Source organism: Aptenodytes patagonicus, chromosome W, assembly GCF_965638725.1.
Source record: "Aptenodytes patagonicus chromosome W, bAptPat1.pri.cur, whole genome shotgun sequence".
Classification (NCBI taxonomy): Eukaryota; Metazoa; Chordata; class Aves; order Sphenisciformes; family Spheniscidae; genus Aptenodytes; species Aptenodytes patagonicus.
In genome coordinates this window covers 38,922,079-39,066,257 of record NC_134981.1, presented here as the reverse complement: position 1 = coordinate 39,066,257, position 144,179 = coordinate 38,922,079, and the positions used below count along the sequence as shown (strand labels likewise).

General features: G+C 42.8%; 2 protein-coding genes across 2 annotated transcripts; both read right to left on the bottom strand.

Annotated features, from left to right (window-relative positions):
• Positions 1-10,923: 10,923 nt before the first annotated feature.
• LOC143172246 (purpurin-like) lies at positions 10,924-16,372 on the bottom strand. Its single transcript, XM_076361471.1, has 4 exons — positions 16,256-16,372; positions 13,449-13,585; positions 12,527-12,639; positions 10,924-11,168 (listed from the first exon to the last, which is right to left on the bottom strand). Exons 1-4 carry the CDS (start codon positions 16,370-16,372, stop codon positions 10,924-10,926), a joined length of 612 nt encoding a protein of 203 aa, XP_076217586.1.
• Positions 16,373-62,655: 46,283 nt separating this feature from the next.
• LOC143172245 (phospholipid phosphatase 1-like) lies at positions 62,656-132,796 on the bottom strand. Its single transcript, XM_076361470.1, has 6 exons — positions 132,730-132,796; positions 132,171-132,325; positions 107,935-108,155; positions 107,295-107,354; positions 82,673-82,730; positions 62,656-62,787 (listed from the first exon to the last, which is right to left on the bottom strand). Exons 1-6 carry the CDS (start codon positions 132,794-132,796, stop codon positions 62,656-62,658), a joined length of 693 nt encoding a protein of 230 aa, XP_076217585.1.
• Positions 132,797-144,179: the final 11,383 nt, after the last annotated feature.

Genomic DNA, 144,179 nt, shown 5'->3' with positions numbered 1-144,179 from the left:
TCTTTCTGTGATTGTTTTCCCTTGCAATTCGCGTACCCGTGCCCCTAGGGCTGCAGTAGGTTTCCCATCCCACTTCCTCATGTCCTCTCCGTGGTCACGCAGATAAAACCATAGGGTGCCCCATGGTGTGTACCCTTTATATTCTCTCTCTTGAGCAAAAGAATGCTTACTTCTAATAGCCGAGATACTGGTCCGTACAGGTGAGGAGTAGGACCTATCCTCTCTGAGTTGCTGGATCTCCCGGGACAGTTTTTCGGACAGTTTCTCCACAGCCGAGATGAGGGAGGAAGAAAGACTTTCCTCGTATTGCTGGAGTTGACTAGCCAATTCATCCACTGTTTGTTCCTCTCCATCTTTCCAGGTCATCACTGCCAATGAATTGGCGTATGACGATGGTGAGCTCCTTATAAACTTCCGCCACATGGGTCGTGTGCACTTGACTTCGTCTTTGGATAGTTGTTCATTGTTCAGGTCATCATAAATCACCTCCAGCACAGCTAATTCTCTCAGAAACTGGATACCCTTCTCCATGGTGGCCCACTTGCTTGCGCGACATATGACATCTTCCTTGAAGGGATACCTTTCCTTCACGCTTGACAGGAGTCGCCTCCAAAGGCTGAGGATACGTGTCCCTTTTCCAATTGCTTTATCAATGCCCCCTTCCCTAGAAAGGGATCCCAGCTGCTTGGCTTCCCTACCCTCTAATTCCAGGCTACTTGGCCCCATTATCCCAGCATCGGAGCAGCCAGGTGACAATATGCTCGCCTGGACGACGGCTGAAATCTTTTCGTATATCTCGCAGCTCACTCAGGGATAGAGATCAGGTGGTCACTGCCTCGTTTATGAGTTCTTCCTCTTCCTCCTCCCCGGTCAGCGGCCGGCTCTCCTCCTCCCGTTCTCGTGATGGCCCTTCTCCAGGGTACTCGTACAGTTCTTCCTCCGGTTCCCTTTTAGAAGAAGCTTCTTCCTCCCTTACTAAACGAGCCGACTTCCGCTTCCAAGATTTCTTCTTGTGTACAGGGGCGACTGATACCGGCACAGGCTGGTTCTTTGGTTCAGCCACAGGGCCTGTTGCCGGGGTCGGAGTGGCTGCAGTGCATGTCGCCGGGGTCTGAGTGGCTGCAGTGCATGTTACCGGGGTTGGAGTGGCCGCAGGGCCTGTCGCCGGGGTCGGAGTGGATACAGGGCCTGTCGCCAGGGTCTGAGTGGCCTCAGTGCATGTCGCCGGGGTCTGAGTGACCGCAGTGCACGTCGCCGAGGTCTGAGTGGCTGCAGTGCATGTCGCCGGGGTCTGAGTGTCCGTAGAGCCTGTTGCCGGGGTTGGAGTGGCCGTAGTGCGTGTTGCCTGGGTTTGAGTGGCTGCAGGGCCTGTTGCCGGCGTCTGAGTAGCTGCAGTGCATGTCGCTGGGGTCGGAGTGGCCGCAGGGCGCGTTGCCCGGGTCTGAGTGGCCGCAGTGCATGTCGTTTTACTGTCAGAGCCAGAGACCTTCTCTTCCCTTTGAGGGCACTGAATGGTGTTGAACAGGGCTCGGTAGGCATGGGCCAGGCCCCAGCACGTTGCAATGAGCTGCATCTCTCTGGAGTTGCCAGGGTGACAGCATACTTTTTCCAAATGTTCTACTAACTTTTCAGGATTCTGCACTTGCTCAGGGGTGAAGTTCCAAAACACTGGGGGTGCCCATTGGCCTAGGTACTTGCCCATCTTGTCCCACACACCCTGCCACTCATAATTATTCAGCCTTGGGGCAGATCCCTGGATGATATTCCTAAATTGCTTACCAACTTTAGACAAAACCGAAACAATATTCCCAAGAAGTATTAATAGAAGTATCTTAACTGCCCAAGGATGTTCAAAATACTGAAAAATTACTGTAATGAAGGAGGAAACATTATAGAAGAAGGTAGTGACCCTGCCATTCTGTATTTCCTCCGTAAAAAACTCTCAGAAAAGTTACTGCAATTGCTAGTTGTCTCCACGAAATGGTCTCCGTGGTACAGTAATGGCTTCATTGCGAAGTTTACATACCACACTAACGTCAAGGTCAATGTTCTAAAAACAAACCTCACAAGCGAGACATTACTATTCACTGCAGACCACAGCAAACTGCAAAACCCAACACCAATCTTTAACATGTACAGCAGGAAAAAGAGCGCGATGCAGATTATACAAATCAATATAGAGAACAGAGAAACCAACACTGTGACCCACAACTATTAACAGATATAAGTTCCTTAATACGCTCCGGTTAATCTGTTATTATCTCAAACCCTTCGAGCCCCACGTTGGGCGCCAAAAAGGACTGTCGTGGTTTAACCTCTGTCGGCAACTGAGTACCACACAGCTGCTCGCTCACTCCCCCCACCCCCCCCGGTGGGATGGGGGAGAGAATTGGAAGAGCACAAGTGAGAAAAACTTGTGGGTTGAGATAAAAACAGTTTAATGATTGAAATAAAATGATGATAATAATAATAATGTAATAATAATAATACAGAAAGCAAGTGATGCACAGTACAATTGCTCACCACCCGCCGACCGATGCCCAGCCTGTCCCCGAGCAGCGGCCCCCCCGGCTAGCTTTCCCCAGTTTATGTACTGAGCATGACGTCACATGGTATGGGATGTTTCTTTGGCTAGTTTGGCTGTGCCCCCCTCCCAGCTTCTTGTGCACCTGCAGCCTTCTCAGTCAGTAGAGCATGGGAAGCTGAAAAGTCCTTGACTAGTGTAAGCACTACCTAGCAACAACTAAAACATTGGTGTGTTATCAACATTGTTCTCATCCTAAATCCAAAACACAGCATTGTACCAGCTACTAGGAAGGAAATTAACTCTATCCCTGCCGAAACTTCAACTTTTCCTTAAGGATCTCTCACTGATTCCCTCTTTTAGGGCTTCTACTATTAAATGCTTAATCCTTCAACTCTAGCATTTCAGACAGCAGTGAGCCCGACCTCACAGGTTTAGTTTTCAGGAGTGCCAAGTGTGCATAGTTCTAAGTGTAAGCTGCAGGTACTTATTACCTCTAGAACATCAGGACCAAAGTAAGACTGCTGAGCATTCATACACATCTCTTGTTGGTGATAGATGTTAGTAAGAAAGTCCAATTGCAGCTGTGGGAGGAGATTATTTTGTTGAGTAAAAATTATTTTTCTACTGTTATACAACATTTCTGCAGCTGATTGTTATAGAGAATACAGGAAAAAACTTTCAAAAGGATTTTTATATTGTCTAACTTTATATAATGTATGTGTCACTGTCTTTTGTGAATACCTATACTACACAATAAAATCAGTTCTTAATCATTCACATGAATTCTGTAAGGAATAGCATTTGATTGATAGTTGTGTTCTGGAAAATGTTCAAAACTCTCATATTGACAATTTAATCTCAGGCATGTGAAGTATAGCCTCTGCTCTCAAGGTATAGAAGACAGCTTGATTTATGGAACTTGCACTGAGCGCCAACACTATAGAAATTAAGTACAAAGAGTGTGCAACCATGAGAAAATTTCAAGGTAAAACTAGGTACTTAAATACATAGATAGCTTTGTGCCTAGTTGCTAGAACCCTAGGCACTCCTGTTAGAGCCTGGAGCCGGGGACAGGTGATTGGTCTAACACCGCATGATACCCTAGTGTCAGATCTCAGGACTTGTAATTGTTCTTGCTGGGAGGAGGTTCACTGATATGTGAAGGGCAAAATTTTTGCAGGATTCCTCCTGCCACTGAGCAGTCAAAGCCACTCTGTGAGCACCTCAGGACCATCTGAGGACAAAATCATATATCATAGAATTGTTTAGGTTGGAAAAGACCTCTAAGATCATCGAGTCCAACCGTAAACCTAACACTGCCAAGTCCACCACTAAACCATGTCCCTAAGCGCCATGTCTACACATCTTTTACATACCTCCAGGGATGGTGACTCAACCACTTCCCCAAGCAGACTGTTCCAATTTTTAACCAGTCTTTCAGTAAAGAAATTGCTTGACAACCCTTTCGGTGAAGACATTTTTCCTTACATCCAATCTAAACCTCCCCTGGCGCAACTTGAGGCCATTTCCTCTCGTCCTATCACTTGCTACTTGGGAGAAGAGACCGACACCCACCTCGCTACAACCTCCTTTCAGGTAGTTGTAGAGAGCAATAAGGTCTCCCCTGAGCCTCCTCTTCTCCAGACTAAACAACCCCAGTTCCCTCAGCCGTTCCTCATAAGACTTGTTCTCCAGACCCCTCACCAGCCTCGTTGCCCTTCTCTGGACACGCTCCAGCACCTCAATGTCTTGCTTGTAGTGAGGGGCCCAAAACTGAATACAGTATTCAAGGTGCGGCCTCACCAGTGCCGAGTACAGGGGCATGATCACATCCCTACTCCTGCTGGCCACACTATTTCTGATACAGGCCAGGATGCCATTGGCCTTCTTGGCCGCCTGGGCACACTGCCGGCTCATGTTCAGCTGGCTGTCAACCAGCACCCCCAGGTCCTTTTCCGACAGGCAGCATTCCAGCCACTCTTCCCCAAGCCTGTAGCACTGCATGGGGTTGTTGTGGCCAAAGTGCAGGAACCGGCACTTGGCCTTGTTGAACCTCATACAGTTGGCCTGGGCCCATCGATCCAGCCTGTCCAGGTCCCTCTGCAGAGCCTTCCTACCCTCGAGCAGATCAACACGCCCACCCAACTTGGTGTTGTCTGCAAACTTCCTGAGGGTGCACTCAATTCCCTCGTCCAGATCATCGATAAAGATATTGAACAAGATCGGCCCCAAAACTGAGCCCTGGGGAACACCGCTCGTGACCGGCCGCCAACTGGATTGAACTCCATTCACCACAACTCTCTGGGCCCGGCCGTGCAGCCAGCTTTTTACCCAGTGAAGAGTATACCTGTCTAAGCCGTCATCATTAAGCTCTAGACAGTCAAAAGCTCTAGACAGTCATTAAGCTCTAGACAGTCAAAACACTCCTTAACATACAGGGCTACCCCACCACCTCTCCTTCCTTTCCTATCCCTTCTGTAGACTTTATAGCCATCCATTGCAGCACTCCAGTAGTGCGAGTCACCCCACCATGTTTCCGTGATGGCAACTATATAATAATTTTCCTGCTGCACAATGGCTCCTCCTGTTTGTTGCTTATGCTGCATGCATTGGTGCAGATGCACTTCAGTTGGGCTGTTGATCCCGCCACGTTTTTGGGGGGAGAAGCCCTAATTCCTGCGTGACTGTTCTCAAGCACTTCTGTGGTTTTTAACACATCAATAACCCTTGCATCTTTGCTGCCGTGTGGTTCTCCATTCCCTACCTCCACTGAGATGGCAGACCAAAGGACCTCATTAGCACACTGTCCCTCAAATGTTGGCATGCCGCCCCCAGGCTTATCTCTAGCAAGCCTGTTTTTATCCCAAGTACCTTTATCCCTTTCCCCCTTCAAATATACTTTAAAGCTCTTTCAATGATCCCTCAAATCTTTCAATGACAGTCCTCATTTTTAAATAGCTTTCTCTTTTCTTAGTGGAAAGTTTGTGCAAGGTCGGAGTGTGAGTGTGAGAACTCCACCTCCATGCTCCCTCATGGACGCAGCAGCAGGGGGGTGTCAGTTGGTGTACTAACCTTGCACTTAGTCCTGCACAAAAAGCTAATATTTTTACAACACTTGTGTGTGGGGTGTGACCTTGGCTGGCTGCCAGATGTCCATCCAGCCACTCTCTCACTGCCCCTCCTCAACTGGACAGGGGAGAAAATAAGATGGAAAAGCTTGTGGGTCAAGATAAGGACATGGAGATCACTTACCAGTTACCGTCATGGACAAAAAAGACTCAACTTGGGGAAAATTAATTTAATTTATTGCCAATTAAAAACAGAGTAGGATGGTGAGAAACAAAGACAAAAAACTAAAAAAGACAAAAACTAAAACATGCCCCCCCCCCCGCCTCCTTCTTCCGAGGCCCAACTTCACTCCTTCATTCCCAACTCCACTACCTCCTCCCTCTCCGAGCAGCGCAGGGGGGATAGGGAAAGGGGGGTTGCAGTCATTTCATAACAGTTCTCTGCCACTCCTTCCTCCTCACGCTTGTATTGGGTCTGGCTGGGATGGAGTTAACTTTCTTTTTCATCTTATTTTCTCCCTGTCCTGCTGAGGAGGGGGAGTGATAGAGCAGCTTGGTGGGCACCTGGTGGCCAGCCAAGGTCAACCCACCACACTCCTTTTTGGCACCCAACGTCTCGAACCTGGGATTGAAAGTCCCATGCTCTTCTGACAGAGCTAGTCGGACTGTGGTGGATTGACCTTGGCTGGATGCCAGGTGCCCACCAAGCCGCTCTATCACTCCCCCTCCTCAGCTGGACAGGGGAAAGAAAATATGATGAAAGGCTCATGGGTCGAGATAAGGACAGGGAAATCACCCAGCAATTACCGTCACGGGCAAACCAGACTTGACTTGGGGAAATTAATGTAATTTATTACCAATCAAATCAGAGAAGGGTAATGAGAAATAAAAACACCTTCCCCCCACCCCTCCCTTCTTCCCGGGCTCAACTTCACTCCCAAATTCTCTACCTCCTCCCCCCCCTCAGCGGCACAGGGGGACAGGGAATGGGGGTTGTGGTCAGTTCATCACACATTGTCTCTGCCACTCCTTCCTCCTCACGCTCTTCCCCTGCTCCAGCATGGGGTCCCACCCACAGGAGACAGTCCTCCATGAACTTCTCCAACGTGGGTCCTTCCCACGGGCTGCAGTTCTTCACAAACTTCTCCTGTGTGGGTCCCTTCCACAGGGTGCAGTCCTTCAGGAACAGACTGCTCCAGCGTGGGTCCCCCGCGGGGTCACAAGTCCTGCCAGCAAACCTGATCCAGTGTGGGATCCTCTCTCCACGGGGTCACAGGTCCTGCCAGGAGTCTGCTCCGGTGTGGGGTCTCCACAGGGTCACAGCTTCCTTCCGGGCATATCCACCTTCTCCGGTGTGGGGTCCTCCACGGGCTACAGGGTGGATATCTGCTCCACTGTTAACCTCCATGGGCTGCAGGGGGACAGCCTGCTTCACCATGGTCTTCACCATGGGCTGCAGGGGAATCTCTGCTCCGGTGCCTGGAGCACCTCCTCCTTCTTCACTGACCTTGGTGTCTGCAGAGTTGTTTCTCACATTTTCTCACCCCTCTATTCCGGCTGCTGTTGCACAGCAGTTTTCCCCCTTCTTAAATATGTTATCACAGAGGCGCTACCACTGTCACTGATTGGCTCAGCTTTGGCCAGTGGCGGGTCTGTCTTGGAGCCAGCTGGCACTGGTTCTATTGGACATGGGGGAAACTTCTGGCATCTTCTTACAGAAACCACCCCTGCAGCCCCCCCGCTACCAAAACCTTGCCAAACAAACCCAATACAACTCTTCCCCTGCTCCAGTGCACGGGTCCCTTCCATGTGATAGTCCTTCACAAATTGCTCCAGCATGGGTCCTTCCCATGGGATACGGTCCTTCAGGAAAAAAACTGCTCCACCATGGATTCCTCATGGGCTGCAGTTCTGCCAGAAAACCTGCTCCTGTGTGGGCTCCTCTCCATGGGCCAGAGGTCCTGCCAGGAACCTGCTCCAGTGTGGGCTCTCCACAGGGTGCAACTTCCTTCAGGGCAAATCCACCTGCTCCAGCGGGTGTCCTCCACAGGCTATAGTGTGAGTATCTGCTCTGGCATGGTCCTCTTCATGGGCTGCAGGGAAATACCTGCTTCACCATGGTCTCCTCCATGGGCTGCAGGGGATTCTCTGCTCGGGTGCCTGGATCACCTCCTCCCCCCCCTCCTCCTTCTTATCACAGAGGTGCTACCACCGTTGCTGATTGGCTCAGCTTTGGCCAGTGATAGGTCCGTCTTGGAGCCGGTTGGAACTGGCTCTGTCTGGCATGGAGGCAGCCCCTGGTGTCTTTTCACAGAGGCCAACCCTGCAGCTCCCTGCCCCCGCTACCAAAACCTTGCCACGTAAACCCAATAAACCTTGATAGTCTTTACCTAAGTGGTTTTCCTTTTGAATTTCCTGCTGCTTTTCTGTTTCTGTCCTTAGCTTGAGATGGTGGCTGACACTTATCTTGCTTTCCTTTTAAGGTAGCTTTTCTAGACTGGGAAAGCAAATAACACCTCTTCCTAATAGTCTTCTCTGTTGGCTGATAGGCTGAGGAATCTTGGATGGGAATCTTGGGAAAAGCAAACTTATCTTGAGGGAACTCCCTGCATCTCTGGGATACTATTGGTAGCCCTGGAGAACAGCCTTTGCTCAGCATTTTATATGCTCCTTTGAACAGATACAGTAGATAATTATTGGCAGTAGATAACAGATTATGCAAGCAACTTGTAGAGGCTGCCTTATGATCTTGCTATTCTGAAGCTCTTCACTCAAGGCTAATATTGTGCCACATATTTTGTGAATGCCCCAGGGGCCAGGTCTGTACAGTCTGGTCTTCATTGTACCATCAGTAATTATGACCTGAAAAAAACCTGTGTTGTTGACAAACCGTAGGGTTCAGTATAGTGTTCATTATGCAGTTCTGGACTGGTAGTTTTATTCACAGGAAACCATTCAAAGTGAATGTGATTGTCCCATGAGGAATGGGAAATATACGGCTGAAAAAATGCTTATGTAGATTCCCCTTTTCTTACAAGGAATCTTCTAGGTAATATTCCTTTGGTTCCCTACATCTGTGAAATTCTTAGCCACAAACCCTGTCAGCTCTGTATTGCTCAGATATTGAACACCGGAGGAAGGCAGTGGGGAGTAAATTACTACCTAGGCCACAGGACAGCGTAAGTGGGAGCTCAGTTAAAGCAGTGGGTTACTGAGAGAACAAGTTGCTTTGTTGCATTCTTGATTCAGCTCTATTTAGTTAGTTAGTTATGATACTAGTTCCATAATTTGATTAGAAATACTCAGTGCAGATCTTTGGACATTAACATGTACCAGAAATATAGCATAGTAAGATATGTAGCAAAGAGCACATTGTCAATCTCAGCTCAGAGTTATTGTTCAACAGGTTTTTATAACTTCAGAATTAAAATAGAAATGCTGGTAAAAGAGGCATACTGTATGTAACAAGAAGCAGTTGAAGATATTTTAAAAAAAACATTTATTGACAAATGCCTCATTAGGTATTCCCTTGAAAATTCAGTTATCAATAATGTATTACACACAAGTTACAAACAATGACATTTTCTTGTTTTTCAGGAATAAAACAGTCTAAACTATGATTTTCTTTTTTAAAAGTGAATGACAGCTTCAAGACTAAGAAGTCTGTTTTCAGTGCTTAAAGATAGAACCAGAAGTGTATTTTTAGCATGCCCCTGTAAAGAAAAAGTGAACTTTAGTCCATGCAAATGAATTTGCAAAGCCATCCCAGTGTTTTAACAGAATTTTTAGTCCTCAGTGAAACTGTAGCTACAGCCATCCTAGGGTACTCCTGAACCACAGTACAAGATTAAGTTCAAGGGGACTGTTTGTATTGTTCTGTGCCTGTTGGACAGTTTCAAGTTCTGTTTGCCTTCACCAATCACAAAGGGTCATGAGTTTTTAGCTTACTCTAACACCTAGGCACTCAGCTCACAAATCAGTTACCCTTTCTCTGCTACAGGAAGCAATATAGAGTGCAAGGGACAGGGATCCCTCTACCAGCTCTGTGACCTTACAGGATGCCCATATGTGCTCTGTAGCTGAGAACTGGCTCACACAATGACATGCCATTCAGAGATTTTTAGCAGCTACTTCCTGTCCAACTAGGCCTAACATATGTGCTAATGAGGCAATCCCCCAGTCTAGGTCCTCAAACCTGGTTTAATTGAGGGCCCATCTCCAGCGAAGTTGGTGTGCATGTAGAGGGTGTGGGAGCCAAGCTAGAAACTTATCTCATCATCTCAGGGACAGCAGATGAGCTGGAAGATGAGCTTCCATAACTCCAGTCAAAGGTACTCTCAAAACAGCTGTGAGACCTGGCAAAATGATCTGTTGATCTACTTGTATTTCTGTGGAGCAACAGCTCACTCCCACTGTCAGCAGACACTGGCAGAACTGCTGCTCAGAGCCCCTCAGTCTGTAGTCACTGTTACACAGGAAGTCTAGGGATCAAATCATGCTGACAGCTAGGAAGGATGAGTGTGTTCCTTATTGAAACTGACTCTTTCTGTAGGGAACAGTGCTCAGAGTGAAGGTAATGCAATGTTATCCAAGTGGCCATGCCAAGCATTTTCAAGTTCCTAAACATCTTATGTCCAGGCCCTTGTATGTATCTATCATGATATATGAGGAGAGCCTGACAGAACTGGGCTTGTTCAACCTTAAGAAGAGAAGGCTAAGGATGGGGGATTGGAGGGGTGGTCTTATTGCTGTCTACAACTACCTAATAGGAGGATGTAGAGAAGATGAAGCTAGACTTCTCGCACTTGCACAGACAAGAGCCAATGGACACAAGTTGCAACATGGGAAATTCTGACTCATTATAAGGAAAACTCTTTTTTCCCACGAGGGTTGTCAGACACTGAAACAGGGGCCCAGAGAGGTTTTGGGATCTCCATCCTTGGAGATATTCAGACCTTGACTAGACAAGGCCCTGAGCAACCTGCTTTAAGTTAGCCTTGCTTTGAGCAGGGGGCTAGACCAAAGATTTCCAGAGGTCCCTTCCCACCTGTGATTATTATTCTGTGATTCTTTTGGGATAACAAAGACATTCTTCCTTTCATAGCGTGCTAGCCTCAGAGCACAGGATTGCTATAAGGGAAAAATAAAGGTTGCAGAACCACCCTAAATCTGACTCGCTCTCCCTTCCACAGACTTTGCTTTGCAGCCACATTCTTATTAAATATGACACTACAAAAAATATTTCTAAAAGAGTAAAAATTAGTTTGCAATGGCTCTATTGCATTTACAGCAAGTGCAATTGCCTGGTCCTACAAGCTGCCAATGCAGTCACTCCAATGCATTTAAGTAACTGAAAGTACCTGACTGCAGCACAGGCTGGAACTGGCCAGACATGCAGATTTCCTCCTGCTTCTGACGCAAAGTGCGTTGAATGGCTGGGGGAAGGCCATGAGGGTTGCGTGAGAAGATCAGGGAGTAGCCATCATCACAGGAGCCGTCCTCTTTCAGACTACGGCAAGCATAGGTAATAGCATAGTTATCATAGTCGGTGTCAATCACCCAGTAGTTGTCCCCTGAAACATCAAATCAGATGTGTTTGTCATAGTGGAAAACACAGAGCAAAGGCATGTATGTGCTATTCTAGCAGATGGAGACTTTACTTATGTCTACACTGTGAGGTGACGAATGGGGCATACACGGTGTGCCCCAAATCCACCGTTTCCCATCATGTTGTTATAGCACATGGCAACTGTGCTGAGAAAGCGCCAATGATGGATGACTCCCTATGGGCTGAGCTTGGCCCCGTTGCTGTCTGGTCTCTACCACACAGACAAGAGTACAGCCCACATCAAGGCATCAAACACATCCATGCTCTCTCTATCAGAGAACTCCACAGCTTGGATTGAAGCACAGGCCTGAGGGTTACAAGGTGGATGATGGGAAAGTGTGATCTTGAGAACAGGCTCAATTTCATTGAGACAATAGAAATAGCCACAAAGTTCTTAACAAAAAGGCTGGGTATCTCTTTACAAGATAGACTTGTTCAGCCAAGATTTGAACTTACTGCATTTTCACATTTGGTTTCTGTGACTAAAGGTGTTAGCTGGACCACATCTCTTCAGGTTTTAGATGACAAAATCTCTATATTTCCTGTCTAGCTGGGTGTATTGAGACAAAGGGCAAGCAGATCATATTTCTTATATGAATAGTCTCAGTAAAAGATGGCTTCTGTTTTCCAGCCTTGTTCTTCAGCTGAGTACATTTTAGTGCAGTTTATCTGCCAGTATGGAAGGAATGTATTTTGTCATGCACTAACAAGTTGAATCCCAACTGCCCAACTTCCAGAATTAGTCTCTCTGGCAACCCAACAGCTGTGGGGGATTCAGAAAGGAATTACAGGGTATGAAGGCTGCATAAATAAGATGTGGCACAAGGAATTTCTGTGAGAGGGACTTAAGGTAGTGCTGCAAACTTCTGCCATGCTTGCCTGACACGATCAGTGCCTTGTTGATGGGATGAAGATTTGGATTCATGTGTCATGTCCCACCAGTTATGAGGAATTCAGGGAGTCCAGGAAGAATTGCTTCCCTAGGTTCAGCACAGTGCTCAGCTGTACAAAGCCTATTTGCAATGTCAGCTATCTCTAAGCCGTGTCTTCCTTGTTAACTAAACTGGTGGATAGGTAGGGTCCCTGGGGAATTTCTGGATCCTACCCCTTCTGTGGAGATAAAAAGCTTCCTGGGGAATTTCTGAATCCTACCCCTTCTGTGGAGATAAAAACCTTGGAAAAAGCTTCCCCCTCCAAGGATGCTTTGTCTCCATTTGGAACAATTTGAGCTCAGCTGTTTTGACTGCTCATATACTGAAATACACAAGTTTGGGCAACCATAAACTATAGACTGACCCCAGGGGATTGAAGAAATTCACTCACCACCACTGGACAGGTAGCTAGCCAGGCCCTGGTACGTCATATACATTTTTGCTGGAGTGGTTGGGTCAGGTACTGTGTACTGAGCAGCCATATCAGCACAAATCACCCAGAACCTGTAATGACATCCATTGAGATCCTGCATGATTTCTGAAGAGGCCATTCAGAAATACACAACTATCATTTGAGTATTCTTCCCACATACATTGTATGCCATATCTGTTCAGCTTCATTTCGCCTTGTCTCAAAATATCCTAGAGCGCTTTGCTATTAAACCTAAGGTTCAGGGCAGCCTGCTTTACTCCATTATTCACCCAGTTAAATATTTTGGTTAGTTAACACTGAATAGCAGCAGAGTTAGTATTAGCCTGTAGAAAGTTTCTGTTTTTCTTCTCTATCTATACCCAGAAAACCACTTAATCCCTTCACGTGTAATCCCTTATAGTAGCCATCACCAAGGGACTTCCATCTGCCTATTCAGATCTCACAAAAGTATCCAAGAGCTAATTGAGTATTTTCCAAAGAAGTCTAAACAATATCACATTGAAAGATCCACTAATGTAACACTCATTTACACTCATTTCCTTCCCTCAAACCTGTTGAACTACTCACCTTCTCACAGGCTACACTGGCTCCCCTCTTTTTATTCCAGTTTATTTGCTTTACCAGGCTATCATTAAAGATTTTACTTTATTATTGAATTGGCAATTATACAATAGTTTTATCATGGGCCTAGACCAGAACTAGACTGAGAACTAACCCAGGACTCAATCACCTTTGGCCTCTAAGGTATTAATTTTATTGAGCTTGTCTTCTTGATAACAGCACCTCAGTCATGTTGTGCACTCAGGATAAATCACCATTCACACCATCTCTTTAGTATATCATGTCATCAGCTAGAGTTAGAAGTTAAGCACACACTTACCCAAAAAGCTTCACTCGGCCTTTAGAAGATGCTGTCATTGTGCCATCTTCCTCAACACTGTATTCAGCAGAGATATTGTCCTGAAGGAAAAGACCTTCTGGATCCTTCTTGGTTAGGGCATACCATTTCCCTGCATACTGAAATGAAAGATTATTGTTGTGGTGGGTTGACCCTGGCTGGATGCCAGGTGCCCACCAAGCTGCTCTATCACTCCCCCTCCTCAGCTGGACAGGGGAAAGAAAATATAACGAAAGGCTTGTAGGTTGACATAAGGACAGGGAGATCACTCAGCAATTAACTCGACTCGGGGAAATTAATTTAATTTATTACCAATCAAATCAGAGAAGGGTAATGAGAAATAAAAACACATCTTAAAACACCTTCCCCCCACCCCTCCCTTCTTCCTGGGCTCAACTTCACTCCCAAATTCTCTACCTCCTCCCCCCCTCAGCGGCACAGGGGGACGGGGAATGGAGGTTGCAGTCAGTTCATCACACGTTGTCTCTGCCGCTCCTTCCTCCTCACGCTCTTCCCCTGCTCCAGCATGGGGTCCCACCCACAGGAGACAGTCCTCCATGAACTTCTCCAACGTGGGTCCTGCCCATGGGCTGCAGTTCTTCACAAACTTCTCCTGCGTGGGTCCTTTCCACGGGGTGCTCTCCTTCAGGAACAGACTGCTCCAGCGTGGGTCCCCCGCGGGGTCACAAGTCCTGCCAGCAAACCTGATCCAGTGTGGGATCCTCTCTCCACGGGGTCACAGGTCCTGCCAGGAGCCTGCTCCAGAGTGGGCTTCCCGCGGGGTCACAGCCTCCTTCAGGCGCATCCACCTTCTCCGGTGTGGGGTCCTCCATGAGCTACAGGGTGGATATCTGCTCCACCGTTAACCTCCATGGGCTGCAGGGGGACAACCTGCTTCACCATGGTCTTCACCATGCGCTGCAGGGGAATTTCTGCTCCAGTGTCTGGAGCACCTCCTCCCCCTCCTTCTTCACTGACCTTGGTGTCTGCATAGTTGTTTCTCTCACATATTCTCACTCCTCTCTCCTGGCTGCTGTTGCACAGCAGTTTTTTCCCCTTCTTAAATGTTATCACAGATGTGCTACCACTGTTGCTGATTGGCTCAGCTTTGGCCAGCAGCAGGTCCATCTTGGAGCTGGCTGGAACTTGCTATGTCCGACATGGGGACAGCTTCTGGTGTCTTCTCACAGAAGCCACCCCTGCAGCCCCCCCACTACCAAAACCTTGCCACGCAAACCCAATACAATTGTCTGGATTAATCACCACTGCAAGACTGGCAGAAGACTCTAACTAGCCACTGCCTGGCCTATGGTAAAAGTCTGAGTTTGTGTGGGTGTGTACCACACAGGTTCTGCTATACAGTTCAACACACTCACCTGTATGCTCTTTTGTGAGGCATTAAAATAAATAGTTCTAGGAAGTCTGAATTTCTTTATGCATTTACTCTTTAGTACTTGAGACATTCATGGAGTGGTGGCCCAACATTGTAATCTTCTCTGAAATGCCATCCTGAAATGCTTCACCCATAACTCAGGATTTACTGCTGTGAATCATTTCAGTTATTCTCTATTCCCATTTAGACCTTGGTTTCTTTGTGAAGGATGTCAATAAGGAGACCAAATCATAGCCACAAAGCCGTTATCAAACTGGCTGGAGCCACCAGCCAGTTTCTCTTGTTGTGGCTGACAAGCTAAAGTCGAGCTTTTGCTCATGATCTCTGATGGTGTAAAGTGTCCATACAGAGAAGCAGAAAATGCTGACTATTCCCATGACAAAGAAGGAGTGTGTTAGGGTCACTAGCAATAAGAGGAAGTGAAATGAGATTAAGAAGAAGAATAAAATTCCTAGAAAAAAGTGACCTTGAAAATTTAAAACCAGTATGTGCCGAAATCAAAATAGGGTACAAGCAAGTGACTGTATGACTGGGAGAGCCTCAAAAATTACCTGTATCAGTAGAAATAATGGGGGAAGCAGAACATAGCTCTGATAAACTGAACTCTTCAGTTAAAGTGATGAAATCTGTCTGGGAAGTTACATGCTTAAGCAAGATTGAGATAGAATTTGTAACTTCCAAATACATGAGGCTAAGAATAACACTGCTTTATCAAAACACTGAAGTTCTCAAAGCATTCTCCCCAGAAATGTGTTTGTTTTCAGCAAGGCCAATTTTGTAGGAAAAAAGTTCTGGAACCCCACAAATTCTGGATGTGGCTGGAAATGATACGATGGCATGTTCTGTAGACAACCAGTCCAAACAGGTACTGGCACACCATTCTGGAACATTCCAAAACAAAGTTAGCCCTGGTTTTCTGTTCAGAGGCAGACAAATAAGACACCCTATTTAGAACTTAGACAGTCTTTGTTTAGGATACCCAGCTTAGTTAAAAATTTGTGTTAACCTGACTCCCAAGAATGGACAGCAGTGGATGTAAGTTCTCCAAGGGTACTTGTTTGACCTTTCCCTCTATTGATAATCTAAAAAGTGTTCCATTCATGGATTCCCCAAAACTGAAAGCCAATCTGAACTTGAGCTAATAGACGATTATGTCAAATATAATAGTCTAGCATCCCCAACATTTCTGTGGTCAGTGTTACCATAACGTCCATCAGGTTAAACACTAGCAAAAAAAGCGAACTGCAGAAACAGTGTTCCAGAGACAGTATATATAAAAAGGTAACATTCTAGTGACAAAGTTTAGATTAATACATCCTATACACTGGAAAACCAGTTTATACAGTGAAGCTTCTCCTGGTATATTGTGTTTAGTAGATGAAGTAGTCATAATTACCCTCTTTGGATCAAAATTGTCTTTCACAGAGAAAGACTCCACTGTACAGGTCTGAGCTAGGCTATATTCAACAGTGGAGAAGAGCAATGCCAGGAAAACATACTGTGCATATTTCATCCTGCAAGACAAAAGTAAACATGCAGAGTCTTATTTCTTGTAGCACACATGGATAGCTAGTGCTGTGCCTACAAATACATTCCCATTTTAAAACTAGTTTCATTCCATGCTGAGCACAGTACTATTTCACTGAGAAACCTGGATCAATGCTATGCCCGAATCCAGCCAGATCTGTATCCCTGACTACCAATGGCAATTACTTTGCCAGAGTATTTTGCTTTCCATTAGCAATAGTGCAGTTCACATAATTTTTACATTATAAATCGAGACAGACTCTGGATAAGGTTGATAAGAGTTGATAAAATTAGAAATTAATTGAATTTTTGTTTTGAGAACAAAAAAAATGTTCTGATGAGCTCTGACAAAACCTTGTTGGTTGGAAATACATAGTTTCTAAATTTTTCATGGTGCTTATCCACTTTGCTTTAAAACTAGCAAAACTGTGTTCTTTATGTTCAGTTTTCATCACCTAATCGGGCATTTCCTGGCTGTCTGCTCTAACAGCAAAATACATTTTAACAATAGTCTCAGTTAGATCATTTCCTCTACAAATTTAACAGATGATATTCAATCTCTGGAGGCTTGATCTGCCATTATAACACAGCCACAAGCTGGCCAAGGTTGTATTTATCTCCTAGTCTATGCCAGCTCACCCATATTCCAATATGCTTGGTCTCAACACTTCGGGAGAAGAGAGCACCTACCTAGACACTCTTGCAGAATATTTATGCCTGAATATCTGTTCTGATGCCAAGTTAAAACACAAGTATTTAAAACTGAGCTGAGCTACCAACCCTGGACTTCCAAACTCCCAAGCAGTTATTCTGTTCCCAACTGCAGCCACAAGCTTCAGTTTTCTGGTTTAGGAGATGCTAACCTGATTCTTCTCTGCTGAATATTGACCTACCTGTTGGGACAGAGATGCTGGAGGTCACTGAGACTACTCTGCTACAGTCTTTGGGCTGTAGTCAGCAGGAGAGTTTCATGTGAATTGCCCTCCATCTGCCTTTAAATAATGGGTCTGCAAAGTTTCCAATTGGTTATTTTTGCTCATGTGCCTGAATGAAACGCTTAATCTTGGATAATCCATTATGTAAAAACCAACAGTAATCCCCATACTGGTGGGTCTGACTGCTATACTAATACAAACACAGCTTTTGCATAATGGAAAAAGCAGCCCAGAAAGCTAATAAGCCTGCTGAAGTGCCTGTACCACACTCTTGTCTCATTCAATTCTTCCTGCTCCTTACACATGTTAATCAGAAACTCACGGACCAGACATATGCATCTGCATAGGCATGTTTTCACATTTGCTCATTTGCCTTGGGTAGATCTAGCATGAGCGCTTCTAATACTTGCATCATCAAATTAAGGTGATCCTCCTGCAAGAGCTGATAGATGTTACACATTATCTGCTGAATGAAAAACAAGATTTTGCCTCCAAGTCCACATCAAAACCTTGGAGGCCCAAGTTCCCCTATGCATCAAAACTTCTCCATACACATTCTTCCCAGGTTGTCTCATCAACATTTCCAGTTGCACAAATACTATAGCTTTCCTTCCCCAGATGTTCCTGCTAGAACCCTTCCATGTAGGTACAATAAAGCACAAATTAATAGGAAGCCAGAAAACACTTGAAAAAACTTTTTGGTAGTGAACTGTATCCACCTTCCTTATTTAATTTTTTTGACTGTCCAGAGAATTTCTCTTCTGCACAGGCTATCCATGTACCCAGACTTTTTCTACCCAGAAATTCTTACCTGGGTAGAAGTTAAAAATGCAGGAAATTTGTCCAGGACTTGCCAGCTTTGACAGTTACTTCTCCAACTGGGCCACTGGGCATCCAGAAGTCTTGGACATATCCATTAGGCATGACTCTACAGTTCCTACAGAGTAAACCTAGGGAGTCCTGAACCTTTTGGTACTGCTTCAGCAGTCTGGGCATCCACAGTAAGTCTGAAGCTTTCCAAATATGTTGGACTTGCTGCAATCACTTGTCCAGAAACTCTGGAACAGAAACATGCAACTTCTCTCCATGTGTGTAATGTGTTGCTTTCCAGACAATTTGTTTAGGATTGCCCATTATATGGGAAAGACAATGTTTGCTGCCAGGGGAAAATCTTATTTGAGCTGCCTCTGTGCAGATTCCACCTACATTTTAGAGGCACTGATATTTTGCATGTGCATGTCTGGGGGAAAGACTTAGTGTAATCTGTTCTTCCAAGTGTTCAGAGTAAAACCGTCTTTTGGTGGTTGTTTTGCATGCAAACCCTTCACAAACAATGCCTTAAGTAAAAAGGCAGAAGCTTGCCGAGCACAGAATTGCTGCTCCCCTCTCACTCCAAAAGGCATTGGCCCATTGGTCATGAGAGCTGACTTGAACAGTACTTATTTGCACAGGATGTTCCAGGAACAAAGCTCTCTGGGGTATCAGAGCTGCAGGGGAGAAGTTACACATGGGGGAGACAGATGGTTTTGCTCATTGTAGGGACACTAAGAGCCTAGAATAGGAGCCCTTTGGAATTTTAATATAGGGATTTTTTTTTTCTTTTTTTTTTTTTAAATCAGCCACATCAAAAAGTAAGTACCCTTGTGGCTACTTCCTCACAGCAACACCTCAGGATCTACATTTGCATAGAGCTCAGTGTACTCAGTAAGTGGCTTTCTTTGGGGAAGATGGAGCACTTTAGTGCTGTCCAGCATTATACTGCTGGTCCAGGAAGATTTTTTGGGAAATACCAGAGGTCCCTTAAGAGAGAGCTCCACTCCTTATCCCACCTGCAGGTCTCTTAAAGCAATGGCCCCTTCTCCCTGGGCTTTTTGGATGGTCTTATCTGGGGACACCAAGACCTGGAAGTATAGGGAGATAAAATATGCTCAGCTGCTGTGACCAGGTCCTGGGTGCCCCATGCCCTGGGCAATGTGGATCTACCTTGTCCTGCTTGAACCCTTGGCCTGTTTTTCTACAATGATGCCAAATGGCCATTCTCTGAGATGAGATCCAGAGATCATAGAATCATAGAATCATTTAGGTTGGAAAAGACCTTTAAGATCGAGTCCAACCATTAACCTAGCACTGCCAAGTCCACCACTAAACCATGTCCCTAAGCACCACATCTACACATCTTTTAAATAACTCCAGGGATGGTGACTCAACCACTTCCCCAAGCAGACTGTTCCAATGCTTGACAACCCTTTCGTGAAGAAATTTTTCCTAATATACAGTCTAAACCTCCCCTGGCGCAAATTGAGGCCATTTCCTCTTGTCCTATTGCTAGTTACTTTGGAGAAGAGACCGACACCCACCTCGCTACAACCTCCTTTCAGGTAGTTGTAGAGAGCGATAAGGTCTCCCCTCAGCCTCCTTTTCTCCAGGCTGAACAACCCCAGTTCCCTCAGCCATTCCTCATAAGACTTGTTCTCCAGACCCTTCACCAGCTTTGTTGCGCTTCTTTGGATGCGCTCCAGCACCTCAACGTCTTTCTTGTAGTGACTGGCCCAAAACTGAACACAGTATTCAAGGTGCAGCCTCACCAGTGCCCTGCTTCAGCAGGGTGCTGAAGGGATTGCACAAGGCTGACAGCTTTCCACACTGAGCATCAAGATAACAAGCTCTCTTAAGTCAGGCACAACTTGTCCTCATGTACACACTATACCAGCTACCTGTTTGGCTTCCCCAGGCAGCATCCCTTTTCCTCGCGTTTCTCACCAACATCATTTACTTTGTTTAGGAGTGAAAGGAAAACCAACTAAAGGCCCATTTAATATCTTTTCAATTGTTCTTTAAATGGCCAAATAATGTAAAGTGCTTTTTGAGGTCTGGATGCCAGTCAACTTTTCAAAGGATTCTCACCTGAAACAGAATTCAAGTGCAAAACGGTTCCTTTCCAACACAAACTGAATGGTTATTTGAGAGAGGCTGAATTGCAGCATTTTCTGTAAATTAGAAAGGCTTCAAAACACTTATCACTTAGTCTGTTTTCAACAAAGCTTAGTTTAGGTCCCTGTGAAACATAGGTGACACTTGAAGCCATACTTAGGTGACCAGTTAATCCCAAAGGGATTATACACATGCTAATAATAGCTAATTACAGCACAAGATTTTGGTTGGTGGCCATAACATCTGTCACTGCATGCTTTGCTGTTTGCAGCAAGAAGGAAAAAATTTGCACTAGCCCTTCAGTTTCACAGTATTATGGTAGTTCATGTTGGTCTTAGAAAAAAAGAGAGGATTCTAGAAAAACATCAGAGTATATTTCTGAATCAGTTAAAACTGATGTAACATGAAATGACCCTTCCAAAAACAAAGAGGTACAGGATGAGCTGGCTAAAGAAGAAGGGCCAAGGGCCCTTTCCAGGCCTGCCCATCATGATGCATGTCTTCAGATCAAGACTGAGACTGACTGTTTGTTTTCTGAAAAAGGTGGTCTGAACAAACAAAACATACGTTCCATTTACTGGACTCAGCACAGGTGTAATCAGTAGATTTACCAGTCTGCAGTAAAACATATATTCAGACAAGGTGCTTTAGTGATACATTCTGCCCTATGAGACATAGGAAAAGGAATTTTGGTCTTGGAATAAGCATTGGGTAAGCTGCTCTGGGATTTACTGCAATTGCTCTGCCAGCTTAGATTTAGCAATCTGTCCTAGCTCAGCAACAGATGGAACATTGTGAGAGCTCTAAATAGCCTCTCCCATCAGGCATTAAATTCCCTGCTGTTCAGCTAGCAATCAAATGGTGTGCTTATTTACTAGGGTTCTTGAGAACAACTAAATATAGATGCATTTTGAGTTGCCTTTGACAAATGGAGTGGTTATTTTTCATTAAGTAGAGAGAATTTCCTCCTCTAGCTTTGTCTAATTGATATTCTTAACAAAGCAGAGCTTCCTTACAGAGTATCTGTGGTGGGTTAACCTTGGCTAAGGGCCAGACACCCACCCAGCTGCTCGTTCGCTCCCTGTCCTCAGCAGGACGGGGGAGAAAATAAAATGAAAAAAAAGGCTCATGGGTTGAGATAAAGACAGGGAGATCACTTACCAATTACCATCACAGGCAAAACAGATCCAACTTGGGGAAAATTTAATTTATTGCCAATTAAAATAGATTCAGGTAGTGAGAAACAAAGACAAACATTAAAACAACACCTTTCTTTCCCCCTCTCTCAGGCTCAACTTCATTCCTTCATTCCTGACTCCTCTACCCCCCACCTCAAAGCAGTGCAGGGGGAGATGGGAGGGGATAGTCAGTGCATAATGGTTCTTCTTGCAGGAGTAGGGATGTGATTGTGCCCCTGTACTCGGCACTGGTGAGGCCGCACCTCGAATACTGTGTTCAGTTTTGGGCCCCTCACTACAAGAAGGACGTTGAGGTGCTGGAGCGTGTCCAGAGAAGGGCAACAAGGCTGGTGAGGGGTCTGGAGAACAAGTCTTATGAGGAATGGCTGAGGGAACTGGGGTTGTTGAGCCTGGAGAAAAGGAGGCTGAGGGGAGACCTCATCGCTCTCTACAACTACCTGAAAGGAGGTTGTAGCGAGGTGGGTGTCAGTCTCTTCTCCCAAGTAACTAGCAATAGGACGAGAGGAAATGGCCTCAAGTTGCGCCAGGGGAGGTTTAGATTGGACGTGAGGAAAAATTTCTTTACTGAAAGAGTGGTTAAACATTGGAACAGTCTGCTTGGGGAAGTGGTTGAGTCACCATCCCTGGAGGTATTTAAAAGATGTGTAGATGAGGCACTTAGGGACATGGTTTAGTGGGCATGGTGGTGTTGGGTCGATGGTTGGACTCGATGATCTTAGAGGTCTTTTCCAACCTCAATGATTCTATGATTCTCTGCCGCTCCTTCCCTCTCGCACTTTTCCCCTGCTCTGGCATGGGATCTCCCATGGGCTGCAGGCCCTCAGGAAAAAAAAATCTGTTCCAGTGTGGGCTTTTCCATGGGCTGCAGTTCCTATCAGGAAAGCTCTGTTCTGATATGGGTTCTCCACGGGCCACAGTTCCTTCTGGAAATATCCATCTGCGCCAGCATAGGTCTTCCACAGGCTGCAGTGAATATCTGCTCTGGCACGATGGGGCACCTCCTCCCCCTCCTTCTGCAACCTTGGTGTTCCCTCTGTTGTTTCTCACTCTTTTTGTTCCCTCCTCCTCTCTCTGTCCAACGTTTTTGCCCTTTCTTAAATATGTTTTCACAGAGGTGCCACCAACTTCGCTGACTGGCTGAGCTGTGGCCTGCAGTGAGGCCACTGCTGAGCTGGCTGGAACTGGCTCTGTCCCACAAAGGCCACCCCTACAGCCCCTCCTGCTATCAAAACATTGCCACGTACACCCAATACAGTATCACATATGCATGCCTATGTATTGGGGGACCTAGGTTCGTGCCCAGATCTGCCAATGGCTGAAACATTGGCATTTTTTTCGAGTCCCTCCCCAAGGCAAGAGAAATAAGGTTTTCCCATGGTGGTAGAACACATGAAGGTCATTGAAGGACATCAGTTAAGAAGTGCTCGGTTTATGTGGCTTCAGCTCAGAATTGCCAATTTTTCCCAAATCAAGAAAGTCATACAATATAGAAGTTCCTGTGTGATTCAAGTGTAAGGTTCTTGGTTGTGTTACATCATTAGGTAAAAGCAAGTTAAATCATTGCTTTATGAATTTGAAGGTGCCATTTAAATACTTCAGTTTTAAATGGCATAAAATGAAATGCCCCTTTCCTTTCTAAACTAAGAGAACGTCATTTTCTTGGTGTGAAGACCAGAGCCTCTTGCTCTCTTGTAAACATGACACAGCTCGAACAGAGACAGTACACGCATTTCTCTGCACTTATCAAGTAAAAACAGGGAGCAGCTCAAAGCAGAGAGGAGTGGACAGACACAGCTACCTCTGCTAGCAAAGGGGAGACAATTCTTAATGGGAATGGTCTCTTCCATACTGTAACTACCATATACTACTAATGGCGTTTAACACCTAGGTCACTTTCCCTAAGCTACATGGGCAAAAAGAAAGGCTCTAAAGCCCACTATTATTCTTCACACAGCACCTGCTCCCCTCACAATCCAAATGTTTACCAAGGAAGAGACCAGTAGCTGATCCATCCATTAGCTAGCAATGGAATGAGACCATGCAAAGCAACTTGTGGGAACCCCAAACAAGCTCTGATCCCTTTAAAAGTTTTTTTTTGGGTTTTGTTTTTTTTTTTTCTTTTCTGGCAAATCATCCCAGCTTTTGGAATAGAATAGTTTCAGTTGGAAGGGACTCCAGCTTGTTCATCTTATCATATGTATCTGTGTTGAGTATGGACCAGCCCAGAAACTGTCAAGGACTTGGAGAGGCAAAAAGAATGAAACAGTGAAATAGCCAAAGTGTCTGTTCCTTAAAGACACAGAAATATAATGTTACATGATATACTTTTAGGAAAACATAAGCTCTAGACTAGCCACAACCTAGCAATAAGTGATTGTGTGTATGTTCTGAACCTGTCGGTTCCCAACAACTATCGATTCTTTGGTACACTAACTCCTCAGCTGACAAATCTGCCCAGATCTCAGGAGTATCTGTATTATAGAGGCTCAAGGAACCTCAGTCCATTTCAGCATATGGAAAGCTAGTTTGGTGTCGGTATAACACTGTGCCTGTGTTAAGGCAGACATCAGAACTATGAGAGCAAGTCTGTGAACCTTGAGATCTAGAAGGGAAAGCAAGATGGTCTGGACACTTTTCATACATGTTTAGTGACTCTGTGTTTGGTCTTAGCATTTTTGCTGTTCAGTGACAAATGTAAATTGAATAGGTAACTCAAGTCCTTTTGTTTGCTAACAGAACTCTTTTTCAAGAGAAGCCAAGAGCTGGATGTCTCTACAGGATTTGAGGCTAGCATAGTAACATTTTTCAGCAACAGTGGCTTAAGTTATAGTTGTTGTTGACAGATATAATAGCTGGCCACACTATTTCTCATAGATGTGCATGCCAGTTTTGTGCAATGTGTTGTGTACCATCTGGTCCACATGACTCAAACTATTATACCTTTAGACATGTCCTGGTTTCGGCTGGGATAGGGTTAATTTTCATCCTAGTAGCTAGTATAGTGCTGTGTTTTGGATTTAGCATGAGAATAATGTTGATAACACACTGATGTTTTAGTTGTTGCTAAGCAGTGTTTATACTAAGTTAAGGACTTTTCAGCTTCCCATATTCTGCAAGCAAGGAGGGAGCATAGCCAGGACAGCTGACCCAAACTGGCCAAAGGGGTATTCCATACCATACGACATCATGCTCAGTATATAAACTGGGGGGAGTTGGCCGGGGGGCAGTGATCACTGCTCGGGGACTGGCTGGGTGTCAGTCGGCGGGTGGTGAGAGGTTGCATCACTTGTTTTTCCTGGGTTTTGTTCCTCTCTCTCTGTTGTTGTTTTCCTTTTCATTACATTTTATTATTATTATTATTATATTTCAATTATTAAACTGTTTTTATCTCAATCCACGAGTTTTCTTACTTTTGCCCTTCCGATTCTCTCCCCCATCCCACCTGGGGGGGGGGAGGGTGAGTGAGCGGCTGTGTGGTACTTGGTTGCCGACTGGGGTTAAACCACGACAAGACAATAGGTCAAAATGGCCATGTTACTACACAGCAGCTGCTTATAGTTAGATGTCAGATCAAAGAATGCTAAAACTAAATGATGCAAACACAGCTGGGTGCAGAAAGGCTTCTTCCTCCAACAGACTGAACATTCCATACACAGCTCCACAGTGTATTTCATAAGTCCTGGGTGCTCCAGGAAAGGGCTAGATGGCCATATGCTAGTTGTGCATGGATGCCCTGAAAGGAGATCACGAAAATATATTGACAATTCTGGTACAATGCTATTCTCAGCCATAGCAAAGAACTATACCTCCATGAGAGTCTCATCTTGTTCATCAAATGGTTTCCCATCTTTTCTGTTATAAAATGTGACAATGCCCACAATTTCTTTTTTTGTTGACTATTGACATGGAAAGAATATTTTTGATAGTCCATCCTGATTCATCCAGAGGACCTTCCTTGAAGCAATAGCAAACAGAAAGAGGTCATACACTTAATATATTTTCTAAATGCATCAGCACTCCCCGTTTACATCAAAGCTATGAACTAAAGGAACATTATGTGCCTAATACCGATTCTAAATTGCATTTCTGTAAACAAAAAAAGAATTCTTGATAGCACTGGGAGCTTTCACAGTACCTGAAAGTTAAACATCTCATCTGCAGCAGCATTCAAAATGTTGCAAATCTAGAGAATCACAAAAATATTGTGTGTTTACAATGTGAGCACTGTGAAATTTAAATACTAAACTCAAAAACTGTTGAAAAGCATTGTTAGCTTGGCTTCCTGTCAGAAACCCTTAATGAAATCTAAGTACTCACAAATCCGCTTTCAGCCACATATGTTGGGAGTCCAGTAACAAGTGCCCAGTGTTCTGGGGTAGGATTTCTGAATGAAAAGGGAAAAAATCAGGATATAGATTTACCATAATACTAATGATAATCATGGAGATGAAATGTATCTGATTAATTGCACAGCCCTCATTTGCATGGCTCATTCTTATTTATCAAGCAGTCCTGTTATGTTCAAAGGACTTAACTGTGCAAGCAAAAATTATTCATATAAGTAAATGTTTTATATGGAATTAGGCTCCTTCTAGTAACTAAGGTTGGAGGACTCTTACCAAGGATTCAATACAGAATAGCTCATAAAATATTGCAGTCTTTTGAGTATTTCACTTAGAAGAAAAAGATGCAACTAGAAGTGGGGATTGTGTTTTGGGATTTAAACACACAGAAAGATAAAAGAAACAGGTAAAAAGTGTGATAAATCCTGCCAGTCTTATCCAGGCTGAACTTCTGAACAGTGCTTTACAAAAATAATGGCAGGCCTTCCTGATACATGAAGTTGGATATCTAATTTATGTAGATGCAGAATGGTGTGGCCCAGAGTTAGATGAAACTTCTGGTATGGCAGATATTTCAGTCAGTCACTTGACATTCAGCCACATTCTACTTTGTTGTATTGATATTCATATGTTTTGAATGATGGAGTAGCTGGATGAACCAAGAGAATTTCCATTTTGAAAAGTTGCATGAGAAAGGGTGGAAAGTGAGGGTGTTTAGGGAGGTGGAAGGGTATAAAAGAAGGCATCTCAAAAGGTGAAGAGCACATGGTGCAGGTATACATAGAAAGAAGAGCCGTGAGAGACAAAGAAACTTCTTGTATTTGATAATTGGCTAGAAAGTTCCATCGGAGAGAGATTCTGCTTGTCTCCTCTCATCTTTTGGAAGGAGGGGGTGAAGGGAGACCAAAGATGAGAGGAGATCTTCTGGAAATCATAGTTTGGAGAGTTAAGAGAGTATGAGTAACAGTGATTTATGGAGAAAGTTTCCATTTCCTTATGGATTTCATTAAATCACAGGGAATCTTTGTTTCAGCTATGCTCTGTATCATTATATACTATGCAGAAACAATAGCAGTAGGCTGGCTACTAATATTTAGTGTATTCATGGGATAACTAATATCTTCCTTTCCATGTAAGATATAATTGATAACTTTGTAAAAGACTATTTCCTACAAATAAAGAGTGGTGTTAAAATTAATGGCGGGAGAATCCAGCCAGACAGGAGAGGAAAAAAATATCTGGTTATTACTTACTCTGCCATCAGGAGTACAAGGTTCCCAAGTAAGGGAGAGCTTCTCCCAGCAGGACTGGCCACAAATAAAAAAATTCCTGTTGTTAAAATGAAAGTAATATTTTTAGCGTAGAAAAGTGAATTCTACCTTAAACCGCAAAATACCTGCTGCTCTACCATGCTGTCTTAGGTACTCTATACACAAAGTGCAAAACAATATAGCTAGACCATTTTTAGGTAGCAGAATTGTGTGCATAATTTAGGAAGTGTCAGGTGCAGTATAAAGCAATACGTGATCATGTACTGTTTATCTATTGGTCCTCTGCTTCATTAGAATAGAATAGTTCCAGTTGGAAAGGACCTGCAATGATCATCTAGTTCCAGTTGGAAGGGGCCTACAATGATCATCTAGTCCAACTGCCTGACCAAAAGTTAAAGCATGTTAAGGTCATTGTCCAAATGCCTCAAACACTGACAGGCATGGGGCATTGACCCAAATACCAGGGTTAACCCACAACAATTGTTAAAGGTGAAAACAGTGGTATCTAATTAGTGTTGCACAAGTAACTTGACTTCTCTCATTTTGTATTTGCATGTATCTACATTTCACCTAACAGCCTAGATATCATTTATGTGGATGAGTGCTTGAAGATGCTACTGGGAGTTTCACAGATATCTTACTATACTTTTGCTATCCACAGACTTTGGGTTTGCATTCCAGGCTTTAGCCAGAATGCTGTTTAATGGTCAGACACATTTTCCCCCCTCCTTTTGTCTTCCCAGCCTCTGGCTCCATATTCATTCTCCATATCCAGCCCGTCCCAGGTTTCCTCTGCTGATACTGGTTCCCAGTGATAAGTTCTCTCTTCTACCCTTTCTGTATCCCCAGGTTCTTCATTTGTATAAAATGCATGAAAAAATGCTTCCCCCCCAGTAATTATAACTCAAAATTGATTTGCACTTTGACTGCCAAAATAAAACATCCCCAGAAATTGCCCCTCAGTGGCTAGCAGCAATGCAGAAAGACATGCTGTGTTAGTACAACAAACATGCAAATGCTTACCTTCTGCTTGGTTGTATCCAGGAGACCTACTGAGTACCTGTCACAGTTCAGATATGCTCTCACTGTGTAAAAAGCCTTGTGGAACTGCCTCTCTATATCTGTCAGTTCCTCAAAAACCTTATTAGCTGACCACAACAGGACCTGCAGAATAAGAACCAAATGTGAGCATAGCCTCTCCTGGGAAGGAGAAAGGAAGTAATTGTACTATGCCACAGTTCCTGAAAAGTGAAATAGTACTCAATAATGCAGAACTTAAAAACATTGCTTATTCATCTTCTATTACTAGGTAAGGATGTACTCCAAAAAGCAGAGTTAGGTCAACGCTATATGCAATGTAAAAATCCCACCTTAGACATATAATGCAAAAATGTAGTATTCCTAAATAAAGAGATTGCCTCATTTATATTTTCTACCTTTGGAGTGGTATCTGTTCTGCAAGCAAAATACTGCATCTAAAAATAGTTAACATTAGAGTTGCAAAGTTAAGTGGTTAGAAATTTGAAATATCTGCTTTAACACAGCTCTCTTGTTTATTTGCATTACCATATGATCTTTTTTTAACCTATGGGACACCTGCCCCATTCCATGCCATGAACAGACTTGCTCTGGGGGTGTACCCTTAGAGGAAGCTGTTGCTTATAGGCTGCATGCTTCATTCGTTAAAAAAAAACATGGAGGCTAATCAATGAACAAGGCAGGTATTTCTAGCAGCAAAAAGAGGGTCTATTGGCCCTAGGAAGTGGGAGTGAGCAGGGGGAACTTCTGTTTCACAGAATCACATGAAATGGTAGGCGAGTCACCTACGGAAGATGTCTCAGTCTGCAAATATGTATATGTGCTTTGCTTTCTGAGTTCAAGAGAAATTTCCACTTGCAGATCTGCAATTGTGGATTAAGTTCCTTGCCCTGGTAGCAGACAAGGGGGAAAAAGCCATGCCTGTGGGAGGCATCAGAGTCAACCAAGCCTAAACTATGCATCAGCACCAAGAGGAAGCAGCAAGTGATAGCAGTGGGAGACTGTCCTGAGGGGAACAGAACCTCCCACCTGCTGTCTAGGGACGTCTGGTGCTTGCTGGGGTCTTGGATCCAGGCTGTCATGGAGAGACTGAGAAGGCTTGCCTGGCCCTTGAATTGTTAACCCCTGCTGCTTATTCACGTGAGCACCAATTGTTGTGATGGAGGACCTTGAGCACATCAAGAGTCACTATATGGCCCTAGGGTAAAAGGGATGGGGCCCAGGTGTTCTTAATCCTGCTAGTGAAGGGGAAAGTCTTGGGGAGAAGCATATGGACCCTGCAGGTCAATACCTGATTGCACAGCTAGTGTCATTGACAGAGTGATGATTTTTTTATTTGTTTCTTTTTACAGACACAGGACACACTTTGAGGACTGCTAGGGAGAGATGGGATGCACCTGATGATGTGATGTAAGAGCATATTTGCCAACAGGCCGGCCAACCTGGTGAGAAGAGCTTTAAATGTGTAATGATGGAGGAGGGAGCTGGTTACCCAGTTAGAAGAGGAAGTGGTGGACAGGAGACAAAAGAACAGGATAGAGGGTAAGAGGAACAAGACAGACCTCAGGAACCTGATGAACAAGAGACCATATTACTTACAGTATCTCCTGGCTTTTGCAAGTTAACAACCTTAACATCCCAGATGAGCTTTGAGAATGTTAGAATAGAATAGTTCAGTTGGAAAGGACCTACAACAATCATCTAGTCCAAGAGGAGTTCCCTGTTCAGCCAAGCTGGTCTGCCCCGCTTGCTTGCCTTTTGACACAATGGGATTGCCTGCTCCTGTGCTTTTAAAAGGTGGTTCTTAAAAACTGACCAGCTCTCATGGACCCCTAAGCCCTCAAAAGCAGATTCCCAGGGGACACTGCTAACTAGCTCCCTGAGTAGCTTAAAGTTTGCTCTCTTGAAATAGAGTAGCAACTCTGCTGACCTTTTTTTCTCATTACACCAAAAATTTTGAACTCAACCATTTTGTGATCACTGTGGCCAAGACAGCCTCCTACCATCACATCCCCCACGAGTCCTTCTCTATTCACAGATAACAAGTCTAGGAGGACACCTTTCCTAGTTCGCTCACTGAGTACTTGTGACAAGAAATTATCTTCCACATACTTCAGGAATTTCCCAGACTTGCTTGTCACAGCAGTATGATATTCCCAGTTGATGTCTGGGAAGTTGAAGTCTCCCATAAGGACAAGGGCTACTGATCCAGAGATTTCTCCTAATTGCCTATAGAATAACTCATCAGTGCTATCATCCTGGCTGGGCGATCAGTAGTAGACACTCATAATGACATCTGCTTTGTTTTCCATCCCCCTAATCCTCACCCAGAGGCTCTCCACCACATCATCTCTAACTGTAAGGGCTGTACAGTCAAACCTCTCCCTTACATACAGTGCAACTCCTCCACCTCGCCTGCCCTGCCTATCCCTCCTGAACAGCCTGTAGCCCTCCATCCCAGCACTACAGTCGTGAGACTCATTCCACCAAGTCTCACTAATACCAAAGACATCATAGCTCTGGGAATGGACCAATGCTTCCAGTTTGTCCTGTTTTGTTCCTCATGCTGCATGTGTTGGTGTACAAGCATTTCAGATGTGCTCCTAAACCCTCAGTGCTCCCTGGAGCAGTGTAAACGCTCACATTAGCATTGCCACCCTCAGGCAGTGCCATGCCATCCCTTGGCTTACCTTCAGCTCTCCTGATGGTATCCCCTTCCCCCATCAATCCTAGTTTAAAGCCCTGTCAATCAGTCCTGAGAGCTTATGAGCAAAGAAGTGTTTCCCCCATTGGGACAGGTGGATCCCATCAGTCCCCAGCATACCTTGTGTCTCAAAGACTCTTTCGTGGTTATAAAAAAACAAGTTCTGGCAGAGATGCCAGTCTTGGAGCCAGGTTGTCGTGGTTTAACCTCAGTTAATTGGCAACTGAGCACCACACAGCTGCTCGCTCACTCCCCCCCATCCCCGGTGGGATGGGGGAGAGAGTTGGAAGAGTAGAAGTGAGAAAAATCATGGGTTGAGATAAAAACAGTGTAATGATTGAAATAAAATGATAATAATAATGTAATAATAATACACAAAGCAAGTGATGCACAGTAGAATTGCTCACCACCCGCTGACCGATGCCCAGCCAGTCCCCGAGCAGCGGCCCCCCTGGCTAGCTTTCCCCAGTTTATGTACTGAGCATGACGTCACATGGTATGGAATGTCCCTTTGGCCAGTTTGGCTGTGCCCCCCTCCCAGCTTCTTGTGCACCTCCAGCCTTCTCAGTCGGTAGAGCATGGAAAACTAAAAAGTCCTTGGCTAGTGTAAGCATTACCTAGCAACAACTAAAACATCGGTGTGTTATCAACATTGTTGTAGTCCTAAATCCAAAACACAGCACTGTACCAGCTACTAGGAAGGAAATTAACTCTATCCCTGCTGAAACCAGGACACAGGTGTTGATGTCTTGGGCTTGCCTGTGTCTTCCAATGTCTCTCCCCATTACTGGGAGCGTTGAGGAAAACAGCACCTGTGCTCCTGAATCCTTTAGTATTCTTCCCAGGGCCCTGAAATCTCTTTTGATTGAACTTCGACTTCTTGTTGCAACATCATTGGTACCCACATGAAAGAGCAGGAGTGGGTAATAATCCAAAGGCTGTACTAAGCTCATCAGTTGTCTGGTGACATCCCTGATCCAGGCCCCAGGGAGGCAGTAAACTTCCATGAAAAGAGGGTCCAGTCTGCAGATGGATGCCTCCTTTCCCCTCAGGAGGGAGTCACCTATGACCATAACTTGCCATTGTTTCTTCTTGGCACTGGTCTTAATGCAGCTCTTGATGCGAGGGGTTGTTTGATCTGACCTTGGTGAGAGAACTTGCACAGATTCCTCTTCTTCCATCTCATCGTGTCCTTTGTCTACCACACCCAGAGCCTCATACCTATTCTGTAAAGGTAGCTGAGAGGGCAAGGAGGGGTTCCTTTTACAGCTCTGTGCGGTAACTTGCTTCCACTCTTCCCTATCCCTCCTATCACTGCCTTCATCCTGGCACAAAACAGATACTGGACCTACCTCAGTAGTGGCCATGCTGAGTTGGCTTGTGTGTACCAGAGGCGGCAGAGCACAGCTCCATTGGTCTATCTCCTTCTCAGACTCCCAGATGTTCCTCAGTCTGCTCACCTCCTCCTGAAGCTCAGCCACCAGGCAGAGCAGTTCATCTACCTGGGCATACCTCCCACAGGTGTGCTTGCTACCACCCTCCATCTCCGAGAGTAGCCCCAGGCACTCCCTGCAGCCTGAAACCTGAGTGGTCATATGCTCTGACTGGAGCTCTGTCTGTGTGGCTGCATTGGTCCTACTGGGTGCTAGAAGCTCAGGAGAAGCAAAGGACGTGGCTTTTTGCCAGGTGGTCACCATGCTGCCACATGCCTGCCCACTGCTGTGCATCTGCCTGCCAGGAGATGAAGATAGATGGATGGAGATATATATATATATATATATATATAAAGAAAATATATATATGTCCATTGCAATTAGCTAGGCTGGTTGTTTTCACCTGTTTAAATCACCTGTGGTGTTGGGTGCAGGCTCCGCCCCTTGCTGGCTTGTCCAATCAGCGGGTCTGGGCTCAGCCACTCTGGGGATGCTCCCTGTTCAGCCGAAGTCTCTCCCTGTCTGTGTGTATCCCTTGTGTGTCCCTCTCGCTGCTTGCTGCAGCCGCTGCTGTTCCTCACACTGCTTTGGTGTCTGTTGCAATCTCTTAGATGTGTAAAGCTTGCAGTTGAGGGTAGTTAATGTACAATGTCCACCATGAGTAAGAGACCAGATTGCACAGCATACTTGTCCACTAAACTTCATCCTAATCTCCCTTAGTGGCTGGTTTTGTTTCTGTGAAATGTGGATTTGGCAGCTCAGAAGCATGTTTTTAAACATGCTGAAGCCAATTCCTTAGGAGAGGAGAGTAAATTGCCAGCCTCCAGGGACTCAGAAAGGGTTTTGCTGGTTCTATCACTATTTAAAAGAATGAAGCTGACTTCAGAAGTTTCACAAGAACTAAACATTTGGAGCTTTGTTTCAGTGTAAAGTTTAGGAGTAGCTCCTATCTCAGCATCATTAAAGAGAATGCATTAATTTATCATGTCTATTTTCTAATAATGTCTCATGTACTGCATTAACACCACTATCAGGCTTCTAAAACCCCAAACTGTATCTTTGGCCAAGGACACACCAGATTGTTTGAAATGGATTTAAGGCTTTCCACATTTTACTGGTTTGTATAAGGTAGACATACTCTAGATGGTAGTGTTAAAGTTCTTGTCTCTCCCCCCCTCACCACCTCTTCCCCTTAACATACAGGCAGTTGTTTCATTTTGAGCAGACAAGTTGTGCTTACATTTTGTTATGCAGAGCTCTAATTAGGAACAGTGTTATGAGAAGCAAAAGAATTACTCTGTATATGGGCCTGGCTAGAGTCAGTTATTGAAATGAAGTTCCCTTAAAAAACAGGAGTCTCAGCCCAGGATAAATTATGTCTTAAGAGAGGACTGACTGTATAGCCTAGTCTGTAATTTGATGGTTATATTAAGTAATGTATTAGAGATTAGCATGCTGAAGTTTGGCCTCTAAATTGGGTATTACAATGAAATCAGTGTATGTTTAAAAGCTTGGAAAACCATAAAAGAGGTAGCCATCTTATAAGTGATTATCTTCTGCTGAGCTTGACATAGGTGAGATCTCAGGGTTACTGTGTCCAGCTGGGAGTATCACACTCCCATAGAGATGTGGACCATAGGGAGATAAGAACAAAGAGAATAGTCAGACGTCTGGGAAAAATGCCCTACAATGAGATTGAAGGACTTGGGCTTATCCGGCTTAATAATAAATAAATAAATAAATAAATAAAACCCCCAGAAGATTGAAAAGCATCATGGTATCAGTCTTCAAACATGCAAACTGCTTCTGCAGGGAGAAAGGGAATAATCTGTTCAGCATGACCATGGTGGATGGGACAAGTATTGGTTTCAATTGCAGCCAGTGAGATTTAGATTAGCATTGGTCATATTTTCTAACAATAGGGATATAGCAGCATTAGAATAGATTGCCTGGGGACACTGGATTCTCCATCTTCTGGGATCTTTAAGAACTGTCTAGGCAAACATCTGTTAAAAATGAGGTAGGTGTAGCTGATCCTGCACTGGAGTAGAGGGATGGATCAGGTGATCACTTCAGGTCACTTCCAAGACTTATGATTCCATGGTTTAAATTCAGGGTCCTAAGAAAACATACTAGGCAATAATTAGTTAATAACTTTCAATACAAAATTAGACAAAGTGACATTTGTGTTACGATCCAGTATTCACAATACAGCAAAGTTTTATTCTAACAGCTGGCTTAACAATACAGGCTGGTTGAGCAGCTCTATTCCAGGACTGGAACATGTGTGTACATAGACAAATTATACTTTACATAACCTGATTCTCAGATCACTGTTTTCTTCTCCTAATGGACAAAGCTCTAGACATTTATTACTACCCATTACATAGGGCAACAGTATACTCATGTCACTGGGATTTAACATGCTTATATGGAGACATTTCCATTTTGCTTATAGCTAGTACAAACTTCTGTGGGCATACACTGGCCTTTTATCTCTTAGGCTCCCTGCCCAGCAGGCAGATGAGACCTGAATGATTGTATGCTCCCTTCCAAAAGTTACATTAAAGTTATTGTAATTAGCATGATCATTGCTTTTTTCTTCCCACTAAGCACACTGAAGCATGAATTCTAATTGTCTTGCTGCAGTATGCCTGTGGACATTTATCTGGATGTTCATCAATGGAAAAGATAAGACTTTTCTCACTTCATATGTTCTGGTGCTTTGAATCTCAACTGTAGTGTTCCCAGGGTTTTTGTCATTAGGCTTTGCAGCAAAAGTAAATTACAGCATTGTTGAACTTCATCTTAAGTTTTACTGAATTTTAGGTTGTGAAAAAATTGACTATAAGAACATTTTGATTCCAATAAGTTAGCCTCTATGGTAGCGTTATGTATAGGTTGCTGTGTTACTTATTATTTGAGGCTGTGTTGCTTGAAGTCCCTATTCCCTATTCTCTGGACTCTCTAGACCATAACCAGAGCCCCTAGGTTCTATTGTATATGGGATGAGTTATTTGACAACCTGGCAAGGTAGATATCTAGCTGGCCAACTTGGCAACAAAACCTACTTTTAAGGTGTCCTGAAGTGAACTGCCTTCTTTATAATACTAAAAAACACACCCACAGGTCAAGAAGACCCTTGCCCAGGTGAAGACCCTTCCCCTGCGCAAGTGTAGTAACAGAAGAGAATGACACAGCAGATATTATAAGTATATGTAAATCACTAACCAATCATTGTAACTGGGAGTGTACTACCTTATAATTCTTGTGTATAAATGTAATGGTGGTCTAGCCATAGGTGTGCTTGATTTGTGGAATGCCACCTTGCACCCGGTGCCGCAATAAAGAATGCCTGCTTTCTAAAACTCCAAATTGAGTCTTAGAGAGTTCCTCATCTGCCGACTTACGGTAACAGCAGGTTACTAAAGGGTTTGGGACTGATGCTGTCACCGGGTGCAAGGTGGAATTCCACAAATCAAGCACACCTATCACTAGATCACCATTATATTTATACACAAGAATTACTAGGTAGTACACTCCCAGTTACAATGATTGGTTAGTGATTTACATATACTTATAATATCTGCTGTGTCATTCTCTTCTGTTACTACGCTTGCGCAGGGGAAGGGTCTCCACCTGGGCAAGAGTCTTCTTGACCTGTGGGTGTGTTTCTTAGTATTATAATGAGGGCAGTTCACTTCAGGTTACTTTAAAAGTAAGTTTTGTTGCCAAGTTAGCTAGATATTCCATCTACCTTGTCAAGTTGTCAAATAACTCATCCCATATACACTAAAGGCTAAGTGGTCTGGTTACGGTCTAGAGAATTAAGACTGAGGCTAACATGGTCCAGTGAATAACACAGCAACCCATACATAACGCTAACATAAAGACTAGTAACACAGCAACCCCTACATAACACTAACATAAAGATTAATCAAACTGTTCTTATAGTCGCTTATTCATTATCAAACACAAAATATAGAAAGATTCAATATAAACTTATGAGAATCTTCAACACTGCTGCCTTGGCAGCACAGAGTGGATGCAGAGCTGGCTGCTGTACTAAAGTAGGATTTTAACTTATAGGAATTGACTGGCCAAAGGAGCCACTCAGTTTCTTTATCATTGCCTGATTTTGGCACCTTGAAGATGGTTGAAGCTTCAACAGCAAGCTGTTGTATTTTACTCTCGATGTTATGCCAAATTCCCTAATGGACTCTGATTCATCTATGCCAAGAGACCATCCAAGCTTGAGGAAACCTGAGGATTCTGATCACCAAATGCAGAGGTGGATATTTGGGTTTGGTTTCCCGGCATATCTAGCATTTGATACTATTGTAACTGGGTCCATAACCACTGTTAGCAGATTTTGCCATTTTAATCATAGCTGTTGGGACCTTTGTTTAAAAAAAAAAATATATATATATGTTTAATTTCCTCAGCTTCTGGAGTGCACTGATTACCCATTTCAGCAAAGGAAACTTGGTGTGCTTGCGTTTTCAGAGAGGATAAGGGTGACAGCTACAAAGTAAGAAAGGAGAAAGCAAACATGAAGGTGTCGCGGATGGAGTGAGACTGCACTTCACTCGTAAGAGAGAAGCAACAATACTTTATTGATAGAAAACAGTGAGTTAAAGTGTGAATTAACAAAGTTCAATGGTAAATGCGACAGTGGTTTAACAAGATTCGATGGCAAGGTACACTTGATTATTTACTGCATAGAGGACAGGGTCAGACAAAACTGTCAGGAAGACCCTCCCGTTGAGTCATGAGGTTCAGAAAGGACTCCCTTGCTTTCTAAACTCCTTCTCAGAGAGGAGTTTAGGTGCGGCTGGATCCAATCCTAGTCCCAGTCCCGGTCAACGGTTTATGTCTAAAGGATTATATATGCGCAATCAATCCTTTATATCACTTAGCTAAGATTTCAAAGTTTAGCATGCTATTAGTCACTTACCGAGGATCTGTTGCGGCAAGGAATCTCTCAACCTCGAGGAGTAACCTTGAGAGGCGTCCCTACTCAGGGGGAGATCCTGGCGTGCAGCCCGCTGCCATGCAGGAGAGCTCAAAGGGCTCTTGGGCTGCTCACTATTTATAGGGGTAAGATGATTGACTCATAGTCATATGTGCATACCGATAACTGTGGTTAGGTGGGCGTATTTCTCACAATAACCAAGGGCTATTGTGTTGTTATCTGGCTCCCGAATCCCCTTCATTAATGGACGAAGCTATCACCATCAGCATCCATTAACGACTGCCCCTGGTAGTTATCACTTAAGCAGGGTTACAGGAGATAAAGGTCAGGTTGGGCAGGGGAGCACACTGTCACAGAAGGTAAGTAAGTTTTCTGGTCTCCAATATCAGGGAACAGTGAGGGCTGGCTGCTCCCTAAGGGATGGGGAGCTGAGCGCAATAACAAGGCCAGCAGGACAGGGGCATCACCAGCCAGGGCCCAACTCTACAGCACCTGAGTGAGGCAAGCAAGGCAGACCCAGAGATGATAGCCAGATTCAACCAAGAGTACAGATCATTAGGTAAGTTCATGGTGATGAGGCAGGTCTAAGGTCAAGCCTGGAAGTCAGTCTGTGGGTCAGGGTTTAGATCAATGGGGCCTATGGCCAGGCACAGGCATAGCTGTGGCTAAGCTGCAGACTGGTATTCCCACAACATAGTTTGGGCAGGAACTAAATGCCCAGGGCTGAGCTCAAATGGAGCTCCTGGGCCCATGGGAAGAGGGGGGTGGGTAGAGGCCCCAAGTAAGGTTGATCAGGGCCATTAAGGCCTATTAGTGCCCTCAGGGCCCCAACATCCAGATCCTTGTGCTTTAAGCCAGTCTCAGGATATTTTAATAGTTTGATTCCATTTTTTTTTGCGGGGGAAGCCTGGAGGAAGGTGGTCATTTGCTTGAGGCAGACAGTACCCCTTACCACATTTCACAGTGAGGTAACAGATCAATGCCTATTTTATTCCTTGCGTTTTCCCCAGTATGCCTTCTAAAGACGTGAAGCATAGATTGTATACTGAATATTCTTGAGGATTTATCTATGTATCGTTTTGGCTCTAGTACCTTTTTTTTTGTTCACAGAACTAAAGAAACATAGCACTAAAACTACAGAACCTATAAGTTCTAAGTTGTTATAAACCATGGTGTAAAAACAGAGCATCTGTCTCCTATCATATACTGCAAACAGTAAGTGCTGCTTCCAGTATATTTCCAACAGGTCATTTAGCTTTTATATGACGTGCATCTCAAGGTGCTTTACAAAAATGATACTGTTAGTAAGCAGCTTGAGAAGTTCTGGATAAGCCAGGATGTACATACCAGTCCTGAAGATGGATTTAAAAGCTAAAACCAGAAACACAAATTGCCAAAGCCAGAGGAAATTATAAATCTGTATGTGTATGCAGCCAAAGGCCATTAGCCAGACACCTTGCTTTAGCAGACACAGTTTTAATCTGTAACAGAAGGTGGAAAAAGACTGAGGAGAGAAGGTTGAAGTTATAACATCCCTCTGCACTTCGAGGAGAGAGCAATCATGAATGTGAAGCTGATTAATGACTTACAGAAGTAGAAGATAAGCCATTACAGCATTGCTGTACAACTGCATTTCAGTTTCCTGTTTGTGCTTTCTCTGCTGAAGAAAAGAATGGCTTACATTATATTGCTTTCATTTTGAAAATGACCTGAAGGGAATCAGATTTTTGCCCCATTTAAGCTATAGAAGATAATCTAAGCATTTTTCCCCCAGAGGACTTTTTTTTTTTTTTTTTTTGCTTCAAACTTTAAACAGCTGATCATCTCTGAAGCTATAAGATCTGAGATAGGAGTAAATCTTCCATGGGTGGAAGTCCTTCCAGTCTCCATTATCTTGTCACACTATCAACTTCTCTATGAAGTCACCTAAACATCCATTTCTTTGAACATCTTTCCATGCCTGGTTTAGTCATCTTTGAGCTGTTGCAGTAAGAAACACTCAGCATCATTTGTTCCCAGTTGAATAGCAATGAGTAGATTATGAACTGTTCCTTTTAGGATTCTTTCAGCCTTGAGTCCCACTTTTCTTACTGTTCCCCTTGACATACAGCAAACTCTTCTGCTTCCTAGATCTTCTCTGATGACAGGGCTGTGGATTTTTCTCAACAAGAAATCTGAACAGTGTGGACTGGCCTTTTTGGCTTTGGTCCTCTCTCTTCTATTAATCATTCTGGCTGATTAGCAGAATGCCTTCATTTTTTAATCACTGTATTCTCTGTACTGTCCTTGTTCCTCCCCAGGGTTTCAGTTCTTCCCCTGGCTGAACAATGGAGTCCCCTCCATTGTTTCTTCTGCACTTGTGAGCCCAGTAGCTCTTCTTCCCCATTACTTCACCATCTCTTCTCTCTTTCTTTGTTTTTAAGCACAGTCTGTTCCTCTTCTCTATTTCTTCTGTTTGACAATTAACCTCTTGTCTTTTTCTTGTGACCATGTTTCCCACAAATCATCATCAATCACTCCCCTCCATTTCTTCAATGATGTTGCATGAGCAACTCCACTTCTGCCATTCTGTAGTTCTGAGGACTTGAATTTCAACATTAGTGCTCCTTTAAAAAAGTTTTATATATGTTTTTCCCCTTGTATTTTCCCTAAAACCATGCCAAAGATATCTGGGGAAGATGGTAGCACAAGGAATGCACACGATAGAGATTGGGAAGACTTTGCTGATCTTCTTAATTCTTCAACTTTGCAGGACATTTAACCAAACAAGTAATCTTACCCAAGGTTCTGTGATTTGTGCTAATATCTTTTGATACTAGTCAACTGAAAGATCAACAAACATACATTCTTACTGCAGAAGTTGCCACTGCCGCTGTATTGTAACCATTTCTAAAACTGAGCCATGTCCCCATAAAAGTAAGAGGAGAGAAATTATGTACATTGTAAAACTGATATAGAGAGCATGAAGATAAGAAGCAATGTCACCATGCCAGATGTGATGGACACTCTCAAGATTCAGGCATCTTCCCAGTCTTGCTGCATAGCTGTTGTGGTTTAACCCCGGTAGGCAGCTAAGCCCCACACAACCACTCGCTCACTCCCCCCACAATGGGATGGGGGAGAGAATCGGAAGGGAAAAAGGGAGAAAACTCGTGGGTTGAGATAAAGACAGTTTAATAGGGAAAGCAAAAGCCGCACACGCAAGCAAAGCAAAACAAGGAATTCATTCACTACTTCCCATCAGCATGCAGGTGTTCAGCCATTTCCAAGAAAGCAGGGCTCCATCACGTGTAACAGTTACTTGGGAAGACAAACACTAACTCCGAACATCCTCCCTTCCTCCTTCTTCCCCCAGCTTTTATTGCTGAGCATGACGTCATATGGTATGGAATATCCCTTTGGCCAGTTGGGGTCAGCTGTCCCAGCTGTGTCCCCTCCCAACTTCTTGTGCACCCCCAGCCTACTCGCTGGTGGGGTGGTGTGAGAAGCAGAAAAAGCCTTGACGCTGTGTAAGCACTGCTCAGCAGTAACTAAAACATGGGTGTGTTATCAACACTGTTTTCATCACAAATCCAAAACATAGCATCATATGAGCTACCATGAAGAAAATTAACTCTATCCCATCCAAACCCAGTACAATAGCAAAGATACTGTTCTCAAAGATGTCTCTCTCAAAACAACACCTAATGTTGCCAGTTCCCAAAGTGACCTATAGTGCCTAAGGGAAGAGCATGTTGTCATTTCTTGGAAATCCAGGATTCAGGCTGGAGTTCTGAACACTATAGCAGTGGACCACTTATAGAATGTCATTCCCATGTGAATGGAACACCTGTGGTTGATCTTCCAGCATAAAATCTCTCTTAGCAATATTCAATTCTTAAAGTAAAAAAGTAAATATTGGAGTTTATTTTTTAAATTTGCAGGATTAATACAAAAACAGTTTCTGCATTTAGAGACAGTTTTAAAGAAATAAAACAGCTACGTGATACCTAGCATTAGGTTAGCTTGAAGTGTTACCGTAAGTCGGCAGATGAGGAACTCTCTAAGACTCAATTTGGAGTTTTAGAAAGCAGGCATTCTTTATTGCAGCACTGGGTGCAAGGTGGGATTTCCACAAATCAAGCACACCTTGCTAGATCACCGTTACATTTATACACAAAAATTACAAGGTAGTACACTCCCAGTTACAATGATTGGTTAGTGATTTACATATAATTATAATATCTGTTGTGTCATTCTCTTCTGTTACTACGCTTGCGCGGGGGAAGGGTCTTCACCTGGGCAAGGCAAGGGTCTTCTTGACCTGTGGGTGTGTTTTTTAGTATTATAATGAAGGCAGTTCACTTCACGACACCTTAAAAGTAAGTTTTGTTGCCAAGTTGGCCAGCTAGATATTTACCTTGCCAGGTTGTCAAATAACTCATCCCATATACAATAGAACCTAGGGGCTCTGGTTATGGTCTAGAGAATCCAGAGAATAGGGAATAGGGACTTCAAGCAACACAGCCTCAAATAATAAGTAACACAGCAACCCCTACGTAATGCTAACATAAAGATTAATCAAACTGTTCTTATAGTCGCTTATTCACTATCAAACACAAAATATAGAAAGATTCAATAAAAACTTATGATAATCTTCAATATTTCCCCCCTTTGAAAGTTTTGAAAATCATTTCAATACTTTCATTTTAATATCTATTTTAGTGATAAGATAGTCATTACATCTCAGTGATCTTAGTGGGAATCTTTGAAATTGTATCTGGTTCATCCTGTTGTCTGGCCACCGCTTGGATGATCATTCGGTTCCATGCCGTCTTACTGTTTATTTGCCTTTTTAGACAGTAATAGATCAAACTAATTATTAGAACAATTATCAATAAGACTAATGCAGTGCTAATCTGTGATTTTATCCATGAACTCAAATTTCATCCTAGTCCCTTGAAGATTTTCATCTCCTCAGGATTAAGGCCTGGAATTTCAATAGAATTACATTCCATTTTTCATAAATTTCCATGTTTACTAATTCTCCAGCTGGTTCAGTTTTCACTAGAAAATTGGCTCCCACTAACATTGTCCTGGTTTCGGCAGGGATAGAGTTAATTTCCTTCCTAGTAGCTGGTACAGTGCTGTGTTTTGGATTTAGGAGGAGAATAATGTTGATAACACACCGATGTTTTAGTTGTTGCTAGGTAATGCTTACACTAGCCAAGGACTTTTTAGTTTTCCATGCTCTACCGACTGAGAAGGCTGGAGGTGCACAAGAAGCTGGGAGGGGGCACAGCCAGGACAGCTGACCCCAACTGGCCAAAGGGACATTCCATAACATGTGACGTCATGCTCAGTACATAAACTGGGGAAAGTTGGCCGGGGGGGCCGCTGCTTGGGGACTGGCTGGGCATCGGTCGGCGGGTAGTGAGCAATTGTACTGTGCATCACTTGCTTTGTGTATTATTATTATTATTATTATCATATTATTATTATCATTTTATTTCAATCATTAAACTGTTTTTATCTCAACCCACGAGTTTTTCTAACTTGTGCTCTTCCAACTCTCTCCCCGATCCCACCGGTGTCGGGGAGGAGTGAGCGAGCGGCTGCATGGTGCTTAGTTGCCGACTGAGGTTAAACCACGACAGTCCTTTTTGGCGCCCAACGTGGGGCACGAAGGGTTTGAGATAATAACAGATTAACCGGAGTGTATTAAGGAATTTATATCTGTTAATAGTTGTGGGTCACAATGTTGGTTTCTCTGTTCTCAATATTGATTTGTGTAATCTGCATCGTGCTCCTTTTTTTGCTGTACATGTTAAAGACTGGTGTTGGTTTTTGCAGTTTGCTGTGGTCTGCAGTGATTGGTGATGTCTCCCTTGTGAGGTTTGTTTTTAGAACATTGACCTTGACGTTAGTGTGGTATGTAAGTTTCGCAATGAAGCCATTACTGTACCACGGAGACCATTTCGTGGAGACAACTAGCAATTACAGTGACTTTTCTGAGAGTTTTTTTACGGAGGAAATACAGAATGGCAGTGTCACTACCTTCTTCTATGATGTTTCCTCCTTCATTACAGTAACTTTTCAGTATTTTGAACATCCTTGGGCAGTTAAGATACTTCTATTAATACTTCTTGGGAATATTGTTTCGGTTTTGTCTAAAGTTGGTAAGCAATTTAGGAATATCGCCAGAGGAGGAGGTGACGCGTGCTGAAGAGGCCCCAATGTATAATGAACTACCAGAAAATGAGAAGCAATATGCCCTGTTCACTGATGGGTCCTGTCGTCTTGTGGAAAAGCATCGGAGGTGGAAAGCTGCTGTATGGAGTCCCATGCGACAAGTTGTAGAAACTGCTGAAGGAGAAGGTGAATCGAGCCAATTTGCAGAAGTAAAGGCCATCCAGCTGGCTTTAGACATTGCTGACCAAGAGAAGTGGCCAGTGCTCTATCTATACTGACTCATGGATGGTGGCAAATGCCCTGTGGGGGTGGTTGCAGCAATGGAAGCAGAGCAACTGGCAGCGCAGAGGCAAACCCATCTGGGCTGCCGCATTGTGGCAAGATATTGCTGCCCGGGTGGAGAACCTGGTTGTAAAAGTCCGTCACGTAGATGCTCACGTACCCAAGAGTCGGGCCACTGAAGAACATCAAAACAGCCAGCAGGTGGATCAGGCTGCTAAGATTGAAGTGGCTCAGGTGGATCTGGACTGGCAACAGAAGGGTGAATTATTTCTAGCTCGGTGGGCCCATGACACCTCAGGGTGCCATCAAGGAAGAGATGCAACATACAGATGGGCTCGTGATCGAGGGGTGGACTTGACCATGGACACTATTGCGCAGGTTATCCATGAATGTGAAACATGCGCTGCGATCAAGCAAGCCAAGTGGTTAAAGCCTCTCTGGTATGGAAGACGATGGCTGAAATATAAATATGGGGAGGCCTGGCAGATCGATTATATCACACTCCCACAAACCCGCCAAGGCAAGTGCCACGTGCTTACAATGGTGGAGGCAACCCCCGGATGGCTGGAAACATATCCCGTGCCCCATGCCACTGCCCGGAACACTATCCTGGGCCTTGAAAAGCAAGTCCTATGGCGACATGGCACCCCAGAAAGAATTGAGTCAGACAACGGGACTCATTTCTGAAACAACCTCATAGACACCTGGGCCAAAGAGCACGGCATTGAGTGGGTGTATCACATTCCCTGTCATGCACCAGCCTCCGGGAAAATGGAACGATACAATGGACTGTTAAAGACTACACTGAGAGCAATGGGTGGCGGGACGTTCAAACATTGGGATACGCATTTAGCAAAGGCCACCTGGTTAGTCAACACGAGGGGATCTGCCAGTCGAGCAGGCCCTGCCCAGTCAGAACTTTTACGTACTGTAGATGGGAATAAAGTCCCTGTAGTGCACATAAAAAATATGTTGGGGAAGACAGTCTGGGTTATTCCTGCCTTGGGCAAAGGCAAACCCATCCGTGGTATTGCTTTTGCTCAAGGACCTGGGTGCACTTGGTGGGTGATGCAGGAGGATGGGCAAGTCCGATGTGCACTTCAAGGTGGTTTGATTTTGGGTGAGAATAGCCAATGAATTAAATTGTATTATGTTAATTGCTATGTAATACTGTATATCATCAGTTTTGTGGTGGCTATATGCCATATCAACGGTATCACAATACGAATCACCCAGATTAATGAAGAATTAACTTTGATGAAACCGAGCAAAGTGCAGCAATGATAGAACTGGACAAGTGCAGCAGTGATAGGGCCAAAACTGGCTTCAGCATGCAAAAAAATCCAACACCGCACACCATCTCTTCTGCCCTGGAGGACTGTTATGACAGATGGAGCCCAAAGGCCTGGACTAAATGAACTCAATGAACATTTTAGAGGGATGGCCCATAGACTAAGGGAGCGATATCTGTGTGTATATATAAAAATACAGGAACAGTGGTGGTGATTAATTGGGATGTATTGGAAAGTGTGGGACCTGGGCATGACATAGATAGTATAGAATAAGGGGTGGATACTGTCCTGGTTTCAGCAGGGATAGAGTTAATTTTCTTCCTAGTAGCTGGTACAGTGCTGTGTTTTGGATTTAGGAGGAGAATAATGTTGATAACACATAATGTTTTAATAAACATATAAACATAAACACATAAAACACATATAAACATAAACACATAATGTTTTAATTGTTGCTAAGTAGTGCTTACACTAGTCAAGGACTTTTCAGCTTCTCATGCCCTGCCAGTGAGAAGCTGGGAGGGGGCACAGCCAGGATAGCTGACCCAAACTGGCCAAAGGGACATTCCATACCATGTGACATCATGCTCATTATATAAACTGGGGGGAGTTAGCTGGGGGAGGTGTGACTGCTGCTTGGGAACTGGCTGGGCATCGGTCAGCAGGTGGTGAGCAATTGCATTGTGCATCACTTGTTTTTTATATTGTTTTATCATTATTATTATTGTTTCCCTTCCTTTTCTGTCCTATTAAACTGTCTTTATCTCAACCCACGAAGTTTACTTTTTTTTTCCCTGATTCTCTCCCCCATCCCATTGGGGGTTGGGAGGGAGTGAGCGAACGGCTGTGTGGTGTTTAGCTGCCTGCCGGGTTAAACCACAACACCTGTGTAGTAGTACTGGCCTGTTTCAGCTCAGATATGTTGCTGTTGTTTTTCTAAGAATGAGTCATGGTAGTAGGAAAAATTTTTACAGGGGAGCATGATCGCCTGAGCCTATTAAAGCAATGTCAGTTTGTAGTTACTTGCTTAAAAATGACATGGAATTTGCCATTGCAGCAACTGGTTAATAAGAAATTACTCTCAATTGAACAAGCAATATCAGAAAAAACAATTGTAATTTCAGAAGTAGCAGCTGTTCTTCTGGTTAAATGCAGCAGCGATCAGCCACTGACAACTTATCTGTGGTATGATTTCTCACCCTTCTCAGACCTAGTTTTAGAACAGTATAAATCCATCTGCTGGTAGAAGGTGCAAGAAGGGTTTGGGGGATTTCCTGTATAGCTCCTGGAGTTGATGGTGTGCAAGTCTGCAAGAAGCGCCTAGAATTGATAAAGCCTGTAGTCAACTGCATGTGTTCTGCAGGTGATAAAGCAGCTCCAGATCTTCTCTGTGACTAGAGATTACTCTTTTAATACAGAAATTAAATCTTCATGTAGATGTTAAATCCAAGTTTCTTGTTTGCTGCTTTGTCAGGCAGAAAGAAATGAGAAATTTGTCCTGAATACATGCTGCTTAAGATTCAAAGACTATTTTATTGGTCATTTGGTGTTGTGGGCTGACATTTTTCCAAGCTTGCTTTTTGTGAGGTTTGCCTCATCTTCTTTCTCTGTTCAGTATTAAACCTGGTTTCCCACCTATCTGCAGTTGCATAACACTTTTTCTTTCTAATACGACTTGTACATCTTTGCCAACTACCAGAAATGCTTACATGGAAAAAACTTTATTACAGCAACGTATTTTTAGCTGTCTTCAGCAGAATTTAGTGGGAATAGGGAAAGGGGAAAGAACAGCCAGTACTGAATAATCAGCCAGCTCTTTGTAGGCTACCAGCATATGCTCCTTGGACCCACCTCTGCTCCATCTGGCACTCAGGTAGTGTTCTGGTCTACTGTTTGTAAATCCAGAAGTAGTATTAATATAACACCATGTCGTAGTTTAACCTCAGTCGGCAACTGAGCACCACACAGCCGCTCGCTCACTCCTCCCCTCCCCAGTGGGATGGGGGAGAGAATTGGAAGAGCACAAGTGAGAAAAACTCGTGGGTTGAGATAAAAACAGTTTAATGATTGAAATAAAATAATAATAATATGATAATAATAATAATAATACACAAAGCAAGTGATGCACAGTACAATTGCTCACCACCCGCTGACCGATGCCCAGCCAGTCCCCGAGCAGCGGCCCCCCCGGCCAGCTTTCCCCAGTTTATGTACTGAGCATGACGTCACATGGTATGGAATGTCCCTTTGGCCAGTTTGGCTGTGCCCCCTCCTAGCTTCTTGTGCACCTCCAGCCTTCTCAGTCAGTAGAGCATGGGAAACTAAAAAGTCCTTGGCTAGTGTAAGCATTACCTAGCAACAACTAAAACATTGGTGTGTTATCAACATTGTTCTAGTCCTAAATCCAAAACACAGCACTGTACCAGCTACTAGGAAGGAAATTAACTCTATCCCTGCCGAAACCAGGACAGACCATTAAAACATCTTTTATTAGAAGAACTGCGTGACAGCTAATTTTTGAAGTGGCTAAACACTATTTTTCCGTTTTTCCCTAGTGGTGAAACTAAGGTCCCCAGAAATATGCAGAGTGCCTACTACTCGAGGGGAAAAAATTATTTTCCAGTTCAGGCTTAGCTGTAGCTTCTCCAGAGCCTGATTTCACCCTGACCTTGCTATTACAGAGAATCAGTGATGGATAGGGTTGATCTTTTTGACACTCCATTTATAGCTGAAAAAGCATGCCAAAATTATGATGCAAGTTACTCAGAGAAACCAACCAAACATTCCCCAAATGTTTAACTTTGGAAAGTAGCACCTTTGCACCTTGTTGTGGTTTAACCCCAGCCGGCAGCTGAGCACCACACAGCCACTCGCTCACTCCCCCCCTCCCCCCCGTGGGATGGGGGAGAGAATCGGAAGGGTAAAAGTGAGAAAACTCATGGGTTGAGATAAAGACAGTTTAATAATTGAAATAAAATAATAATAATAATAATAATAGAATATACAAAGCAAGTGATGTGCAATGCAATTGCTCACCACCTGCCGACCGATGCCCAGCCAGTCACTGAGCAGCGGCCCCCTGGCCACCTTTCCCCAGTTTATATACTGAGCATGATGTCACATGGTATGGAATATCCCTTTGGCCAGTTGGGGTCAGCTGTCCTGGCTGTGCCCCCTCCCAGTTTCTTGTGCACCTCCAGCCTTCTCAGTCGGTAGAGCATGGGAAGCTGAAAAGTCCTTGACTTAGTGTAACCACTACTTAGCAACAACTAAAACATCGGTGTGTTATCAACATTATTCTCATCCTAAATCCAAAACACAGCACTGTACCAGCTACTAGGAAGGAAATTAACTCTATCCCAGCTGAAACCAGGACACATCTACAGTGTATGCTCTATGCCCATATTTACATTGTAAACGTTAATGCTTCTAAAAGGTAGCCATGGCTTTTGAAGTTGGAGGGATTTACTAGAAGTTTAGTATGCTGTCTTAGTGCCTGAAGCCTGTGTTTTAGTTAGCTTCTATGATTTTGCAAGACTGTCAATTAAGGTTTTGTACTAGACCTGAAGTTCCTAGATGGTACTGAAAAGATATACTTGAAATGTTTAATAATTTCCAACTGTATTGTTCTTCTCTGTAAATATGGTAACTATGGTGCCTTTTTTGGTGACAGGATCAAGTTCCAGAATAAATTCAATTATGTTTACAGGGTGCACTTGGAGAAGCTCCTCTTATTGCTAAAATAAGAGGTCTCTGACCTAGACAGAACAGAGGAGACAAAAGGAGGGTCTTAAATAGATTAGATGGGAAAGTAATGGAGTTAAATTTTATGGTTTCATAGAATGAATTTGAGACAATGCATCAAGAACATAGATATACACAACATAAATACAGCTGAGGGGAGAGAAAAAGGATGGGAATTGCAAGCATCCACTTGCTTACCACAGTGGCAACATGATTAATATGCAGCTAGAAAGGATTAGGAATAGAGTTCAGTGAAATACACCAGTGACAACTGAAGAATGTGATCCTAGATCTTATCAGTTATTATACTCAAGTTAGTTGTGACAATTAACTACAGCTGGAATATTATGCTAAATGTTGATAATACTAAAGGTAGGTGGAATTGAGAATAAAGCTAAAAACTTGTCAGCTCTATGTATGCTATATGTCAACTTTATTATACTCAAGATGTTAATAGTCTTCCTGCTCAGAGCAAGATGGGGCTCTCTATATTTAGAGGACTGTACATTTGGACAGTTGCCAGCTATTCTTTGTATAAGACAGACTTACCTGTAGTCAATGTAGGAGTAAAATACTGCTTTGATTTCCACTGGATTCTTTCTAAGCCTTAAATGGCTCTGTTATTACCAGTACCTTTATCTTCAAAATAGTCATTTGTCACATTGGTACAAATACAGCAAGTTTTTCTGTATCATAACAATATGATAGTGTTGTGTAGTTTTATATAAACATAAAGATCAACATTGACTATCAAACTCTGCCTTAGCATATTTGTGAGAGCATAGCACTTGAAATCAGTTGTTGAGACATGATAATGTCCTCAAATGTTCCAACTCAACTGTTTGAACAGACCCAAGACAATTTTAATTGATAACTGCTTCTGTATTATTTACTGCATTTTATAACGATTTTTCTTTTCCTCTTAGCTTTACCTTCAGGCCAGAATGAAAGGAGACTGGGCAAGACTCGTACGTCTTACTCTACAATTTGGTCTTATTGCTGCATCCATCTATGTGGGTCTCTCACGTGTTTCTGATTACAAACATCATTGGAGTGATGTTTTAACAGGAGTCATTCAGGGAGCATCGGTAGCTGTGCTCATTGTAAGTAATTCCTGAGGGGGTGGGGTGGGTGTGTGTGGGGTGTTTGTTTTTAAATGCTGCTTTTATAAACAGCACCTTAGAATTGCAGGCTGTGTCCAGAGGAAAGCAGACCTGTCTTCCTGATGCTTTGAAAATTGCTGGAGAGGGGGAAAACTCCTTGAACTGTGTGTAGCAATAGTACTATGGCTAGTGAGGCAGGCTCTGAGCCAATGATGAGATAAGAGGCTGTTTTAGCTGTTAGACAACATGAAATTGTCCCTGCCCAAGAGCTTTTCAAATAACTGAGATGGAAACAGCCAACTACAAAAACATGTGGGCCTCTATATAACCATACCTTTTGTTTCTAGCCAAATTCTAAATCCCAAGTATAATAGCAGAGAACTGTGCATGAGGTAAGCAGGGCAAAAAAAGGCCTCTAAGAATAAGGACAGAGCATGAAAGTTTCCTGTTGCCAGCTTCTACAGCCTCTTGTTAATTTTTTTCAGTCTGATGGGAAATTAAAGCTCTTTACCATTTCTTGTGTGCATTTCGAGTGCTAAAAGGGTGTTCACAATAACCAGCATGTGATGCTTAGCTGTACTGATGAGTGAAAGGCTATCCTAAGGAACAGGAAATCAGCTAAACTTGAAGCTGCAGGCCTGGTTAACTTAGTAGCAGCCAAGCAGTTGTGCTGGCTGCCACCAGAGAGTGCCGTGGATAAATCTTCATGGGAAGGGACAGATCAAGGAAGAGAGACTTCTGGTTCAGAGACATGAACTAATTGAGGTCATGCTGAAGAATTCAGTTACCAAGAACTGAGGCTCACCTGGAAGAACCACCTACAAAATAATGCTTTCTCAGTTGAAAGTCAGAAGGGTATGGTTTGTTTCAAGATAAAGCTTTTTTTTTTTTTTTTTTAGTTGTTAGAATGAATTAGAAAAACAAATCTTGGAGCAGGTCTGGGAAACCATACAAACTGCATTAGCTGTTATTAAATGTCTGTGTTAACTAAAATATAATCCTACCCCTTGTTTTGATACAATCTCAGTTTCTAAGAAAAGGAGCGCAGGGAATGAGAAGTATCAGGGATTGAAGAGACAAGGGTACTTTTTATTAGGAAAATAAGTTTAGTGAAAGGTGTTGGTGATTAAGAGGATGTCTTATTGATGCTTGGTAATCCAAGAATGAGTAGAAAGTAGTATTACAGTGAACAAAGAGTTGAAAGTTGAGGAAATAAAAAAAACACCACCACCACCCCCCAAAAAAAAACCCCAAACCAACCCCAAACCAAGAAAACAAAACAAAACCCTTAGCTGAAAGAACTGAAGTGTTCACCTCCAGAAACAGAAAGGTGAGGTAAGAGCATGCTGGAAAAGCAATAGGAAATGGAGCACTAAACTGAGTCGAGCGAATTCAGCATTTACTTGGAAACTGAAACTCACCTAGTGTGCAGCTGAAGCCACATGCTGGATAATCAGCCCTCAGTGTGGAAGATGGTTTCTTCAATCTCCCTAAACTGTGTTCTGTAGTTCTCAGGTTTGCAGTAGGAGGGGAAGAGGTGATGTGGGAAGGGAAGGGATCATGAGAGAAGGCTTCTCATTTATTGCACTTCATGCAGCACTGTACCTAGCACCTCTACTAGTATGACTTGGTGAAGGGGAGGGGGGGGAGAGAGCAAGCTGCAGAATCAGATCAATGGACCTGTCTTACAGTCAGTAGCTGTGAAGGAAGCGAAGTGGTATGTTCAAAGGAATGCAGGAAAAGATACTGTAGGTAGAGTTGGTCTTGCAGCTGCAGGGGCTGAGAGTGAGACATGCATATCAGGGAGGGAGCTGCTGTGAGCCTTGCCATGGTGAGGAGTCCAAGTTTGGTTTAACCAGCTTTTAAAGAAATGCAAGTGAGAGTGACACTCAAGAGAATACTAGTGACTAACCATTGAACCCTCTTGCTCAGCTAACGCACAAGCTCTCCCATCCTGTTCTACATAAATTACAGAATAAATTCAGCCATACATGCCAATTGGGTCCTCAGCAAGCATATCTTGCTCCTTCATTTAGTTGTTCAAACTATGGCTATTGTAATGAAGCAGTGCCTGATAAGGCAGTTAGAGCAGTTAGCACACAAGCCTTGAATTTGGCTTAAACCATCAGTGGCTAAGTGGTCGATGGGGTGGTTAATAGCTGGAGAAAAAGCTATTGAAAGAACAGATGCCAGAATTTGATATGAGACTTCCTAGCAATTTTCTAATATTCTAATCTGTTTAAGGAATTTACCTTCTGCAAAAGCATTTACCCATTGTTTCAAAGATTTACAAGTGCAGGAGCTTAACACTAATTTGTTCGCTTAGGCTGTGTATGTATCTGACTTCTTCAAAGTGAGAGGATGTACGTTTCAACTGAAAGAAGATTCCCATACAACCCTACGTGAGACTCCAACAAATGGAAATAACTTAAACAGTAATCATCAACCATGAAGAATGACCCACCTCACCTGTCTTGCTCTCTGAAAGGAAAACAATTTCACAAGTCTAACTATGTAATATAAGTAAATGCCTTAAAGGGACTGCTGCTGTTCTTGGATGCCCACTTTACCTGTATATAGTAACATCTACCACAGTTATGTATATCTAATCTTTAAATTTCTGTTGGTTCAAGCTCTTGCTTTAAAAAAAAAGCTATTCAAATTGTAAATTTATTAAAAACATGGTAACAATTATATTACATACACTGCTGTTTGTACATGTCTTGTTGAAACAACTGTGGTTTAAATACACACCATAAAAAATAATCTCTTGATTTTTGTAATCCCTATGAAAAAGAAAAAACATAGGGATTGTTTCAGTTATAACTGCTAGATATTTATGTTTTTTAAGTATACTGACAGGCATGTGATACTCTGCAGTAGAGAAAGTGTTACAAGTCTTAAATAGAAGTCATTGTGCATCCATTTTCAGTCATAAGTCAGTGTGCCTCAAAGCAACACTACCTCTTTAAGTCAAACTTTCTAACGTAGATGGTACCTGGAAAGAGAGCAATGATACTGTTTACCATTAAGTCAATAGCAGAAGTTTATATTCCCAAATCATTCAAACACCACCACCCCCAACCTATACCCAAAACTTGCCTTTCATATGCTTTCTAGAATTATTTTTTACACTGTGGAAGTGAAATACATACCCTCTGCAAACCTGTTTTCCAACTCTGTGTTTCCAATGGCTTTTGCAGCCTGGCACATCTGTCGAAGCAATTCTTCTAGCCTTCTCATGCAATGAATTATGCTACCTGTATAAAAAGGCTGAGGGATAACGTTGCATCCCATGCCACGTCATGTCACTGAATAATTCAGTTGCTTGAGCCCACTTTGGACCAAAGCCATAGTTCCTTCTCTAACCCTGTTCAATTTATCTAGAAGCCAAGGGCAAGAACAGCCATCTGTCTTTAAGCTTGGTTTCTGTTTAACAGTATCTTTTTTCATCAGGCATTTCCTTGAAGTTATCTCCAACTGCTTGTCCTGTTCTTGTTTTCTTCTATTTTCACAGCCTCTAACTAGTATCTGCTCAGAGGACTTCCTGAGCTGTTTAGTAATTCCTAGTGGATTTTTCTTTCAAGTACTTGTCCAGACTTCTCTCAGAAAACATACAGGTTTGGGGGACTGACAAGTTTGCTGCTTTAAGAACCACCACACATTGGTGTGTGGGGTTTGGGGTTTTGTGGTTTTTTTTATAGCCCTTAGTTCTTTTGTTGGCAGAGAGAGTAAGTGGTCTACCTTACTACTTACTACTCCTGTGCCACTCGAGTCTATGGACCACTCTACTACACAATTGAGTGCTTACAGAAGTGCATACAAGCTCAATCTTGAAATAGCTCCTACAATGTAACCATAGTTTGTTACCCATTCATCTTCTCTTAACTTACTTCTCAGCTCAGCCCAAAACTGATTACTAGCCTTAACCAAAATACAATACGTGGAAAATGTTACTGCCCCTGTGTATTCTGAACAGTCAAGCACCAACATAAAAACATAAACCAGCTACTGCTGCTCCTTTTGTGTTCCCCTTACTCAGGATGCCTCTGCAGTAGATGTAAGGCTCAGACATTCATTGCAAGAGGTGGAATCTGCTGAATGCAGAATCAAAGACTGCCAGGATTCCTGTTGCTCACAGGCAACCTGCTTTAGGAATTTCCTTGGTCTATGCATTGGATTACCAAAATGCATTAATTCCTTTGTTTTAAGGGCTCCCATTTGCAACTGTGTACATATAAACATGAAAACAGCATTTGCGAGAGGCAAGACAATGGTGACAGTAACAACTTCAAAAAGGATTTTCAAATATCAGTCATTACACACAGACTTGTAAGACTGGTGCACCCATCCTACTGTTCCTCACAACTTTCAACATATCTGGTAAAAGAAGAAATTAGGTTTTTCATTCTGGTTTGACCTTCAGGTGAATGGTTTGTCTTTTTACAAAGTATTTGGGCTTTAAGTCATCCTACTTTTAAAATAATGAAAACTCCTAAGTATCTTTCCTCAAAGGGCAGTTTCTAGTACTCCCAATTTTAGGAACCAAATTAACCCAGGTGACAGGTTACATCTAGGCTTTTCAAATATCTGTTTTGCACTGTTGTGATGACCCATCCAAAACAGAGACTTGGTTACCACCTCTCACTTCTGTCATCTTTAAGACAACAGGAGGAACTTTCAACTTACCAAGTAAATAAAACACTTGACTGTAATGATGACAAGCGCAAGAGCTGTAATTCTTAATGGCAAGCATTTGGAATATGGTAATTTTCCCTCTAGCAAAGGTAAGTATTACCATTTTTTGTAATACTTAGGATTTCTGAGTTTTATAGAAAGTTTAAAGGTATAGAGATATCCCTTTTTAAAAGTCTTCTATAGATTCTAAATTATCAACAGTGTAACTATAAATTAAGATATATAGTAAACAATTTTTTCCCCACTTGGTTTCAGCCGTGCAGATACTTGAATACATCTGAGTTAAGAAATTTTATCATCTATTATAAGGTTATTCAGAACACATTTTTGTATATCTGTTATGGAATTACCATCTCACACCTCCTAAAGAAGAACCGATTAACATACCTTCAGAGACATCAGTCATTTTGCAGATGTAAGCAGTTAGCTCCATTTGCCCATGTATACACAACATCCATTAGGTTGAGTCTGAAAGAATTTAAATAATTTTCTTCATCAATTTCCAGTTTTGCTTCTACTGACACCTTGGTGGTTCTTTTTGCACACGTCTTTAAAATAAAATATTTTAAATTTATAATATGCTTAAACAGATTAAGTGTTTAACCAATAGAAAGGCTTCCATATTACTAGATACTGCAAACAAGATGAGGTTTCCTTTTCAGTATGAAATTATTCAGAATCAGAAAGTAAACCACTGTTTACATTAAGTCTGCCTGCACTAACAACTTACAGTGTAGTAACGAAGCTTATAAAAGTTTTTAAAGGCATGTTCTAAATTAGTATAAAAGTTTATTGCAAACAAGATAACCCATTATTACACACTGCAAAACCACATGCAGTCAGTGCCAGCCAAATTCACTGATGATCCAAAATCAAGTCTTCCTTGTGTGCTTAATTATACATGCACTTCACTCATGTTAGCATTAACCCTGAGCTCAGACAGATTTCTAATGGACAGATTACCTGCATTTGCCAAATTCGTCCTGCCAACTGCTCTGTCAATTTTGGCATTTCACTGAACTGAAAAAGAAGACATTAAATAATCTCATGCACTCCCATATATTTGCTCTACACCAAATTAGATGCAAAAATAGAAGTTGCATCGAAACGTGTGCTAGTGCCTTCCTAAATTATTCTAATGACTTCTTAAACCTATTATCAAACACTCTAAAATTTACTGAATTCCCCAAGTACTTGTTCCTCAAACTACATCAGAAAACAAAATCTTTTTGTACAGTATGCCAACAGTAAGAATAAAAACAAACCACCTGCTTTCCGAACACTTCCAAAATTCCCTCTATTTAGCTGTTCCATAGTTTTGAACTGCCAAAATGCTGATCATTTACTACTATAACTGCGTTACAAGCTTTTATTTAAGAATATAAAAAGTAAATGCTTTTAATAACTTAAACGTCAATGGTTATATAAGAAAATATGGCTATCCAAGTGCAGCAACATTTTTATGTCCTACCTCTTTAGACCTGAGTACTGTTGAGTGAATCATAATATTTTATTCTAACATTTAATTTTCTGTTGCTTATTAAAAATGGCTTACCTTGGCATCCCTTCTACTAACAGAAATAATTTATTAGCATCTGCTGCTAATGTGCTTTCCACATTTAGAATTGACCTGAATGATATATCTTGCTAGCTATCTGCAGTAATATTTTATATGGAAGTTTATTTTTACTGTGTTTTCCTGATGATACTAAACTTCTATACAGCTTGTAGGTGGGAAAACAATGGCATCAGGTATTAAATGCCCATGTTTTTGCTTTTAATAACATATGGTCTGTTTTTAACAGCTCTTTTGGTATCACTCTCTACAACTACCTGAAAGGAGGTTGTAGCGAGGTGGGTGTCGGTCTCTTCTCCCAAGTAACTAGCGATAGGACGAGAGGAAATGGCCTCAAGTTGCACCAGGGGAGGTTTAGATTGGACATGAGGAAAAATTTCTTTACTGAAAGAGTGGTTAAACATTGGAACAGGCTGCCCAGGGAAGTGGTTGAGTCCCCATCCCTGGACGTATTTAAAAGACGTGTAGATGAGGCGCTTAGGGACATGGTTTAGTGGGCATGGTGGTGTTGGGTTGATGGTTGGACTCAATGATCTTAGAGGTCTTTTCCAACCTTTATGATTCTATGATTCTATGATTCAATTCCATGTGGTACTGCCATTTCCATCAATAGGTCAAGGGTACTGTCCAAATAACATAACATGGGCATGTCTCAGAATTAAAGATACCCTCACCCTGGAGTGTAGAGGTAGATATTGTTAAGCCTCTTTTTTGAAACAATCATTCTACATTTTAAATTATAAGGGGGTGTGTATACATATGTACATACATACAAGCACGTGTATGCTGAGAATCTATTAATATTGCTTCATTGCATGAGGAGGAAACAGTTGTAGATTCATTACATGGACTGCAATTTTACACAACCTTCGGCATGTCACTCATGAGAAAAGACATTTTAGCACTGAAGCTGCAATACTTTTCAATGGGAGTTCATGTCAAACACCTTAGGAAAGGATAAAAATGTGCAATGACTTGTACTGTTATGACCAATTTCTGGAATTGATTTAAAAGCAATACTGTTGGTAGACAGGAATGTCTAGAATTCATAAATTCAAGAAGTAACTCACGTTCTCTTGAAATACAAAACAGCTTAATAGTGAAGTTCCCTGTTCTGCAGATAAGTCATTGAAGAGACCATTGAACATAATTTCTGTCAGGAGTAGTTCATCAGCACTAAAATAGAGAAATAGAAAGAAGCTTAGAGAAAAGACTTACTAAAATGTAATTCATTAAAAAATGAAGTACTATTAATCTGTTTTGTGAAGCAACTGGATATATATAAAAAACAATAGTTTCTTAATTTTACTTACTGGAAAACCAAATACTAATATATTAGCTTTTTAGTGGGGGGTGCTAATTAATAAGAGAGTGAGACAGTATTTTAAAGAAACTAAAAGCTCTTACTGAACTACAAAGAATCTCTCCTGATAGTTCATAAAAGTTAGTATTAACAGTTGCTTTAGTTTTTACCAGATAGGACATCAAGAGATTGAAAAGTGAGGCAGTTTATGAAAAGGACTAAAATTGGTACTGTTGCTGCTCAAAAAAAAGAGACTCAACTGGATATTTCCAAGACACTGAAAAGAGGAACAAACTTGCTTCAATTTACTTGTAGAATAAAGACTTAATCATGAATTATAAAAAGAAGTGCATGATGCGGATACAAAATCCAAACGTGCTATTTGGATAAAACATCAAATTGTTGGTAAGACTGTACCTTTATTTTTGAAGTTTATCAGACAAATGCATACGATGGGAAAAAAAACCATAGATTTTTTTACGAAGAAAAGTATAACTTATCAGCGAACAGTTCCTGAAGGTCAGGAAGCTGATAAAATTCTGATTCAGCTTCCCCATTTGCTATCAAATTTTGCAGGGGAAAAAGGTTATTAGATATCGAACAAATATAGGTAGCATCTTTCAGAGTATCTATAAGGCAAGCAGTACAGTAGTCATTGTAACTTTTAAAAAAACACAATTTACAAAAATCTGAGTTACACTCTGAAGTATTAGAGTCGGATTCATGAGTTTCCATGGAATCTTTACAATATGTTTCAATATATATGCACCTGCTAAATGTATTACAGTAAAATGCATCAGTTCCATAGAATTGTTCCAACAGCCCTATGGAACCAACTAAGCTGTATTCTAAACCTGTCAGCAACTTGGTAATTGCTGACAATCACTGTTACACCCTTGTTTGTGAGCGACTCTGTGCTAAAAGAGTCCTGGGAAGTGGAACCGTAGAAACAGACCATCCTCTCATGTAATGTACAATATTATAGTTGGACTTATGGTTGGACTTGATGATCTTAAAGGTCTTTTCCAACCTAAATAATTCTATGATTCTATATTAAATTGCAACACACACTATTGCCAAAGCTGCATAAGAAAACAGACATTGTTTTGGCATTTTAATGTCCACGTTTTAGTTTTAAAGTCTATCGTATTTTGTCCTTAGGTTGCTATCTTTACTGCTTTAATCAGTATATTCCCTTTATCATAGAATCAAGGAATCATTAAGGTTGGAAAAGACCTCTAAGATCATTGAGTCCAACCATCAACCCAACACCACCATGCCCACTAAACCATGTCCCTAAGCGCCTCATCTACACGTCTTTTAAATACGTCCAGGGATGGTGACTCAACCACTTCCCTGGGCAGCCTGTTCCAATGTTTAATCACTCTTTCAGTAAGGAAATTTTTCCTCACGTCCAGTCTAAACCTCCCCTGGCGCAACTTGAGGCCATTTCCTCTCGTCCTATCGCTAGTTACTTGGGAGAAGAGACCGACACCCACCTCCCTACAACCTCCTTTCAGGTAGTTGTAGAGAGCGATGAGGTCTCCCCTCAGCCTCCTTTTCTCCAGGCTAAACAACCCCAGTTCCCTCAGCCGCTCCTCATAAGACTTGTTCTCCAGACCCTTCACCAGCTTCGTTGTCCTTCTCTGGACACACTCCAGCACCTCAACGTCCTTCTTGTAGTGAGGGGCCCAAAACTGAACACAGTATTCGAGGTGCGGCCTTACCAGTGCCGAGTACAGGGGCACGATCACTTCCCTACTCCTGCTGGCCACACTATTTCTGATACAGGCCAGGATGCCATTGGCCTTCTTGGCCGCCTGGGCGCACTGCCGGCTCATGTTCAGCTGGCTGTCAACCAGCACCCCCAGGTCCTTTTCCGCCAGGCAGCTTTCCAGCCACTCTTCCCCAAGCCTGTAGCGCTGCATGGGGTTGTTGTGACCCAAGTGCAGGACCCGGCACCTAGCCTTGTTGAACCTCATACAATTGGTCTGGGCCCATCGATCCAGCCTGTCCAGGTCCCTCTGCAGAGCCTTCCTACCCTCGAGCAGATCAACACTCCCGCCCAACTTGGTGTCATCTGCAAACTTCCTGAGGGTGCACTCCATCCCCTCATCCAGATCATTGATAAAGATATTGAACAAGACCGGCCCCAAAACTGAGCCCTGGGGAACACCGCTTGTGACCGGCCGCCAACTGGATTGAACTCCATTCACCACAACTCTCTGGGCCCGGCCATGCAGCCAGTTTTTTACCCAGCGCAGAGTACACCTGTCTAAGCCATGAGCCGCCAGCTTCCCTAGGAGAATGCTGTGGGAGACAGTGTCAAAGGCCTTACTGAAGTCCAGGTAGACCACATCCACAGCCTTTCCCTCATCCACTAGGCAGGTCACCTGGTCAGAGAAGGAGATCAGGTTGGTCAAGCAGGACCTGCCTCTCATGAACCCGCGCTGGCTAGGCCTGATCCCCTGGTTGTCCCGCTCATGCCTTGTGAGCGCCCTCAAGATGAACTGCTCCATGATCTTCCCCGGCACCGAGGTCAGGCTGACAGGCCTGTAGTTCCCCAGATCCTCCTTCCGGCCCTTCTTGTAGATGGGCGTCACATTGGCAAGCCTCCAGTCATCCGGGACCTCCCCCGTTAACCAGGACTGCTGATAAATGATGGGGAGTGGCTTGGCGAGCTCCTCCACCAGCTCCCTCAGCACTCTCGGGTGGATCCCATCCGGCCCCATAGACTTGTGAGCATCCAGGAGGCGTAGCAGGTCATTAACTGCTTCCTCTTGGATTATGGGGGGTTTATCCTGCTCGCCGTCCCTGTCTTCCAGCTCGGGGGGCTGAATACCCTGAGGATAACTGGTCTGCCTGTTAAAGACTGAGGCAAAGAAGGCATTGAGTACCTCAGCCTTTTCCTCATCCTCGGTGGCAATGTTCCCCCCCGCATCCAATAAAGGATGGAGATTCTCCTTGGCTCTCTCCTTGTCATTAATATATTTGTAAAAACATTTTTTGTTGTCTCTAATGACAGTGGCCAGATTGCATTCTAGCTGGCTTTTGCCTTTCTCATTTCTTCTCTGCATGACCTAACGAGATCCCTGTACTCTTCTTGAGTTGCCTGCCCCTTCTTCCACAAGTGGTAAACTCTCCTTTTTTTCCTGAGTCCCAGCAAGAGCTCCCCGTTCAGCCAGGCCGGTCTTCTTCCCCGCCCGTTCTTCTTACGGCGTATGGGGACAGCCTGCTCCTGCACCTTTAAGACTTCCTTCTTGAAGATCGTCCAGCCTTCCTGGACCCCTTTGCCCTTCAGGACTGTCTCCCAAGGGACTCTCTCAACCAGTGTCCTGAACAGGCCAAAGTCCGCCCTCCGGAAGTCCATGGTTGAGGTTTTGCTGGCCCCCCTCCTTACTTCACCAAGAATGGAGAATTCTATCATTTCGTGGTCGCTAAGCCCAAGATGGCCTCCGACCACCACATCTCCCACCAGTCCTTCTCTGTTTGTAAACAGCAGGTCGAGCGAGGCACCTCCCCTGGTAGGCTCACTTACCAGCTGTGTCAGGAAGTTGTCTTCCACACACTCCGGGAACCTCCTAGACTGCTTCCTCTCTGCCGTGTTGGATTTCCAGCAGACGTCTGGGAAGTTGAAGTCCCCCACGAGAACAAGGGCTAGCGATTGAGAGACTTCTGCCAGCCGCTTATAGAACGCTTCATCTGCCTCTTCATCCTGGTTGGGTGGTCTATAACAGACTCCCAGCAGGATATCTGCCTCGTTGGCCTTCCCCCTCATCCTTACCCATAAACACTCAACTGTACCATCATCACAATCGTTGAGCTCTATACAATCAAAACACTCCCTAACATACAGGGCCACCCCACCGCCTCTCCTTCCTCGCCTGTCCCTTCTGAAGAGTCTATAGCCATCCATTGCAGCACTCCAGTCGTGAGAGTCACCCCACCATGTTTCTGTGATGGCGACTAAGTCATAGCTATCCCGCTGCACAATGGCTTCCAGCTCCTCCTGTTTGCCGCCCGTGCTGCGTGCATTGGTGTAGATGCACTTGAGCTGGGCTATCCATTTCGCCCCCAGCATTGGCATGCCACCCCTAGGCTCATCTCTAGCGAGCCTGGTTTTATCCCCTTCCCCCTTCGAACCTAGTTTAAAGCCCTCTCAATGAGCCCCACCAATTCATGAGCGAGGATCCTTTTCCCCCTGTGAGACAGCTGAACTCCATCTGCCGCCAGCAGGCCTGGTGCCGTGTAAACCTCCCCGTGATCAAAAAAGCCAAAATTCCACTGATGGCACCAGCCCCTGAGCCACGTGTTGATCAGGTGTGTTTTCCTGTTCCTTTCAGTATTCTTCCCTGCCACTGTAGGGATTGAGGAAAACACTACCTGTGCTCCCGATCCTTCAACCAGTCGCCCCAGTGCCCTGAAGTCCCTTTTGATCACTGCAGGACTTCTCTCTGCAACCTCATCACTGCCAGCCTGTATAACCAGCAGCGGGTAGTAGTCAGAAGGCCGTACCAGACCAGGGAGCTTCCTAGTGATGTCTCTGACCCGGGCCCCAGGGAGGCAGCAGACTTCCCTGTGGGATGGGTCTGGTGGGCATATAGGGCCCTCTGTTCCCCTCAGAAGGGAATCGCCTATGACAATTACCCTCCTTTTTTTCTTAGCAGAGGCAGTCATAATGCATGGGGCTGACTGCCTCACCCTAGGCAACCCCCTGGATGGACCTTCATCTACATCCTCATCTTCATCTACATCTACATCTTCATCCTGGCCCTCAAGTTCCAGGGCCCCATATCTGTTGTGTAAGGGCAACTGGGAAGGTGAGGGAGGCCGGCCGGGGGTTCACCTGGCACCCCGAGCAGGGACCTGTTTCCATTCCCCACCGTCGCTTAGGTCCCCTCCTTCTGCCTGGTGGATCCTCTGCTTCTTGTGGAGCCTCCATCTGCTGCCTTTGCCTCAGGGATGGTAGGGTGTGGCTCCACCAGTCTATCTCCCTCTCACACTCCCTGATACTCCTTAACCTTTCCACTTCCTCCTTCAGCTCTGCCACCAGGCCAAGCAGATCATCCACCTGGTCACACCGCACACAGGTGTGTGTGACACAGATCGCGTAGTCTCAGAAGAATCTTTCTTCTAATGGTATCAGAACATTAAAATATAAACATGACATACTAATTTCAGCAAGGACAGCAAAGTGTGTATGCATGACAATAATGACTTCACACAGAAACCAATTACCTGCTGATTTCACAAGCGACCTGTCCTTTCATCTCAGTAACATCTGAAGAAGTGGCAAACCCCCAGTCTTCTCAAAACACGCTTGCGGCATTTGAGTTCATCCATTTGTAAGACAGTTCTGGCTTCTTTCAGTTCTTGCTTTGCTGCTTTAATATCCATAGCAATCTGGGGGGTCAGAAGGAGAGAAATTACGTGTTGCTGGTTTAACAGATGCAACTGTTTTAAAGTCATTGTTTAATTTACATAAAGGCCTCAGAACTACGGTATATGGACATACTAGTTGACACTGACTCAGCTAACTCTACTAAGAGGAAGGTTTAAAACAAAGTTTTTTTTAAAAAAAAAAGTATCGGCTCCATTTACCCATAGGAAACTCTGGCTAGTTTGGGAAGTTACGATATTTACCCAGATGAAAAAAAAAACCACTACCACCAAAAAAAACACAGAAGAAATCTTTGGTTGAGAACTGAGCACTCATCTTCTGAGACCTGTACTAAGTCTCAGCTAACCAACTATTCAATCAAATATAAACCAAAGGCATTATTTCCTGCTATTAGAGCTTCCCCAGTGTCTTGTAGTTTATCACAGTCACTGTCAACATCCTGACAGCGGGGTTTACAGTGCAGACACCCTCACAGAAGTCTACTTGGTCCATCAGGTCTTACCACATGCAACTTTGTGCTGCCCATAACAGAACTACCTCACTTCTGTGAAGTGACTCCCGGAGAACCTGTTTTCTGGAGCAGCATAGAAACATGAGAGCTGATTTTGTGTGTAACCGGTTTCAGTCTAGCAGGGTACAACTCTATACAAAATAAATAAGCATGTTCCTTCCAGGCTGGGAGTCAGCTCAGGAAGCAGCAGCACAATGATTTGTATGGTACACGCCCCAAGCTAATAAGCCCCATCAATCCATCTTAGGTCTCCACAAGCATATTAAAAATGGTCTGTTTCAATTACCTGTGAGCATTTTATCTATATTGCACTGTGCCATGCTGTTGTGGTTTAACCCGGCAGGCAGCTAAACACCACACAGCCGTTCGCTCACTCCCTCCCAATCCCCAATGGGATGGGGGAGAGAATCGGGGGGGAAAAAAAAAGTAAAATTCGTGGGTTGAGATAAAGACAGTTTAATAGGACAGAAAAGGAAGGGAAAATAATAATGATAAAAGAATATACAAAATAAGTGATGCACAATGCAATTGCTCACCACCCGCCGACCGATGCCCAGCCAGTCCCCGAGCAGCGGTCACACCTCCCCCGGCTAACTCCCCCCAGTTTATATACTGAGCATGACGTCGTATGGTATGGAATATCCCTTTGGCCAGTTTGGGTCAGCTGTCCTGGCTGTGCCCCCTCCCAGCTTCTTGTGCACCTCCAGCCTTCTCAGTCGGTAGAGCATGGGAAGCTGAAAAGTCCTTGACTAGTGTAAGCACTACTTAGCAACAACTGAAACATGGGTGTGTTATCAACATTATTCTCATGCTAAATCCAAAACACAGCACTATACCAGCTACTAGGAAGACAATTAACTCTATCCCAGCTGAAACCAGGACAACAGGAAAATAAAGCAGCCAAAGAAAGGAAGGAGCTTTTGCCTTATAATTCCATTAAATATAAACCAATGTTGATACCAGAAGTATGCCCAAAGAGTCCTTTATATAGCATTATATGCACAATATAGAGATGTCCTGGTGTTATGCTGCATTAACACTTATTACTATTTTGACCCTGTTGACTAACAGAGGGCAATGACTTTAGACTGTTTACAGAACCCCTCCCTATATACACAGCATGCCTCTGGTTTTTGAGCCCAATTTTGTTTCTCTTTGAAGTAATTTACAACACAGGCATAAAAAAGGGAAACTGAACCAAATCTCTTTGAGATTTGAGAGACCACCCAAGTCTCTTTACTAGAAAGGAATGAACTTTACAACTAAAACTTTTCATCTACAGAAGCAGCAGGAACTTTAGGAAACGTCATCTGGTTAATAGCACCGTAATGCCCCTTACCGGCATTTCTGTTGTTGTTGAGAAATATATTTGTGAGCCTATGAACACAGTATGAGCATCCAGAGCTGTTCTGGTAGCAACATGCTCCTATCAATGACAGTTATTTGACCATGCTATCTTCCCTGCTATCCTGTTTCTGAGCACCTGTCTGATCTTTCAGTATGATCTATTTCTCTTCACTCCTCCATCCTCCTGTTTGTTCTTTCTTTTTAAAGTGCACAAATAGATTTCATAGCAACTTTCTTGTAATAGGATTAAATACTTACGATTTTTTCCCCCCACTAGCTAATGCTTACTCTATAGTACCTCAAGTTGCGCCAAGGAAGGTTTAGATTAGATATTAGGAAAAATTTCTTCACCAAAAGGGTTGTCAAACATTGGAACAGGCTGCCCAGGGAAGCAGTTGAGTCACTGTCGTGGTTTAACCCCAGCCGGCAGCTAAGCACCACACAGCCGCTCACTCACTCCCCCCACAGTGGGATGGGGGAGAGAATCGGAAGGGTAAAAGTGAGAAAACTCGTGGGTTGAGATAAAGACAGTTTAATAGGTAAAGCAAAAGCCGCACACACAAGCAAAGCAAAACAAGGAATTCATTCACTACTTCCCATCGGCAGGCAGGTGTTCAGCCATCTCCAGGAAAGCAGGGCTCCATCACGCGTAACGGTTACTTGGGAAGACAAACACCATCACTCCAAACGTCCCCCCCTTCCTTCTTCTTCCCCCAGCTTTATATACTGAGCATGACGTCACATGGTATGGAATATCCCTTTGGCCAGTTTGGGTCAGCTGTCCTGGCTGTGCCCCCTCCCAGCTTCTTGTGCACCTCCAGCCTTCTCAGTCGGTAGAGCATGGGAAGCTGAAAAGTCCTTGACTAGTGTAAGCACTACTTAGCAACAACTAAAACATCGGTGTGTTATCAACATTATTCTCAACCTAAATCCAAAACACAGCACTGTACCAGCTACTAGGAAGGAAATTAACTCTATCCCTGCTGAAACCAGGACAGTCACTATCCCTGGAGGTATTTAAAAGACGTGTAGACATGGTGCTCAGGGATGTGGTGTAGTGGTGGACTTGGCAGTGCTAGGTTAATGGTAGGACTCGATGATCTTAAAGGTCTTTTCCAACCTAAATGATTCTATGATTCTATAATGAAAATGTTCTCTATACTACACACATCCTGAACACAAGTTTCTTCTTAATCTGTGGTCTAGTACTTAATTTCTAAAAATACACACAGGAATAAAGAGAAACTCACAGCCACTTTGTGGCTTCTTGCAAGAAGCTACAGACATGAATGGAAGGGTCTCTGCAACTGGATAATTATTTGCTACTCTTAACATTTCTAGCATAGCTTTCAAGTATTTGCTTTTCCACCAAAGCAGTATTAATATACATATACACACATCTGCCTACCTAATTTTAAAGTACAGGGACTTTGTGGGAATGGGAGTCTCACTAACGGACATTCCTGAGTTTGATTTTAATGAGCAAACACTGCACCACCTGGCATGACAAGGCACTTAAGCAGTAAATAACGGAGAAAGGAATGTGCAGTTGAAAGGAGAAAAACAAGATAAAGACCATGAAGGCATTTCGCATGATCAGAAAGAACGGGCCAATCTGCTAGAGCATAGATGCGCGTGAACACAAGGCTGTAACCTATCTGCAAGCTGCAGGTAGCGCGTGTCCATAGTAGTTAACTATATAAGCCCTGTTATAAGTGTAAATAAAGGAGAATGACCATACTCATATTGAGATCCGTCATTACTCCGGAATCGCAACTCCCGCTCCGTCGTCGACACTGAACAAAGGGAAACTCCGACATCTGGTAGCAGAGGATGGTTCGGCGCGCCTCTTCGAGACTGCGGTAAGAGCAGCGAGAGAAGGGGAGCGGGAGAAAAGCGGTTGGGAGTTGTACTATCCCGATGATCGGAGGGGGATAAGATAACGGAGCAGTCTGGCCAACTGCCTCCCAGTGAGCGACCGCTATCATGGAAATAGAGGCGGCAGCGGCGTTGCTCGTAAGCATCCTCTCCAAGAGAGGGATCGAGACAACGGTAAAACAATTATGTACGTTGATTAAATTAGGACAACGTTGGGGACATTTTAAGGACAGTCAAACTATTTTTTCTGACCTTGAGTGGCGAGAGCTTGGCAATACTATGTGGGAGCAGACTATCACGGGGGATGAAAAGTCAAAGAAGGAGATTAAAACAGTGCGGGAACTATGGAGGTCTGTGTTAGAGACTTTAAAAGCCATGAAAGCTGAAAGAAAGGCGGCTTGTGCAGCCACTCAAATGCTAGCCCCAGAACCCTTGCCTGATAGACCGAAGAATACAACATCTGGACTGTTTCGGTTCTTTGGGCCGTCTGCAGTCCGAGGTATGTCGGGTACCCCCAAACGAACTGCCTTGGAAGCCAAGTATAGTGTTCTGGGGGGTGACGGCGCTTCTGAACTGCTTGAAACGTACCCTCCGCTTACGGACTGCAAAGATGCAGAAACTAGCGGTAACGGGGCCCCTCTTTCACCTGAGGCGGTCGCGGAAGAGCGACGACCCGGGGAGGAGGAGCGGCTAGCTCCGTTAACCCCTCCCTGGCCAACAGCCCCGCCTCTAGGAGTCTCTTCAGGTGCGTCTACTCCGCCACAGGGTGACAGCAAAGAACAGAGTATGGCTGAGACTAATGAGCTCCTGAAGAAGGTAGTGCAACAGTTACGGGACTTAACAATTACAGCCCAGAGGGGAGGGATGGAGCACCTGTCCGGGGCATCAGGGGAATCCCTACCCCCTTGCCTCTCTGGACCACCAGCGACGGTTCAGCCCAGACGCTGGAGCGAAGTGGCTAGAGACGCTATGCTGGACGGGCAGTGGCAAGCGGTATCCAGCTTGGGGGCGAGTGCTTTTCCTGTGCTGCAAGAGAATAACGGCAATAAGTGGGCACCTCACGATTGGAAAATCCTACAGCAAGCAAAAAACACTGTGTCCCAGTATGGGATAAAATCAGAAGCTTCACGTCAAATTGTAATCTGGATCTTTTCGGCTGACCTGATGTGCCCTGCTGACTGCCAAAACCTTATGAGGCTTTTATTGTCACCTACGCAGTATTTGTTGTGGGGGTCGGAATGGTCACGGCGGGCGGCAAGTGCTGCGGCACAGCATCAAACGCAGGGGGATCCCCTCTATGGGATTACCGCGGAAATGATAACGGGGACGGGAAGGTTTAACGATATTAATGCTCAGTTGGTCTTTCCTATTGCTTTGTTGCAGTTGTCTGCCAAACTGGTGCTAGATGCCTTTTTAGCCTTACCCGGTTCGTCCACTCCATCCTTTAGTTCTGTACACAGCAAGGTGCCACTGAAGCGTATAGTCATTTTGTCGATCGCTTGTGGGGGGCGATACGTGAAAAGAAAAGAAAAAAAAAAAGAGAAAAAAAAAAGAGGAAAAAAAAAAGAGAAAAAAAAAAACAACCCAACAAACAAAAAAACAAAAACAAAGAGTGCCTACGGTGTGTACCGTGAGTATTGTATCAGTGTTACCATTGTGATAAGAAGTGGTGGGCCCGGTGCACGCGTGCACAAAGGTGGTGTGAAACTTGCTATCTGAAAGAAATAATGCTGTATAGAATATTAATAACCAACTTGCTATCTGAAAGAAATAGTGCTGTATAGAATATTAATAACCACTGGACACGAAATACAGTCCACGAAACTGCCAAATTGATTATTGTTTGTAAAAAAAAAAAAAAAAGGCAATTCGCCTAGAAGAGAAAATGTTGAGCCAGGCAGATGTGATCGTAATTGGGCTAATCTTAATAATCCCAGGGTCGGCAACTATACATCGCATTAACCCAAGGGAAAATATGTGGGTAACCTGGGCAAATAAAACAGGGCAGCCCGCGTTTTGCCTTTCCCTCGCCTCAGCAACTGAGCCGTTTAGGACTTGTTTGTTAGGTATGCCTGGATATAAGGAAGGTGACTTTGCCAGGTTCAGTACTGGCAGTTGTACTAATGTGACTGCAACTAGCAACTGTAGTGCTAACTTGATAAAAGGATTAAATCACTCGCTACCCTGGAATCCCCAGGAGTTGGAACTATTAGGGTCGATGCGAGTTGGAAATACATCTAAAAATTGGACTCAGACACGTTTTATATTTGGGGAACCCCTACAGATGGGTATCCACTTCTACCAGGCAAGAAATTGGACAGGGTGGACTAATGTCACCTCTCACGCATCTTACTACAAGTATCAGGATGCGGGCGATTTTTGTGGTACCAATGACAGTGGTAATAGCTATGCTTTAGGAGCGGCTGGAGCGGAAACAAAGGGAGGAATAGGGATCTGGAACAATGGTACCCCAAAGGCGTTGCCCCCACAGGTATTTTTAATATGTGGGGACAGGGCCTGGCAGGGTATCCCAGCAAATGCTGTAGGAGGGCCATGCTACTTAGGAAAATTGACCCTGCTGGCCCCGGGAGAAAATTGGTGGAAAACCATAACAAGAAAAGGGCAACAACAAAGACGAAAAAGAGCCGCCACGGGTCTTTCCCCAGACTGTCGTGATGACGTAATTCTGCCTAGCAACACCGAAAAGGTCTTCCTTTCACTATTTGTACCAGGCGCTGCAGCTGCGAGGGCCCTAAATGAGGTAGGGAAATTAGCTTGTTGGGCTAAAAAGCAGGCTGATGTGACAACAGAGCTTATTGAAAAATTACTTGCAGATCAGGATAGCTTCCGTCATGCGATTTTACAGAATAGAGCTGCTATTGACTTTCTGTTATTAGCACAAGGACATGGGTGTGAGGATTTTGAAGGGATGTGTTGTATGAATCTGTCTGACCATGGCGAGTCAATCCACAAACAGCTACAATGGTTAAAAGACCACGCCAAGAATATTCAACAAGATCAGGGGTTATTCGATACCTGGCTTAAGAATATATTTGGGGAACTGCCATCTTGGATAATAAGTTTAATAAAAGAAAGCTTACGCATTTTAATTGTTATATTAGTAATAAGTATATGCTCTTGTATAATTTTTAGCAGTGTGAAGAAAGCAATTATGAAAATTGTTAATCAAGTCTGGGTTGCTCAAAAACAAAAAGGGGGAATTGTGGAGGAGTGGCTGGTACAGCAGGGGCACGATCTAGTATCCCTGAGCAACCCATGTTTTTAACAGTAGCAGGGATATGCTGACAAAGACGGCTAGTGACCTTGACCATCCTTCCCTGAGCAGAAGAAGGAGCCTCTCCACGTGATGAACAACAAAAGCGGAACAACACCCGGGATAAGGAGGAGGCACAGATCGGCGAGACCAGCCGGCAGCTACCAATGAGAAGGGTGTTGTGAGTGCGTGGACAGCTGTGATTAACCAATTACAGGTTGTTATGAAGAGCGTGTCCGAAGGTGTTGTGAGTGCGTGGACAGCTGTGATTAACCAATTATAGGTTGTTATGAAGAGCGTGCCCAGCCACCCCATCCGTTCCGATGAATGATGGGGGAGTGACCGGGGAGAAAGACCCCCTGGCTGCTGCGTTTGCAGACTTGCGGGTATCAGACAGCTCCTCCTCGTGGCTGGTTAAAAGGACTAGCCAAGCTAAGAGGGATATGTGTAATAGTATTTATATGCATTTTTGTTTTGTGTACCCTGTTTGTTGCAATGTATACGAAAAATGATTGAAAGATCGGTTTCAGCAGTGTTTCTAGTAAAACAAAAAGGGGGAGATGTGGGAATGGGAGTCTCACTAACGGACATTCCTGAGTTTGATTTTAATGAGCAAACACTGCACCACCTGGCATGACAAGGCACTTAAGCAGTAAATAACGGAGAAAGGAATGTGCAGCTGGAAGGAGAAAAACAAGATAAAGACCATGAAGGCATTTCGCATGATCAGAAAGAACGGGCCAATCTGCTAGAGCATAGATGTGCGTGAACACAAGGCTGTAACCTATCTGCAAGCTGCAGGTAGCACGTGTCCATAGTAGATAACTATATAAGCCTTGTTATAAGTGTAAATAAAAGAGAATGACCATACTCATATTGAGATCTGTCATTACTCCGGAATCGCAACTCCCGCTCCGTCGTCGACACTGAACAAAGGGAAACTCCGACAGGACTTCTATTTCCTAGACGGACTTCTGGAGTTGTAACCATGCAGCTTCAAGATAATTTCCTTGAAAAAGAAAGTTTTGGGGGTTTCTCCCCCACCTAGGAAGAGTTTTACTTATACCTATTGATTTGTTCTGTCACTGTCAAAAATTGTTTTCTTTAATAGGATTTTATGTTTCCTGATATCAAAAGGCCTTGGCAATCTCATTTCCTACAGGTGTCCTATTCTGTCCTAAGAAACAGAAGAACAGTTTCTCTTTGGAAATGTACCTATTTTCCCCCAGAGAGAGAATATGGTTTTCCTAGAGAGAACTCCCCATGACATGGAGAGATCAGAACACTTCTGAATTTGTCTGAGTACAAGAGGTCAGAGTCTGGAGGAGAAAGAAAGGTGCAGAAGGTCAATTCTCTTATGAAATAAGCCTTTCTTTGAGAGACCATAGTAGTCGATACAAACTTTGGGAGAGAGCAAGTAAATAGGCTTAGCATTTACCTTCAGTCATGTCTAACTTTGGTTTCATGATATCTACCTGAGCATTAAGAAAAAGCCCTATGGGATTACTGGTTTGCTCTTTTAACAGGCACAAGATTCTACTGCAGTTATTAGTATCTGGATCCATTATTGGCTACAGTTTGAAAAGCTTGTACTTCGAAGCAAGTCAGCTGACCCAAAGAGTCCCAAGAGCCACAAACAGTAGTCAGTGCTGCAGAAATCCACCATAAGGATTTTTCCCAAACCAAGAAGCTCTGAAACAGTAATGCATAAGCCACCTCAAGTGTGTACACATGTATGTGGTTGGCTTTGGGATTTCTGGAGTGGAGGGAGGGGATATGGAGGTAATGTGTTGTGGGTTTGTTTTGTTAATGAAGAAGGGGTGGAAGAAAGAAGGGAAAGCACAGGAGGCATCAGTGTTTGAAAGTCTTCAGACTTTTGAAAAATAAAAAGAACCAGCCTCAGAGTAATTAATATGGTGAAAGATGGGTCAAAAAATCTCCAGGAGACCTGGAGATAAGAATAAAGGCTGAGAAACCAGGCACATTTGTAGGATAAGAAAATTCCATTTCTATGGATATCTATGGATAAGAATGGAAGAGCTGAGACAGCACATTCACCCTGAATTCTTGCATAATGCTATGAAGCAACAGAAAGTGAACATTTAGACAGATGGATGATCTGCCATCTCCCTGTTCCATTCCTGGTCAACAATGCAGTAGTACAGACCAAGACACCTCTGCCCTGTTCGCACTAGGCAACAGGGGAGAAAAGAGGCCCCTTCACAGATCTTCCAAGTTTTCTACTTCTGTGAAGGTTTGCAAAATAGCTCTTCCCTTTCTGCATGTTACAGGAAACTTTAGAGATTCCTTTGTATAAAAGCTAGTTTGTATAAAAGCTATTATTCAAATAGCTTTGTATAAAAGCTATTAAATCATATTTCAGCTAGCACAAACCCTGGAATTCACAGAAGTTTAAGAAATCCAGGAAACTGAGTAAAAATTGCAATTCTCAGCACAAAACAATGGTCAACAGCCACAAGATGTGCTGAGAAATAGCATAACTATCACACACACGAGCTTGTGTTTATGCAAATATTACATACAAGTGCAACAGCTCATTTTATATCTGTAGCACTGTATATATGAATAAACACAGAGCTCTAGGCATCAACCAGCAAGACACTGCCTGCAAATCAGAAATCAATATGCAGTCTGTTTGATGTGAAGCTTGATGTTAATATGGATAATGCCTATCTCCCATGTAATTTTAAACACAATAGGCTCACATCCAAACAGAAAACTGTATTAACAGCACCAGAGACGTAGCAGAATTCATAAGTCACTCATGAGTTGGGGTTCTTAAAACCACAACACAGACTTAGAGATTTATTTCACCTTTTTAATGAGATCTCCTTTTCTTAAAAAAATACATATTTATGATCCCTGATATATCTGCAATATTATCCGCTCTTTAGTTTTACTTTGAGCGGGCAGAAAACAAAGGAGAAAGAGGCAACATTTCAGAAATCATTTTTCCCCTTCCAGTGAAGGAAAAGGATATAGGTCTGCAGTTACTTCAAGGTGGAGGCTTATCTGGGCTGCTGTTCAAAGGGATGGTCTATCCCTTTTACACTCTAACCATGTATTCCTGCTGACTCCCCTGTGCCAGCTCTGATGTTTGAATAGCCCTATGGTGAGCTGGTACAGGGAACTGATCCATTGGACAGATGAATTAAGGGGAAAAAACGGCCAGACTAGGGAGAAGAGGCAGAATATGTACTAGCCTAGTCTCCAAGATAGCTGCAGTCAAAACATAATTGATGTGTGAGAGCTGCCTCCTATGCAATGGGAAAAAATCCTGTCTTTTACTAGGTTAATAGCAAAACTCCCAATTCACTATCAAAATACAATCAATCTATTCTGTACAGACATTTCCTACTGGACAAGCAATAGTTTTGGGGGTTTTTAATCCTCCAGCCTCAACTTGGCTGTACATTGCAGAAATAATTGTTTATTGACATCATTTCACCATAAAGCAGGATAAACAATAATATTTTATTCCACTATGAATGCTTACACTTGGCCATTTTCTGATAATGAAAAACCTAAATGTGTTCCTTCTACTTGAAGGAACACATTTTTCTGTTGTATCTACCAAGTTATAGAAACCTTCACTAGAAGAACATAAGCACTGCAAGGTATTGCTTTCAGCTCAGTCCTACAGGAGCCAATTCACAATAATCTCATCACTACTGACAGCCGTAATTCCCAAGCACACTACAGAGAAGTTGTTTTGCTTTTTTTGCTTACTATTAAAAAGTCTTAGTACCAATATTAAAAGAATACTAAGAGCACATACAAGTAGGAGAAGCACAAGTGTCTCCATATTTCAGCCTCACAGCATGACCAGTTATCCTTTATTTTTTTCCATCTCTGCTTCAAGTAAGATGCTTGGTACTGCCCAAAGCTACGGCCAAACAAAACATTTTCAGTAAGAAATGTCTTTTCATTAGGTTTTGAAGACTAGGTAGTCCTCAACTTCCACGTGGGCAGGAACACATTAGGGATTGTTCTGTAGCTCTAGTCAGTAGCATTTGGGAAAGTAAAGAAATATTGCCATGTAAACAGACATACCTAGAATACTGTGTTAAAGGCAGGAGCCTCTTTGGCTCTTATTTGGGTACTGTTTCACTCAACCTCCAATCGCAACATAAACAATTAAAGTAAGAGATTTCAAGAGCAAAGCTTGATTGGCACATTTAGGAGCATGACTACAAAAAAGCAGCCTAAACCCCGCTTTCACTTGTGTTTAGCCTATGTCCTCTCTGCAAAAGGAGCAGGCTGTCAGCCCAGGTCACTGAAATACCAGTCGCCCTCCCATTCTCTTCTGTAATTCCTCATTTCCTTGGGCACACAAGATGTTCTTTCCCAATGAACTGTGGGAGAGCTTGAGAGCAACTCAAGTTACATTGTGCAGAGATTCATCATCCCCTTTCATCCCAAGTCGAAGCAACACAAATGCGTTGCCGTCCCCAGAATAGCAGGGCAGCTTGGCTGGGTTTCTGCAGCCCAGTTCCTCATCCCAGGTTAGGTGCAGGCAGGGAACTGCCCAGGCCAGCTACAGCCAAGACTGTCTCCATTACAGCAACTTGATCCTCAGAGCTGCACTCATTTCATAGAATCATAGAATAGTTTGGGTTGGAAGGGACCTCTAAAGGTCATCTAGTCCAACCCCCCTGCCATGGGCAGGGACATCTTCAACTACATCAGGTTGCTCAGAGCCCTGTCCAACCTGACCTTGAATGTTTCCAGGGATGGGGCATCCACCACCTCTCTGGGCAACCTGTTCCAGTGCTTCAACACCCTCAGCATAAAAAATTTCTTCCTTATATCTAGTCCAAATCTACCCCCCCTTTAGTTTAAAGCCATTCCCCCTTGTCCTGTCGCAACAGGCCCTGCTAAAAAGTTTGCTGCCATCTTTTTTATAAGCCCCCTTTAAGTACTGATAGGCTGCAATAAGGTCTCCCCAAAGCCTTCTCTTCTCTAGGCTGAACAACCCCAACTCTCTCAGTCTTTCTTCATAGGAGAGGTGTTCCAGCCCTCTGACCGTTTTCATGGCCCTCTTCTGGACCCGCTTCCAACAGGTCTGTGTCTTTCTTATGCTGAGGGCTCCAGAGCTGGACGCAGTACTCCAGGTGGGGACTCACCAGAGCAGAGTAGAGGGGCAGAATCACCTCCCTCGACCTGCTGGCCACGCTTCTTCTGATGCAGCCCAGGATACGGTTGGCCTTCTGGGCTGCGAGCGCACATTGCTGGCTCATGTCCAGCTTTTCATCCACCAGTACCCCCAAGTCCTTCTCGGCAGGGCTGCTCTCAATCCCTTCATCCCCCAGCCTGTACTGATACTGGGGGTTGCCCCGACCCAGGTGCAGGACCTTGCACTTGGCCTTGTTAAACCTCATGAGGTTCACACGGGCCCACTTCTTGAGCTTGTCCAGGTCCCTCTGGTGTGTCGACCGCACCACTCAGCTTGGTGTCATCTGCAAACTTGCTGAGGGTGCACTCGATCCCACTGTCTATGGCATGGATGAAGATATTAAACAGTACCGGTCCCAATACGGACCCCTGCGGGACACCACTCGTCACCAATCTCCATCTGGACATTGAGCCATTGACCACTACCCCCTGGATGTGACCATCTAACCAATTCCTCACCCACCGGACAGTCCACCCATCAAGTCCATACCTCTCCAGTTTAGAGAGAAGGATGTTGTGGGGGACCATGTCAAAGGCCTTACAGAGGTCCAGATAGACGACATCTGTAGCCCTTCCCGTGTCCACTGATGTAGTCACTCCATCACAGAAGGCCACTAGGTTCGTCAGGCAGGACTTGCCCTTGGTGAAGCCATGCTGGCTGTCTCGAATCACCTCCCTGTCCTCCATGTGCCTTAGCATAGCTTCCAGGAGGATCTGTTCCGTGATCTTCCCAGGCACAGAGGTGAGACTGACTGGCCTGTAGTTCCCCGGGTCTTCCTTTCTGCCAGCTGCAACAGTTGCAGTGGGGTTATTCTAGCTACTGAAGACAGAGAGGTTCTAGCTACTGAAGACAGAGAGCGCGCATTTAACATTTTAATTTATAATAGCTTTCAGACAGAAGTTTAAAAAAAAAATAAGTTGAAGCAAAAAATTATGACTAACTGCAGTATCTCCCCCTCTAGGGGAAGGGTGCTAGTTTGGTTGCATGGACATTGCTAGAAGAGGTGTTCATTTACACTCATCCTCCCATTCTCCAAGCCAAGATAAAATGGTTTTGTTGATACAGAAGAGATCATGCCAGCTGTTTAACTATGAAAGAAAAGGAGAAGCAGGGGGAGGGGACGTCAGAGACTTTTTGGGATCCAGCATCTGTTATTAATTCACTGGGTTCCCACACACTGTTGCTGCTCAAACTCCCTCTAGTTTCCACATGAAGCTGTTGTTGGCAAAAGCATCCCAGAGATAACAGCTCAGTCTGGACCCAAACTGACCCATCTAGCTCTGCCAAATCAATCTCAAAATACATTCTCCATCACAACTTCCTGGCTTGACAGTCTGCAAGCAGATTTTTCCATGGTTTCACTCATTCCATATACCAACAAGTTAGTAACTAGAAGAAACCAGAAGTCTAGCCTAGAAGTAGGCTGAAAACCCAGGCCTCAACCTGGTCCAGCTAGACACAAAAGCTTTTTGACAAGTACATGGCAACATAACATCCAGTTAAAAATACAGCAGTGATCTCTATACTATAAAATGATAAAAGTGATATACACTACTGCTTATTTAAGTAGGCAGATTAGATAAGCTATTTAACATTTCCTGAAATTACTCAAACCCCACACATTTCCTCTGTATTATCATTCTTTTAGAACTTGTTAGATAAATGTTTTATGAAACAGAATTAATCCATTCTTCTCCTTACTCTGCAAGTGAGCAAACTTCCTTTCTCAATGGCAGGTGCCACAGTCTGAGTCGCAGTAGGCACTGTCCTCACTTCTGTTTTAATGCCAGATAGTCACATACAGCAAGCTACACAAGACCAGTTCGAATAGAGATTTTGCACATGACCACACTGACAATACAAACATGATAATGAAATGTAGATTCATTATAGTTTTCCATAAAAGGCTTTAAGCAGGGACTAGCTTAATGAAGCTATCAGTTATGGAAGTATATAAGTTGATATGGTATCAAAGACTCATTCCTTTTATTTAGATAACCTTTAAGCTTGACTGCTACATGCATGGAAGGTGAACATTGCTCATGCAAGGAACTTAAAGTAATATTAAGTAACTATAAATGCTGAGGAGCAAAGGTTATTTGTGTCCTCCCAGAAAGACATGAGCCCAAATTACATACCAAGTATTTCTGTTCCTGAAGTTAAAAGTTAAGTTCTGCTCTCCAATCCTGTCCCACAAACCAAAAGACAAACTAAGGAGAAATGTTCCAAATTCCCATATATGTGCTTGCTTAGACTATTCCTTTTGAACAGTTCATGTGGCATGATATTCTTACATAATTTACATTTAGGAAGAACTAATGAAACATGAATTTTCAATTTGGAATTTTAAACTTTTCAGCTTCCATCCTTCCTTCTGAATTAAATCACACATTTTCTTCTATATGTTCCTGAAGCAAGGAAATGAGAGACCATCTAGTTAAAATCCCTGCTTCCCGGGTAATGAAGCCCCCAGAATATGAAGACAGTGAAGTCACAACATCCCTAAGAGAAGAAATTAAAAAAAAAACCAAAAAAACACAACACCCACCCACCCCCCCCCCCAAAAAAAAAAAAAACCACCACACCCACGCAGCAGCACCTACAGCTTACAGTTTTTGCCAACAACTTCCTTCACATTAAGTATAAAGCCTGAGCTGCCAGGTGTTTCCGTGTACCCTGCCCTCACTATGAGATGGGATATGTAGCACAGGAGTATGTTCAAAACTGCAGTTTTTTACTCCCAATACCAGAGAAGCCATACAGTCAGAACTCTGATACCACAGTTCCCACTGAGACTTGTGGAATTTCTCATGTTACCAAAGGTTTAAACAGTGCTTCCTGCAAAGTACTGCGCACCTGTAACCAGCAGAAGTCACCACCGTCGATACATAGCACATTGCATGCCTGTCCCTGTACTCGCTTCCAGTTGGATCCCCTGCTAACCTCTCACACTAAACCATTCCTTGGTAGGGATCACACAGATGTTTGCAACAGAGATGTTTCTAAAACCCACTCATGTATTGTCAAAAACAAGCACTTATAAGAGATTTTTGTAAGAGAAACTACCTATTAAGTAAGAAAAAAACATTTTAAATTACAAGACTTCAACTCAGGCTACAGCATTTTGAGTTCTCTCAATATTGAAGAATCTTTTTTTCCAAAGATTTTTATATCAGTCTAATGTAGCTACAAGAAGAGCTTCCTCCTTAATTCAATCCTCATTCAAAGCATAAAGAATCAGTGACACCCCACTAAATAGGAAATCAGACCCTGAAGGATTATTACTCTATAGACATTGCTGTAGCTGTTCACAAGTCAAAGCATCTAAAACATTTGAAAATACTGATTCATTTTTAATCCATCATGTGCAAGCGCACAGAACAGAAAATAAAGCTACAATTTAACTTGTTTGTAATACAGCAATTCTGCTTTAAGTAACTGAAGCTGCAGAAGTATTTCATTACTTTGCCTAGTATTTTGCAAGGTGGCTTGATTTAAGCCACATACTTCAAGCATCTCCCATTTCACAGTTGCAGTGTTTGTGCTGTCTGTGGCAGAGATCATTTTCCCTTTGATTCCCCCAAAATGTTCCCTCATTTTTGAAATGCATAACCTGACACGGTACATGTGTTCAGCAAGTAACATTTAAGAGTATGCTTTCTGCAGTATGCACACATGGCAGACTCCTCCAGTCTCTCCAGAAACCAGCATGCTAGTGTCTGGTTATGATTAATACTGCCTATGAGTAATGCCACATGTTAATGATTCTGTCCTGCTCATGACTCAGTCTGTGGCTGGAGTAAGTGTGCAAAGAGCAGATGAAGCCAGCATCAGAGTTCAGTTAACGAACAGGTCATCAAGTGCCACTGGTTTGGTTTAGAGCCAGTGGCAGCACTCTGCCTTGCCACATGGGAGGGTTAGAAAGCAGTCTTCCCTAACCTTCCCCTGCAGTAGCTGTCTGCTTGAAGACATCTGTACTTTTTGGTTTTTTACTTTTTTTTTTTTTTAAAAAGACCACATTTATTGCAAAGGTTGGTATGCAGTAATGCTATGTTAATCAGCAAGGAAAAAACATCCTGCGCAGGAGTTAACCTTCTTCATGTCCTTCTGAAGGCCTCCCAACAGTTTCAGGACAGAAGAAAGAAGTCGTCTAATCTCCACAAAGCCTCTTATTATTTGTACTGGGTGATAGCTCAGCCAGAGACAAGACAAGAAACGGGTGCAGGAAGAGATGAAGAACACCTTCTCCTCCAGCCAGGGTTCTGGCTACTCATTAACAAGTTTACTGAATAACAAACTAATCTCCAATAAATCACTTACTGTTTAACTCTCTTAACATGACATTTGTTAAAGACATTCGTACCCTTCTAGTTTAAGGGAGCCCAGTTAAGCCATGCTGTCTTGCAGTTACTACAGGACTGAACAAACACAAGGACAGTTTCTGTAGCAGCATGCAAAGCCACAGCAAGTTTTATTTCATTGCTGAACCAGGACTGACACTGGCTCTGTATTTCATAGAATCATAGAATCATTTAGGTTGGAAAAGACCTTTAAGATCATCGAATCCTACCATTAACCTAGCACTGCCAAGTCCACCACTACACCATGTCCCTAAGCACCACATCTACACATCTTTTAAATACCTCCAGGGATGGTGACTCAACCACTTCCCCAAGCAGACTGTTCCAATGCTTGACAACCCTTTCGGTGAAGAAATTCTTCCTAATATCCAATCTAAATCTCCCCTGGTGCAACTTGAGGCCATTTCCTCTTGTCCTATTGCTTGTTACTTTGGAGAAGAGACCGACACCCACCTCGCTACAACCTCCTTTCAGGTAGTTGTAGAGCACGATAAGGTCTCCCCTCAGCCTCCTTTTCTCCAGGCTAAACAACCCCAGTTCCCTCAGCCGCTCCTCATAAGACTTGTGCTCTAGACCCTTCACCAGCTTTGTTGCTCTTTTTTGGACATGCTCCATTACAGCATTTCAAAGTGGCAGAGGATGGATTTGACTCCCACTGTCCCACCTCTCCCCCATGCAGAAGGTTGCTAAGAGTAAAGCTCACACACACAAACCCCGAGACAGGTAAGGTTCATAGTTGCCTATATCTTATCTCAGTAGTTCAGGAACTCTCCACACAAGCTCCTTTGCATGGATTAAAAAAAAAACAAACATAACAAACCATGCAACAGTCAGCTACAGAAAGCATTATTCAACCCACATAAAGAAGTTAGTATCTTGAAAATAAAAAATTCTTGACCTTCTTGCCAAAGGCTGCATTTTTTTAAATCCTAGTAGGTTTAACAAACAAGGTCTAAAGTCCAAGCTGTTCAGCACAGCTTCTATTATATTATATTCAATTGTTTGAAACTAAAGATGGTCTCAGATTTACAGCAAGCAATGGGTGGGGGTGGGAGGGGCAGCCAGGGCATACCACAGATTTTAATTAACAGATGCAAGGTTTGAAAATAGCATCTCCTTTCTTAGTCTGTACCATCTGAGAAATCTTCCTGACCACAACCATTGCCCCAGGCTGCAGTAAGCAGGACTCTACTTACACATGCATGTGATGGAGGTAAAAGTTCAGAGACTCAGATCCCTGCCAAATGAGAAGTTAGGAGGGGACACAGCTGGGACAGCTGACCCCAACTGACCAAAGGATATTCCATACCATATGACATCATGCTCAGCATATTCCCCCTTCTTCTGGGGGAAGAAGAAGGAAGGGGGGGGACGTTCGGAGTGATGGCGTTTGTCTGCCCAAGTAACCGTTATGCGTGATGGAGCCCTGCTTTCCTGGAGATGGCTGAACACCTGCCTGCCCATGGGAAGTAGTGAATGAATTCCTTGTTTTGCTTTGCTTGTGTGTGCGGCTTTTGCTTTGCCTATTAAACTGTCTTTATCTCAACCCACGAGTTTTCTTACTTTTGCCCTTCCACTTCTCTCCCCCATTCCACCCGGGGGGGAGCAAGCGAGCGAGCAGCTGTGTGGTGCTTAGTTGCTGGCTGGGGTTAAACCACGACATCCAGTTGGTATAAATTATAAATCATACTCATTACCACACACCTAGTAAATTTTCTCTTGTCTCTAAGTTTGTGCTTCTGAGAGGTGGCAGTATCACATTCTCGCATTGCTCAACAAAACTATGCGCGGAGAAGATATAGATCAGACAGGTATGGCTGAACGCAATGGAGCAAATCAGTATTAGGTTGCTACATAGCAGTAATTGCTTCATTGTATTATGGAAATAGTGGGTTTGATCCATGGTTTTTGTTTTTGGAATCACATCACAAGTGGACCTATATAATTTTGGAGACTGCCAGTCATAATGAGCAAGTAAAGACACTTGACTTTTTTTTTTTTTTTTAAACAGCTGACAAATAGGGAGTTGTGCTATACTGCAGTCAAACCCAGGACATAATACTTTTATGAACCCTTTGTATTTACAGTAAACAAAGACAGGTAAGAGGGGAGAGGAACTAAACAGGTTTCGCTATAAATAAACTGCAGTGATAGACCCAAACTGAACACTGGGCTTCTGAAAAAGCTCAGCTTCTCCAGACAAAAATCAAATTAAAGACCTATGCCATACTAAAGAGCCACCCTTTTGCGTGTGCTGTTTCGAGGCGGGGTGTGTGTGTGTGTGTGTGGTGTGTGTGTGTAGTGTGTGTGTGTAGTTCATTTTGAATAATCTGGATGTTACACTATTGCCAAAAGAGACAATAAAAAATTGAAAATGCATCAAGATGGGAAGGCAAATTGAATCTGAGCTCTGTGAAGGTCTTGACATGTATGTATTATGTTAGTAATTTATACCCAGGACTAGAGTTTAATTTTACAACTGCATTAACAACAAAATTGCACAAAATTGTTTAATGCCTTCTGTGTTACAAATTAGCAGGGGGAGAACAACCAAATCAATCTTTTACTGTTACAAAGCTTATTCTAGGAGTGAAGATAATTTGCCGTAGCCAACTTATAACAATTTGGACTGAAATGTATTAGGCTCCAATTGAAGCACTCAAATCCTCATATATAGTACTTATTAGTGAAATGATCTTCTAATTTATATTTACTTCCACAGACAGATCTCTTTCCCCTTGCTTCCTGTGCCCTCCCTCCCTGCCCCCAAAAGATAGGAGGAAATTAAAAGCAATTTAAAATTCAAATTGATCTGCTGTTTTGTGCTTATGGGCCCACCCATGTTTGATCAGGGTTTAATTTTAGGTTTTTTGGGGGGGGGGTTGGGGGGGGTGTCTTTTTTGGTTGTTGGGTTTTTTTGTGTGTTGGGTTTTTTTGTTTTGTTTTGTTTTTTAAAGTAGGTTTTGCATGTTTCATTAAGTGAGACATATCTTCTTATATTTTTTTTATTTATGGCTTGCAATACTTTTAATATAACCAAATTTAAGTAGCAGCGTATTTTCCAAACCCACTGTAAACAGGTTCGTTTGGGACAAGACACACAAGCCAACTACCATATTAAATATTTTTAGGTATCTTGAATATAATTCTGCTACTTCTTGTCCCAGTATCAGTGGCCTTATCTTACAAATCCACGTATCTCAGACAAACATCCTACAAAAGAAGTGTCCCTTGCACAAAGCAGCCAAGTAAATGTTTTAATTTTGTACTAGATAACTAACAGACTTTGTTGCCATGTAGATGGAAAGAGCATACTTACTGCTAGGAAGAGCATGCAGTACATGGAGAATGAAGAATGGTCAGAGTAAAACGATAGTCTGGAAGAGAATAGAGTAGATGTTTCATTGTTTTCATTTGCAACACTCAGTCTACAGTGATATTAAGTTATCTTACACAAGTGAACTGGTAAAATGCAAACATCCCCATGCTTTTTCTTCAAGGAGGCTACCTAGGCAAAACAGCACTCACTCATGTCTGACAACAGCTTTTGACAAACAGCACAGACTTCACTACTCAGCAGCTATCCTATTTTGGTATTAAGCTGATCTCAACATCAGGTAGTAACTTCTAGTCCTTTAACTGAAGTTTGAACAGCAAGTGAACACATCCTCAAAGCTAGAAATAAAGTGTCCTTTAAAGCAGTGTATTTATTTGTTTCATTTTCTTGATAAATACCAGAACAAAAATACTGTAAATATTATCAATTTTAAAAATTAGTTGTCTGAAAGTCACAGTATGCATATGAGAATAAATGACACATTAATCACCCAAACTGAGCAGCTGCATTTGGTCACCATCAAGAGGCAGTAGTTAACTACTCATATCTAGATGTTCATACCATGTATACATATGTTTGTTAAATGTACCAATTCATACAGACCACTATCATCTATCACTGAAGGGTAGGGGAAAAGGCAGGAAGGCAGTTCATTAGCCAGCCAACCTCAAAAGATGACACTTCATCTAATACTTGTATGAATAGCTTCATACTTGGATATCGGTGGTGGTTTGACCTTGGCTGGATGCCAGGTGCCCACCAAGCTGCTCTATCACTCCCCCTCCTCAACTGGACAAGGGAGAGAAAATATAATGAAAGGCTCGTGGGTCAAGATAAAGGACAGGGAGAGATCACTCACCAATTACCGTCACAGGCAAAACAGACTCGGCTTGGGGAAATTAATTTAATTTCTTGCAAATCAAATCAGAGTAGGGTAATGAAAAATAAAACCAAATCTTAAAACACCTTCCCCCCACCCCTCCCTTCTTCCTGGGCTCAACTTCACTCCCAATTTTCTCTACCTTCTCCCCCCCGAGCGGCACAGGGGGATGGGGAATGGGGGTTGTGGTCAGTTCATCACACATTGTCTCTGACACTCCTTCCTCCTCACACTCTTCCCCTGCTCCAGTGTGGGGTCCCACCCACGGGAGACAGTCCTCCACAAACTTCTCCAATGTGGGTCCTTCCCACGGGCTGCAGTTCTTCACAAACTGCTCCAGCGTAGGTCCTTTCCACGGGGTACAGTCCTCCAGGAACGGACTGCTCCATTGTGGGTCCCCCACGGGGTCACAAGTCCTGCCAGCAAACCTGCACCAGCGTGGGCTCCTCTCTCCATGGGGTCACAGGTCCTGCCAGGAGCCTGCTCCAGCGTGGGCTCTCCACGGGGTCACAGCCTCCTTCGGGCTCATCCACCTGCTCCGGCGTGGGGTCCTCCATGGGCTGCAGGGGGACAACCTGCTTCACCATGGTCTTCACCACGGGCTGCAGGGGAATCTCTGCTCCGGCACCTGGAGCACCTCCTCCCCCTCCTTCTTCACTGACCTTGGTGTCTGCATAGTTGCTTATCTCACATATTCTCACTCCTCTCCTCCAGCTGCCGTTGCGCAGCAGTTTTTTTCCCCCTTCTTAAATATGTTATCACAGAGGCGCTACCACTGTCACTGATTGGCTCAGCTTTGGCCAGCAGCGGGTCTGTCTTGGAGCCAGCTGGCATTGGCTCTATCGGACATGGGGGAAGCTTCTGGCATCTTCTCACAGAAGCCACCCCTGTAGCTCCCCCGCTACCAAAACCTTGCCACGCAAATCCAATACAATATCTCATTTAAAGAGTGGCACCATTGCCGTCAACTTTTAAAGGCTTCTAGCAGGTCCAGACTGAAGGGACTTGACAGTTGATGCTGACAGTCCTGTGGACTCCTAGAACAGGGTGCCTTCAGCAAGGTCCTCCCCTGCGCAGGTGGTTTCTGCAAGGAGCTGAGTAGCAGAGGCTTAAAACAAATCCCACCCACCTCTTTGTCAAGAAGAGACAGCAAAATGGAAAGACATTTCTGATTCAGGCTTAAGTGGAGAGATCAAAAACTGTACTTAAACTGTTTTTTTCTATGTTATGTGCAGAGCCTTGTAACTGTGCTGTTTCACAGGCTATCAGCCAGGTCACAGCCAGGCTTCTGGCTACATAACACAGCACTCCTTGCTTAAGAGAGTTTGGCATACACAAACAAAGCCAACTTAATAAAAAGTTTCATAGGTCTCCAGGCTGCCCTCTACCACATCCAGCAGGTATCACAGCACATCCCTATTTCAGTGCCTAAAGACAGGTAGAGAGCCTGGGTCCAGAGAAATTCCTGGTCAAGGGAAACGTTTCTACTCTTCGGACCAAGAGTAATGAAGGCAGCTCTGATGTGCAGTAAGATAATTGGGTTCAACATTCACCACTCAAATACCACAAAGGTGGCAATAAAGCAATCTTGTGCACAAGTGAAACTGTAAAATTTGTTAAATTAATTTGCATGCACAACATTAAGAAACTGCATCAGACACCGGAAAGAAAAAACCCACATAAGTTTCCTCTGTAGGTTTTAGAGTTCTTGGTTTATATTTGATTCCAAACACTGTCAATAGCTTTCAGTTTCAGAGATACTAAACAAGCAATCTGAAAAGAATAACAAGATTACTTTTGTGTGTGTATACACACACACACACACACGATATTTTTCAATTCAATTCTTAAATAGAAAAACTGTATTGACAATGTGTTATCTTCAGATGTTTAAAATTCAAAAACATTAAGATTGCACTTTTGCTAGACATCCCTTCTTCACTTTAGTACTCTAATTCTTCACCAGTTAAAGTCTCTGGGCAAAAGTCCACTATGAAAGCCAATACAATAAGAATTTTGAAGAGCTCTGTCCTTCCCGACAAACACATTGTCTGAGCCATGAAAGCAAAGCATGCTGTTCTACAAAACAGAAGATACAGAATAAGGAATTCCTGGCTCCTAAGCCAATATTTTATCCACTGACTTTGGGGCTATTCCTGTTGTCCGTAAGATGACGTTTCCTACAATTCCTAAAGGCAACCTTTTGCCAATTGGAGGATTTCAGAAGGCTAATGAATGACAGAAGGAATAAATACAATTCTTTAAGTTTATTTTGGAATTCCTATACCATTTTAAAGGTGTTGTTGACTACTGACATTCTTTGTTTTAGGCATGCATTAGCCCAATGTAACATTAAGAATGCCTCGTTCGAAGTTGAAGATTACAAAATTTAAATGCATTCTCATCAGGCATAGATAAATGTGCTGTACATGATTGAAAATGTTGTGCTTAGCACATGAAGTATTGCCAGAAATACAACTGGGACAAAGTATTGATCCAACTTGTACATTGTGCAATCCCAGTGAAATTTCTTTGGCAATACTGCTGTTTCTAGACTTAAAAAAAAAAAAAACCCACACATTTAAAAAAACTCTTAAGACTCCTTCAAACATTAAGTTTAACGATGGAAAAATTTCCCAACAATTCCTCAGCATGCAAACATCATCTTCCCAAAGCCAGGAGAACATCCTATCTATCAAACCAGCCAAGCAGCTGCACAGCCCAGGCTTCTTTGTGACCATACTGCAAGTGCTGGCTTGCCATGAGCCAGCATTTAGTAAATAAATAAATAATTTTTTAATTAAAAAAACAACCAGTATTTACTGGTCTCAAGAATGCAGAAGTATTAGAAGAAAATACATTTATAAGTAAAATGGTACAGACAACACTCAAAACTCCTACCTTTCACTAATAAAGGAAAGGCTAAATTATCTCAGTAGGAATTTGCACATCAGATTTCAGGACCGTATCTTTTTCCAATGAACATTAGAACACTATTCAGTGAAACTGTAGTGTCATGAAAGAGTTGGCAAGTCTTATTTTGATTCTTTCCGAAATGGCAAAGTCTGACATCAAAAGAACAGCTTTGCAGAGATCCATACCTTTTACTCCATCAGTATCTACCTCACAGATCACTTCTGATGTGAGGAGCAAGGCCTCATTTTAACAGGAAAAAGCATAAGCTTTAATTATTTCTACTTGGACAATATATTACTACCAAGTTAGAAGAATGCCTTAAGTAGTAACATGAAATCAGTTTCAGATCTCAGTTGAGGTCTAAAGTATACTCTCAGTTTCTAATGTATACAGTACAGCTGCATGTCTCAAAAAGGTCTTAAAACAAGGTAATTTAAGGGCTGTTTAGCTTTCTTGAAACTTAGTTTTGCCACAAACTTCACATGGTTTACAATAAAGATGAAAGTAAAAACACTGTACTTTCTAAAAAAAGTTGCCATAAGACTGATTACAATTAATCACTAGTCTGTTATTGTAAGTCTGCATTTTTAAAGATTACCTGGAAAAATAATTGAAGTACAAACAATTCCTGCAAGAAAGTAATTGGAATGAACTGAACCACTCAGTACTTTTAGCCAGGATTTCTAATCCGAGATAAGCAAGTCTAAGACAGATTGCCTTGCAGGATTTGACACCTACAACCCTTTCATTCTGTTCTATTCCTTTCCATGCACACGAGGCAACTTAGCCTAGAGAGCAGAACCTGCCTGATAAAAGGTACTGTTTCTTGAATCCTCTAAACCGGACAGTAAACCTCACAGTATAAACTAAACTGTGTGGTCCCCTTTATTCAAGCCTTCTACAAGGAAACACAGTACAGCTTGAGGAACAAGACTTTGCTAGGAAGGCACTAGATAAGTTGTGTTATCTTGTGGAGCTGTACAGAGCCATGTCCATAAATCTGCTAAGCTCTCTATAACATTTACAGAAGTACAGAATGGCAAAAGAGAAGTCTTCTCAATGGAGACTGAGATGGTTTGGAAAAACCCACAAAACCCACACATCTACAATGCTCTACAAACACCGCAGTTTAGATTTTGATTTCTTGTGGCACCTATATGGTCTAGTATATTGTGTTTTATATCTGCCCCCAATTAGAGCCACTACCCATTTCCAGCATTCAACTTTTCCCCCCTCTCCCCATTTAAACAGCTTAACAGTCAACTGCTGTTAAAGTGATAGTTCTGTGGATAGAGCAATTCTAGCAGTTACACACAAGTATGTGAATTAGTAGAAAAATAAAAGAATCACTATCACTTGCAAAGAAAAAGCATGTTTTAGGTAGTAAGTTCCGCTTGGCAGTATTTTGTAAAGTGCATTATTTTGTACAGTGCATTATTTCATAAATGAATTACTGAACACTGGAGTTCAGTAAACAAGCTCATGTCATGACTCCATATAATGTGTTTGTAAGGACAAATGAATTCACAGAAACGCTTAAGAAAAGTGCAACAGTCTTATAGGGAAATCACAGAATCATAGAATCATTAAGGTTGGAAAAGACCTCTAAGATCGAGTCCAACCGTCAACCCAACACCACCATGCCCACTAAACCATGTCCCTAAGCGCCTCATCTACTCGTCTTTTAAATACCTCCAGGGATGGGGACTCAACCACTTCCCTGGGCAGCCTGTTCCAATGTTTAACCACTCTTTCAGTAAGGAAATTTTTCCTCACGTCCAACCTAAACCTCCCCTGGCGCAACTTGAGGCCATTTCCTCTCGTCCTATCGCTAGTTACTTGGGAGAAGAGACCGACACCCACCTCCCTACAACCTCCTTTCAGGTAGTTGTAGAGAGCGATGAGGTCTCCCCTCAGCCTCCTTTTCTCCAGGCTAAACAACCCCAGTTCCCTCAGCCGCTCCTCATAAGACTTGTTCTCCAGACCCCTCACCAGCCTTGTTGCCCTTCTCTGGACACGCTCCAGCACCTCGACGTCCTTCTTGTAGTGAGGGGCCCAAAACTGAACACAGTATTCAAGGTGCGGCCTCACCACTGCCGAGTACAGGGGCACGATCACTTCCCTACTCCTACTGGCCACACTATTTCTGATACAGGCCAGGATGCCATTGGCCTTCTTGGCCGCCTGGGCACACTGCCGGCTCATGTTCAGCCGGCTGTCAACCAACACCCCCAGGTCCTTTTCCGACAGGCAGCTTTCCAGCCACTCTTCCCCAAGCCTGTAGCGTTGCATGGGGTTGTTGTGGCCGAAGTGCAGGACCCGGCACCTAGCCTTGTTGAACCTCATACAATTGGTCTGGGCCCATCGATCCAGCCTGTCCAGGTCCCTCTGCAGAGCCTTCCTACCCTCGAGCAGATCAACACTCCCGCCCAACTTGGTGTCGTCTGCAAACTTCCTGAGGGTGCACTCAATCCCCTCATCCAGATCATTGATAAAGATATTGAACAAGACCGGCCCCAAAACTGAGCCCTGGGGAACACCGCTCGTGACCGGCCGCCAACTGGATTGAACTCCATTCACCACAACTCTCTGGGCCTGGCCGTCCAGCCAGTTTTTGACCCAGCGCAGAGTACACCTGTCTAAGCCGTGAGCCGCCAGCTTCTCTAGGAGAATGCTGTGGGAGACGGTGTCAAAGGCCTTGCTGAAGTCCAGGTAGACCACATCCACAGCCTTTCCCTCATCCACTAGGCGGGTCACCTGGTCAGAGAAGGAGATCAGGTTGGTCAAGCAGGACCTGCCTCTCATGAACCCGTGCTGGCTAGGCCTGATCCCCTGGTTGTCCCGCTCATGCCTTGTGAGCGCCCTCAAGATGAACCGCTCCATAATCTTCCCCGGCACCGAGGTCAGGCTGACAGGCCTGTAGTTCCCCGGATGCTCCTTCCGGCCCTTCTTGTAGATGGGCGTCACATTGGCAAGCCTCCAGTCATCCGGGACCTCCCCCGTTAACCAGGACTGCTGATAAATGATGGGGAGTGGCTTGGCGAGCTCCTCCACCAGCTCCCTCAGCACCCTCGGGTGGATCCCATCCGGCCCCATAGACTTGTGAGCGTCCAGGAGGCGTAGCAGGTCATTAACTGCTTCCTCTTGGATTATGGGGGGCTCATCCTGCTCGCCGTCCCTGTCTTCCAGCTCGGGGGGCTGAATACCCTGAGGATAACTGGTCTGCCTGTTAAAGACTGAGGCAAAGAAGGCATTGAGTACCTCAGCCTTTTCCTCATCCTCGGTGGCAATGTTCCCCCCCGCATCCAATAAAGGATGGAGATTCTCCTTGGCTCTCTTCTTGTCATTAATATATTTGTAAAAACATTTTTTGTTGTCTCTAATGACAGTGGCCAGATTGCATTCTAGCTGGGCTTTTGCCTTTCTAATTTCCTCTCTGCATGAGGAGCAAGCAAGGGCTAGTGATTGTGAGACTTCTGCCAGCTGCTTGTAGAATGCTTCATCCGCCTCTTCATCCTGGTTGGGTAGTCTATAACAGACTCCCAGCAGGATATCTGCCTTGTTGGCCTTCCCCCTCATCCTTACCCATAAACACTTGACCTTATCATCATCACAATCGTTGAGCTCTAGGCAATTGAAACACTTCCTAACTTACAGAGCCACCCCACCGCCTCTCCTTCCTCACATGTCCCTTCTGAAGGGAAATGAATAGCCTTAGTGAAACAAGAGACTAGGAAAAGAGCTAAATACATATGGCACAGTGAAGCATTAAATGGTGAGATATTAAAGTGTTAGAAATGGCAGTAGAAAGGGATAAACCAGAAGAAAGCATATCCTGTGGTGCCACAGTAAACCTGACAGAGGCTGAATGATAAGGGAATCTTCCCAATATAACTGTTGAATTACGGAATGATCCCTTAGAGGAAAAACAGGAAGTCCAGCAAAACATTATGCACAGTCCCACACCAAAGCAAATAAAACCACACACTGGAGTAGCCAGCACGTCCTTTCTATCCTCAAGTTCTCTGGATTCTCCAAGTCTGACTCAAAGCTTCCACTGACATTCATGTTACCCATTCCATTGATCTGGAGGGGAATAAGTGTCAGACAGAGCTGCAGGTCAGCACATCTGTGTCGAGTAAGCCAGAGCGCTCCACATGCTTATCAGGGAAATATTCCTAGAATTTCAGTGCAATGAGGACTTGGTTTAATAAGGTGCTAGTCCTATGCTCAAGCTGAGGCACCACATTCTTTATAAACTAGCTCTGCATTCAGCAATCAACATGTTCTCACAGCACCCGCTCTCTTTTCAAGTGCTACAGACTTGTACTAGTACAACTATCATCAGTGGGGGTTGAAAGGTTTGAGGACTCTGAAATGAAGTGCTTCTGTGATTATTGCAAAGAAATGCTTAAGTAAACACACAAGCAATTCATGTATTTAACAATATCAGCAACTACTCAGAACTTAGAAATCCATTTTCAAAAGACAGTATTCCCAATTTCTCCACTTTAACTCCTCTGCCAATAGTTAAATCCACACTTAAGTACAAAGCCTTAAACTTACAGAGAGGAAAAAGCTGCCAGAGTCTTTCCAATTCAGTAATCCTTATCTGGACAATTTTATTGACAAAGGTGTTTCAACGTGAGACTTCTATTAGTGTCTTGCACAATTCCCTAATCATATTTGGGGTGAGGGGTAGATCCACTCAGCTCTACTTTAAGTAGTGGCAGATAGTGAGCAAACTTTGCCAATGCTGAGATGTAACACGCCATGAGACTATATCCAGCTTTTTGCAGACAGGTAGTTACATGTTTTTCCTTTTACACCATATTCTTATCTTACACAAATGAAAGTTCCTTACTTATCCTACTGACATAAAATAGATCTAGCAGGTTCTAGGAAGAAATAGGTGTGAAAGACTGAAAGAGTTAATGTATGTCTCAAACATTGTGGCAAAGCAGGTTGCAGTCTGTCTGCATGGCAACGGTGGGCCGCAGGTGAGAGGCAGGGACGCGGAGGGCGGGCCGGAGGGTGCGCAGTTCTGTGTTCTGATAGGCCCGCACCATATATGGCCCGAGGTCATACAGAGTTCATTTGAGGAAGGGGCTCACGACCACCCAAAAGACCCTCTCGCGACCACCCCCACGGTGGCGCCTGCGCAGGAGATCAGGAGTTACATAACTCCAAGGGGTGTGACCAGCACGGCTGAGAGGTGGGGACTGGACTATAAAAGGCGCCACTGCAAGGAGACATATGTGTGCCCACCGCTGGAGGATTGGCTTGTCTGCAGTTGTCATCGCGGGATTCAAGGGTGGTAAAGCCTCCTTCCCTCTCATAAATGCCTCAATAGAATTCACGCTGTCTATTATTACACTTTCCAAGTTTAAGTTGCTTGTGCCATAAATAAAGCGTTTAATTGATTGCCTGGTGTTGTTTCACCTTAATTTAGCCTAAGGGAATCATGAAACCGCTATGACCCCCTGTATCACCCAGTCTGGATCATAACAATAGGCAGTCTTTTTCTAATTTGTAATCACCTTCCTCCCCCCATCACCCTTTTGAAACAAGCCCTGCAGACAGTGCAAGAAACAGGGGTATAAAGTAACCTTTTCCTGAGCTCAGGATCAACATGAAGTGGTATGACTCATCTATGAGTACTACAAGGCTTGTCTTCACTGCTAGGTTTAAAATCTGTTAAAGTTTGTTACAAACTGGCATAATTTGTTTGTTTTTTTCCTCTCTGGGAATTGAAGAAATACATCTTAATACATATAAGCATGCTACATACTGATAGAATGCTAACTGGGCAATGATTAGTTGCTAGCTATTCTGTATCTGTCAGCTGTGGTTTGTACCAGCAGCTACTAGAGGAGTAAACTTCACTGTAAGATAACTAGTAAGGAAAAAAAACTCTGTAAGATAACTAGTAAGGAAAAAAAACTCATCCCCCTACTATTTTTTCTTTCAGTTTCATCCAGGGAGCAAGAAGTTACCAACTCCTGGCATTCTTACTGCACAAACATGTATGTTCTGAACTCTCAGTATTACAAAGTCCAACCAACTAGCATGATGCAATGGCATTCCACATGCACATTGCAAAACCACCACAAAGCAAGTTCTCTGTCAGTTTTGACTTGTCACTCAATTTAACTCAACACACAAAAGGAAAGTTTAACTTTCCCCTACATTTCTAGTTAGCCTCCTCCAACAAAAAAAACCAAAACAAAACCAACAAAAAAACCAACCACGTCAGGACTTTGTTTACTTCTCTTTCCAAGTAATCTCCTCTCAGAAAAGAGTAAAAGTGAAAATGGCAGCAAGGGGGGCTCAAACTAACATTTCTGAAGACTAATGATTTGCTCACATGCATCAGATTACAGGCTTCTGTTCCATTAGCCATGTCTGCACAAGTTATCCACATAATACTGTTCTGACTCACAGGAGTGTTGTTATAATTTTACATAAAGGGAATGAGAACAAAAAAAAGATAATCCCTGTTAAATCAGGGATTTGATTGTCATTCCCTCTTTAAGAAACTGCTTTGGGCATGAAGCACCTGGCAAGTGTGCAGAACCCCTCCCCCCCAATAGATTTTTGTAATCTTCAAGAGGGAAAAAGGGAAGGGAGGCAATAGAACAGTAAGCATTATGGGGATTTCAGTCCCCACAGTACTGTTTGAGCTTTGAGCAATATGCAGTTATACACATCCAAAGTTTTATCTTAAGAAGACTCTTCCCTTCTATTAACTTGGACATAAGCTTTGCAAATCAGTGAAAGTCTGCCAAGAGTGAGAAGATGCATCTACCTGCTCCGTTAGCCATAGCTAGCTTCCAAATAATTTTCAGGGCGTACTGAACACAAGTTACAAATTTTGATTTCTAATGAACTTAAGCATGATAAGCTACTGAACTTGCAGATAAAATTTTTAAAAATATATTTTTTTCAGGCTGACATTTGTCTATTCTGCAGCTTAGAAATGCATTTAATAAACCAGTCCAGTTGCACAGGAAATGCAGTACTGTAGCTTACATGACTAGACCAATGGACAGTACCACATAATGGCCTTTAAAGATATCATATCTGCTCTTCTCTACGCAGTGATTAAGTGGAAGAATCGCTGTATCCATAGTTCAAAACATAAGGCCAAAGACTGCAAGCACAGCTTTTTCTGAAAACTGTTCAAGGTGAAGAGTTTTATTTTCAGTTATGAAAATGAATGCCATCAATCATCACTGAGAAGGGCCAAGTCACATTAGGACAAAGGAGATGTAAGATCAGAAACGTGATCCAGATTGCAGAACTGCATCTCAATTGGTTACAGCATGTTCATCTTTCAGATTTGGTTCTCCCTACTGCCAGTTAATTTCTATTGCAAAGGCAGCTCTTTATGTTTCTAGATCAAGTACAGCCCCATTTCATCATCCACTGTAGGCCAGAAGAAGCTTCTAAAGTTAAATATTTAAAGACACTCATTCACTACCATATTTCAGCTTTTTCTTTCCCTGTAAACTTCCAGCAAATGTTAAATGTAGGTGACCTGACTTTAAGTTCCAATTCTCAGAAGTGGTGGATAATTTGGTTAGGACTGGAAGTATTCCCAGATCAGCCGTGTTACATCTTGAATAACAGTAATGACAGAAGGGTGAGAAGTAGTGTTTAAGGAAAAAGTTGCACCATTTGAATAATAGTAAAAATATATCTGGCCTTCCATTCATCTCTTCAACTGCTTTAGTATTCAAGCTTCTTGAGAATTTTTTGGCATATATCTTTTCAGAAGTGAAAACTACTAAATTATGTTCTGATGAAAACTCCTGAACATTTAAGTTTCAGTGCTGTAGAACACTTCACAGGTTAAAAGCTCTGTAACAGAAATCATCAGAATGCTATACACAACATACCAGTATGCCCCTAGCAAACACGTAATTAACAAGTCTGCAGCAGCTTTAGAGACATTTCTGATTCACAATGCTGTTAGAAACTACCAGATTAGATAAGTAATCATTCAAGCATAACTAAATGGATTAAGTGCAGTTTGATTTTTGACAAAGCTTTAAGAAGTTTCAAAACAAAGCTTGTATGAAGTGTTCCAATAAAACAAAACAATGTTTCATCTTAGAAATACTCCCAGTACTGAGAAGTGGGGGAAGGAGGAGAGAAGAAGAGGGAGAGACAGGAACAATTGTTTAATAGAGATGGATTGACCTGAAGCAAATGTCCCAGTCTCTCGGCTTAGGTTTAAAAATCCAAAGCAAACCAATTGCAAAGGCTATCTAACGAAACAAGGAAAAATAATAATATCCATTAAAATGGAAGTAATGTATGAATTTTTTTTTTTAAACACAGTTACAGTTTTGAAGGTGTTTTTAGTACATAGAACAGACAACATAAGAGTTTCAAAAGTTTGGTTGAATTTCAAAACAAAGTTAGTTATGCAGGTTAGCCCCAGACCAGCCGTCTGGCACAGGTGCCTAGCTCCTAGTAACTGCTTGAAGTGATTTAACTGCACTCACTGGGACACATGTGCACAACCTGCAAAAGAGCTCTAAACAAAGCTGAAATAAAATTCCTAGCAAGTGATTAGTAAAGGGCACCACCTTGGCAATTGTGTTGAAATAAGTTATCAGGGTCAAAACAGTCAGCTCTAATTTCCTAAAGATTTCTTTGAAGATTACATTTTTGAGTTTGCAATGGCAGACTGCACAGCTTGTTTTGAGTGCAGTCAGCATGGGAGCAATATATCAACTGAAGTAGGGAACTGTTTTTTCCTTTAGACATTTGAGTTCTGATATGAATCTGTACATTAGTAATACAATTATAATTATGAACCTTAACAGCTGTGTTATCTGTTACAGCAAATGGAACAAAGTGACAGACTGAAATTCGAGACAACTATCCAACGTTAAGCTGAACTTCAGAGAAAGTGTTTCGCACATACACATCCCTGCTAGCTGCACGAGTCTGCTTTGGAGCCTAATAGCATTCAGACTGCACAAAGTGCCTCTGAAATAGCTAGATTTGTACAACATGGCTTAATATTTACCACCTTAGATTCAAAGGACAGCTTCTTGATCTCCCTAGTCACTGGGTTTTCAGTGTTCCTCCAAACCCAGGACTCCAAGCTTTCAGGTCCCATCACCATACTCAGTAAGAAAGCTAAAAAGCGATATCTAACAAAAATATTTAGAAGTCAGTGATTGCAATATTGGGACAAACCCGTACTGCTCAGCTAAAATGCAATAAATACTGCATCCAAGAAAAATTTGTAGTAAACTCAGGAAGCCTGAGCAGGTAGATTAAGAGTTCATCTTCTAAATACCCATACCGCTGCTCCCTTCCTGACCTTTATATTCAACCGTCCCGTTAAGGGAAAGCATAGATTTCAGGAACAATTATTAAAAAATGATTTTGTTTTAATTTGATGAAGTTTTCTAAAAACTAAAAGCAAGCTCTGAAAAATTAAAGTATATCCTCAGAATTGATTTCCAACATGACAAGCTTCCAACTACAAAAAGTTTGAACAGCAAATTCCTTTTAATATATACTATAGAAGAGAATTAAGACAACCCCTTAAAGTACATCCACTGTCAGTACTCATTTGCAGATCACCTGCACCATTCTATTCACTCAGAAACAGAAGGTATGCAAGACACTGTATGCACATGCATAATACACACACACACACTTAATTGGTTAGTTAGGAACCTGCTATCATAGCTAAAATTGTTTGCTTAAAGTGCTAATTGTCAAAAGACTGTTTAGAATTACATTCTCACATCCTTCCATGGAAAGGAGCTGAACCCCTATTTTCTACTCCCAACTTTGCAATATGTTAATCAAGGAAGAACATGTAATGCTTATGCCTTCCCAATCCCCAAAATGGAAGCAACTGTTCTGTATCTCATACCAACAGCATGGTAATTAAGCACTTTACATCCCTGGAATGAAAAAAGCAGCTTAGTTTACTTGAAGATTATAGAACATTGTTACACATGTGTAATACCTCTGCTTTCTCCGTTTTAGAGCAGGAAAAGAGTGGGGAGTGAGAGGTTTGATATATGCATCTTTTGCTCTAATGAATACTGCCCCTTCCACTTTCAGGAGTTTAGAAACCTGAACCATCTCCTTATACAACACTCAAATCACTTTGTTATGGAACTAGTGACAATATTTCAGTTTCAAAAATGTGAAAGTTTTTGAACTGCATTCAGGAAGACTTCTAAATTTATTTTTTTTTTTTTAAAAACAAAAGCTGGACCCAGCAATTACCCAGATTTGAAATTCAATCAAAATTTTTCAGTTGCAGTCCAAAGGACAATAAAATTCCATCACAAAATGACACATCTGGCAATTATGAAATCCAGTTTGGAGCAGATTTTTATAAACAAGTCAAAAAGCCCTCATACCTATGTTTCCATAGGAAAACAGAAACAAGCCAACAATACCTCAACTGTAGACGTTTTAAGAGACAGGAAGACGGGGACACCTCCAAATCTACACCTTAATTGAGAGCTCAATAAATAAGCTCCAGAGTAAAAGTTAGTGGATTGAAGGGTTCAAGAAATTAAACCATATGTTGACCCTTCTCCTTTTCACTCACCATAAGGTACAGCTGGAGATGCATAAAAAGGAAAAGCAAAGTCATTAAAGAAGTTCAGCAAAGAGGAAGCTCATTTAGATGTTTAGAGGTCAGGATTCAAGTCTTTCCCAAGGCTGAAGAATATGAAGAATTGCTAAGTCTTCCTTTCAGGCTCAATAAGTAATTGTTGTATACAAGGTGGGGGGAGGAGGGAAGGACACACCACACCCCCCACAAACATCAACCCCAAGATATCTTAGAATCCGCTAGTTAGAATGGGCATCTCTAACACTGAAATACAGATTCAAGTTTCTAGAGACTGGAGGCATAGGAACCCAGGCATCTCATATCCAGAAAGGCTTCTCCTAGGGAAATTCAGCTGCCTCAAAATCTGCTGGAAGGGCAACATGGCAAGGTGCAAGCAATTCAACAGCTTTCTTTTTTGACACTGCTGCTGGATAAGCCTAACAGGAAAGGTGTTCCCTGCTAATCTGTTACTCAGGAGCAAGGATGAACTAGTTGGACATGTCAGCAGCAGCCTTAGTTGCAATGACCATGAGATGATAGGATTTCAGGGACAGCCTCCTCAGAGTACAAGGACATTCCATCCCCTTGTGGAAGAAAACAAGCAGGAATAGCAAGAGGCCATCTTGATTCAGTCAGCAACATCTGACTGAGCTCAGATACAAAAAATCATGAGAAGTAGAAATAGACTGCCTACCAAAGACAAGTATTGAAGCATCACCCAAGCATGCAGAGAAGGAATTAGGAAGGCCAAGGCTGGAGCTAGTGAGGGATAAAGGGCAACGTGAAGATCTTCAACTGGTAGGTCAGCAGCAAAACAAAGACAAGGATAACACAGGCCCACCACTGAACAGGGTGAGCTACCCTATGACAAAGGGCATAGAAAAGCTAAAAGTACTTGGTGCCTTCTTTGCCTCAGGTTTTGAAGTCTTTTCCAACAAGATCTCTCCAGCCTCCCAGATCTTCATGCCTAGTAGTAAAGTTTACAGAAGAGAGGTACTATCTAGTCAAGGAAGATCTAACCATGATTACTTAAAGCTGGACTTGCAAGTCCATGAGACTGGATGGCTTGCATCCAGCGGTGCTGAAGAAGGTGGATGATGCCGTGATGAGGCTGTAACTCAACAGTTACCCCTGCTTTAAACTGGGGGTTGGACTAGATGACCTCCAGAGGTTCCCTCTTGTATATACACAAAGGCTTCCTAAACATCCAGCCACATACCAGAAGTATTTAAGCCATTCTTGCTAGACATTGTAACAAGGTCTCCACAGCCTCCAAGATGATGTGGACATTAATAACGGGGGGGCGGGGGGAAGAAATCAATTCAGCAGTAAGAAAAGGTTCAATGAAAAAAACAGAAGACAAAGATTCACAGAATTTTATAAGATATCTCTAAGGTATATTCAAAAGGACAGGAAACATTAGCTTTTAAGAGAAGCCAGCATGTTTATTTTCTGAAATGTTTTAATACTTTTCTTGGTGAAATTTTAGAAAGGTTTTTTTAAAGTAATTTTCACCATCATTTGCAGGTAACAATCATCCTGAAATACAGTACTGAAAATACGGATTTATGTTAACTTCATAACCCAATTGCCAGCTATTCTTCATAATTTTGGATTATCTGAATTGATTCTTTAACTTTTATCCACTAAATCGATTGGCCCCAATTAGTTTCTGTTTCAGAGACTTTTGTGACTACTATGGCACAACAAGCAAATCAGGTACACTGAACATGCGAGAACACAACCACATTAATTAAAAGCCTTTTGCTTTCAAAGGTTATAAGTTCAACACAGCATTAGCAACAGTTGTGTTTCACATTCCTTATTGAGTATTGATATTACAAAACCTACTTTTTTTTTTTCTCCCTACATTACTGCAAGAAGTGATTCTAAAACCAGAAAACTTAAGGAAGTATGCTTTAAGTTTTAAAGTTCCAGGAAGACATCATTTGCACCAGCAGTAACTGGAACTTACATTTATTTCCTCCCTAGTATATTATTGTCCCTGTGACATTATTCAGAAGACACTGAGTAATAATACTGCATGCTTCATGCTAAAACATTTATTCTTAACATTTTGTGGATAAAATGTAAGTTTAAATAGTATCAGATTCAATATACCTTACCTTTACACAAGGCTTTAATGTGCTGTTTGTGCTGCCAAGTTTATAACATGATATATACACAAAAGTGACAGCACAATCCTAAATTAAATTCTAAAAATACTGTAAGCTGCATATAGCACCTGCTACATTGTTTGAGAATTAAAAGGGACTCTCATTCAAATGTTCTTTCAATTACACACAACTCTTCAATACCAGAAGCTTGGTTTGTGGGTTGGGGATGGGGACGGGGGGGGTGTTCAGTTTTGGGGTTTTTTTGGTTTTGGTTTTGGTTTGGGGTTTTTTGTTGGGGTTTTTTTGTTTTGTTTTTGTTTAGCGGGTGGGGTTTTTTGTTGTTTGAGAAGGGGGGGTTGTTTGTGGGCTTTTTTGTGGGGCTTTTTGTTTTGGTTTGGGGGGGTTGTTTGTTTTGTTTTGGGGTTTTTTGGGGTGTTTGGGGTTTTTTTTTGTGGTTTTGTGGTTTTTTTAAGGTTTTACCTGCTTATAGAAATTAATTTTTTAAAACTGGAGAGAAAAGCCTATAGCCATTACTAAATTCCCATCCTCCTCCAAAAAATATTGACAGAACCTTTATTTAAGCCACATTTACTGTCTTTGGGATTGGATTTTACAAGCAAGAAGAAATACCCATTCTTTGCTTAAGATGATGCTCCAAATTTACATACACAGTTAAAAAAACCTGACCTTTCCCACATTCAGGCTGACCTGGTCAAGCTTGTCTGCTGGATTCCAGATCCTACTACCTAGGGATTATCAATGCTCTTCTGCACTAAGGTGATCAAGGTGGGATTAGCAACTCCTGACTGCCAAAATGAGTCAGGAGCAACCAGTTAGCATTTCCACACAATATATCAGTACAGTCTAACAATACAGTTAGCAGGGACTCCATCACCATCTTGAAGTCCTGAAGTACAATACATTTAAGCATAACTAAAATAGCTTTTAAGGTTTCCTTCTCCTCCCCCCCTCCAGAAGCATAAAAAAAAAGTTTCCAGACCAATCAAGTGTTAGATACACTAACAAAGGGTTTTTTGAGGGTGTTGAAGACATCCCACAATTCATATACTAGAGGAAAACAGAAGCTCTTGATGTTCTAATTAGTTACTCTGCTAGACATCCAAGCTTCACTGTTTACAAACTCATTTCAGACAGACAACCAGCAACTACAGCAATATACACTCAAGAGAAGAATAGTAAAATGTTAATTCACAGCTCCTGTTGGTGAACATTTGTTGTTTCTACTAACTCCTTCGGATGCAAGAAAGCTAACAAACAGGATGCATGAACAACCTGCCATGGACTGGCTGGAGTGGACAGGTTTGGGAAGTATGCCTTAGCAACCAATAAGGAAAGGAAAAAAATCATCTGTCCTTTCCGTGTCTTCTCTGCCTACTCCTCTGAGGAATTTGGATATCTTGCCAACCAACTCAAAGCCAGGTAAAGGTAAGTCATAGCAAGCCAAAAGAGAAGGAAGAACTGAACAAGAATGGGAGCTACAAAACCCCAAAAGATCAGAGAATAGCAGATACTGCTCACTCGCATCCTTACTCAATCAAGGTTATAGCTTAGCACACTTACCTATTTTGCTGAGCCCTACTTTGCTGATTTGAAAGAGGAAACAGCCATTTGGCAAGTCATCATCTTTATAGGTGCTAAAGAAAATACCTTAAAGGCAATCCAGCAGCATTAAAGTATGTACTGATATACTAAAAGTGACATGCTAATTGCTAGTACCAGTGACAGGAGGACCCCTTGGCTTTGATCTTTCTTCATTCATAGACACTAAAACTTGTGCTTATATATCAAACTTACTTTTCTAAAATACTAAAACAAGCCATGTCTCCCAATAAAGAAACTATATGATATGAAGTTCTGTACCTTTCTGCCCAGTGCAATTATATTTTAAAAATATAGATCTTACTCAATTGTGTTATATACTACTTTAACTAAGGAAAACTTATAACTTATATTACTATTCTTAATATTTATTTAAATGAAATATTGCAAAGCTCTACACAAAACTAGTTGGCATCAAATCTAGCAATACCTTCATAAAAACTTGAGAATGCAGTTCTGTATAAGTCATTCACCCTCAGAAAACTGTTGTATGAACTGTAGTTCATACCAGCTTCTGAGTCTAGTTTAAATTAAATTAAATTCTAAAGAATACCTGAAGAAAGGGTTCTCTTACAAAGAGACAGAAGGAAAGTACAGTTTCTAATGTTAATACTTCTTAATTTAACTAGCAATTTTTAATATAACTAGTTATGTCCATACATGTTTGAGAGATCTGCAAGTGCTACCTACTTTCAAGTAATATATGCCAACTCTTACATGCATCTTTCAACAAATATGGATGAGATTTACTAAGCACACAACTGTGATTGTGATCCTCAGCTTAGTTTAACCATGTTGTGGTTTAATCTCAGTCGGCAACTGAGTACCACACAGCCGCTCGCTCACTCCTCCCCCCCCGCCCCCCAGTGGGATGGGGGAGAGAATTGGAAGAGCACAAGTTAGAAAAACTCGTGGGTTGAGATAAAAACAGTTTAATAATTGAAATAAAATAATAATAACAATAATAATAATGTAATAATAATAATAATACACAAAGCAAGTGATGCACAGTACAATTGCTCACCACCCGCCGACCGATGCCCAGCCAGTCCCCGAGCAGCGGCCCCCCTGGCCAGCTTTCCCCAGTTTATGTACTGAGCATGACGTCACATGGTATGGAATGTCCCTTTGGCCAGTTTGGCTGTGCCCCCCTCCCAGCTTCTTGTGCACCTCCAGCCTTCTCAGTCGGTAGAGCATGGGAAGCTGAAAAGTCCTTGACTAGTGTAAGCACTCCCTAGCAACAACTAAAACATCGGTGTGTTATCAACATTATTCTCATCCTAAATCCAAACCACAGCACTGTACCAGCTACTAGGAAGGAAATTAACTCTATCCCTGCCAAAACCAGGACAAACCAACAGCAGTACTGAAAGTGCAAACACTACAGAAGTTGTCAAGGAGAAGCTAAAGCTATTTAAAACTGAAGAGGACTCTTTTCAGCATGATACAGAACAAACAAGGTACTTAAGTCAGCAAGAATTAGCATATCAAGTTCAGGTTAGAGTGCAAAACCTTACTGAAACTAACCAAAATCCACAAACACTTTATTAATGTAGACAACCAAGCATAAGTCCATTGGTTTATAGTCATGCTAAAGCATATATGCATTTTAGCATGTATTTTAATACTACTGTTACTGATGAACAATAAAGACTAATGGCTATCTTTCCCCCATGTTGTAACATAGCAGACATATGCAAAGAGTTGCAATCATCAGATCTGCGTGAAACAGTATTGGAACAAAATATGCAGTGATGCTTGCCCAAAACACTCTCAGCCTCTAACCATAATTTACAGGCTTCCAGAAACATAGGTGTTTTCTTGGTTTTATTCTTCTAGAAGTTTGTTCAAACAGCTTTTTGAACCCACCTATAAACTTACATATTCCAGCACTGCATCAGAGGCTTCCACAGCTTACTTTACCTTCTTAATCTTCATGTGGGAAAAAATAAAAATAAAAAACTGCTTCAAATGTTTCACCTTCCAGTTTTACTATTAGGAGGAAATGGGAACAATTGTTCATTATCTAACTTCTGTACCACTTCTAAAGTATTTTTTAGACTTCCACCTTATACCCATCTCCAACTCACTCACACACTTCCCCTCACACTCTATTTCAGGCCAAGAGCTCTGATCTACTCGGAGATGCTGAATACTAAAAGTATTTTGTACTTGGAGTTTAGGGATGAGAAGGGAAGAGAGAACAAACAGAACAGTTCAACAGTCTTGGGAGCCTGGAGAGGTCCCAGTCGACTGGAAGCTGGCAAATGTTGTCCAAATTTTCAAGAAGGGTAAGAAGAAAGACCCTGGTAATTACAGGCCTGTCAGTCTCACTTCAGTGCCTGGTAAAATTATGGAGAAGGTTATTCCGGGAGTTATTGAAAAACACTCGAGAGACACCACAGTCATTGGTCATAGCCAGCACGGGTTCACAAGGGGAAAGTCCTGTTTAACTTAATTTCCTTTTATGACAAGGTCACCCATCTAGTTGACCAAGGGAAGCCAGTAGATGTGATGTTTTTGGATTTTAGCAAAGCTTTTGATACTGTCTCTCACAGTATCCTTCTGGACAAAATGTCCAGCACACAGCTAGACAAGTCCATAATACGATGGGTGAGCAATTGGCTGACGGGTCGGGCTCAAAGGGTTATAGTAAATGGGGTTACATCAGGCTGGCAGCCAGTCACCAGTGGGGTGCCCCAGGGCTCAGTTTTAGGGCCAGTGCTCTTTAATGTTTTTATAAATGATCTGGACGCAGGAGTCAAATGTCCATTAAGTAAGTTTGCCGACGATACTAAACTAGGAGGAGCTGTGGACTCCCTCGAGGGTAGAGAGGCCTTACAGAGAGATCTGGATAGACTAGAGAGCTAGGCAATCACCAACCGTATGAAATTTAACAAGAGCAAGTGCTGGATTCTGCATCTGGGACAGGGCAATCCTGGTTATACATACAAATTGGGGGACAAGAGGCTGGAGAGCAGGCCCCCGGAAAGAGATCTGGGGGTTTGGGTTGATGGCAAGTTGAATATGAATCAACAGTGTGCCCTGGCAGCCAAAAGGGCCAACCGTGTCCTGGGGTGCATCAAGCACAGCATAGCTAGCTGGTCAAGGGAGGCGATTGTCCCCTTCTACACTGCACTGGAAGTTCAGATGGGACATTAGGAAAAGGTTCTTCACTGAGAGGGTGGTCGGTCACTGGAACAGGCTCCCCAGGGAAGTGATCACGGCACCAAGCCTGTCAGAGTTCAAGGACCATCTGGACGACACTCTTAGCCATAAGGTTTAGTTTTAGGTAGTCCTGCGAGGAGCAGGGAGTTGGACTCAATGATCCTTATGGGTCCCTTCCAACTTGAGATATTCTGTGATTCTATGCATAGTGGAAGCACACAATAGATTTTCACACTGGAAACATTATTTTCCTGTTATGAATTAAGAAATAGTAAACAGATTATAGTCTTTTTGACTGTATAACTGAGCGTGAATCTTTAAAAATATTCAAAAACAACCTCAAGTTCTATTACTACACAGGAATAATAGGTTCAATTCAGAATATATGATTTTGTATGCGATATTATGATTGTCCTGTCTTCATTCTTTCTTTGTACTTCTACCTGCATATTTATTTTATGGAAATGAGGGTAGATGGTAATAAGTTTGCCTCTAATAATTTTATCCAACTGATCCAGAAATTCACCTCTGGGTTACAGCTCGAGAGCCTACTGACCTCCTCCAACTTGCTGCAAAACTCACTGCAATCAAACTCTCTTCTTAGTGGCTTATTAACTGTAAGGTATGTAGGCACATGACCCAAAAGCATTGAAACCACCCTCTCAGATGTAGGGCCTAATTTACATAAGAAACTCAGATTTACTGGGTCATTGCATCTATGACATCCACCTATACAGTACTATGTCCCACTTTAATCTACCCCCCCCTTTAACCACTCACAAACTTACTTGCACAGGAAGCTGTAAACAAAAGCAGCATGCAAAAGCCCAAGTTGAAAGCAGAAGCACCAAAGGTGAACTCACATTGAAGTAATCACTTCAAGGCAAGTTTTAACCAAACAGGAGAGCCTTCTTACATAATTTTCCTGGGAGCAACAAGGACAACAGAAAAAAGGGAACAAAATAGTAGCTGTGAATAAAAACCTAACATCAGTTTTAAGAGATGACAAACAAATCTTGCTTCCCATATGGAAGTCGATATTTTAAAGCGCTAGTTGCACAGGGAAGAACAAAAGCTAAGTGATCACTCTGCCATTGTTCCCCAATGTTATTCTCATACAACAAAAAAATCTGGTTTTCCCTATTTGAGGATAAACTAACTCGGATTGTTTTTCAGCATCCCCAAAAACAGAGAAAGCTTTATTTCAGGACCATTTTAGGCATTACAATCAACTCAAATTTTCTCCTTTTCCCACTTTACATTTGAGAAGCCTTTTTAGACTCGTGCAGAAGTTCAGCTGAAGACTTGGAGCTATACCCAAGTTGAATTTTAACCCCACAATTTTGTGCTGAAAGCCACGCAGTTCTGTTTCACAAAGCACCTGAGGATGTGCAACTTTTTTAAAAGACTCATTCCATTTGAAACTTAGACAAGTATATTTTTACGTAGTAGTGGAATAATAAAAATAAAATACCACATTTAGTGAGTTGAAGCAAAAAAGTCAAAACATTTTTACAGAAACAGCTCATATTGAGAGGATCAGAACAACATAGTTTTGTAATGTTCAGACACAGAAAGGCTGCTTCCCCCCCTTGCCACAATGTAATATACAACAAAATCAGTATTTCCCCATTCATGTGTTATAAATTACCATTTTATTTTCTTTTAAACTTGAAAGAGTTCATTTCTGGCAATTACTTCTGCTAACTCACCACACTAAAATTTGCAAAGATGACAAGAAACCAAGACAATTTAGTATGGGGGAGGTAGCGTCTCCTTTATTTCAATTATTTAAGCTTGTTCAACTGCAAGTCAGATCTCTGATAAGTCAGTAACTTAGAACTCTGGCAGACATGCTGTTTTTTGTACATTTCATGAAAATTCTCCTTTGTTTACTCTGCCTTTTTCCAAACTAAAGTTGACAGTCATATAGAAAGTGACCATTACAAGTTTTATTTAGAAGTACATCACATATTTCTTGGAACAGAGATAAAAGTTATACCTTACTAGTGGATATTCTGACTCTACAGGGCTACTCACAGGCGAGGAAAGTCCATCCAATCAGTGTCTACAATAGCTCAGAATAAGTAAATAAAAATCTTCTAAGCACAATTATGTGCATTAGTAATAAAAAAGCTGCACATGAAGCACTCTAATCTCTCATAGAACAAGCTCCAATTTGTCTATTTACTACCTGCATGAAGTTCTGCTCATTTTAGGATTATCTGCTATACTGCCTATCTATGATCATGCACTTGCTCCTCTACTATCAACAGCCCTTCAAAATACAAACTGTTCCTGGAACCTTTGAACGGCTGCTGTGCATGACTTGGAGCTAGACCTGGTCCCCAACTAAATCAATATGCAACATTTTCCTATGGCTGCTGAGGAATACCATGCATGCTGCTGGAATATCTATAGGGGACATATGCTAGAAGAGCAAATGAGCAGAGGACAATGAGCAAAACCTATACCCATGTATTAAAAAAAAAACCAAACAAAAAAAACCCAAACAAACAAAACCCACACCACACACCCCAAAAACACACACACACACACACACACAAGTTCTAACTACAAGAGTATATAGTTCTTCTGGAAAAAGAACGGCAATGAGTTTCTCTAAAACTAAGCTTCCAGGGAGCTCAAGCAACTTTAATACCAGAAATTATTCTGAACATGCTTTAACATTTCCAGTAGCATTCAAACATTGTTCTTTATACCACAGTGAAAAAACTCGTGTGTCACATACTTCATTTTTGTTTCCTCATTATCTTGCTGCAAATTAACTGGCAGTTAAGTATTTAAGGTAATGAAATGCCTAATAATTAGAAAACTGAGTAAAGTGATTCTCTTAACAGTCCTCTGTATTTTTATATGGATACATCCAATTTTTATTTGCTTTCATTCTAAATCTGAACTATTTTCCCTGTCATTCCACATAGTTTTTTTGAAGGCAGATTTCAAATTCTTCTCTTAATTAGGATACACAGACATTTTAGAAATACATAAACAGAAGCCAATCAAAACTGAACGTCACCCACATTTTGTTAAAAAGCAAAAGTGAATACACAATAATTTATGCATTCTTCTGTACATTAATAAAACCAATTTCCACAAATTGGAAAAAGAAATCCCAGTGTCTAGACAGGGCTCAGAGTTTAAAATTCATTACAAGAAATTTATTCTAGGAGAAGCACAAAAAATGCAGTAGCAATACCAAACTCATCATCCCAGAACATTCAAAAGTTAAGGAACAGGACTCACAACCAAGTACACAAGGTTACTCAGACTCACCTTCCCTCATTGATTTTTGCTTTGTCTCCTTGACAAGAGAAGTTCTCAATGTAACCTAGACTGCAGTTGTGTCCTGGTTTCAGCAGGGATAGAGTTAATTTCCTTCCTAGTAGCTGGTACAGTGCTGTGTTTTGGATTTAGGGTGAGAACAATGTTGATAACACACCGATGTTTTAGTTGTTGCTAGGTAGTGCTTACACTAGTCAAGGACTTTTCAGCTTCCCATGCTCTACCGACTGAGAAGGCTGGAGGTGCACGGGGCTAGGAGGGGGGCACAGCCAGGACAGCTGACCCAAACTGGCCAAAGGGATATTCCATACCATATGACGTCATGCTCAGCATATAAAGCTGGGGGAAAAAGGAGGGGGGGGGGGGGGATGCGTTTGGAGTGATGGTGTTTGTCTTCCCAAGTAACTGTTATGCGTGATGGAGCCCTGCTTTCCTGGAGATGGCTGAACACCTGCCTGCCAATGGGAAGTAGTGAATGAATTCCTTGTTTTGCTTTGCTTGCGTGCAATCAAATTCTTTATCTCAACCCACGAGTTTTCTCACTTTTACCCTTCCGATTCTCTCCCCCATCCCACTGTGGGGGGAGTGAGCGAGCGGCTGCGTGGTGCTTAGTTGCCGGCTGAGGTTAAACCACAAGTTGATTTGTGTCCAGTCGGGCTGGCAGACAGCAAGGAAGCGAGGATGCAGTCTACCTATGGAGTACTTGGCAATGTCTGCCAACAACTGGCTAGCAGCTGCTCCAAAAATGAAGGTCCCAATGGCTTCATAAATAGTGGCTATGTAGTTATTTCTGACAAATGAGTTTGAGTGCAAATGATTATAAAAGACAGAGAGAGTATCTCCTAGGATTATCTGAAATAGAAAGAAGGACAATAGTTAAAGAAAGATAATCGCTTAAAAAGAAAGATTACTCTATTGTTGTTAATACTCAGATATGTAGTTTCAGAAATTAATTTTTTTAAACATTTGGAAAATTTAAATTTGCAGCTTAGAGTCAGCAGTAACTATTCCCAAAACTTTAAACACCATTTTTATGTAGAAGAAAGAAAAAACAAAAAGCTTTTACCTTACCCTGCTTCATGTGAACTTATTGATTTTCAGAATATTGATTAAAACAAAGCCTTCTCATAATAACATTTATCCATATTACTTGACATGGCCCTAATTAGAAACATTTTCTCCAGTATTACATTTTATTCTACATTGAGCCTTCTTCAGCTAAACTGCTGAGCAAATTTTTTTCTATTTCATCATAAAGTTGTTGGGCTTTTTGTGAAGTCAGAGACTATTCTGAAGGATCTAGACTTCATTTCCAGATGTGAAAGGACAGTTTTTTAAACAAAGAAATTTCCTATTCCTCAGGAAAATTAAAACTTTAGGGGAGAAGAGAAAACTAATGAGAGTAGGGAAAGACAAACATTACTGAGGGCTTTCAAAGGATTTTTCACCTTGCATGTCCAAGGTGTATGCATCAAGCGTTGACAGGAAAGTAGATTTAATTTTGTTTTCCTGTAGCTTCTAGCTTTTGCAGAAAGTGATTTTTTTTTCTCTTAAACCAAGTACAAAAATTCAGCCTCATTGTTGATATAGTTACTACTTCAGCCCAGACAGATTGGATATGAACCAGCTGGTCCCATTTTATACAGAAAGGCTCACCTCATACAGGTGATCAAATAGGTGGGGAACTGTATGCATATATGTGAAATGATCTTTAAAAGTCTGTAAAGATTAAATGATGGCTCTGTCTGTCACCTGAGAGAGCAACACATCCAGGATCCCAGCAAAGCAGAGCTTTGGTGTATGAAGCTGTTATTAGACATTCTAACACCTGCACAAACAAAGTAGCTGTCAGTGGCTTTACACATTAAGACAATCTGATCAGATGCACGACACTGAATTTTTGCACTCTGCACCATACTGAAACATGGACTAAAACAGAGAAACTTAAGCTTTCAGTAAAGTAAATGTTGGTATGCTCTTATACAGAATCTACCCATTCCAGAGAATAACCTCTTAGTGAAGATAGTTGAGCAGAAATATCACAGAGGTGACAATATATTGACTGGTAAAGAATTAATCCCTTTTAAAGAACACTGCTGCAAAACCTGGAAGAAGGTCACTTCTCAGTTGAGGCAACAAAAAGAATTAGGTGATGTCAATGCAGCTACTTCACTGGACTCAAAGAGTATTCATCTTCAATAGTCTGTTTGAGCATTGAGTAAGAGACACCAACATTTGCTTTTACCATCTGACTTTCAAGTGATCTTGCCAGAAAAGCCTGATTTCACCACTGGTTACAGAGGTAACTTTGTTAGCTAAATGTTCATACAGGCTCATATGGAGATTGTATAAATTCAAAGGAAATAAATCCATTAAAAATTACTATATTCACTAAAGCCTTTTCTAACTCAGGAAGTCCCTGAGCTGCAAATGGCTGGTAGGAAAGTACTGAGGGCAAAACATCAATCTTTGTTTGCTCTATTCTTCCTCACTCATCTGTTTTAACCACTGCTAGAAATGAGATAACAAGCTAGATGGATCTCAGCTGTGACCAAGTATGACTGCTCTTAGATAATATTGATTACCAATGATAGTACAGGGTGAAAAAATAGTCCTATCTTAAAAGGCAGGATCTTTTAGCATAAACTACTTGCCAGTTAATTGAACAGACAAAAAAACCCCACACACACAACAAAGTTTTGTCTGCTCCAGAAGTATAAGTTTTTGAAGCAGTTTTTCCAAGAAAAGGAAAACTAGGTAAATCACAGTTTTGCTTCCCATCCCCACATTTCTACAGTTAAGGAAAAAACTCCGTCCAAGAGCAAACATAAGCTACAGGTTGATCCTTATGTTGGAACCTAGATAAAAATCCATGCAGTCCCTATGCAAGAGTTAGGTTGCCATAATATCCCCCCTGATTTTAACCCATTAGCCCAGAGAAACAGCTGGCCAATACTGAGGTTTACATTTAGCTGCTCCTTTTCCAGCTTTGATTCCTAAAATATACTTGGATAAATATTTATACACCTAAAAGTCTTATTTGGTATAAAAGTTTTAACTCTGCTCAAATTGTAGCTCTGATGAGCTTGGATGTCACCCAACACAAAGCCATGACTGGAGTCTGAAGCTTTTTAGCACATCTGGACAGGGATCTTGAAGCCTCTGTTGAAGGGCCATTGTTGGAACTAAAGTGCAGTCCCAGGAGACTTAGGACACAAAATGGTTAACTGATGAGGTCTAGCTCTCCCCTCTGCCCAAGCCTGAGGACATGCTCCCACCACTTTTTGCCCCAGCACTGATATTTTATTCTTCCACAGGCCATTTCACTCAATAACCTAGCACAAAGAAACCAGCTATTTTCTGCCAGATTAAGGAATTTCACTAACTTATCCTGGTTCAGACAAGCCACTAGAGGTGACAAAAGACAGGGCAATAGTGGGACCTCGCCTTTTGTCCACAGCAAATTATTAGATTAGCTCAGCTGATAGCATGTAATTAAGTCTTAAGGATACAGAGTCACTATATGCTTTAACCAGTTCAACTGAGCTAGGAGCTGTGGTCAGAGAGATCCCAAACTGGCAGTTGCAGAGGCAATCTCTCCAGCTCGCTGATCTGGTCTAAAGAGGAGGGAAGGAGAATAGTATCCCTTTTTCAACCAGATTAGGTGCAGTGCGAAAGTGAGCCTTAGCATTAACTCAAACACAACTGGGCCCAGTGTTTTATCCTGGCCTTCGGGGGAAATATCCAGGGAAAAACTCCCTGGCTACTTATTCTTTTTATTCTAAAGTTATGTTTGGGGTAAATTCTAATTGGAAGTCATAATATTTTTCTTTTAAAGAACTTAGTGTCTGTTATACTTCCACACACAGAAGTATTTCCAATGACACTGTGGCAGATAAAAAACGCTGACTTAATAGGTTGTGCAAACTCATATTCTGAAAGTAGTAGCTCCCAAAATAGAAAAGCTTGAGACAGTCATTTAAAATACATTAGTGTTATTCTTATATGGAAAAGGAGGAAGTTTTTACCAGTTATCTCCAAGTATAGAATTAAGTCACCTATAAACAAAATATGCCACCATAGTTCTAAGGTATTCTTCTTCTGTTCTACAGTTCTATTTGTTTGGCCTCAGTAGAAAACCTTTTAGTTATCCTTGTCAGAACACCATTTGTACTGCTTTAGCACATAGTCTAAGTGCATTATTTTAAAGTTGAGAAATCTTATAGAACACAGTTTTAGAAATCTGTATTAACAGATTGCCCCTCCTCCCTCTTCCCCACCCCCATTGAAATCAAATGCAATGAAGAAAAGTTTAACTTACAACAATTATACTGAAAGGAACAATTATTCCTGCTAACAACTTATAAGAAATGGTGTCCTCTTTGTATGGATACTGGATGGATTCATCACTACAGAAAACTCCTCTCTGGAAGGAGATATGTCTTGAACTGAGAATTGCAAAAGGCAAGCCAGCTAGCAAAAAGGAATAAAAAAAATACATTACAAAAGCAACACAAGCTCTAGTGATGATTATACCCCCACGTTTCCATCCTTGACACACAAGCAGTATCTGCAGAATCTATTTGTGTATAGGTATGAGTACCCTCAGAAAGAAATGGCTATATGGAAAAAAGAAATGGGGGACTACCAAGAATGTTCAACAAAACAATAAATAATCTTCTTTAACTTAGGGATGTACAGCCCAGTGGTGTTAAAGTGCTTAAAAGCACTTGATTTTGTGCTCAAAATTCAGTAGTATCACATATAAAACGCATACCAATTTAGAGTTAGACAACAAAAATCATTGGGTGGGGGGAAGACACTCCTAATCTACCAGTAAGGGATCAGAAGGATGAAAAACAGCCTCCTTCCTGCCTGCCTGAGAAGGATGTTGCTGTAGTCTCAGTTCCATCCTCAGGACCTCTGTGTCAGGGCATAGCCCACCTCTTCCTTTCCATATACCGACCAGCTACCTCCAAATAAATGTCTACAAACAAAACTAACCACTGAAAAAACAGAAAAGACAACAGGAGAAAAAGAAAGGATAAAAAGATACCAATCAAGCAATAAGAGAACTGGGGGAGAAGAGAAACACTAAGTTACATAGTTGGGATTTACAAAAAGGAAAAAAAAGAAAAGACCTGAGATCCTTTTCAACCCCCTTCCCCCTTTAACCTCCACCCATGAAGTCCTCCAAACTAAGCCTGACTCCTGGGCCCATCATGAATGGGGAATACTGTGGTTTCACCTATAATTTGCTATGGATTTTGTTCTTCACATCATACGGAAGTGACTGTTTAAAAAATACTTCAGTTTGAAAACAGACAAGGAAGAATAAACAAATGGCTCATGAGGTGAAAGCTTCCTTGAAGCAACATCAGATGAATGACATGCATCTTTGTTCCACAACCAAGTAGTTACAGGCTTATCGTAGTGCCCATGTATTTCAGCTAAGCATGTCACAAAGAATCCAACGTCTTCTGTACTGTTACAGTCATAAAATCAATAGCATGCAAAACCTCCCCTCTAAAAGTGGCAGAAAAAACCACTGTCATTGTGAAGAGGGGTTGTTTCCAGTTCCATGCCAGCAGGACTACAGCTGACCTAGCTCTGGAAGCTGTCCAAGCACACCAACAAAGCAGGACAGCAGGATGGGCTAAAAGCCAAGCCAGAGCCTCGCCAAAACACTGAACCATTCAGACACCATCCAGCACAGAACCCTGGAGCTGGACTCTGCAGTACAGTGCAAAAACATAGCCTTCCCTACCAGGAAAAAATCCTCTCCCTTTCTCCTAATATTAAGAATAGTAGAGTTTTGAAAAACGCTGCAGCCCAGCCCTCATTTCCACCCTCCCCCCATGTTGGTATTGTGGTAGCATGTCACCATATATCATCAGTTGTTTATTATTTAGCTAAGTTGTGTAAGGGAAGAGGCAGAAGCAGTGTGCAGTCATGACGAGGGAAGGTCATTTTTTTGTCAACATAATGCTGTGGTGTATTTCCAACACTATTTATTCTATAAAAGTATGTATGGAATGAAAGCTTCATCCTTTGCCCTGCACACATACTAACACCAAGATTCAAGACTGCATATTTGAGAAAAGTGGGGTTTTTTTAGATCTCCAGAATTGGAGAATGAGGCATACACAAATAAGAGTCTCTTGTTTATTTACAGATTTACTTCTTTAGAGTAGGTAGTTTTAATCATCATGGTAAAACTGTTGCTCACAAAATTAAGTTCAGCCTAAAAAACCTTATCAACAGCTTCAGCACACTGCCACTAATACTTGCTACCCTAGTTAGGTGTTGTCATTGGCATCACATCATCAGCTCTGCATCACCCTTTTTAAAGATCTGCTCTATGAATAATGGCGTCATGGTGGCTTAGTCCTCATTTCCTCCTACTCATACCTGACTGTTTCAACTTCTCAGGGTAGGGGAGAAAATTTTCAGAGTGCTGGGGTTATTCAGTTGTTTGGGGGGGGCTTTTTTTTTTAATGTAATTACCTGCTGCTAAATCAGAAATGCAAAACAATGGTATATGGATCAAGGGAATGAAGTCCCTCTTGCAGTGACAAGGTGTACTCTTCCATGCAAAGAGAAGCTGCTTGAAATGTGTGGTCACTCTTCAGCAATATTGAGATTATGATGTAATTAGTCTGTAATTGCTTGCAGCACCTTCCTATATCAAGATCATGCAAACAAAATACCAAACAACTCAATGTTTAGTTTTGTTTCACTTTTTAAGCAAGTAAGAGCAATCTAAAGTTATTAAAATGCCTCTTCTTTCACAATTTCCACCTCTTTAACCTTTTAAGAAAAAAAAAAAAGTCAATCCCAAAACAATGTCCGGTATAGCTTGATTGTGCTCACCAGACAAGCTTTTTCACCTGCTCTACTGGCTTTCTTCTCCAATATAGTTTTCAACACATCAGGGAACTTAGAATTGTTGTTCTTTCTCTTCCTAGTATTCTCACAATCCTTTTAGATGAAAGGAGAGTATCTTCATATTGTCTATGCTAAAACCCCACACTGCTGGCTATTATCTGCAGGAGTGAAGTAGATTACAGACTGTTTCCAGAGAAGAACTATGACCTGAGCGCCCACAATGCATCTTCATCTATCTATTATTCCACAGCTCAAATTTTCTAGACTACTCTCTTGGTCTAACAACGTGATGAACAGCAAGTACTCAAACTTCTTTCCAAACTTAAAGAAAAAAAGGATTCTGATCTTCTTGGACTATAACTCCTTCAAGCAATATTATTGAGACAAAACAGAAAGCATCAAGTATTATGCAGTCACTTGTGTCTAGCAGGGTCCAAGTGGACTACTGAAATATCAGCATTAGGTAAGAAACTATAGGATGAATTTGTTCTAGAGAGCTTTGAGGAAAGTATTACATCTATACCTGAAGATCACTTACTATTGGGAAGAATACCCATTAAGAAAAAACCTTATAAACAGTTTCCAGAAGTCATAACCGGCAAAACTTAGGTAAGATGGCATGAGTCTTAAAAGTTCTAGATATCTACCTGGTTTGAAGTAACAATTACTTGGAAGAGCATGCATTGAAATACAATACCGCTAAAAAGCTTATATAGTAAACTTCATGAAGTGTTTCTTCTGTTTCACTCAACTGTATAACAGATTTAAAAAGTAATTCCAGTCATTTCTTGTCTTATTGCTGTTCTCAGCACATTTCAGTGCTGAAAGAAGACCTGCTCCAAGAAAGCTTGAGATAAGTTTTAATTAAAAAAAAAAACAGATTACAGTAAGATTGATCAGATTAGTTTTCAGTTTAACAGTGTTAAGTCAAAGTCACAGAACTACAACATGTGTAATTTACCTTTTGCTCAATCCAAGGCAGTTATTAGCCTGAAAGACCATGCCAGTATTAGCTTTTGATGTCGTTTTGGTTAAAGTGCTCTCCAATGTCAATACCTACTCCCTCAGAACATACTCCATACAGCAGGTTTAAATTTACTTCTTTTAAACACACATGAAATGGCTTCACTATTAGCTGGTGGGAGGGGGGAGAAAAGGAGAAGTCAACCAGAGGGGCAGCAACTCCTACTGTTTCTGGCAAGTGAAGCCGTTAAAAAAAAAAACAAACCCAACAACAAAAACACCACACACAAAAAAAAAACTAGATCACTTCTCACAGTACTTAGGAGTTTTGTTCTGGTTTAAATGAATCAAAGTTTGGTTTTGTGGGATTTTAAGTTTGTTTTTTAAAAACAAACAATTTCTAAAAATCAAATCCAAGTTATTTGAAATATATAGCTTAAGTACTTTCTGCAGCGCAAGTCTCTCTCCCTCAAAGACAATGCAAATGAGAGATATCAATTTCAGAGGACAAGAATAAGTTTTTGCATGATGGTAGCAATTTCCAAAGTATGAAACCTCCTGCACAGGAGGACTGGATATGACTGAAGATATCAAGTGATGTTTGTCTTCATAATGGTACAACCATCATTAGTATCAAGGTCTTCACTGAAATTTGTTCTCCAATTGTATTTGGGAAGTTAGTGGTATAGAGGCATTATATTTCCTAGCCAGAAGATTTATCGACATAAAAGTCTAAAAGTAGTTTCTAAAGGAAAAGTAGCAAAGATTCAACAGCAGATCACTGGAGAAAAAAACCCTACTCATCCTACATAGTCATGTGTTGCCACAGTAAATTAAAAGAAAGGCCCTGCTTTTTCTACAAATATCCATTTTTCCCCTAAGCAAGCTATAAATTCAAAGGGCAAAGTTTGGCACATTAAAAAGGAGAATTAGTAAGAATTAGTTGGGCTCAGTTTTACATTAAAGTAAAAAAAGTTGAGAGATTTTAAGTACTCCTTAAGTAAGGAGTAGAGGTGGCAGAGGGTCATTAAAGGCTCTCTACGGAATACTTCCAATATGACAATACCGAAAAGCATCCCTGATGCTTCATTTTCCAAATCAACTGTAACAGTGACGAAATTGCCTTAAGGAAAAAAGACAACAGAGGAATAATAAAATTGGGAAGAGGTTACCAGTAGGGTAATCTCAAGGATAGAGTCAACGAGCTAGTGATATGCAATGAATATTCATTAATGATTCTGGCTTAACTAGTAGATGCACTGCTGACAAAGCTGGCAATTCTTTGATACAGTGTGTATTGGGTTTGCATGGCAATGTTTTGGTAGCAGGGTGGCTACAGGGGTGGCTTCTGTGAGAAGATGCCAGAAGCTTCCCCCATGTCCCATACAGCCAATGCCAGCCGGCTCCAAGACAGACCCACCGCTGGCCAAGGCTGAGCCAATCAGTGATGGTAGTAGCGCCTCTGTGATAACATATTTAAGAAGGGGGAAAAAAAAGCTGCGCAACAGCAATTGCAGCGGGAGAGAGGAGTGAGAATATGTGAGAGAAACAACTCTGCAGACACCAAGGTCAGTGAAGAAGGAGGGGAAGGACATGCTCCAGGCACCGGAGCAGAGATTCCCCTGCAGCCCGTGGAGAAGACCATGGTGAGGCAGGCTGTCCCCTGCAGCCCATGGAGGGCCCCACGCCGGAGCAGGTGGATGCCCAAAGGAAACTGTGACCCCCATGGGAAGCCTGCACTGGAGCAGGCTCCTGGCAGGACCTATGGACCTGTGGAGAGAGGAGCCCACGCTGGAGCAGGTTTGCTGGCAGGACTTGTGACCCCGTGGGGGACCCACACTGGAGCAGTCTGGTCCTGAAGGACTGCACCCTGTGGAAAGGACTCACGCTGGAGCAATTTGTGAAGAACTGCAGCCCATGGGAAGGACTCACGTTGGAGAAGTTCATGGAGGACTGTCTCCCGTGGGAGGGACCCCACGCTGGAGCAGGGGAAGAGTGTGAGGAGTCCTCCCCCTGAGGAGGAAGGAGCGGCAGAGACAATGTGTGATGAACTGACCGCAACCCCCATTCCCCGTCACCCTGTGCCGCTCGGGGGGAGGAGGTAGAGAAAATTGGGAGTGAAGTTGAGCCCAGGAAGAAGGGAGGGGTGGGGGGAAGGTGTTTTAAGATTTGGTTTTATTTCTCAATACCCTACTCTGATTTTGATTGGTAATAATTAAACTAATTTCCCCAAGTCGAGTCTGTTTTTCCTGTGACAGTAATTGGTGAGTGATCTCCCCCTGTCCTTATCTCAACCCACGAGCCTTTCATTATATTTTCTCTCCCCTGTCCAGCTGAGGAGGGGAGTGATAGAGCGGCTTGGTGGGCACCTGGCATCCAGCCAGGGTCAACCCACCACACAGTGGAAGATCAAGGTCAGCCAGTTCTGCCTGCAAAACAACTCTAAAGGCTGAAGCAAGAGAACAGATGGAGATTTGTGCAGTAATGAGTTCGGAGTCATGTACTTGGAGGTTAAATAACTCTGATGAGCTGGGAGCTTGTCAGTTCAAAATATGAGGGGAAAATAATGTCTGCTTCCTATGGCTGTTGTACATCAATATAATAGTGCAGTCATTAGACAAGTCTTTCCAAAGGCATTAACATTTTAAGACACCTGACAAGAATTTTTTCTGAAATGGCATTCAATCAGAATTTGCAAACATCTTTGGTTTTAATTCACCTGTCTTAAATGCAAACAGAGAAGGACTGCTAAGGTACATTCCTCATCTCAAAAACTATAAAAGTTGGGGTTTGCACAGTTTAGCAGAACATAAGGGCTGTAAGTCAGCTAATTGCATCAGTAGATACCAGAAAAAAAAAAAGGAGCAATATTGATCTAAATAACAAGCAAGAATTAAATAGCCACAAATACAGTTGTTAAAGATATTCATAGTGATTGAGATACAGGCCTCTGAAACAGCCTTTCAGTCAGAACACAAGAGTTCAACTGATAAGACTAAATATTTTAAAAAATTATAGTATGTTTGTCCAATAGCCTGACTCATATAGTCTAATGAATTAGATTTCCTCACAAGCTGAGGTGATTGAGTGATTATGTTTTTATTTTTCTGTAAATATCCTGTATAGCACAGGTCTATTTCTTTCCAAGTTCTTAACCTTGATTAAGTTTCTTCACTGTTACTGGGCATGAAGTTGATCTCTTCATGGAACTAAAAGCTGACCGTTACCACTCAGGTGAGGAGAGAGAACATCATATTATATGCAGCCCTCTAGTTGTCCTTCCCACTCTCCTCAGAAAGGACATCACTTTATATTTATCCACACTGTATTTCACTAGCCATGCTATTGCCCCGCCACAGCCTCATCAGGTTCTCTGCAATTCTTAGCAGCCATCCTTTGTATTTACTGCTCTGAGTATTTTGCTGCCTCACTGCGCATACTCTTGTCCAGCGCATTTATGACTATACTGAACAGGGCAGACTCCTGAAGAACTTTACTTGGTACCTTCCTCCTTTGTGAAAGCCAGGGAGCACTTACTCCTACTGTTCACTTTTCACATTTCAATGAATTATTTAAATATTTAAGGATTCTCCATCTAATCCCATGACTATTAGTTTCTTAAGATTTTGGTGAGGTAATCATTTGAATGTACAGATCTAAATAATGATAATTTTTTTTTTTAAATGCTGGTTTTAGTCTGAGTACTCCATCCTCCTGCTGGTCTCATTTCCCCCCATTACTGATTAGCCACTCACAGACCTTAATTCTAGAAGAAAAGAAAAAAGGTGTATTAAAGGGATTAGGAGGAGAATAGAGGTGACTGACACCAGGAAACAGTGGATATGTTTCAGACAAAATAGCTTTATACATCTGTGCTTAAGCAGTGGGTAGCAGTAGTCTTTCTCCAGAGTTTAGAAACAAAAAAATTTTAAAGGATTTTGCTGTCTTTTCTCCCAGCCCTTCAAGAAAAGCCACCACCACCTTCATCCTATTATCTAATGCCAACTTCATTAGCATAGCTTTAAGCCAGAAGTGAGACCTAAACTTCTTATGAAAAACAAGCATAAGTATTATTTTGAGGTTTTAAGTCCCCTTACAACAGAAGTTAAGACAGAAAGCACATTTCCCCTGCATATTATGTAGATATTCAGTAGTATATTGCATCAGCAAAAACATATTCATTTGTACAACACTAGAAATCCTGCCTGGAAAAACATGCATTGTGTGAAAGCTTGGTTAAAACTTTTGGGAGTTGAGTATTACTCCATATAACTGCTCACATTCTGTGAGGGGTTGGTTATGGTATCATACAGCTCTTTGCAGATTAAGTTAGACTTTGGCTTCTCCTCCTCAGTACCAGAACAATGCTACTTTCCATTTCTTAAAAGGAGCTTTCAAGTTCAGGAGGGCACCTAGCAAGAAATATGCTTATACCATCACTCCATGGTTCACCAAGATTAACTGCTGCATTTTGTCATTCAACGTTTTCCAGAAAAGAAGGGTAAATACCATCTCTCTGCGTGAGCATTTTACTGCTGAAGGCAGAACAGAAAGAGGTACAACTGGGTGAGCCAGAGGAAGGAAAACAGAAGAGGCAGCACAAGAAGCAATTTTCCCCCTCTTTCACTTACTTTCCCTGTTGCCCTTCTGAGGTGTCTGGTGCAGTCCCTTCCCTTTTTCACCAACGCCTTTGAGTCTCTGGTCTAAAGTCCTGGATGTCATCAGCAAGTTATTAGTAACTAGGTGTCCTGGTTTCGGCAGGGATAGAGTTAATTTCCTTCCTAGTAGCTGGTACAGTGCTGTGGTTTGGATTTAGGATGAGAACAATGTTGATAACACACCAATGTTTTAGTTGTTGCTAGGTAGTGCTTACGCTAGTCAAGGACTTTTTAGTTTTCCATGCTCTACCGACTGTGAGAAGTCTGGAGGTGCACAAGAAGCTGGGAGGGGGCACAGCCAAACTGGCCAAAGGGACATTCCATACCATGTGACGTCATGCTCAGTACATAAACTGGGGAAAGCTGGCCAGGGGGGCCGCTGCTCGGGGACTGGCTGGGCATCGGTCGGCGGGTGGTGAGCAATTGCACTGTGCATCACTTGCTTTGTATATTATTATTATTATTATTATTACATTATTATTATTATTGTTATCATTATTTTATTTCAATTATTAAACTGTTTTTATCTCAACCCACGAGTTTTTCTAACTTGTGCTCTTCCAATTCTCTCCCCCATCCCACCGGTGTCGGGGGGGAGTGAGCGAGCGGCTGCGTGGTGCTCAGTTGCCGACTGAGGTTAAACCACGACAGTCCTTTTTGGCGCCCAACGTGGGGCACGAAGGGTTTGAGGTAATAACAGATTAACCGGAGTGTATTAAGGAATTTATATCTGTTAACAGTCGTGGGTCACAATGTTGGTTCCTCTGTTCTCGATATTGATTGGTCTAAGCTGCATTGTGCTCTTTTTTTTTGCTGTACATTGGTGTTGGTTTTTGCAGTTGGCCGTGGTCTGTAGTAATTGGTGATGTTTCACCTGGGAGGTTTATTTTTAACACACTGACCTTGGGCTTAAATTGGTATCTGAGTTTCATACTGAAGCCATTACTGTACTTCGGATACCACTTTGTGGAGACAACTAGCAATTACAGTTCTTCCTCTGAGAGTTTTTCTACAGAGGAAATACAGAATGGCAGCTTCGCTACCTTCTTCTATGATGTTTCCTCCTTCATTACAGCAACTTTTCAGTATTTTGAACATCCTTGGGTAGTTAAGATACTTCTATTGGTACTTCTTGGGAATATTGTTTCGGTTTTGTCTAAAGTTGGTAAGCAATTTAAGAATATCATCCAGGGATCTGCCCCAAGGCTGAATAATTATGAGTGGCAGGGTGTGTGGGACAAGATGGGCAAGTACCTAGGCCAATGGGCACCCCCAGTGTTTTGGAACTTCACCCCTGAGCAAGTGCAGAATCCTGAAAAGTTAGTAGAACATTTGGAAAAAGTATGCTGTCACCCTGGCAACTCCAGAGAGATGCAGCTCATTGCAACGTGCTGGGGCCTGGCCCATGCCTACCGAGCCCTGTTCAACACCATTCAGTACCCTCTAAGGGAAGAGAAGGTCTCTGGATCTGATGATAAAATGACAGGCCCTGTGGCCACTCAGACCCCGGCGACACGCCCTGCGGCTGAACCAAAGAGCCAACCTGTGCCAGTATAAGTCGCCCCTATACACAAGAAGAAATTTTGGAAGCGGAAGTCGGCTTGATTACTAAGGGAGGAAGAAGCTTCCTCTAAAAGGGAGCCAGAAGAATCACAGAATCATAGAATCATAGAATCATTGAGGTTGGAAAAGACCTCTAAGATCATCGAGTCCAACCGTCGACCCAACACCACCATGTCCACTAAACCATGTCCCTAAGTGCCTCATCTACTCGTCTTTTAAATACCTCCAGGGATGGGGACTCCACCACTTCCCTGGGCAGCCTGTTCCAATGTCTCACCACTCTTTCAGTAAAGAAATTTTTCCTTACATCCAATCTAAAAGAAGAAGTGGATGAGGCAGACTACCCTGGAGAAGGGCCATCACGAGAACAGGAGAAGGAGGGCTGGCAACTGCTCGGGGAGGAAGAAGAGGAAGAATTCATAAAAGAGGCAGCAACCACCCGATCTCTATCCCTGAGTGAGCTGCGAGATATACGAAAAGATTTCAGCCGTCATCCAGGCGAGCATATTGTCACCTGGCTGCTCCGATGCTGGGATAATGGGGCCAGTAGCCTGGAATTAGAGGGTAAAGAAGCCAAGCAGCTGGGATCCCTTTCTAGGGAAGGGGGCATTGACAAAGCAATTGAAAAAGGGAAGACAATAGTCCAAATCCTGCTGAAGGCTGTTTTTGCCATAAAACAAAGTAAGGTCAAGGGACCTGCACAGGAGATCCAATTTTTAGGAAGAAAATGGCAAGATGGATGTTGTCAGATCCCAATGGATGTGATCAGCAAAATAACAGCCATGTCTCCACCAACTAGTAAAAAGGAAACACAAGCTTTCTTAGGCATCGTGGGTTTTTGGAGAATGCATATTCCAAATTACAGTCTGATCGTAAACCCTCTCTATCATGTGACCCAGAAGAAGAACGATTTCAAATGGGGCCCTGAGCAACGACAAGCTTTTGAACAAATTAAAGAGGAGATAGTTCATGCAGTAGCCCTGGGGCCAGTCCGGGCAGGACAAGATGTAAAAAATGTGCTCTACACCGCAGCCGGGGAGAATGGCCCTACCTGGAGCCTCTGGCAGAAAGCACCTGGGGAGACTCGAGGTCGACCCCTAGGGTTTTGGAGTCGGGGATACAGAGGATCCAAGGCCCGCTATACTCCAACTGAAAAAGAGATATTAGCAGCATATGAAGGGGTTCGAGCTGCTTCGGAAGTGATCGGCACTGAAGCACAGCTCCTCCTGGCACCCCGACTGCTGGTGCTGGGCTGGATGTTGAAAGGGAGGGTCCCCTGTACACATCATGCAACTGATGCTACATGGAGTAAGTGGGTCGCACTGATCACACAACGGGCTCGAATAGGAAGCCCCAGTCGCCCAGGAATCCTGAAAGTGATCATGGATTGGCCAGAGGGCAAAGATTTTGGAATATTGTCAGAGGAGGAGGTGACGCGTGCTGAGGAGACTCCAATGTATAATGAACTACCAGAAAATGAGAAGCAATATGCCCTGTTCACTGATGGGTCCTGTCGTCTTGTGGGAAAGCATCGGAGGTGGAAAGCTGCTGTATGGAGTCCCATGCGACAAGTTGTAGAAACCGCTGAAGGAGAAGGTGAATCGAGCCAATTTGCAGAAGTAAAGGCCATCCAGCTGGCTTTAGCCATTGCTGACCGAGAAAAGTGGCCAGTGCTCTATCTCTGTACTGTACTGACTCATGGATGGTGGCAAATGCCCTGTGGGGGTGGTTGCAGCAATGGAAGCAGAGCAACTGGCAGCGCAGAGGCAAACCCATCTGGGCTGCCGCATTGTGGCAAGATATTGCTGCCCGGGTGGAGAACCTGGTTGTAAAAGTCCGTCACGTAGATGCTCACGTACCCAAGAGTCGGGCCACTGAAGAACATCAAAACAACCAGCAGGTGGATCAGGCTGCTAAGATTGAAGTGGCTCAGGTGGATCTGGACTGGCAACAAAAGGGTGAATTAATTCTAGCTCGGTGGGCCCATGACACCTCAGGTCACCAAGGAAGAGATGCAACATACAGATGGGCTCGTGATCGAGGGGTGGACTTGACCATGGACACTGTTGCGCAGGTTATCCATGAATGTGAAACATGCGCTGCAATCAAGCAAGCCAAGCGGTTAAAGCCCCTCTGGTATGGAGGACGACAGCTGAAATATCAATATGGGGAGGCCTGGCAGACTGATTATATCACACTCCCACAAACCCGCCATGTGCTTACAGTGGTGGAAGCAACCACCGGATGGCTGGAAACATATCCCGTGCCCCATGCCACTGCCCGGAACACAGGCCCAGGATAGGGCCTTGAAAAGCAAGTCCTATGGCGACATGGCAACCCAGAAAGAATTGAGTCAGACAACGGGACTCCTTTCCGAAACAACCTCATAGACACCTGGGCCAAAGAGCACGGCATTGAGTGGGTGTATCACATCCCCTATCATGCACCAGCCTCCGGGAAAATGGAACGATACAATGGACTGTTAAAGACTACACTGAGAGCAATGGGTGGCGGGACGTTCAAACTTTGGGATACGCATTTAGCAAAGGCCACCTGGTTAGTCAACACGAGGGGATCTGCCAATCGAGCAGGCCCTGCCCAGTCAGGACTTTTACGTACTGTAGATGGGAATAAAGTCCCTGTAGTGCACATAAAAAATATGCTGGGGAAGACAGTCTGGGTTATTCCTGCCTCGGGCAAAGGCAAACCCATCCATGTGATTGCTTTTGCTCAAGGACCTGGGTGCAATTGGTGGGTGATGCGGAAGGATGGGGAAGTCCGATGTGTACCTCAAGGGGATTTGACTTTGGGTGAGAATAGCCAATGATCTGAATTATGTGATGTTAAGTGCTACATAATATTATATGCCATACTAATGCTATTACAATAAGAACCACCCAGATTAATGAAGAATGACCTTCGATGAAACCAAGCAAAGCACAGTGATGATGGTACTAGAACTGACTTCAACATGAAACAATCCAACACCACATACCATCTCCATCTTTCCTGCCCTGGAAGATTATTATGACAGGTGGAGCCCGAAGTCATGGACTAAATGAATTCACTGAACATTTTAGAGGGATGGCCCATAGACTAAGGGAATGATATCTATGTGTGTGTATATATATTAAAAAACAGGAAAAGGGGTGGTGATTAATGGCAATGTACTGGAAAATGTGGGACTTGGGCATGATGTAGATGGTATAGAATAAGGGGTGGATACTGTCCTGGTTTCGGCAGGGATAGAGTTAATTTCCTTCCTAGTAGCTGGTACAGTGCTGTGTTTTGGATTTAGGATGAGAATAATGTTGATAACACACCGATGTTTTAGTTGTTGCTAGGTAGTGCTTACACTAGCCAAGGACTTTTCAGCTTCCCATGCTCTACCGACTGAGAAGGCTGGAGGTGCACAAGAAGCTGGGAGGGGGCACAGCCAGGACAGCTGACCCAAACTGGCCAAAGGGACATTCCATACCATGTGACGTCATGCTCAGTACATAAACTGGGGAAAGCTGGCCGGGGGGGCCACTGCTCGGGGACTGGCTGGGCATCGGTCAGCGGGTGGTGAGCAATTGCATTGTGCATCACTTGCTTTGTATATTATTATTATCATTATTACATTACTATTATTATTATTGTTATCATTATTTTATTTCAATTATTAAACTGTTTTTATCTCAACCCATGAGTTTTCTCACTTTTACTCTTCCAATTTTCTCCCCCATCCCACCGGTGTCGGGGGGGAGTGAGCGAGCAGCTGTGTGGTACTCAGTTGCCGACTGAGGTTAAACCACGACACTAGGCATGAGACTTGAGACAAGGAAGATCTATGCCACGGACTGCTCTTTTACTTAAGTGACAAGACTTTAAATATTTAAGTTGCAACTCCCTCTCCCTACATTTCCCCCTATTCCTTTTTACCCTTCCATATACTCTTTTAAACAATACCTTCAAAAACAACTCAAAACAACTGTGACTGCTTGGCCTTCTCAGTTATGACCAAGCTTCACTTAGCATTTTAAAAGCCTTTGTGTGGACCTCCTTCCATTGTCAGGCTGCCAACTATTTAACTCAGGTTCTTGCACTGCATTCTTCATCACTGTATTAAGAGGCACCTGAAGGATTGAGAAAAGAAGTACAACATCAAGTTCACTGACTTAACAAGTAAGCCGCTGCAATTTATTTTAAAATTACTGCATCTGGTAAGAGTGATTTGTGCAAGTACCAAACTGGAATTGGTGCTCCTCAGATCTTTCCTCACCTGATTTCAAATCAAGCTCAGCAAAACACTCTTGCCACAGACAGAAGCTAGGCCAAAGCTGGATGTAGCAACTGCCATTTCTCAGACTCTGTCCCCCACAGCGCTGATCTCACCCAAGAATTACTCATCAATTCAACTGAAGTGCATCACCCTACACATTAACCTTTCATACAGTATAAACACGAATTATTATTATGTTGGCTTTAAAGAGAGTTTGACCAAACACAAATTGACAATTTATTCCTCAGAATAAGCTTGGGTTCAGAGATGATACTCATCTATAGTTGCACAAGATGAATAGTTAATGTCAAGCAGAACTTATGCCAGATTATGAAATTCAACAGCATTGCCCAAAAAAAGGTTTCCAGTGCCATGAATATACCAAGAAACCATGAAGATAAAACATTACATTCCTTTTCAAAATGTTTACCAGATAAGAGGCAAAGTTTTGTTCATAGTATAATAAAACTATTAATACTAGTAACTGGAAATCTGAAAATTAAGTTAAAGGATGCAAAAGTACACTAGTGTCAAACAGCAAGTTTAATTTCAATTGATTGCAAAACTATCAACAGTGGCCCATAAAGTTGTGACACAGCTGTAAAAAATGAAGTGTACATCTACTAATCCAACAATCTTCAATAGGCTTTATTACAGCCCCCCGCTTTATCAGTCTTTATCACAGTAGTAAGCTACATTTGTCCCTCAAGAAACATATGAATTAGCCTAGTAAGTGCTTATGTTATTAATCAAATACATGCTTTCAATCAAAGTTTCTCTGCAAAATATATCCTTTTCTGCTGTGTTTGTGAAAGGAAGTTTCATTTCTTTTTCCAGAAAAGAAATCAGTAGATTGTCTCCAAAGTATGATCATGCTAATTTGTAAGAAGGAAAAGTTAGTCAGAACATTGATACATGTGCTAGGAGACATTTCTGAAAACATTAAGCCTAATACCTAATAAGTTAAAGCTGGCACAGGAGCATAGCTACATGGGTCCCTTTTGGGAATGTATCATGATACTGAAGACATCAGCCTTTGCCAAACCAAACTAAGACTTTGGTGGGGTTTTTGGTGGGTTTTTTTGTTTTTGTAGTGTGGGTTTTTTTGTTTATTTGTTTTTTTAAAGTAAAAGACAAGATGACATGATCACCTAAATATATTTTAGATGTCTTCAAGGTGGAGAAATTAAGTCCCACAGGCCCATAACATTCCTTTCTCTTAAAGAAGTCACAAGTAGCAGAGCTCATCCCAGAGAAGTGACTTATTCAAAAGTCTGTTTACTACTGAACACTTCCTCTGTTTAGAAGTCAGGAACATCAGCATTTACATTACCTGTTTTAGTAGCAACAGTTGTGGCTAACTACTTTGTTTCCCAGAAACTCGGTAAGGCACTTTGGCTGAGTTAGAAGAACTGAACTCTTATCCTCTCACAAATCAGTCCATCATATAGAAACTCACCAGTGGGTTGTTTCCCTTCAGCTCCTGAACAGAGCAACCAGGCAAAGCTTTGGCAGGAAACTACTGAAACCCTGCTCAGAACCTAGCAAGGGGAGCAGATGAAACTCAGCAACTCTTGAGTTGCTCTGTTCCACTCCTTTGGTGAGAAGGATGCTTTAAAGAGGCCTCCTTTGCTCTGTGCTTCTCCTTCCCCCCGCCGTAATCACACCTACCCTTAGATCTAAGAGAAACTGCTTGAGTGTGTTGCGGATGGAGTGAGACTGCACTTCACTCGTAAGAGAGAAGCAACAATACTTTATTGATAGAAAACAGTGAGTTAAAGTGTGAATTAACAAAGTTCAATGGTAAATGCGACAGTGGTTTAACAAGATTCGATGGCAAGGTACACTTGATTATTTACTGCATAGAGGACAGGGTCAGACAAAACTGTCAGGAAGACCCTCCCGTTGAGTCATGAGGTTCAGAAAAGACCCCCTTGCTTTCTAAACTCCTTCTCAGAGAGGAGTTTAGGTGCGGCTGGATCCAATCCTAGTCCCAGTCCTGGTCAACGGTTTATGTCTAAAGGATTATATATGCGCAATCAATCCTTTATATCACTTAGCTAAGATTTCAAAGTTTAGCATGCTATTAGTCACTTACCGAGGATCTGTTGCGGCAAGGAATCTCTCAACCTCGAGGAGTAACCTTGAGAGGCATCCCTACTCAAGGGGAGATCCTGGCGTGCAGCCTGCTGCCATGCAGGAGAGCTCAAAGGGCTCTTGGGCTGCTCACTGTTTATAGGGGTAAGATGATTGACTCATAGTCATATGTGCATACCGATAACTGTGGTTAGGTGGGCGTATTTCTCACAATAACCAAGGGCTATTGTGTTGTTATCTGGCTCCCGAATCCCCTTCGTTAATGGACGAAGCTATCACCATCAGCATCCATTAACGACTGCCCCTGGTAGTTATCACTTAAGCAGGGTTACAGGAGATAAAGGTCAGGTTGGGCAGGGGAGCACACTGTCACAGAGTGTCACTGAAGGCAGCGGTTGTAGGAAGCAAGAGGACTGGAAGAAGAGAAAATTGATTTGAAGGTGAAGTCACCAGAAAAGACCAACTGAATAGAACACATGCATGGTTGGACTTTGCTGAAAGAAAGACTCTGACATTCATTTGTCATTTATACTTGGAAGAGCTGATCTCATGCAGACAGCTAAATACCAAAAATACCAGACCAAGTACATCATCTTGAATTGGTCAGGCAGTTGGACTAGATGATCATTGTAGGTCCCTTCTAACTGAAATAGTCTATTCTATTCTATCTTAGATATTCCTTTCAAAATATTCCTAGACTTGCAACCTATAGACACTACCCCCTAACTAGTCATGGCTTTTAGACTATTCAGAATCACTTTCTAAGCATATCTAAAATGACTTGGGGAGGTAGAAGTATCAGAAAGATCTTCTGGGGTTCTTGAAATGTCAATCATCTCATGGATTCGTGCTGTTCCAGACACTGGCCTAGACATCTAAAGAGACTCATTTTTCTAGAACACTACCAAGGCTTGTTTGACCTTGTCTCCAAAAATGATAATACAAAAATTGTGCTTTCCATCCAGACACAGAAAACAATTTGGAAAATTGAGAAGTATCATACTATGAAGTGGCACTTGAAAAAGAATCAACATGAGTTTCCCAGAGATTTTTATTCCCTGATAAAAGGTGGTAAGGGGGAGGGGAAGAAGACTTCAATCAGAACTACAAATGGAATTGTGAATTCAAAGAGCATTCTTCTAACTTTTGTATTTATTTATTTTTTAATAAGATTCCTGAGAGTTTCTAACACTCTCCATGTATGACTTGAAATCTTCATAAAAATGTTCTGAAGACAAATCAATGTTCAGGCAGCCTAGTTTCCTTTATGTGCAAAAGAGACTTCTTAATAATGCAATACCTATGCCTTACTCATTACTGCAGGTTTTGTGTGGGGTTTTTTTTCCTTTGAAGTTGTTTTATATTCCACTATGGGCTACCCCACCAACTGAATCAGACAAGACCTTTTGTTATTATACAGCAAGATGTTCAGGCCATTTCTTATTGCACTCTGAAGCCAAGCAAGCTGTTAGCGCAGCAAGGGGCATATGCATAATAATATTTTTGAGCATTTCTGCTTAGATTTCGTGAGGCTTTAGGGACTAAGGACTAAATAACACAATCGGGAATACCTGTACATTGTTGAATGCTAAGGGGAAGGGCTATAACCACTCTACTACTCAATTAACTATTTTTTCCCCATTGCGGATATGATTCCTTTTGTTTCCCTCAGCTTCTTACCACAAGTTCTTCTTTCTATTTTTTTGGTGTGACAAAGCTGAGGTACAAGTCCAAACTTAGGAATAAGTATCCTGTTCAAGTTCATCTTTGATTAGGGAACAAAAGTTTGCACAAAAGTGCAATTTATCAACTCTTATTTGCATAGTATTAGACCCAATTTTTATCATAAATTCCTTCATTAAGAAGCCTGTTCCTTTCAGGAAAGTCTCATGTCAGGATAACATTTTTTACTAGATGTCAGATAATCAGAGTTACTGTCCAATAAGCTTTCATGAGCCAGCTGTGTCCCTGCTGAGGATATTGACTCTGGAACATACTACTTCCAAAAACTTAAGCTCCCTTGGAAAAAGTCTCAAACCTCCATTGAGTCCGTCCAAAACAAGAACCAGTCTGAATGTCCAGTTCTCCTATTCCCAGACTGATCAACTTTCTCCTTCCATTTTGAATAAAGGCAAGCTTGAAGCTAGAAAGCATTTAACTGGAACCCACTTTCAACTCAGTAAGTTGTAATAACCCAGATCTTATATTCCCTAGCTCTACAGCTCACCCTAGCTCAAAGTTTTCAGTAGTCATGAAGGATTTTTCACCTCTTGCAGGAGACTAAAGAACTGCCTACAGACATTTCCAGAATTGATTCTACAATGCCATTCCCCTCCCAAGTTTCAGCAATGAAGTACAGTCATACAATTTAAATATTCATTGCTTTGGAGTCCCAGCAGCTTCAGAGGCAAGATTCTTCTTTTACTCAGTGCAGAGTATCTTAAGTTTACTTTTATCCTATAGTAACTCATTATTCTCAGAAAGTGATGTTTTACAAGGAGCTCATTGGTTACAGAACTCATAAGCTCCACAAACTTGAACCCAAGCTATCCAATAGGTATCAGTTAGACTTCTTGCATTAGTAGGCCAACATTTGGGGTAGGGGAGAATCTAAACATTGAGGCTAAGAAAGCCAATTAGGTTAACATGTTAACTACACAGAGCAGTAATATACACACTACAATGATTACTTTTTTCTCACTAGATTCCAGAAAACCTGTGTTGCTTTAAGATTTGTAAAGTGTTCAGACTGAGGAAAACTGATCTGGATAACCTGTATTGTTACAGAACTACAAATGCTTTAGAATATTTTGATTTTTTTTTTTTTTTTAAACCATGCATGGAGGCCAGAAGAGAGAGTTACAAATAGATACTCCAATCCCCTGCACAGAGACAGGCAATAAAAATTCACTGTGTGAATCCTACAAAAGTATCATAGAAGCAAAATATCAGAACAGACTGGAATCACTGACAAGTCTAATTCTAAGTTATAATTTTAGATACCTTGGCAGTTAAAGTTAAATAGCTGTCCATATCACTCCTTAGATATTTATACTTTTAAGTACATTAGCTGTAAGAGTCAGATGTTTCTCCACTGCTTTAGATCCAGAAAAAAAATGCACTCTCAATGGACTTTCTATTACAGGAACAACTTATTCAAATCTAAAAATGGAAGATTAAAAAAAAAAAAATCAAGCAATTCAACAGATCATCTAACTACAATTGAAATGCCTCTTTAGAAGTCCAAAACTGCATAGAGCTGCAATTGCTAGTTCACCTGTGCACATATCAATTAAGACACACATGAACCCTTCTGGAAAAGAAATTTTCCTGAAGTTGTGCTGAAGATATGTCAGTACATGTCAAACTGACGAACTTCAGACTATTTTCCTCAAAAGTGAAGTTACATACTAATGATAACAACTGCTGTATCTACCTTCTATTTACTGCACAGGACTAATGCAAGCTTTAATAAATAAACATTTAAGGGAAAATTAGAGTAATGCATGAAGAGGTTCCACAGATTTCTGTTTACTTGTTTTAAATGGCTACTTCCATCCCTAAACCAGTTTAATATATATTTCTTACTGATTAATTTAGCATATACATTTCTCAGAAGACCTGCAAAGATTATGACCATCTCTCATATGGTTTGGTCAACCACTGCAGGCAGAGACAAGATGTAATTTCAGGTTAAAGGCTATACTGAATAGTTAAATTTTGTTTCTCTAAACCACCTCAAACCTTACTAAAAACTTGGATACAATCAGGCTTAAAATATTGTTTTAAAAAAAACCAAACAACAACAAAACCCCTACTGCAGAGTTAAATTGTTCTTTGTAAAAATCATGTAGTCTTGAAAACACTGAGACTCTTTTCTGCAAGCAACTGGATTTTCAGCCTCTGTATCCCATTTTGAAGGGTTTAAAGAATTATCACAATTTTTTAAAACCTAAGAAAACCCACTGAGTCCAAATTAGACTTATTTCTATAGAAAGTATATGGAAGCAACAGTCACTAATTGTAGGTTTGTGTACTCCAGTAAAGTGCAAGTTTTAACATCACAAGTGTTTGAGTTATCAGACTAACCCATTCTGAACAAAAGAGATTTATTTATTCCATAGCATTTTGGAAGCCTGTAGTATTTTTCTCCCTAATGGTAAAAACATAGGCTAACTAATACAGTTTAAATCCTCATCGCCATTTTTTCCTGCTCCTAAGACAAATTATATTAGAAATACTAGCAGTTAGAGATTAGTTCCAGGTTTTCTCTGAAACAGAAAGTAGCAAATGGCACCTTTCACATGCATATGATTGTACATACATGGGATTTTTGCCTATAGACTGTCTTCAACTCACAGTCACAGTGCTGAACTCTTGGAAGGCATACATTTTACTCCCATCACGAAAGCTCCCTATATATTAGCTACTTACAGAGAAAATGGGCAGGGTGAACCCCACTGTGTAGAGGACAGTGGATGTGATGGTACTGTCATGGAACAGATACTTGATGCTGTCATCATTACAGAAAAAGCCTCTCTGATACGGTTTTATTTTGGCCAAGTTTAGAATGCCAAGGGGTAAGCCAGCTGTTGGGGGAAGGAAAACAAACACACAAACCCAAGAAATACAGGTGGTTAAATTAAAAAACAAACAAAAAAAACCAACACAAAAAAACACAACCCACAAAAAAAACCCCAACACAACACAACCCACTTTTAAACATGCATGGAAGAAGCTACCAAACATGCAAAACTCAGATTTCCCAGGTCAGAGCAAATTAAGTATCATGCAATGCACACACTTACCAAACTGTTTTTTTTATTTTTTTACAGAAGTTTATCTTTTCTAGAAGTCTGCTTCAGAAGGGCTCTGATGTTGCCCACCAGATGCAGAAGTTAAGAAAGTATAGAGTTCAAAGTCCTTTCATCAGCAAGGCAAGTTGCCACACGCTGAACCAATATTACGCTTAAGAAAAGCATTTGCCACTCACATGACTGAATACTTATTGAGGGCAGGCTGCCTTTTGTGCCTTCTCCTTCACCACCACCCCACAACATTGGCTTGTATCTGAATTACCAGCCTTGTTCTATACACTATGATCTGGTCAGTGTTTACAGAAAACAAGACAAAAATACATACAGATTTTGTCATAGTAAGGGAGTTAAAGATTTCATGCAAGTAGTTTTCATGCAGGTAAGGGGAGCAAGAGAACTTCAGAGACACAAACAGGAAATATGGACACCCTGAATGGACTGCATCTCAAGATAATGAGGTTTGTTCTTTGAGTTGCATTTACACAACTTTTGTACACTTTGGAAGATTTCCACATGAAAACAACTGAAGTTATTAACATGAAAACAAAGACTCAGGTACAAATGATAGCTCTCTGAACTTACACTGTATAACATATTACCTATTCCCTCTCTTACAAGTTCACTTCCACTACACTGGCAGTCATGCCAAAGAATCATAGAATCATAGAATCATAGAATCATTGAGGTTGGAAAAGACCTCTAAGATCATCGAGCCCAACCGTCAACCCAACAACACCATGCCCACTAAACCATGTCCCTAAGCGCCTTATCTACTCGTCTTTTAAATACCTCCAGGGATGGTGACTCAACCACTTCCCTGGGCAGCCTGTTCCAATGTTTAACCACTCTTTCAGTAAAGAAATTTTTCCTCACGTCCAATCTAAACCTCCCCTGGCGCAACTTGAGGCCATTTCCTCTCATCCTATCGCTAGTTACTTGGGAGAAGAGACCAACACCCACCTCGCTACAACCTCCTTTCAGGTAGTTGTAGAGAGCGATGAGGTCTCCCCTCAGCCTCCTTTTCTCCAGGCTAAACAGCCCCAGTTCCCTCAGCCGCTCCTCATAAGACCTGTTCTCCAGACCCCTCACCAGCCTCGTTGCCCTTCTCTGGACACGCTCCAGCACCTCAACATCCTTCTTGTAGTGAGGGGCCCAAAACTGAACACAGTATTCGAGGTGCGGCCTTACCAGTGCCGAGTACAGGGGCACGATCACTTCCCTACTCCTACTGGCCACACTATTTCTGATACAGAAGAAGCCACCAAGACCTCTGAAAATTACACTCAGGTCTGTACCTTATTTCTGACAAAATGAGAATCAGCTAGAGAATAGACATTTGCAGGAGCAATGAGCACAGGAAACCCGAGTTTGTCATTTTACTCTACTTTCTCATCCCCCCTTTCCTTCAGTCTCCTGAGCAAGCAGTGGATCAACAGTAGATAATTTAGACAATGCTCTAAGAATCACAAAAAGCCCAAAACAAAAAAATTACTTTTGTTTAAAACAAGGCAAAAAAAAAAAGGGACAAACTAAACTTTGCATTTTCCCCACCATCCAAGTAATATGCAATTCAGTCAAGGCCTTTTCTGCTTCTCACACCACCCCACCAGCCAGTAGGCTGGGGGTGCACAAGAAGTTGGGAGGGGACACAGCTGGGACAGCTGATCCCAACTGACCAAAGGGATATTCCATACCATATGACATCATGCTCAGCAATAAAACTAGGGGGAAAGTTGGTGGGGGGGCTACTGCTCAGGGACTGGCTAGGCATCAGTCAGTTGGTGGTGAGCAATTGTTTTCATTTGCATCACTTGTCTTTCTTGGGTTTTATTTCTCTCTGTTATTTTCCTTTTCATTACAATTTATTATTATTATTATTCTATTTTATTTCAATTATTAAACTGTTCTTATCTCAACCCATGAGTCTTCTCACTTTTACCCTTCCAATTCTGTCCCCCATCCCACCAGGGGGGAGTGAGCGAGCAGCTGTGTGGTGCTTAGTTGCCAGCTAGGGTGAAACCATGACACAGTGCAAAAGCTAGTGAAGTGCATACAGAAACTGTATGTGCTGCTCAGTAATACCCCAGCTCCCAACTCCTCTGTTAAGAAAATTGCTATGGCCACAAAAGGCAGTTTGGCAGGAATTTAAAGCTTCCTATGGAGCAGAGAGGAATTTGTTCCACAAAACATCTGAAATCCTAAGGACTGTCCACACTTGGCCTTAACAACTGAGGATGCTGATGCAGCAAAGCACTTCAGCAGATTCTTACCATCCCATATAGCAAAACTGAACAAAAATGCAAATGGCACTATGCTTGTTCAACTTTAAGCACAAACTTTTTGGTGAAGTAGGATGATATACCTTTGAATCAATTGCATCTCAAAGGGCTCTCTTCTCCTCTCTGCTTTAAAGACTGAGAAAAGAGTTAGAGCTTGACAGAATGCAGATGGTAGAAGTAACTGAAACAGAATTCCAGCCCTTCAAATACAAAGGGAGCCATGCTGAAGAAAGTTCACTCTGATCAAAGGAGATTGCTGCATCTTCACATGACTGGAGGCAATTTTCAGCTCCACTCAAGGCCACAGCAAGATTCCACTAACATAAGTCAGCCCACATTTCCTGTCTTTATCTCTGCTATTACATACCCAATGCCAGGATGATGGAGTGGCAAAGCTATTACTTATTTGATACAGTCCTATCTTCTCAAATAGGTAACCAGATTTTCACATGTGGAAATATCACATCCTCATTGATGCAGCATTTAAGCAGCAGCTTGTGTTTTACAGAAGCTGACTATTTAACAGATGAATACCTCTGTTTTCCAAGAAAAGCTGCTACAACTCAACATCAAGAAGTTTGGGTGGTTTTTTTTTTTTCTCCTCAGTTTCATTCAATTACATTTTCAGCCTTCCAGCTCAGCCTTTCTTAGCCAGTATTGCTCAGTTTTTACAATAAACTTTCAGGGTGTTTTGCTTTTGTTTCTGGGTGTTCAGGTTTAAGTTCATTAGGACAGACTATTTCATTTTTACCAGCTGCTGAAATATGTTCTAAGTGATCCAGTTCAGAAACTAGAAGATGCTCCAGCAGTTCACTTGCAAACACGACAGAGTTCTTAGCTCAAAAATCCCAAGTCTCTTGCCACCAAAGTACACGTTTACAGTTATGGGTCATGCATTTTTTTCAAGATTTCTTTAGGAACTGGACGAGAGCCATTACACGCGTATACATGAAAAAGAAAGTACCTTAAGTTTGACAAGCAGTGTTTTAAGCCTACCAGCAAAACAATCGGTTTGAATATAAAGTTTTTGTTGTTTCACTGCAGCAGGAGAGAATTACTCACTAAGTAACCTAGTTAAGACAGAAGCTCGAGGGCTTTTTTTTTTTAATTAGGGAGAATTCCTGACAGCAAGTATTATGTGCTCAGTTTTCATTAAACAGAGGAAAGGAACTCAAGATTGAATTTAAGCTTTGTTTTCTTCCTATTAAAGTGAGAACTTTTACATAACCAGCAGTTATCCAAATTTTTCTGGTGCCTCTACATTTAAATATTCCTTCTTCTTACATTTTTGTTCCTTTCTACATCTGTTTCATTGAAAGAAAAGGATGCACCTTTCTGTTAAATCAAAGTGATTTGACTACATTATGTAGTACTTAGTACTTTAAAAGTAAGTAACCTAGAATGGAATTAAACATTTTTACTTTTTGGTAAGGGGGAGAGGGGAAGAAGAGGAGCAGCAAATGAAGGGCTCTCCATGGGGTCACAGCCTCCTTCAGGGTGCATCCACCTGCTCTGGTGTGGGGTCCTCCACAGGCTGCAGGGGGACAACCTGCTTCACCATGGTCTTCACCATGAGCTCCGGTACCTGGAGCACCTCCTCCCCCTCCTTCTTCACTGACCTTGGTGTCTGCAGAGTTGTTTCTCTCACATATTCATAGAATCATAGAATAGTTTGGGTTGGAAGGGATATTCTCACTCCTCTCCTCTGGCTGCCATTGCGCAGCATTTTTTCCCCCTTCTTAAATATGTTATCACAGAGGCGCTACCACTGTCGCTGCTTGGCTCAGCTTTGGCCAGCAGCGGATCTGTCTTGTAGCTGGCTGGAACTGGCTCTATCGGACATGGCATCGTCTCACAGAAGCCACCCCTGTAGCCCCCCCCCACCAAAATCTTGCCACACAAACCCAATACAATACTGTATACAGTGCTGCATGCCAATGTGTTTAAGAGTTATTTTTAGTTATCAGAGCCACATTTTTTCATGGTACACTAAAGTTTGTAGTGTGTAACAATACATTTTGAGAACATAAGCTCTGTATTAAGCTAGATCTAAATGGAATTTAAAAAGGAAAAGTGAGAATACCCTATATATTTTAGGGCTATCAGAGCAGTTGATTTGTATTGATTCAGAAGACTTCCTGCAAAGTTAATTTAACCAGATTTTAAAAAAAATATTTATATAACATTGCTCTTGATATTTGAGTATAATGAATAATGCCACAGCATAGAAAGTCTTCCTGTACTCATATAATAGAGCAGGTGTCACTTTCCAGTTCCAGTGGAAGTTATCAGCATTAGATTTGTGATCTTAGTTTCTATGTATTAATGATTAGAAATTTCATTTTCTTGTGTTGATGACTGGAATATTAAGATTCAAGAAGAGGTGGGAAGAATGACAAGAGACTGAGTCTGCAAGCAGAAGTAGTAATCTTACTTCCATTCCCAGAATCTCCATTAGCATCAGAGCCAGCCACCACACTGAGTTAGAATATTTTAACTGAATACTAGTACTGCAGTATAGACTCACCTAATGAAACAAAATTGAAGCCTTAGTTTCCCTGAGTCAGCAAAAAGCTACAGAACTCACTCAAGAAACACCAAGAAAAGGAGACACTGACTAAGAATATTTTTTTAATTTAATGGGGAACAGTTCCTGACTGGAGCTATTCACAGGGCTCGAGCTCACCACCTCCCTTCTGTATCTCAGCATTAAATGCCCTCTTGGCCTCTTAAGGGCCACATATGCTCCCCATTAGCTTGCTGCATGTCAGAAGGTTCCCTGGCTATAATTAGAAGTTTATTCTCTCGGGTCTCTCCACCACTAGCTTCCAAACCAGCCCCTTCAGCTCAAGGTAAGCATAGTCCATTGCTCTTTGGATACCTTAAAATAAGGTAGATAAGCTTAGATACCTGTGTTCCTTATCATCCCAGTATTCCAGTTTCAAGGAATATTGCACCTACCATTAAATTTCAGTGACTCAGTCAGAACAGGCTTACAATAATCTGAAGATCTGCAATAACAGAACAAAGTTAAAGGGGCAAAAATGCATTAAGATTAATTTGAGGGAGAAATTCCACCACCTTCTAAGAGAGGCAGAAGCTACTCGAGATGCTGAAATTTGATATATATAATCCCTTCTACACTTGAGGCAAAACCTGAGCAAAACTCCTATTCAGTACAGCTTCCTCCTTCCCCAAGGAAAGGCATCATGTAGCAAAACACTAGGACCCTTCTATACCAGGAATGACTAGCTAACATCTCAGAGCTACCTTATGAGATCAAGCCACCCCAGTGTGGCCCCTCTGAAATCTGCATGATTAGCAGTAGCAGCCAAAGGGGAGGGGGCACTAATATCTAGCCTAAGTTTAGCAAAATCTGTTGTTTCATCTGCAGAGTCATAGAAATAAGGCTGTATTGATATGGCTCCTGCATACCTGAGAGTAAATAGACAGGGACAGAGAAGTGAGCCATTCCAAGATGGGTGCTCCGATCTGACCTACTTGCCTTTTTTTATTTAAAATAAAAAAGCGCTATTTTCCTGTTGCCAGATATCAAGATGCCACACAAACGGGGGATGCCAAAACAGTGTTGAAGTACAATACAAATAAAAATGCTAACTGAAGTACCTTAACACACTTCTCGAGTCAGACTGCTTCTTGGTTACAGCTTTTTAAAGATGAATCAGCAAAGTCTATTACAGAGGAAGACCAGCCTTGGCACTGCTTCTCATACTGGTTGTTTTAAATCCTGTAACTTGCTTCATGTGATAACAGAAAGTGTGTTTGATAAGTGCACCAAACAATTTAAACATTATTTCTTCATATCATATTCTGCCAGAGAAGCTTATTTGGGTCTATTTTTGGCTTCTGTATGAACAGGCAGTCTTAATTTTAAAAGCTAGATGGATTAGCGTACCAGAGAATCTGGCAAAAGTAGTTTGAAAGACACAATGCAAGTTGATCAATAGTTTAGTTCTGTGCCTCTGAGATCAGTCCCATAACTTGGAAAGGAAAATTCCTCACAGAAACTGGGTCAACTCATTAGCAGTTGATCATTAAACAAGAAGAGATGAGCAGAAGATCGTTAATCTAAGTGGCACAGTTTTCTTCCAGTTTTTAAGCTGCAGGACAATACCACTCTGGCTGGAAAACTGCTTGTGGGTCTACTTACAGGTGGGAACTGAGAGGTCTATTGCTGCAGCTGAACTGATTATTATTTCCTGATGTAGTGACAACTATATTGTTCCAACAAAACTGTCTAAGAAAGTATCTTAAGGGAATTTTGCTTCTTCAGGATAGTTTTGAGTGGTTTTGGTTTTTGTCACATAACTAGGCTAAAACTAGTCACTCACTAGTCATTCATTATCTGAATTTCTAGTGTTTGTGATTTTTCAGTTGTCTTCAGTCAACTGTTTTACTTGATTAGACCCCAAGAAGGAGGAGCTTCCTTTGCGGGATAAGGGATAGGGAAAAGAGCCAATCCCTGGCGCTACCACCACCCCCCTGAGCAGACAAGGCAATAATCAAGCCCATACCAATAAATCTGACTTTTTAAAGCCACACTTCTGTGGGTAGTATATTTTGCCAATAAGGTTCTACATAATTCTGTTCAGCTTTTTCTTTTTTTTTTTCCTCCCCATCATCCAAGGTGAGTTTGTTTTAATTCTCCTGGACTAATTCTGGAAAGAGCATTATCAGTTATCTGGGATAAATCCAAGTCACTTGGAAGGCTACAAAGCTCAAATTATCTCTCATCATCAGGTATCTTCCAGAGTTAGGTCACCTCTCGTGCTACCCCCTTCCATGGCTCCAGACACAGCCACAGATAGAGGACTATCATGGCTTTATCCTGTCATTAGTATCTGGTCAGTGCAACAGTGCTCCTACATAATACTAAGTAGTAACAGGCAACCAGCAGTTAACTCTTTTTGCCTCCTCTCGCACCAGGGCTGTGATTGTGCAGGTTTCAAATGAAGCTGCTTTTAGTCAGTATGAGTTAATGCTATCCAACTCTTCAAAACCAGGTCAGTGCATTGAATCAGCTCAGCACAGGCTAAAACAAGTACCTGAGCAGATATAAAGGTGAGGCAGGACCTCTTCAGCTATGAGGGATGAGCTATTTTACCATTTAGCTATAGTGTGGTACTTCATTTTCTACAGAAAATGTCAGAAGCCTCTTCCCTCCCATTCCCTTAAACAAAGGGCACCACCTTCACATAAGCATGCTGCAAGAGCCCTTCTGTCTGTTTAAGGTTAGAAAACTACCAGGACTCAAGCAGCTAGTAAGGAACCTCACTGCTGAACCTCTATTATGCCAAGAGGAAAGAGTATAGTGCCAAGTTCAAGATAAGCCACCGAGGCGAAGGGCTCCGGAGCGGAGGATCGCGACGGGGGACCCTTCCTGAAGCGGCAAAAAACCGCGGCCAAACCCGCGAAAAGCAAAAGCGCAGGGAGCGAGAGGGAGCCCCAGCCCCCCCATTCCCCGAGCCGGAGGAGGGCGTTCCTGACGAGCGGCAGCTCTGACTCAGCGTGGGCGGGGACAAGAGGGGCGGCGGCCTAACCCCCTCACTTAGAAGAGCAGCCCCAGGGAGCGCGAGCGACCTGGAGCGCGGCGCGGCAGTTTGCGCGGCAGTTCACGAGGGAGGGCGTGCAGGGAAGGCGAGCGGGCAAGGCGCAGCCCCGCTCCCGGCTCCAGAGGCCAACTCAACTGGTAATCGTAGGCTTCCGAGAAGAGGACCGGCTATGGTTTCCACTCGGCCGAAAGCCGTCGCCAGAAGGAATGTGGCGACCCAGACGGAGCTCACACGCAAGCATACAGCTGTCCAGGTCTCTGGCTGCAGGGAGTGCCTGAGCCTGTCACTTGTATTGGAGGGCAGCAGAGACACCACCTGTGTGTGGTGTGACCAGGTGGATGATCTGCTCGGCCTGGTGGCAGAGCTGAAGGAGGAGGTGGAAAGGTTGAGGAGTATCCGGGAGTGTGAGAGGGAGATAGATTGGTGGAGCTGCACCCTACCGTCCCTGAGGCAGAGGCAGCAGAAGGAGGCTCCGCGAGAAGCAGAGGATCTCCTGCCTTCTTGCCACCAGGTAGAAGGAGGGGACCTAAGCGACAGGGGGGGATGGAAACGGGTCCCTGCTCGGCGTGCCAGACGAACCCCCGGCCGGCCTCCCTCACCTTCCCGGTTGCCTTTTACACAACAGATATGGGGCCCTGGAACTTGAGGGCCAGGCAAACGAGGATGTAGACAAAGGTCCATCCGGGGGGTTGCCTAGGGTGAGGCAGTCAGCCCCATGCATTATGACTGCCGCTGCTAAGAAAAAAAGGAGGGTAATTGTCATAGGCAATTCCCTTCTGAGGGGAACAGAGGGCCCGATATGCCGACCGGACCCGTCCCACAGGGAAGTCTGCTGCCTCCCTGGGGCCCGGGTCAGAGACATCACTAGGAAGCTCCCTGGTTTGGTACGGCCTTCTGATTACTACCCGCTGCTGGTTATACAGGCTGGCAGTGATGAGGTTGCAGAGAGAAGTCCTGCAGTGATCAAAAGGGACTTCAGGGCACTGGGGCGACTGGTTCAAGGATCGGGAGCACAGGTAGTGTTTTCCTCTATCCCTGCAGTGGCAGGGAAGGATGCCGAAAGGAGCAGGAAAACACACCTGATCAACACGTGGCTCAGGGGCTGGTGCCATCGGAGGAACTTTGGGTTTTTTGATCATGGGGAGGTTTACATGGCACCGGGCCTGCTGGTGACAGACGGAGTCCAGCTGTCTCACAAGGGAAAAAGGATCCTCGCTCATGAATTGGCAGGGCTCATTGAGAGGGCTTTAAACTAGGTTCGAAGGGGGAAGGGGATAAAACCAGGCTCGCTAGAGATGAGCCGAGGGGTGGCGTGCCGATGCCGGGGGCGAAATCGATAGCCCAGCTCAAGTGCATATACACCAATGCACGCAGCATGGGCGGCAAACAGGAGGAGCTGGAAGCCATTGTGCAGTGGGAGAGATATGACTTAGTCGCCATCACAGAAACATGGTGGGGTGACTCTCATGATTGGAGTGCTGCAATGGATGGCTATAGACTCTTCAGAAGGGACAGGCGAGGAAGGAGAGGCGGTGGGGTGGCCCTGTATGTTAGGGAGTGTTTTGATTGTATAGAGCTCAACGATTGTGATGATGGTACAGTTGAGTGTCTATGGGTAAGGATGAGGGGGAAGGCCAACGAGGCAGATATCCTGCTGGGAGTCTGTTATAGACCACCCAACCAGGATGAAGAGGCAGATGAAGCGTTCTATAAGCGGCTGGCAGAAGTCTCTCAATCGCTAGCCCTTGTTCTCGTGGGGGACTTCAACTTCCCGGATGTCTGCTGGAAATAAAACACGGCAGAGAGGAAGCAGTCTAGGAGGTTCCTGGAGTGTGTGGAAGACAACTTCCTGACACAGCTGGTAAGTGAGCCTACCAGGGGAGGTGCCTCGCTCGACCTGCTGCTTACAAACAGAGAAGGACTGGTGGGAGATGTGGTGGTCGGAGGCCGTCTTGGGCTTAGCGACCATGAAATGATAGAATTCTCGCTTCTTGGTGAAGTAAGGAGGGGGGCCAGCAAAACCACAACCATGGACTTCCGGAGGGCAGACTTTGGCCTGTTCAGGACGTTGGTTGAGAGAGTCCCTTGGGAGACGGTCCTGAAGGGCAAAGGGGTCCAGGAAGGCTGGACGATCTTCAAGAAGGAAGTCTTAAAGGCGCAGGAGCAGGCTGTCCCCATACGCCGTAAGAAGAACGGGCGGGGAAGACGACCGGCCTGGCTGAACGGGGAGCTCTTGCTGGGACTCAGGAAAAAAAGGAGAGTTTACCGCTTGTGGAAGAAGGGGCAGGCGACTCAAGAAGAGTACAGGGATCTCGTTAGGTCGTGCAGAGAGGAAATGAGAAAGGCAAAAGCCCAGCTAGAACGCAATCTGGCCGCTGTCATTAAAGACAACAAAAAAAGTTTTTACAAATATTTTAATGACAAAAAGAGAGCCAAGGAGAATCTCCATCCTTTATTGGATGCGGGGGGGAACATTGTCACCAAGGATGAGGAAAAGGCTGAGGTACTTAAAGCCTTCTTTGCCTCAGTCTTTAACAGGCAGACCAGTTATCCTCAGGGTACTCAGCCCCCCGAGCTGGAAGACAGGGACGGCAAGCAGGATGAACCCCCCGTAATCCAAGAGGAAGCAGTCAATGACCTGCTACGCCACCTGGACACTCACAAGTCTATGGGGCCGGATGGGATCCACCCGAGAGTGCTGAGGGAGCTGGCGGAGGTGCTCGCCAAGCCGCTCTCCATCATTTATCAGCAGTCCTGGTTAACGGGGGAGGTCCCGGACGACTGGAGGCTTGCCAATGTGACGCCCATCCACAAGAAGGGCTGGAAGGAGGATCCGGGGAACTACAGGCCTGTCAGCCTGACCTCGGTGCCGGGGAAGATTATGGAGCGGTTCATCTTGAGGGCGCTCACAAGGCATGAGCGGGACAACCAGGGGATCCGGCCTAGCCAGCACGGGTTCATGAGAGGCAGGTCCTGCTTGACCAACCTGATCTCCTTCTCTGACCAGGTGACCCGCCTAGTGGATGAGGGAAAGGCTGTGGATGTGGTCTACCTGGACTTCAGCAAGGCCTTTGACACCGTCTCCCACAGCATTCTCCTAGAGAAGCTGGCGGCTCACGGCTTAGACAGGTGTACTCTGCGCTGGGTCAAAAACTGGCTGGACGGCCGGGCCCAGAGAGTTGTGGTGAATGGAGTTCAATCCAGTTGGCGGCCGGTCACGAGCGGTGTTCCCCAGGGCTCAGTTTTGGGGCCGGTCTTGTTCAATATCTTTATCAATGATCTGGATGAGGGGATTGAGTGCACCCTCAGGAAGTTTGCAGATGACACCAAGTTGGGCGGGAGTGTTGATCTGCTCGAGGGTAGGAAGGCTCTGCAGAGGGACCTGGACAGGCTGGATCGATGGGCCCAGGCCAACTGTATGAGGTTCAACAAGGACAAGTGCCGGGTCCTGCACTTTGGCCACAACAACCCCATGCAACGCTACAGGCTTGGGGAAGAGTGGCTGGAAAGCTGCCCAGCAGAGAAGGACCTGGGGGTGTTGGTCGACAGCCGTCTGAACATGAGCCGGCAGTGTGCCCAGGCGGCCAAGAAGGCCAATGGCATCCTGGCCTGTATCAGAAATAGTGTGGCCAGTAGGAGTAGGGAAGTGATCGTGCCCCTGTACTCGGCACTGGTGAGGCCGCACCTCGAATACTGTATTCAGTTTTGGGCCCCTCACTACAAGAAGGACGTCGAGGTGCTGGAGCTTGTCCAGAGAAGGGCAACGAGGCTGGT

What these genes read in the sequence shown, in the direction of transcription:
- LOC143172246 (XM_076361471.1), bottom strand. Translation starts at nt 16,372, where the DNA reads ATGAAATATGCACAGTATGTTTTCCTGGCATTGCTCTTCTCCACTGTT. An exon ending in ACAATTTTGATCCAAAGAGG is followed by an intron (nt 13,586 to 16,255) that starts GTAATTATGACT and finishes CTTTCATTTCAG; the next exon opens with TATGCAGGGAAATGGTATGC. An exon ending in GGCCGAGTGAAGCTTTTTGG is followed by an intron (nt 12,640 to 13,448) that starts GTAAGTGTGTGC and finishes ATGTCATTACAG; the next exon opens with GTTCTGGGTGATTTGTGCTG.
- LOC143172245 (XM_076361470.1), bottom strand. Translation starts at nt 132,796, where the DNA reads ATGTTGTGGGGTGGTGGTGAAGGAGAAGGCACAAAAGGCAGCCTGCCC. An exon ending in CTCAATAAGTATTCAGTCAT is followed by an intron (nt 132,326 to 132,729) that starts GTGAGTGGCAAA and finishes TTCCCCCAACAG; the next exon opens with CTGGCTTACCCCTTGGCATT. An exon ending in TCACCCTGCCCATTTTCTCT is followed by an intron (nt 108,156 to 132,170) that starts GTAAGTAGCTAA and finishes TTTCTATTTCAG; the next exon opens with ATAATCCTAGGAGATACTCT.